Source organism: Eretmochelys imbricata, chromosome 27, assembly GCF_965152235.1.
Source record: "Eretmochelys imbricata isolate rEreImb1 chromosome 27, rEreImb1.hap1, whole genome shotgun sequence".
Classification (NCBI taxonomy): domain Eukaryota; kingdom Metazoa; phylum Chordata; order Testudines; family Cheloniidae; genus Eretmochelys; species Eretmochelys imbricata.
The window spans coordinates 11313886-11449707 of NC_135598.1; the positions used below are offsets into that span (position 1 = coordinate 11313886).

At 43.8% G+C, this 135822-nt stretch overlaps 2 protein-coding genes across 2 annotated transcripts; both read right to left on the minus strand.

The window, feature by feature from the left end:
• Positions 1-7726: 7726 nt before the first annotated feature.
• On the minus strand, positions 7727-42795 carry KPNB1 (karyopherin subunit beta 1). Its single transcript, XM_077806172.1, has 22 exons — positions 42595-42795; positions 42158-42216; positions 38892-39074; positions 34067-34267; positions 31616-31768; positions 30054-30113; positions 29627-29716; positions 27452-27562; positions 25571-25672; positions 22905-23129; positions 22101-22292; positions 20291-20421; positions 18957-19104; positions 18585-18656; positions 16044-16188; positions 13978-14060; positions 13211-13318; positions 12825-12968; positions 12610-12715; positions 12391-12505; positions 11472-11633; positions 7727-10888 (listed from the first exon to the last, which is right to left on the minus strand). Coding segments are annotated over exons 1-22 (2631 nt in total). The 5' UTR covers positions 42635-42795; the 3' UTR covers positions 7727-10887.
• Positions 42796-59049: 16254 nt separating this feature from the next.
• On the minus strand, positions 59050-120638 carry NPEPPS (aminopeptidase puromycin sensitive). The gene is made up of 23 exons (XM_077806047.1): positions 120351-120638; positions 109739-109823; positions 98078-98155; positions 93040-93161; positions 91261-91368; positions 90089-90289; positions 89490-89586; positions 89347-89380; positions 87758-87872; positions 82341-82505; positions 80922-81026; positions 80406-80466; positions 79288-79397; positions 74593-74656; positions 73265-73404; positions 67889-68023; positions 65999-66218; positions 65254-65396; positions 63872-63928; positions 63233-63340; positions 62543-62698; positions 62390-62437; positions 59050-59455 (listed from the first exon to the last, which is right to left on the minus strand). The coding sequence occupies exons 1-23, from the start codon at positions 120471-120473 to the stop codon at positions 59303-59305; spliced, it is 2628 nt and encodes an 875-aa protein (XP_077662173.1). The 5' UTR covers positions 120474-120638; the 3' UTR covers positions 59050-59302.
• Between the last annotated feature and the right edge of the window lie 15184 nt (positions 120639-135822).

Below are 135822 nucleotides of genomic sequence, written 5' to 3' on the forward strand. Positions count from 1 at the left end.
GTTAAAAAAACCATCAGCTTGGGTGAAATCCTGGCTCCACTGAGGTCAATGGCAAAACACCCATAGACTTCCACGGGAGTCAGGATTTCACCCCTTCTCTCTGTCGATGTAAGAACACAACCACCTATCTCCCTCTCAAACAGCAACTCTGGCTCCCCCAGCGATTGCAGAATCCAGTTCAAAACTGCCATCTTTGTTCTTAAATCCCTCCATGGACAATATTCTGACTCTCCTCCTTCTGCCTGCTTAGATCTGACCTCCCCTTCACCTCTTAGTTTCTCCACTGTTTGTGCAAGACCTCCTATCACAGTCTCCCCTACATCTCTCCGCCTCACCTGCTCTGCATGGATTTTCAAGCATCTCTCATGTTTGTGTTTCTCTCTCTCATATTTATGTTAACTTGGTAACTAAGTTACTTAAACAGAGCTAGGTGCTGCACAACCTACTAGGGGAGAGACATGCTCTATCTTGACCACGTTATAATCTAAGGCGAGAGCGGGGGACAATAAGGAACTGCAGGACATCTGCAGAAAACCAAGGCCAGTAAATGTAGAGAAATCCCAATGACTTCAGCGGGCACGGGCCATAGCTAGGATGTTGGGAGACAAACCGGCTAAGAATCTCTTGGAAGGACATCTTTACAGCGTCTGACCAAGGAGAAGATGAAGTGATAGTATTCTGTTTGCCGAAAGCCGGGAATGGGTGATTGGGGATGGATCACTTGACGATTCCCTGTTCTGTTCATTCCCGCTGAAGCACCGGGCATTGGCCACTGTCGAAAGACAGGGTACTGGGCTAGATGGACCTTTAATCTGACCCAGTGTGGCCGTTCTTATGCACTGAGCAAGATGTAAGAGCTCTTAATGTGAATTACGAACAGTGGGGAAAATATGCCCTTGACAGAAAGAGGTAGGGGAAGCTGTGGGAGCTGCCTAGGTCTTCAGTGGTCTATAAAGCCAGGGAGTAAATCAGTCAAAGGGTGCGGGGGGGGGGGGGGAGGGTGGGAAATGGTCCATTTTGCACATGGGGAACTAAGGCCCAGAGAGAGGTTGAGTGACTTGACTAAAAGCACACAGGAAACCTGTGGCAGAGCCAGGAATTTAACCAAGATCTCCCGAGTCCCAAGCCAGCGGCTTAAGCTCAAGACCAAGCTTCCTAACTCAACTTAAGGTCCTTTTTGGAATGAAATCAAGCCCCGGGAAGTAGGTGAGTTTGGACCTACTGCAAGCCATGAGTTGGTGCAGGGCGTAGAATCGTTTTTCAAGGCTATGAAATAGCATCTCAAAACAGAAGCACCCCGCCTTCCACAGGCCACGTCAGGCAGTTCCCACAACAGGGCGGGCTCATTCTCGCTACAGCGCTCGCAACAGGGTGGTGGCAACGCTTATGGACAGAGTGCCAGGAATAAAAGATTTATGCCCAAGAGATTAGTCTGGTAGTAGCTGTGGCACGTTTTCACCATGACCTGGGTCTTTCACAAGCCCAGAGAAAGAGTTTTAAGTTTAAAAACAAAAAATAAAACAGTATTTTTTGGAGGCTCCATAGACTACTTGAAAAACACCACATTTAGCCACTTCCTCTTGCTGGGCCTCCATTTCCTCTCCCACCCCTTTGCCTTGTCTATTTAGGCTGTAGTTCTTCAGGGCAGGGACCGTTTCAGACTGTAGACGTACAGCACCAAGCACAATGGACCAACCACCGTAATACCACCACTTTTATTTAAATTGTGCGTTCATTTACCATTAACACAGCAGCGCTGGCCCGAAGTGGTTATGATTTTCCAGTGGCTCTGGGGAGAGCCATGAAAGCTCAGCAGTGACCACTGCGCAGCTGGTGCCGGGGGGGATCCACAGCCCTACCTGTCAGGCTCGGTCTATGGTAAGGAAATTTGCACGGCCCAAATGTAATGTAGGAAAGCTGCGTGGGTGCAAACTGGTTCCCTTGAGTAGGGCACCAGATTAAGCTGCAGCTGGTTGCAGGTGCCACTTTGCGTTACTGCAGCGTGTCTGCATAGGATTTGCATAAGGGTAACTACACAATGCGCGTGTTTTCACTAATTTCCCAATGTAGGCTGGCCCAAAAGACGGGCTTTTGTTTCAGTCGCAGCCCAGTAGTCCGAAGGCAAACCACAAACCAGCAGCTTGTTGTCTGACACTGCTTAACGAACATGCACTTGAGAGGCTGAATCCTTACTTCTGATCTGAATTACCGTAGTGCCTGGAGTTCCCAAGGAAGCTCAGGGTTGTGCTAGAATCTGTACAAACAAATAATCAGAAAGACAGTCCCAGCCACAAAGAATGTACAATCTAAGCAGACAAGCCCAAAGATGGGAGAGGAAACAGCAGTACTGAGAGGGTAAGTGACTTGCCCAAAATCACACAGCAGGTGAGGGGCAGGAATAGAATCTAGATCGCTTGGCTGCCAGCCCAGTGTCTTACCCACTAGACAATGCTGCTACACAAGGAAGTCCTACATTCGTTCCACCCTGCAAACTCTCAGGCTTCACGGGAGGTTCCAGACATACCAGGAATGCCACCTGAGCCCGAAGATCCATTTTTCCACCATCTCTTTCATGAATTCCATTTAGCAAACAGGTCTGTTTTCTCCTTCGGTATTACTGAATATATTGCTTTAATAATAGCCAGCAGGAGCTGGGGAGCTGTGCAGCCCTTTCACATCAGTAGAACTGCTCACCTAGGTTACTCACATGCTAGAAGGTTTGCAGAATTGGACTCCTCCATTCCATCTTGCAAAAATAACCTAATTGTCCTTTTACCAGGGAAACTAAAAAAAACAAAACCAACAAGAGCAAAAAATGAAGGCATAATAAAATATCATTAGTTTTCTTCACTCTCCCCCTATAGGCTTGGCTTTTAAATGTTGATATTCAAGAACCTCCTTCAGCATTGTCTGGTACCACGGCTGCAGTAAGGATGCGTGGGAAGATTTTATGCCTGGGCTGGTAAATTCTGATGTCAATTTAACATAGTTGTTGTAGATCAGACTTGTGTTCTACCTCCTCTTTGTTAAGATCACAATGCTTTAAAGAATCAACCTCATTTGCAGCCACATTTGTGTGCTGCAGCTAACGTCATTCATTTGAAATTAGAAACTAAAGGCTGGGGTTTTCAAAAGCATGACAGGGAATGTCAGGAGCCAAACTCCACTGAAATTCAAGGGGAGTCAAGCCCCTAAATCCAGATTCTCAGCTGGTGTAATTCAGCATAGCTCCAGCCTTGGAACACTACATAAGTTGCAGCAAACTGGATAGCTAACGTTATGCCAAAATTGAAAAAGGGTAAATAGGATGATCCGGGTAATTATAAGCCTGTTGGTCTAACATCCGTCTCAAGCAAGACAATGGAGCAGGTAATAAAGGACTCAATTAATAAAAATTAAAGGATAGCAATATAATTAGTATCAATCAACACGGGTTTATGGAAAATAGATCCTGGCCAACTGTTCGTTTGTTCTTTAAAAGAGATCACAAGTTTGCTCGATAAAAGTAACCAGGCTGATATAATATACTTAGACTTCCGTAAAGCATTCAACTTGGTACTGAAAGGCATTTTGATTAGAAAAACTAGAATGATATAAAATTAACCCGGCACATATTTAATTGATTAAAAACTGACTGATAGGTCTCCAAACGTAATTGTAAATGGGGAGTTATCACTGAGCGAGTGTGTCCCACAGGGATCTGTTCTTGGCCCTACACTATTTAACATTTTGATCGATGACCTAGAAGAAAACATGAAATCATCACTGATAGAGTTTGCAGATGACAAAAATGGGGGGAAATGGCCAATAATGAAGAGGACAGGTCGCTAATACAGAGTGATCTGGATCGCTTGGTAAACTGGATAACAAGCAAACAATAAGTGTTTTAATATGGGTAAATGTAAATGTATATATCTAGGAACAAAGAATGGAGGCTGTACTTACAGGATGAAGATTTGGGGGTGGATAATCAGCTGAATGTGAGCTCCCAGTGCGACGTTGTGGCCAAAAGGGGTAATGAGATCCTTGGATGCATAAATAGTGGACTCTCGAGTCCATTAGAGAGGTTATTTCACTTCTGCATTTAGCATTTGTGCAACTGCTGCTGGAATACTGTGTCCAGTTCTGGCGTCTACATTTCAAGAAGGATGTGGATAAATTGGGAGAGGATTCAGAGAAGAGCCAGAAAACTTACCTTATAGTGATCAGCTCAATCTATGTAGTTTAAAAAAGAGAAGATTAAGGGGGTGACTTGACAACAGTCTATATGAACCCACATAGGGAACAAATATTTACTAACGGACTCTTCTGTCTAGCAGAGAAAGGTCTAATACAATCCAATGGCTGGAAGTTGAAGCTAGATAAATGCCGATTGGAAAGACGACATACATTTGTAACAGTGAAAATAATTAACCATTGGAACAATTTACCAAGGGCCACAGTGGATTCTCCATCACCAGCAATTTTTAAATCAAGATTAGGTATTTTTATAAAGGATCTGTTCTGGGAATTATTTTGCGGGAAGTCCTCTGGCCTGTGTTATACAAGAGCTGAGACTAGATGATCACAATGGTTCCTTTTGGCCTGGGGATCTAGGAATTTACATCAGCTGAGGACCCACCCTATTTTTCTTTTTCCCCTCCCACATTCAGGACAAAACTAATGGCGCAAGTACAAGTAATTGGTTCTTAAAGTGCAATCAAATCCCATGCTCAGCTACGTTATTTATAACCCCTCTTAAGTACGGACAATTTTTATTTGATGATCAAAGAGGATTCACCCTTGTTCCATTCAGCAGCCAGTTTATAGGCACTGCAGGTTCTGCGACATTACCACGACATTCACAGTTTTGGTCTTGACAAAGTCACCAACACCAAAAGATGCTCTGGATGTTGGGCGCTACTTTGGGCCGGCAAGCTTGGTGTGGCTTTCTTAAATAAGTTTTGTGGCATCAGGATGTCACCAGAAGCAACGTAAAGTATCTGTGGCTTTAACAACTGTAGCTGCAGGATGGCATTAGTGTAACTGGGTAGGGGGAAAATCAAATGATTTAATGAGGTTGTGGCATAATACAGGCCTCTTTTTCAGAGCCCACCTTTGGAATCTAGAGACCTCTTTTCTGGTACTTTCAACCCCTTATTTGGGTAAGTGGACCACTGTCTGTGAGCTAGCAATATCAATGGAGATGATCTTAAATCTCACTTGCCTTTGCAAGAAGCCACAGGGACTTCTGTGGGATTGCTCTCCAGGGTAGGAGGACATGGGCCAGTATGGATATGCAAATCAGTGGGCAAATATTCCTAGCTCTAGGCATGGGTAGAGTCTGCCTATCAGGTTCATAAGCCTAGACAGTGAAAAACATCTGAAGTTTACACGGGCCTATCTCGTGCCTTGTTTTACGCTGGCACGTTGTTACAGAACCAACCCTCCCTTCCTTCCCCACCCGACTACAAGAGAACACCAGGCTGTTAGGTGTTGAAAGAAGAGGTCCTGACCAGATAGTAATTTAAGGCTCCAGGAACCTTTGAAAAGAGAAATGTGTTAACACTAGGGGCCTGGTTGAACTCCAGTGAGAGAAACTCCATTCCATCTCACTGGTTTGCCCCTGCATTTCAACAGGGTACAGTAGTGGGCAGGGATGGGGACCCTAGCCTCTGGTTTGCCAAAAGTTGGGAAAGGGTGACAGAGAATCACTTGATTACCTGTTTTGTTCATTTCCTCTGAAGCACCTGGCATTGGCCACTGTCGTAAGACAGGATACTGGACTAGATGGACCATTGGTCTGACCCCGTATAGCTGTTCTTATGTAGTGTTGTTCATTTCACATCAGGCAGAAGGAGGTTGCGAAGCTTAGTGAATAGACAGTGCTTTCAGATCACGGGGTGGCAGGTGCTGCAGATGGTCTCCAGCCCTCACTCTTGTACAGCACCACAATGCCCCTCTGCTGTTTTACATTCAGATGCAGTGTTCTCAGTAAGGCAGTCAGAACTCAGCAGTTAGATGAAGGAAGCAGGAAGGATCTTAAGTGGAGGCTACTGTTAACACCATCATAGACGAGGTTGTGTCCTAATGGGGCAGCGTGCAGTTGCAGAGAGGTGATTTTAATGCCATTGAACCCATCAGCTACACAGGGCCCTGAGGCTGAAGGAGGCTATTTGGTGCACAATTTTAACCTGCTGAACTGCAGGATGGCTCTTGAGAAGTAATACTGGCAGAACAGAGCCTGGGGGCTGAACCCACAGTATTCCTGCTGTTGCTACCTCTGTCAGGAGCTGAAGATGCAGCAAGTACAAGGGGTAGGGAGAGTGTCGTGGCAACGGGGAACCAGCTGCACCGTGATCCAGGGAGAATGAGACATACACCATGAATCATCTCTCTGGAGGCCTTACCTGATCAGCACAAGTGCGCCTTTCAGAATGGTACTCATCCTGGTTCGGATTCGTACTAGCTGAACATCAGTAGCACTGGTGGTAAAAGCTGGCTCTAGCGACCTGACTTGTATGAGCAGGAAGGTACTATAATTTCTCTGATCAGCTAGGTGAGACTTCACAGTACAGATTGTAGGAACTGCATGGACTCTGTGTACCATCTTCCCCCTCCCCCACCCCGACAAAGCCTACCATCTCTCCTGAGGTGGGGGCGGGGGGGTGAGGGAGGTAGGATATAGGTGAGCACATTAGGGAGTCCCTAACTAGGCTTGGCTAAGACATCTTTCTCAAGTTTCTCAGTATTGACATCTTCCCTCCCATTCACATATCACCCAACAGCCCAGCTGCAAATGCCTCCATGGAAAAGACAGATTTTCACTTCTTTTAATGCTGCAGAGCAGCTGGAAACAGGGAGCTATTCCACACATCATAAGGCCACAATCTTGGGAGGCACTGGTTCAAGAGATGAGACATAAAACTAAAGCCCTGCCCACTCAGTGGATGCCTGGGGACTTCACCTAAGAGGGTAATCAGAGGGTAATGGCAAGACCGTGTTGACTCATTGCATTCTACCTCCCTGCACCGACTCCTTTGCTACAGCTAGACATCAATACTTGCCTAAGATGTCATAGGCTTGCCATGCCGTCAGAAATGGCCACATCCCAAACGGGGAAATGAGGTTCTCAGGGACTGCCAAAGCCACCTCGTTCATCCCGCTATCTAAACACAAGATCATATGTATGTGCAGAGACTAGTTTTGTCAAAGTGAGCAGTGGGTGTTACACTCATAAGCCCAGATTTTAATTGGCAGTAAGTGGGATCCCAGCAAGCTCAGTCCTCCTTTACAAACAGGTTGATAAGCCTCTCACCTGTGCTTTGTGGTTCTACCCCCACTGCTCAAGTTATGCATTATGGCCGGGGGAGGCGGGGGGGAGGAAGGAGGCAAATAACTAACCATCACTTAGGAGGCTACACAGCAAATGCACATACAGAACAGAGGCAGCGCTGGAGATCAAAGAACCAAAACAGACAGCCAACCCTGATCGAAGAGGCCAGACTTCTTCCATGAAAAGTTTTGTACAGTGCTGCTATTCCTGCTCAGTGATGATGCATGTCAGAATAGCACATATGGGCGGATGAGACATCAGTCACCTCCAGCTCCCCCAAAACAGGAAACTAGACGAGAGAGTGTCATTCATGCAATCAGAGAGTACACCCACACAGTCTCACTGAGCAAAGTAGAGGAGGAGGGTTTCTGGCAAGAGATGCGGTAGCTATATAAAATGAAGCAGCAAAAATAATGAAAACCAAAATAAAGCAGCTTTTATTTAGAAGGTAAATAAAATCAGTGGTACCAATTTGTTAGTAAGAGGGACCCTTTCCGATCAGTCATCGTCAACAGGTCACACTGCCAATTCATAGGTGACACAGTAACAGTATGTAAGTGTCAATACAGATTAAAGATATATAAAAAAACGTACTCTCAGAAGCCAAATAAGCACCAACCTCATTAGGTCTGGCTGACAATTTGACAGAATTGAGACAGTTAAGGTTGCTTGGTTCTGAACTGGACCGCATTAGGACTAGGACTGCATTAAGTGGGCACTTTGAAAGGTTACATTAACTTTTTCCCCTCCATTCAACTGCAAGGGCAGTGCCATTAGCTGCCTTTGGCAAGACATTTGACCAGGAAAAGAAAAGCGTAAGAAACATACAGAAATGCTACAGCACAATATGAACTGAACTGCTACTTGAGACCAAAAGCTTCTTAAGCCACTTCCAGCACAGCAATATTTCCGGCCCTCTGTATCCCTTCCCCAATCACACATTAACCTTTACCTCATGTGGCAGGGCAAAGCTGGTGGTGCAAAGCCCAGGCTGTGAGCTACCAAAATGCTTTGCTGAAACAAGCACATTTTGATCCGGGTGCTGAAATCGCACATTTAAAAATCAAGGATTTAACCCATTAATTAAGTCTGCCAGGCAGTGAAACTGGCTTTTAAGATTTTTTTTTTTTTTAATATTTATATATTTGTCCCTCTCTCCAAACCACAGCGGTTACAGGATTAAAGGATAACAGTTGCAGGCCTGGCACCAACACTGGAGGTGACAGACAGTTTTTCCTCACTACCACACTGTGGGATGGTGTTGCTTGTGTGAAAGTTGTTAAGGATTAGCTTGAACCGTTTCAAGAACTGCTTTCCCTGGAACAAAAACATGACAGACACAAGATTTGTTTCTACTACTGTCTCAGCGTACTTTATTCTCCTGCTGTCTACAGCTGAACAGCCACACAGGACAGAAACAGGTAGCACTGAGGAATGACCAGATTTCTCCCCTCCACGTCCCCCTCCCCAACTTCAGGAATGGCTTTTTTAGGAAACCCCAACCCACGTCAAGAAACAAAACGAAAAGAAAAGGCATTAATAGAAATGTGACCCAGGTCTCTCCCTAACCAATGTTTAGGAGGTGGTCAACTCTCCCAATTCACAAACAGAGCTGTCCTCTCCTCTAAACACCTGGGATTTTTTTTTTTTTTTTTGTACACTGGTTCAAAGGTCGGCACTTTGACTGCATTCTGAACCCGGCACTGAAAGGCACATATCCGATACCCTGTACAAGAGCTATTGTGGATGCTGCAGTGCAGATGGGCAACAGAAGTGGATTCCATCATCATGGATTCCAGGATCAGTTGCAGAAAGAAGGAAGGGGATAAAACAGATTTGTACCTGCTTCTTGCAAAATACTAGATGAAGGTTTTCCCTTCTCCCTCCCACAGGCAAACAGCTTTAAAAATGCCCAAGTTAAGCTGCAAATTCAGAAATGCTGGTAATATCAATAACTGCATAATAAAGATGAAATTAAAAACTGTTTCAAACCCTACACCTTCTCGATTTTTCATGTCTTATTGCTGATAAAATCCAGAATAATTGAGGGACTATGCCTCAAAGAACAAAAAAACTGATTTAAAAAGAGACAAGAGATTTTGATCCTTCACATCCTTCATGTTAGGGAATAAAACAAAGCTGTATGCTTAAGGGAGTGGCAAACAGCCAGTCTGTCCCAAGGTTGCCCATCAGACTTTTGGTACACTGTTAAAAACAAGCTAATGGGTTCCCCTTTTAATTGGAAAGACCAAGAATACAAAAAGAAAAGTACTGGGGAATGTTTGACACCATTTTATTAATCTTCAACTGCAGTGGAAAAATAGAACCTTTTACAAGTGCCGTCTTGTGTAAGCTCAAGCCAGTATATATATATTTATATAAATTTCTCTTTTTTTTCCTTTTTTGTTTTGAAGTGCAGCAAGAGACCAATACCACATTAAATTCGATCAAATAAAAGAGCACAAAAGGCCAAGCAGTTTCCAAATGGCATTTTATCAGATTTTGTTTGAACATTGAATTTATCCTCATTTTGCAATCCAAAATATTACCTGAAGTTTACTTTATTGTTTTTAAACTCTTTGGCACAATTTAGTGGGTGTTCGGGCTGCTACAGTACAAGTCAGGAGAGATCTTTCCCTTTGCGTTCTCATTGCCAATTCGGAGCACTTACATTTATGGGTTTTTTTGTTTTGTTTAAGTCTGAAATCTTGTTTGACAGTTTGTTTCTATTCCCTCTAACGCAAGAGTTTTTTCCCCCCTCCCCCATTTCTACATTCACAGTTGAACAATATTAAGGAAGGAAAGGCGCTTTGATGAAACAAGATCATGAAAAGCGTCACTCAGAACGGGAGCTCTGAACATTCGTCAGTGTTTCCCTAAAATAAAAAGCCCTAAAGAGCGACTTTCCTTTTTTTCCTCTTTTCTTTTTACACCTCTTATGCTGCATCAGTAGACTGAACTTCGGTTAGTTTATGAAATGCAACTGCTAACCCTTTTTTGGGAAAAGATAAACTGCAATGACTTGAAGTTGAGAATGTGGATACCGCCTCATTCACACACACTCACTCTTAGACTGAAAATCCTTCACCCCTCCTTTTATCCCATGCACTGACAGCATTGTGTGGCAAAGGTTACAGAAGGCGGGCCAGAGACCCAGACTCCATCTCTCTTCAGCAGCAAAAGCCAGACCTCAAACAAAGAGCACCACAGTTGAACCTAGTTTCCTCTCTCCCAAACTAGTCATTCCGCTTCGCACTGGCCAAAAGACAGAAAAGCTAGTTCTAGTCTCTGTCGGAAGAAGAGACTGCTTATTTTTGATAGAAACCAGTCATTCCCTCTTCCTGAAGACGGCCGATGTCAGGTTTTCTACGCAAGTCAGTGCTCAGCTCACTAACAGCGCTGCTGCTGTTGTTGCTGTGGCGGGATTTTCAATGTGGTGTGTTTCAAGCCTCACTCACTCATCCTCTCATTCCCAAACATTCAGCATCCGTGCACACTCCTCACTTCCGGGTTTTTTCAAAAGATTGGAGATTTCCAGTGGGGGTCTCGGGTGTCATCCCAATGGTAACAGATCTGCAATCAGAGAGGGACAGTTGTAGAAATTAAAAAAAAAGGCCCTCTTTGGAGCCAACGTGAGGCCACTTACAGGAGGCAGAGGAAAAAGCAACTTTGCAAAACCAGAAGTGGCCGTCTTTCCGTGAATTCCAAGTTCAGGAATCACAATGATCCCCAGTGCACAGGAAACCTGTTCCCCGCTCTTCTGTTCCTTTTAAAAGCCCCTACTCATACTGGGGGTCAAAATTTTACTAGCTACAACTAATAAACCACGAAAACCCCAGAAAAATCCATGCCCCTGTGACCCAGAGAAACCTACTAAAACTCCTTATTAGCTATAGCAGCATAGTTCTGATTCCAGTGTGGAGAGGACCTTATTCTAGACTTGTTACTGTCAAGCATCTGTTCTTTTCTCCAGAAGCAAGCAGTGGCTATCTGGGCTTTATAGCTTTAAATGGATAGTTTATGGAGGACTAAACAAGGAAAAGCCTTTTTATCAGCAAGAGGCTTCTGTGAAGTGTCTCCTCCAATGGGCCTGAGCTTAGAAGTTTAACCTGTGTGGTCATTTTGCAATATGAAGGAAAGGGAGAAAGCTCCTTACCAAGCTTGATTCTTCAGTTTTCTCAGTTCTTTAGTTGCCCAGGTAGCAAGGGTTTTTGTTTTGTTTGTCTTGGATCTTCTTCCTTCAGTTAGAAGTTCATGTATCATGGGCCTAGCTTCTACTAATTTCAGTACATCCTTTCCAAATGCTGTACACAAATCCCTGTGGGAAACAAAGAGGAGAGAATGGGCTTTAATGCTTGCTGAATACCACAACCAGAAACATGCCAGTGAGATCAGCTTTTGCTCGCAACAAGAAAAGACGGACTCACGGCTAATGTCCCCTTTTAAATGTTGCAGATGGTCAGCAACATGAGAGCCAAACAGCCTCCTAAACGGCTATTTGCTGGAAACATCCATGTCTCCTGTCCAAAGGATGTCCTCCCTGAAAGTTTCATCCAACTCCCACTGAAGTCAAGAGAAAAGACTCCCATTGACTTCAATGACAGTTGAACTGGGCCCTTCACTGTCAATTCACAAGCTGAAAATTTCATTGTAGGGAGCCTTCCTTTAAGATTATTGTCCCTGACTCCTTTTAAAGCATATGCAATTTGCCCCTTCATGGCAATGACTGACAGGGAGCAAATGGGCCACCCACCAGGGCTGGTACACAGCTTGTGATGAGGAACCACCATGCTGCACAGTCCTCCAATTTCACTCCTGTTCCTGGTTTAGAACCCAACAATGAGTTACAAAACTCCTAAACTGAAGATTCTGTGGTTAGCACTTCAGATACATGAAGGAAGACTCAAATAAGTCCCTTTACAGGCTCTGGTCTCTCAAGAACCATTTCCAATTCAGGCAGATAATCTTAAAAAAAGCACTTCTTGTAATGTATTTTGTTTACTGTACTAACAATAATCTACCTGGAGAGTGCACGGTCACTTATCCTCTATCCAAAGAGAGTCTGGAATGCTTACCCTATCAGCCCAGCGGCACAAGCTACTACTCCATCTGTGTGATCCTCGTCTCCAGCAATGTGGTCGATGAAAGACAGAATAAATTCTACTCTGGGCTGCACAAGCATCACATCCGCTGAAAGGAAATGACTGGTTTAGTGTAGCAGGCTTAAGTTACAGCATATCTTTAAAAAAGGTCTCCCCTTCCCTAAAGAAGCTGCCACAGGACAAAATACTCACGATGCACATTTTCTTGGTCTCCTTTCAGTCCCTGAATGATGCCAGTGTAAGCTTCCAGACAGCCCTCCCTCAGCTCATTCAGGTAGTCCACCATGTCATAGTCAGACTAGACAGAAAACAAAGAACATGTCTGTACAATGACCTCTGGCAAGCAACTAAGACAGACTTATTTCACGTTGGATGAGAAGGAACTGCCAAGTTAGCTGCTAGTTTACCTTATCGACCTGGGCTTGTGAGGCCTGCTGGAGAGTATTCAATACAACCTCTAGATATTTTTTAAACTCTCCTCCGATGGCCAGGGCAATATCGCCAAACACAGAGAGAATCTGAGGCTTCACGGACCTATGGACATTCTCATTCTGAGAAAGAGAGAGATTGGAAATGAAGATGAATGACCGGCAACTTACATCCCCTCCTCCCACAGAGGACACCCGAGTTCTCTACAAATTACCACGTTAGCTAGCTATATATTGCTTATGTCTCCCGATATAACTTTTTCAAACATCTCTAACTTCTCCCAATACCGTCTCTGCCTCTCACTTCCCTTTATCACCACTAATAGCTCGTTTGCTTAACTGGCTGAAAGTAGGTAAGCACTTACCCCCAAGTTCTCCAAGAGCAGCTGCATAACCTCGTCACAGAAAGGCAAGATGTTGGACTGCAGGGCTCTACATAAGTCTCCAACTAGGCCTACTGCAGCCAGACAAACCTACAAAGGGAACAGTAAGTTATGCACCAACCCAATATAAGTTGGTATTCCCCATACTGCCTGTCCTTACAGCGGTAGCCTATTAAAACACTAAATTACAGCACTGCGACAGGCAGGAAATAAAATCATCACTGAATAGTGACCCTCATCTGCAATTGCCCATAGAAGTCAGAGCTTTGTTAACCGTTGAAATGGTAAGTCAAAGAAGAGAGCTGAATAAGTTTACCCAATCGGGGGTGAGAGTTCCAGATACCAACGAGTGACAGATACTTGTTTTAGAGACGTGCTGAAAATGTTCAGCAGCCAGGCGTTCTAAGGATCAGCACCAGAGTAAATACCATGGCATGCATGGTCTATTAGAAATTCATTCCTAGTAGCAACTTCTCTCCTGATCAATGCCACTGAATATGCAGTCAACGCAGAACCTCAGGTGTCAAGCTGATGACGGCCTGCTGTGGACCATTTTAAATAGAGGAGAGTCTATAAATTCATTTACAAGTGCAGCCAGTAATGACTGAGTTCCTACAGTGCTCACCTGCTGGCTTCCTCACCAGAAGCCGATAGGCCTCAGGGGATGCAATCCCAAAGAACTCTGTACATCCCTAACTACCAACAGATGCAAACGTTCTGAACTTGGGGCTTCCAGGTTCAGGTCCTACCTGGTACTCTGCATAGTTCTTCAGTCCAATGCCCAGGAAGGGTTTGAAGGCATCCATATACTTCAGAAATTCTCCACCCAAGACTGCACAGAAAACACTCTGATTAGGTCTAATCCCCACAGGATAGTCTACATGTCTGCCTGATGTCTAGAACAAGGAAACCCAGCCTGTTCCAGCTCTCAGGAAGAGCATGCACATTCAACAGAAGCATGACAAATTGATTCTCCACTAAATTTTACACAAAGAATTGAGCACCAGCAGAAGACACAGCCTTCTGTAATAAAATGGACTTCAAGAGACTCGTAGGAGATGCAGGCCACTGAAGATAAGGAACAGATCCTTCCTGTGCTCAGAAGTGGCTGCAGAGTTTCCCCCAATATATACACAGCACCCTTTAGAGCAGTGGTTTTCAGCCTTGAATTACCCAGACCTCACATACCTGGTTTTTTTGTGGCTGCAAAAGGACAGTGAAAGTGGGATCATGGCAAAAAATACGGCTGCGCCTGTGTGGGGTTCTCCACGCAGCATTCAGTAGCGTGGGGGTGCACGGGGTAGCGCCAGGCCACACTACACCCGTTGGAGAAGTCCTACTTTGGGGGTGGGGGACAGCACGAATGAGACAATAGTAAAATCCTCCTGTTGGAACAGTTGTCCAGCTTCTATTTTAGCTGTGGAAGAACTGTGGGGCCCAAGCGTAGATGAATATTTGGGATGCTTGTATTTGAAGAACATTTAACTATTTGGTGAAAGAAAAGGCTTCCTTTTATATTACATATCTGCTTTCCCCCAGCGCCTTATTACAAATTAACCCACAAGTTACTATTAACCTCTGGCAACAAGAATGGCTTTGCCCAAAAAGGGTGTCATAACATTTATTCACAAGTCAGCCCGTTAGCCAGGGTCACAACCAACTCCCAGCAATCAGCCATTCTGCTTCCTCACTTGCAGACCTGGCCAATCAATTTAATTGATTCCACTCAAAGGATACTGATCACTTCAAGTGTAGTCACAAATAACACCCCCCCCAGAAGGAGGTGCCGGGCAAAGTCACAAACCTGTTCTAAGAAAGCAGGTACTCCAGGAAGCCAGAATTAACTTCTCTGCTTTTTCAGACTCTCATATATTCTGAGAGCAATTAGACATGTGTCCTCTGCACTAAAACCAGGCCCAGTCCCCAGGAGAGCAGCCCCTCAATGAGCTAGCCACACTAATGGCCTCAGAAACATGAAGGAAGATTCAAATAAGTCCCTTTACAGGCTCCTGTTTCTCTAGAACCATTTCCCAATCAAGCACGGTCTTTAAAGGAGATTAACAGTTTTTCCAACAGTGAAATCATTTATGGATTTCTAACAGCACCCAACTTTCACATCCAAACATACAGTGTTTGAAAACACAATGCATTCCTAGAGCTCAATATCATGCCATAGCAACAGCATTCTAAAGAGGAATCACAATGAAGCTCTAAAACTGTCTGGTATGCCACAACCTCAACTTTAGTAAGAATCAGAATTTGCAACGAAAAATAAATTTCAGTCTCTGCACTGTGTGGTTTTTAAAGACACAAAAAACACATCAACCACTGACATAACTACACAAATCAATGGTAACAGATAACAGCAAACGTAAATCAGAATATTAATTTTCATTGCAATAGCATCTAGAGACCAGCAGCCCATTGTGCTAAGCACTGTACAAAAATAAAGAGAAAGTCCTATATACTGCCTATTCAACACACACAGTACCCACGTTATCTACAGAAAAAACACCACACATACAAGAAATACAGTCGAGGAGAATCAAGCTGTCATCTGATTTGTTGGACCGGCTAGCCTCAAATCTTCACAGATCTGAAGGCATTATTCTGGAATAGCTATGCAGTCAAATTTGCATCTGCGTAAACGCAACTATTTAGCAAAGGATGTTATACGTTAAGCCTTCATCAACAGAAGCAGCTGGCAGGGACAGACATAGTGCCAGTCGCAAACCTGCAAGTCTGATTTACTCACTCAGAGCGGTTTGCGCATTGCATAAAGCAAGAGACTTTTTTTCCAGTCTCCACTACTGACCTTCCACCAGGGTGCTGACTGCCATGAGGGCATCCTCTTGCACTCCCCCTGATCCAGCCGTGCTCTGGAACATTCTCAACAGAGATGCCATAACCACATCAGAGATCTGCAAAGCATCCTGGTGCTGCACTTTCCGGAGAACATTCTAGGTATGGGGGAAGGGGGGGGAGAAAAGGAAGAGACTGTAATACACTACTCCCATATACACTAGGGTAAATTCTTCCTTTGAATTTTCCACACTAGCTCAGAACACTACAGTTTTATCAAAGCCATACTATGCTTTTAAAAAAAGATCTTCCATTGCTCTGAACACCATTGCTGCAAAAAATGCTTTGTCAGTACAAGAACAGAACGCTGTTCTCATTTTATCTTTCCTTGATTTTTCCAGCTACAGAACAAGCAGAGTTTATCTTTCCTGCTAGAGAGGCTGTTCTCTGGGCATTTAATTTATGACTGGAATTATGTTTGGCTAGACTTAAGCAATCCCTTTTTAACACTGCCTATTTCCCACTGTAACAATCTCTCAGCAATTTTATTTCCGATTGTGGAATGTAATTGAACTTTGCTGGTAGTCCCATGAAGAGATAGGGAATTCCAGTTGCTCTGCGTGCTTCATGTACACCATAGTATTAACAGGCTGGACACATTTTACCATCAGTGCTATAGAACAGGGTTTCCTACAACATTCCTAAATATTGTTCCTACCAGGTTCCTCAAAGACCTCCTCCACCCCCAACTATTATATATGCTCTCTTTTCACTGCAAAGTTCTCCCCATCACCATCTTTAACTTGACCTCAGAAATGTAGTTTTGGCAGTTCGCTATTTAACAAACAAGAAGCCCCAATATTCACCAAGTGAAGGACACAAAGATCCTTTAACCACTTGCCTCCACATGCTTGGCAAAAAATTTAAACTAGTATATTTCACATATGACACTTCAAGGAATGTTTTGAACTTGAATTTTTAAATTGACCCACTTCAGAAAGTTTGAGTTTCACCATTAAAATAGTAGGTCTTGCTCTTTTTCTTAAAATTCTTTGTACAAATATTTTTAAAGTAATTTCTTATGTTGCACGCTTATCTTTTCAGCAGGAGACAAATGACTGCCTACACACCAGAAACAGTGAAACTGATTACATACAAAGTTCAGTCAAATAAAGCTGAAAGAAGTGCTCTCCATTAATTTTTCGCTTAGTCATGTTAAGTATTGTAACTACATTAAGTATGAAATTCAGAGAAATGTGATTCAGGTTGACAGTATACCTTAGAAGAGTAAAACCGAACTGAAAATTTTAATCAGTGCTATTAAGTGTTTTGTAAATGACTGGAGGCAACTCAAAAGGGATAATTAATCTCATACTACTGAGATGAGAGAGATTCCAGACATCAGACATCTATGATTCTGCTGGGTTTGATGGGGTCAAGGATCTTACTATTAGCTTCCGTGATTTGAAACTTTCTTTCATTCTCTCCAAATTTCACAGAGCCCCAGCTGATGCTACTTGCTTTTGAACATGAGGGTGTTAAAATCATTTCAGACTCTTACATTAATGGAAATGGGAGAAGTCATGAACCCATAATGAGCACACAGCAAAAACGGGGGAAAAAAGTGAGTTTCAAATAAAGATGGGTGTTCAGTAACTGCTTTTATTTCAGTGTACTTGATGTTCAAACACACCTCTAGGAATGTTACCATACAAAAGAGAGCAGGGTCTGCTTCTGAATCCTGCACGGAGCATGCTGAATCCATGTCTACTGTAAAGTATTTTGGAGAATTGTATTAAAGCTTATAATATGCTAATATGTTCCAGTAATAAACAGAGGTATTAACTGCAATACTGCATATTAGAAAAAAGTTACAGCAATGCTGGAAAACATACAGTAGGCACGATCCCACAGTAGCTCCAGCCCTTTTGCAATACAGACAGCAGGAAACGATCATGTGATAGCAGAAAAACTGTCTGATGGATTTCCCGAGAGGCTTAGAATAAGGATGGCAGTTTTCAGTAGCCTTTAAGACTAGGTAAGCAAGTGGAATGAGCTAATGCTCCCGAAACAGGTGAGGTGTTCTTTACCAAGTTGTTTAATTTCAAGGACACTCAGTGCATTTTAATTAGTGCATATTTGAATGAGTCTGAACTCCAACCACAAGCAGCAGTGAACAAGGTAAAGCTGTTAATTTCTTTGATGAGTGTTGACAAAAGCGAGTGACTGTTCAATCTTACACTAACATGACAGCCAGTGTGAAACTGCAAAAGGTATTTTACTTGAAACATGGCTGGTAAGATGTGTTCTGTTCCACAAAAACAAGAGTATTTTGTTGCTGTTTTTAAACCAGGCACTTAGTTGTGAGAATGGCTCCATCCTTTCATATGTTTAAACTTCTCTGCCCCTTTCACACTAACTTGGGTGTAAGGAGTGGGATTTCATTTTAAAAATTTCATCTGCAAGCGTGCACACTTTGGGATGCATGAGCTTGTCACAAGATTCTACCTATTTCCTCTCCATGGATGTCAGAACTGGTAGGAAAGTGGTTTACCTGTAGAGTAGCACATAGTAGAGACTGAAGATCATTGAACTGGATTCTGTCTGATGTGCTCTGGATATGAGACTGCAGGAGAACAAAAACAGATTCTTTTAATACTTAGAAGAAAGGTCTCTGCTGTTGTATCATGGACATTAAGATGTCACAGCAATGGCAGTGCTATGACCAGAAGGAATTCAGCTTTAAATTTGCTTGTTCCACTTCAAGCTTCTCAAAAGACACTTGCTATATATATATATACATATATAGACAATCAACAGCAGAACTCATTGGCTAGAGACTGAAGCCAGAATACAGCCAAGTGATTATGCCGCTGAGTATTACATTTGCCCTATGCCCCTGGTAGCGAATTTGGCCTCTGTCTACCTCCATCTGCAGCACTTGCTGCAGCCGCTCCATAATGACCAAAGTTGTCTTCTGGACAGCAGGGTAACAGTCCTTGGCACTGTTTTTCACTATTTCCATCAGAGCTTCATATGCAGCACTCCGCAGGTTATTCTGGTGTCCATCCGGCCTAAACAGGAAGCAAAGAGTTTAAGAGTTTATTTTTTTGCTCTAAGTGGCCATGCTGGCTTCAATACAGACCTTGTTTGACCAATTAGTAAAAGTTAAACCTCAATGCTACAGCAGAAGCTGAACATATCTGTACTATTAATTACTGCATACCAAGGCTTGAAGCTAGGCTAAATTTTTGATAGTTTGGTTTTATTAATCTGTGTTAATGAAAGATGCTGAAACTCCTTTATTTAGCCACAGACAGCAGGGGCTGCACTTTCAGAAAAAGCTTCCCAACACTCTCTCCTGATGTGCCTTCGTCCTCGAGGTACCACCTCAAAGACTGATCTTGTAGTTAAAGCACTAGAGCAAGGACTCAAAAGATCAACGTTCAATTACTGGATCAGCCAGACTCCCTATTTGTCCTCTGGCAAGTCACTTACTCTGTGCCTTACTCCCCATCTGCAAAATGGCAGTCTTGTCTATTTTGCGAGCTGTTTGGGGCCAGGGACAATGCTACTGTGTGGTTTCAGAGTAACAGCCGTGTTAGTCTGTATTCGCAAAAAGAAAAGGAGGACTTGTGGCACCTTAGAGACTAACCAATTTATCTGAGAATAAGCTTTCGTGAGCTACAGCTCACTTCATCAGATGCTACTGTGTGTATACCATGTCTAGCATAACATGGTTGTGATCTGCTGTGGGGCCTCTAGGTACTACTGTAGTATCAAAATAAAAACTACACCACGATACGCTGCATACATGCAAACTACAGAGATGAAAGGCACACCACACACACAGTTCTAGTCTGTCTTGCTGCAGTCTTGACTACTTAGTGACTCTCAGGACAGACAGGATATCTGAAATGGCTTGCTGAATATTGTGCAGACTTCTGTATGTTTCTGACTGTGTACAGTTTTACATGATATTCCACAACTTGAAGGAAAGCATTGGAGGAGAAAATTACATTTACAGTATGCTCCAGAGATATCAATAAGGATGAATGAGACCAAAAATTGGAAAAATCCCTGTATGTGTAAATATGACTTTTCTCTTGGGATACTCCAAGTCACACAAACTTTAGGCCATGACGAACTGACACCCTTAACACATCACTTCACATAAGAGCTTTAGGAGGCAACAGGAGTGGGACAGGGGAATAAAAAAAGGCATTTCTGCAGCAATTAGGCTGGCTGGTTTGAGAGTACCTGTCTGTGGTCTCCAGGAGTTTCTGAACTATTAGCTCAAATGAGGAGGATAAACAGTAGGTTGCTGGCTCTTCTTGATCATCTGCCACATCTGCAGCTTCATAGGCAGCTTCAGCCAGACTAGAGAAGGCCTGAAATACAGAACAGGTTACAGTCTCTACAATGGAGTGAGTTTATCATAACAAACTAGCCCAGCCACATACATGGCCTTGCCAGTTTAAGGGATGGCAAGTGACACATTTAAAGTAATAATCTGTCAGCCTGCCCAGTCATTCCCATGGCAGCATCAATGGTCTAGGAGAGACTGTGATGTGTGGCCAAATTAATTCGCCGAACACAATAGGAAACGGTCAGCGGAACGAAAATTCAGCTCACAATATGAAACAAGCTGACTAGCAGGAAGAAAACTTGTCGTTGTTTATAGTCCAGTAGCAAGCGCGGGGCAGGAAGTCCAGGCACCAACACTAGGAGTTATCAAAGTCACCCACAGAGAAGGCCAAGTGCAGGACTAATGACTTCCTCCCCATGGCCAGCTACCCAAGCGTAGTGACGTTTCAAACCAATAATGAAGCCTGAGGCCTTGTCAAGACTAGGATATAAGATGTGTTAATAGCCTACTCTTTAAAGGCGCACAGTCCTGACTCTATGAGGCTTTTAACACGTGAATTGACACCTGTTAGCTAACTTGTACTATCATCTCACTTTAAAACCTTAGTCTACACAAGGCCTGAGAGAATGCTAACATTGCCAGCTGCAGGGCCAGGCAGTGACTGCAACTGCCTTAAAGGACGAAAGAACTGAACAGATGAAAAGGTGAAAGCCTTATGATTTTCATTTCGATTTGAAAAATTTACATTCGTTCACGTCTTCAGAAGAAAAAAGCCCCAGTAACATGAGCCCTTGCCAGGGTCAATGGGATCAGGAAGAGCCCTTGGCTGAGCAGAGGCCCCACAGGTTCCTGGGACCAGTTGAGAAAATATACTAAGGAAAATTAAAATGTTAATTACACAGCTCCTAACGCTTGATTTAACATCATAATCCTCACACATCTCTGCTGGAACATAAAAGGACTCAAAAATGTTGCAGAGGTAGTTGATTGGTTAAAAGGCATGCCTCCTCCTTGCAAGGAAGCTACAAGTTTGTTCAGATAGGCTGCCTAATATTAAATGCATTAGGAAGAAGGTAAAGTTGAACTTGCCAAGCCAGCCCAGTGGTTTGGCCATAGCACAACTTGACTGTAGGCAAGGGCACGAGATGTATCTCGTGTTCCTTGAGTTAGTGTTGCAGAGACAGTACGCTCAGCTAATATGGAGAGAAAACATCCTGTCTCCCCCGGCAGATGAATGAGCAGCCTTCGCTGCCCGAGGAGGGAAGCTAGACAATACAAAAGAGAGTGTATTAAAACAGAGTCATCTGAAGACCTCTCTTTTATACAGTTACCATAACCACTTAGGTCTTTGTAGGGAAGAGTAGTCGCCCCAGCATTTTCAAACTGAAGACTTCACACACTGGATTCCTTCCTGAGCATCTTTCCAGTTAGCTTTCTCCCCATCAGCTTCCTTCCTTTTTTCCTGTCCCACCAGAGGGTGGCACTACAGACTTGAGGCTCGTTCACACAAGGTTTCTTGTGGTGGATGAACAAGTCAGTCATCTCTTCACATCATTTAAGTGAGTACCCCATAGGCTGCTGAACGCCTCTATTTTACATAGGAGGTGTGCTCACAAGAATTGGTCAGTAAATCCTTCAACCCCACACCTGTTGGTAGAAGCCCCGCCCATACTGTCACATAACAGTGGAGTCCTGCCTTACCCAGCACACATTGGAAGCCACTCTGGGCTCGGCACTCAGGCCCTCAATGAGACACTGCAACAGCGGAGCGAGGTAAATGTCATTGATGGCAGCTTCAGGGAGCAGCTCGCAGATCCTGCCCACAGTCCAGGCAGTTGTATCTCGAACCACCACACTAGGATCTTTCATTAGTTCTATTAGAGTGGGCATGGCCTGGAACAGAACCACACAGTTAGTAGTAAGTCAGAATCATACCTAATTCACTTGCATGATGCCAATGAGCCTGCACCTGTTTGGGCATATGGTCTTTTAAGAGTAGTTACTCCATGGTCTACCGATAAATGGGACCTCCCAAGCTAAGAAGCCACCTTTTGATGTAAAGAAGGCCCATGAAGTAAAGTATTCCGTAGTGACAAGGCCAGGAGCACTGAACCCTACAAGTTTCAATTCTCAAATCCTACGTACTGCCTCACAGGGACAGTTAACACACACAGGGTTAAAAGCCTGCGCTAACCAAAAGCTGTGTGGGCTGAGTGTGCCTTCCATGTGCCTCACAAACAAAGGTGTTCCTGCTCTAAAGATAGCTACTCCAACTGATCACAAGAGTTGGCCGAACACATGCAAACACCCGCATGTTACAATACTGCTAAAATTTAGTCGTCTTAAAAATCTCCTTTGCAGATTGTTCAGCAACTGAGCAAAACTAACGGGTTACACTCCACCATGATCTCGGACCTCCCTTCCTGGTAAGTGCTCAAAGTAGTTACATTAAGTCAAATATTTTTGTCCAAGCAAGCCAACCTCCCAAGAAAAACTTGGTCTGACCTGAATAACTAGTGGTTTGAGCTGGTTGGGCTCTGGCCCTTCCAAAATACACCCAAAAGCCATGACAGCTGCATCTCTGTATCGCCAATCTGGGTTTTTAATGTGTTCTTTAATGAAGGGCAGCACATGAGGAACAATGTCATCTTCACAGCAGGTTGCCAGAAGCATGAGGCAAACCCCAGCTGCTTTACAGGGATTCCAGTCGTCGTCGTCATCGTTTTCATCCTGGGAAGAGAACACCACTTGGGTCACTCTTAGCAAAAATATCTGTTACCAGCCAGACTTTGCTTCTACCACTTACAGATAAAATGATCTTGCTGGATCCAAGGGCAAGGAATATGAACAGGTACTGACTGTTTTGACATGAATTCAGTCCACATTACAAACGTAAAAAAGTAAATGTCAGTTACTGGGCAAACTGCGCCCTAGAGCCTCTTTATTCTCTCAGGAGTACACCTCTTTAGGTGACGGGCACCTTACTCTGGGTGGAACCACATGGTCCAACCACTCAGAATGGATCTCTGGGTGGAGCCCTGTGGTTCCCAACTGTGTTAACTCTGTTTTGGCTCCTGTATGAGTTTCCCTTCAGGAGCCCAACGAGAGCATAATTTTGCAGTCACACAAACAAACATCTTCAAATCAAAGTGTTATTCTTTCATCAGAAGATAAAACAATTTACATCAAAGTGTAAACACAATACAAGGTCTACAGGCATGGGTATTATCTATACCATAGATTCTCAAACTGTGGTCCGCGGACCGCCAGTAGTCCGTGAGCTCCATTCAGGTGGTCCACGGATAGTTCCCTCTAAGGTGCACACCTGGGTGGCCGCACATGAGAGAATGAAGGGCCACCCACCTAATTAGTGGAACTGTGCAGGTGTGGCTCCACTAATTAGGTGCCTAGACCCTGGAGAAGATGCACATGTAAGGGGAGGTGGTGGCGTTGGGGGTGGGGGAATAGGAGGTAGGTGGGAGGGGGCAGTAGGGTGAGAAGAGGGGGTGGAGAGAATTTGGGACATGGAAGGCTGCAGCAGCCAAAGACGCAACTTTCCCCAGCTCCAGGGCGGCAGCTGCCAGGGAGAGACAGCCCTCCTTCCCAGCCCCAGCTCGGGGGGCTACCGCAGTGGGGGAGAGAGGGAGAGATGGCCCTCCTTCCCAGCCCCAGCTCGGGGGATGCTGCCGGGGGGGGGGGGGGGAGAGAGAGAGGACACATCCATTGCATTAGAAAGGTAAGACTACTGATATTAAAATAAGAGTGGTGTGCTTTTATTTGTAGAGCAAAAAAACATTAATTATTAAGTTTTTTTTATATAATGCTTTTATCCAAAGCGCTTTACAATAGCTAGCTAGCTGTACAAACAACATTTGGAAAGATCATTAGGGAGGTCTGCCAAGACCTTAAGCAATTTTCAAGTGGCCCGTGAAACAAATAGTTTGAGAACCACTGACCTACACCTTTGTAAGTTCTCTTTTTCCAGCTAGCTCCATCTCTGTCAGGAAGAAGCAGTGACTCTCTATGCAGTTAATTGACACCCTCAGTAGCCTCTTCTAGACCACACAACACCACACCCTTTTCGGGGTCTGAGATTTTAGGTCTCCTTTAACCCCAGGCTTAGCCTTTGGAAGAGTAACCCATTCTAGCTTGGATGGAACCAGTTAGGTAGCTTCTCCTTCCAGCTGATGGCTCTGCCATTGTTAACCTAACTCCTTTGAAGGTGCACATCTGAGGATGACTTATGCTTCCTGATTAGTTCAATCACAGGAGGCTGTAAGGTTGTTAAAGAACCATTTATTCAGGCAAGTAGCAATAAAACATGGAACAGGGAAGCAATCTCAAACAACAGCCATTAAAAATTGCAGCTATTTCCTGTGAAGTTTGAGACACACTAGAGCAAACAAAGGAACTTGATACTACATGAATTTTGTAACTGTTATTTAATATGTTAACTAGATTTGGTACAGCAAGTGATTTCATTAGGTTTTGTTTGGATTCGGTTTGTTCCACAGTCTAAATTAGCTCCTGAGAAGTCCTCATAAAAACAAACAAGTGTGGTAAAATGTGGTACTCAGAGCTTAGAATTTAAGGTTTAAAAAACCAAAAATGGGGTTCTAAATGAGGCAAACAAAACCTTGATGTCCTGTTTTTAATTCCATAAACAAACAAACACTTCATGCTAAATGATACTGCAGCCTCATGATAACCTATCAAAAGCCTTCAGTAATCGGAAAGGGAAACCTGCCTTAATGAAATGTTGTACAATAATAAAACCACCTCAAGTGGCTGGAACCAGCTTCACTGCAGCCTCAAGTCTCAGCTTTCACAAAGAATGCATCATTCAGTCAGAGTGGTGCATGATGTCTCATCATAGACCAAGGACTGCTACATGAGGTGTTCAGAACAAGCATGCCTTTACCAACAACTCTATAAAGAGCCTAAAGGATCTTCCAGTCCCAGTTCAAATAGTGAATCATCTATGGAAACAGAATAGTGATTCAATGACCAGGGGCCACATTATTTAACTAATGGCATTCTATCCTACATAATTGGACTGACAGCATTCCAGCAGTGGCTTGTGTAACGTAAGGCTGGTACCATAAGCGTAAGGTTCTTGGTGCACAGAGACAACTCCAGAAAATGCACATAGTAAGGAACCTCCAACTCACCTGTTTAGTTAGTGTCTGTGTGAGAATTGGGACCAGATACTGTAGTGCTCCCTTAGCATAAAATTTGCTAGTGTGCTCTGGAGGCCTTCCTTGCTCTGCTGCCTAGAAAGAAAGGTTACAAAATAATCCTCAATAGCTATACAGAAACACTTTTCCTTCCTGGGGGAAAAAAAATAAAATAAAAAGTCACAAAATGAATTACATCTAAGTTATCTACTTTATGCTGTAAGATCACCAGCAAAAGCTGGAAGTCTTTCCCAGGAGGACTTCTTGAATTCTATTCTAGTTAAATGTTTGACACATGTGTTCAGTTTGCTATTCCGCAAACGCATGCTGTCACTCCCCACGTTACACAAATATGCTGAAGACAAACTGCAAATATTTACAAATTAAATAATTACTAAATGCCTCCAAACAGGAAGGGTAAGAGGCACTTAGCATACAGATTAGACCTCTGTGCCGACTGTCCCTTTACCCTTGCTATTTTGAGCATTCAGCAGAAAAATACATTTAGCTCCCTTTAAAGAAGGAAGTTTACACTACCAGTTCTTGGAAAGAAAGAGCATCTGCATGGAGAACAAGACACCATTTTCTTTTTCAATCCATCCACTCTAAAGAATACGAACTTATTTTAGCCAATTGCTTTTTATAACCAAAACCATAAATCTCATGTATTATACACAATGTAATCCTTTAAACGTTCCTAGAGGTAAACTACTGGTGCCAGTATCACTGAACTCCTAAATCATGTCATTGGCTCATGGTACAGAAATCATTATTATTCACAGAGCTAAGGAAACTTCAGCCTAAGAAAATACTCATGTGGCCCTGTTCAGTACAAGGACCGAGGAAGGGCTCTAATAAGCCTTAATGAGGCAAGAGATCTAAAGTTTTCCAAGGTGCTGAGAACTTTATGCACAAAGCTCAATGTAATGTGCAAACCAATGCGCGTGTTCACTATGCGGCCGTATCAGCCACTCATATGGGACCTCACTTGTCTTTAAAAGAATGCTAAAAAATCATGCCCAAAATATGCACTTTACAAACGCTCTTTTCAAATAGCCAAAACTCCCAAATCACAACCTAATCTCATCAGAATATTCAAAGACATCTCTTTAGCCCTGCTGAGTTTCAATTCCCAGCCACTCTGGCACTCAAACTAAGTCCTGTTCTAGTCCCATCTCAGAACAGTAGAAATATTTTGCTCCAGCTTTCCCAAAAAATTTACCTCAAGAGAGCCACTCAGCCTGAAGAATTTCAGCCTGATGGATAGAAATTTGGAGAACTTACAAAAGCAACTTATAGGGACTCAAGAATGGAAACACTCCTGCAACTTGTGCTTCAACTGTAGTAAGTATTTCCAAGGCACTCAAACCCAGAAATATTTGGGCAGCCTGTCAAGGACAGAGCAAGTTATTGGCCAAAAACAATGAGCTGGGAAAAAGCTTTTGCAGCTGCTAAACAAACTTGAGATACTTGCAAATACAAAACTTTACTTGTAAACCCCGACAGACATCCAGCCGTCTAAGCCAGTGAATGAGAAATTTTGCTACTGAATTGCTCTTCATAAAGACAGCAGCCGGAAATGGGTGAAGCCAGCATACTGCCTTGTATACCATGCAGCCTCAAGTCTCAGCTTCTATAATAGATATGCATCACTTAATACTCAGAGTGGTGCACGATCTCTCATCATGGACCTAGGACTGCTACACAAGGGTTCAGAGTCAGCTCTCTCATTTAAAAAAAAAAATCATCGCACCTTGGAAAAACAAAGGAGCTTCCAGACCTGATTCAGTCCCTCCTTTTCAATGTTTCGAAACAACAGTTGCCTGTTTTACTCACCTAACACTGATCTCCACAAAACACCAATTCCAAGCTCACCTCAGATGCTTCAATAGCCAGATCCATTTCCTCATCACAGACGTTTGACCAGAATTCTATTCCCTGCAGAGCCACCTCGTCAATGTCACTTTTCATTGCTTCAATTGTGATCTTCAGAAACAGGAGAGGTAGAGAAAAAGGGGACATTTTAGAGAAAGTAATTCAGACGCCACATATTGGCAGCATGGTACAGGAACCTAGATGTCCTGACACAAGAGGCAGCTCGAGAGAGCGTGTCTTTCTTAGGGCTTGTCTACATGTGAAACGCTACAGCGTGGACCCTACCTATGCCAGCAGGAGAGGTTCACCCGTGGGCACAGATAACCCACCTCCCCAAGAGACGGTAGCTAGGTCAACAGAAAACTTCTTTTGCTGAACTAGCCCTGTCTATACCGAAGGTTAGGTATATATAGCTACGACTTACAGGGGTGTGAAAAATCTACACTCCAGAGAGATGTAGCTATGCCAATACAAGTTCCAAGTGGAGACCGCTGCTAAACAATACCTCCACATTTTAAGAGAGTACGACTTGGCAATAGAGAGAATAGCCTTTAAGGACTGCAGAATAGCAACCAATTGCTCATGAACACTGCTTAGACACAAATGTTCACAGTACCAAGCACGAACAGAGATGCAACTCCAGTCATTGGTTACATGGATTTGATTGGAATAGGGGTGTTTGTAGAGAGACCTTACAAAAAAAGATAGGGTTATACCAAAAACGAGAGAAGATACTGTTAGAAATTCTTGCATAGGGACCTGCTGTTTTTTACATTCAGGATGTCTTGCTTATGAAGGTATTGCCCAGGTTTAGTGGTACGTAAGAGGGTGGTGTGGAGGCAGAAGGCGACCTATGAGATGGAAAAATCTAGAGATATTGGCAAAGTTTGTGAATTTGGTGCATTCCATTATTTATCTGAAATTAACGTAGGCTTACTGTCCCTTCAAAATATAGTTCCAACTACAATATGTGGTTCTTTAACTGAGACCTAAATCAGAAGTCCTGAGTCCTCTGCCAGGATATTAAAGATTCTATGGCTCTTTAGTAAAAACAGATGTTTCCCCCTTCACTACTGTGTAATGCTACTGTATATGCTAGTTAGTTGCAGTGCTCTGTCCCAGAGGTGGCTACATTATAGTTGTACTATAAGCATCCAGGTTGAAATATTCTGCAATTGTTCAGGAAGAGAAGGGCTTTAGAAATTAAAATGAAAAGCGGGCACGCCTAAAGCTAACGTAGAGACAACATTTATATTTAGACTCAGCCTTTAGTGCCCTAAGCCTGTAAAAGAACAGGCAACGAAAAGTGCCAGGTCCCGTCCCCTGTGACTACAGCACTGCCAGGTGATTTGTGAATATGCAGTTTTTAAAAGCTAAGTGCCCACCCATCCTCTAGTAGCAACTGCCACACAGAAGAAATGGAAACCAAAATTCCTATTAGGAAGGGGCAGAAAACCAATTTCCTCTTCACACAGGCGGAGTGGCAGGTAAGTCCTACTTTAAACCAACATGCAGAAATCCAGTCCTGTGTCAAGGGATGGGGAAAGCATAAGGAATGTCTAAGAGTATCTGAACGTTTCTTAGATTACCTATGTTTGGGATTAGTTATTTTACAATCCACTTAACACAGAGGGAGGGGCACTATGAACATAGCTGACAACCGTTGCTGTGAAGAGGTGAGACGCTTTTATGTTCAGATTAAAAAAAAAAATCTATTTCCCATACATTTGGAGTTAAAGTAGGGGGACCAAGAATCAGGAGTTCAGGGCTCTATTCCTAGCTCTGCCAGTGACTACAAAACCTTGGGTGCATGTCATCTAATTCAATCTGTAAAATGTGACCACCACAACACTGCGATATAGTTAAATAGATATAATTTCAGGAGAGGATGTCCGTACAAGGATTCATTCTTTGTGGAGGAAAATCACTATAGCTGCAAATTATGGTAATGTATAAATGGTTCTATCCCACCCTAGGAAGGAAAGATGCCCTCTTTCCAGATTGGGGAGTGTGGGAACATGAGCGGAAGGCTGCTCTTCCCTCTCCAGTTCTTGCACTGCAGGGGTTGGAGTGGGAGACACAGGGGAGCAATTTTCTTGGTTCCTGTCCCTCGGATTGTAAGCATGAGCACACTGGAGTTAAGCCACTATTCCATTTTTGATTTACAGTACTCACGGCAAAAAGAGCAGGACCCATATATGTCTCCATATACTGATAATAAAGGGACATTATCTTCACCAAGTTCTGTAAGGCAGCCACTCGTACCTGTCAGAGAAGGAAGCGGGTCAACAAATGTGTCATTTTTCTGAGCACGTCAAGAAAACGTTACTCTCGAAGCAGAATTCATGCAACCATCACAAACACTCTTTTCAGAGACTAATACTCAATATTAGCATGTTTCTAGCCAAACAGAACACGACTAAAACAAAGGGAAGCAAATATCAAGGCAAATTATTAGTGATTAAATTATTCCACAGCCCAATTAAAACGAGTTTATATACTTATTCATACAGCACTATTTCTTTAAATATAAGATTTAAAATTCTAGAGGTCACTGGGTGGTGCAGCGACAGACGGTTCAAGACGTTATATTATCACTTACCCTTGTATCTGGACATTGCGTTGCTTCACAAACTACTTGCATAATAAAGTGCCTTTCAGACTGCAAATGAAAAAGAATTAGAAGTGTAATTATGCAAAAGGGTTTAAAAATCTTCCGAACAGGATTATATTTTAATTCTTTGGCTCAGAGAGCACCTGATCATCTCAGCAATTATTGCCACCAACATTACATTGCTACAAGAGCTAGGAAGGATATAGGCAGCCACTCGCCACACAGCGTTTTCATAATTACTTCCAAATGATAAGCGGCCACTGCAATTGTGAATCCCAAATTTGAATGTCACATGCAAGTAGGTACATTGCTCTAATCCCCCTCCCAAAAAAAGAAGGTCACAGCACTAGGGAAAGTAAGTTCTACAAAAAAAAAAGCTATGGTCATCCCCTAGATTTATTCCAGCAATTATTACAAGAGATGTCAAAAGCCGATTTAGCTGGGACACTAATTTTCTGGGAGGTGTTAAGAGGAGATCGGGAATACAATAATTTAACATTCTATTTACTACTCCCAGGCCCATTTAGAGGGCAGAAGTCCACTACAAATGCAAGCTGAATGGATTACTCAACCAGCTCAAACGTTAAGGCACCAATTGAAATCAACAACCGCTGAACGGTTGACTAGGGAAAAGCTTTTATTAAGAGAGCATCCCAATTTTAATTACTAGTTCCATTTTCTATGAAATCTCTATGGTAGGAACACGAGGGGTGTACTGACCTCAGAATGCTAGCAGAGGTCTCTACTTTAATGCCACCTCCCCCAAATAGGGCACACAATTTCAGAGGTAGAGTCAAAAAGCTAGATTGCTGCCACACCACTAGAAAGGAAGTGCTGATCCATGCTTAGCCATGATCTACACTATAGAGTTAGGTCAATGTAAGACATCTTATGTTGACCTCTGTAAGCATCTACACTAAAATGTAGCTCTCACCGATAAAACTCGCCCACTACACTGACTTAATTCCACCTCCGTGAGAGGGGTGGTGCTTTAATGGCTGTAGTTAGGTCAACAGTGTCAACATAGACACTGTTGTTTACACTGACCGTTGTTGCCCTTCAGACGCTGTCCCACAACGCTCCACCCTGGCAGTTAAATTGGTGGATGTGCTCCTGGTGAGGACACGCACCGCTGATACAAGGAGCATAGCGTGGACATGCAAAAGTGATTTAATTACTGATGTCCAAGTAACTTAGATTGAATGAATTATGTAGTGTAGACTTACCCTTGGGCTACAACAACAACATTGCAGAGAGTTTGATTAGGACACAGCGTGTGTAACAGGCTAAACTCTAAGTTCAGTCCATATTTAGCCAAAAAAGCTAGTGATGCTCCCTTTTCATTTTATAAGTCTTCTCCAAACACTTCCACAGTATTTCTGCATCACAGCAGCCTTTAAAACTTTAATTTTACAGACAAGAACCCAAGTCTCAGCTCCAGTGGAATTACGCATCAAGCAAAATTCAGCGTGGTGCACGATTTCTCATCACAGACCATGGATTCACTCCTTGCCTTTTGCACCCAGAATTCCGTTGCTTCCTTTACTCACCTCTTTGTCAAAGTTTGCTTTGGTGAATTCCAAAGAGTTTAAGAGTGCATTAGTAGCTGCTAGCTTCACATTGTTACTGGGCTCTTCCTTTCGCATCCCTTGGATAATGGCTGTGAGAATTTCATTGGATTTGTCCTGAAGCTGCTCTGGGTCCTGAAACAAGGAATAAATAGTGGCGAAGTTCTGATGGCTAGCAGATTGCTTCTCTGCTTTTCAGGTGCCTGCTCCCCTATGCATCAAGTCCCCCCCCTACCCCCCAGTATGGTTTGGCAGTGAATTCTACAGCCAGAGGAAATTCAAGTCCTTTAAGGCCATAGGGCCTTTTGTTCACTAGAAAACACCAGGAGTCAAATATGAGCAACACAACACCTCACTGTGACTCCGAGGCAGTGCACCCTTAACAAAGAGAGCACAGTCTGCTGCACCTGAACAGCATATGCATTCCAGAGTTTGAATCGCTAGTGCCAAATATTAAAAATAAATATTACTACTGTGCTTCAAGTCAGCAAGCCTCAGACTGCCTCATTCAGCTATGTTATAGTGAGGTCAAATAACTGCCAATTTCCACTCTATTACCGTTTGAGCAGAGAGGCATGTATCAGTGGTCACTAATAGGCCCACGTTTGGTATACTGCCAGTGGATCATGCAAGGATCAGTAGCAAGGATGGACAGCTATAACCAAAAGAGGTAGTAGAGGTTAATCATTCAGGGTTGGAGGGACTAAATGATGAACACAGAACACCATCACTTACACCACAGGAAAAAATGAATATCTGGAATTCAAGATCCCAAGGGTCCCTAAACTATTGTGTTAGGATTTATCAATATCACATTGAGGCACAATACAAAAAAGTGTAAAAGGGACTCCTGTTAGGAAAAATTCTGTTCAGCAATCCAGGACAATCAAAAAATCCACTATGGATTAGTGAAGCTTAATTACTTGCTGTCTTCCAGACAACGGCTGACATGCACTTAGAAATCCTGGGTGTATTTGTAACTGACAATGGTTGACCTGAAGCCCCGCTATTCTAGTAGTAGTGATTGCAACTTTGAATCACCTCCTCATTTTACATATCTCAGTATCCGTATTTTCCCTCCCAAGCCTGTTTACTTGCCCCAGAACTTATTACTGAAAAAATTTTTAGTTTTCAATTCAAATCAGTCAGGCAGCAACTCAAACCCTTCAGACACTCAGTGCAGCAAGAGGCACACTTATCTTTTCAGGTCGCTTTCAAAATCTGTTTTTCCTCTGGTCTCTCCTCCTGCCTTATTTTTGTTGGTTTCTTCCACTCCCTGTCCTCACTGACACTTCTGATACTGTTTCTTCACTTTACCCTATGAGGCTTCCCTCACTGCCTGCTCCCTGTCTCTCTCCTCTTCAAGGAGGGGACCCGCCTTCTGCAGTCATTACACGTTCTTCAGACCTCTCCGTCTACCACGGAAGCTTCCCAAACTTTGATTCCAATATTCCATCCTTTCTCCTGTAAAAGGGACACCACCTAAAATATCCCACTTGCTGCATGAATAGCAGTTGAAGGGGAAAACATGTTTATCCTATTACACACTGACTGACAAGATGTTTGACCATAGACTGAAAAGTGAAAGCGGACCTCCTGCTTTCCTTGTGAAAGCCATCATGCAGAAAATTTGCCTGACTAGAGCACTGCTTTTATAAACTTCTCTGGCTCTGATGAACTAGATGCACTGCACTTTACACTTCAGAAGGAGCACATCTGTACTCTTTCCAAAGTGTAATAAGGGGCAAAACCACCATTCAATGGCATTTACACAGAAACAGGCAGGAAGCCAGTTTTTGTTTTCAGCCTTAGGTCAGAACACAGGGTTTTTAAGTGCAGTTCAGATCAGCCACTTGTCCTATATACACAACACAGTTTGATACTAAAAACAAGTTGTTCACAAAAATTGTGACCGCTGTTTTCTTAAGGTCCTTGGCAGGAAGGTGCTGTACAGAGCAAAATATTTTGGTCAATATATAGAAGATACCTAGCCCATGATATAATGAAATAATTTAGACTTTCGAGTCCCCAGAGACAACCTCAGTAAGCATTTACCACTTAGTTGTAATCATTTTACTCATCAGGACATTTATCTGGGTTCTGAAAATGGCACCCATCTCCACAGGCTGAACACCATGCACACTCCATGGTTAAATCTGCACTTTAGTAAAGATGACCTGGATTTATGTCGTGAAACCAGGTCAATTCTTCCTTCAGATGCCACTCTGTACTTTGGTCTCATCCGTGGGTTTTGTGGGGAATCACTCTGCTGCCTAACTCTTAGTATAGACATCCTCAACCTGCAGGCAACAAAACAGCCTATACGGGTTTGTTGCAGTTGACTGCAAATAGCTGTCTAGAGAAAACAAGTTTAGAAGGGAGAAAGGGTGAGAAAAGACACTGCATACCATATATTCAAGAGAACGCACTTACAATATCCTGACAGATGTAACCAATCGCCTCCAACGTTGACTCTTTCATGTGTTCAGTGCTATGCTGATTTGTAACGTTAGCTACCAGCTGAGGAATGAGTTCAGGCCACTGGTTCATGGGAATCTCGGCACAAGCAATGCCAGCCACACACTGTGAGGCTGAGCTGGGCCTGTATGTTTCCGTACCCAATGTCTGCAACACCTGTGGAGAAAACATCAGCAATTTAGTCAGACATTTCCAAATCAATTTCATAGTCTACACTTTGATTATTTGATATCAGAGACCCAATATAAGAAGACTGGAATCGAAGATCTCTACTTGAAGGGAAGGGAAGGGAGGGAGAGAGTACAGCAAATTTAACTAGCATGAGTTAGCTGATCAATTTTATTTTTACCCACAAACATGGATTAAAACAGGTAGATTTTCTGTCTCTCTCTCTCTCTCTCTACAAACAAGCATATAACCCCAGCATCTGAAATGAGTTTGCCCTTATATTAACAAGGTAGTTGTTTATCCCCTCCAGGCAGCAGGATTTGTCTGCATGATTCCATACATTTCGCAAAGGCACCCTTCATTTTCTGTGAAGAGTGCCCATATACAATGAAACAGGAAGGGAACAATTCCCCTTTGTCTGCTATAAGATTATAAAACAGAAAAATCATCAGCAAAAGAAAGCTTTTCAACTTAGAGAAGAATTACATGAATTTGAAGTAATTTGGACCCCATTTCTTGATACACTTGACAAAGAATGCTGAGATAGCTCAAACAATGCTAAACTTCCATTCTACCTGACCTCTCGGCTTTTTCCGCTCCAACTTCCCACCCCTCCACCCTCTCCTTCCTTGTTTTGCCTGTGTATGTAAGTTTTTTTAAATTGTCACTCCCCCCCCGCCCTAACATGTTATGCCTGTGTAATATTGTCCGATTCTCTATTGCCTGGTCTTGCAGCTTTGATGAGTTGTAAAGCTGAATAACTGCATTGGATATCCTGGGAAATGGGCAGCATTTGGTAAACATATATATGCTGGGAGTCATTTACCTCTTTGTATTATGAAAACGAATAAAAATTAATCACAAAAAAATTGGATAAATGGCATTCCAAATCAAAAATATAACCGGACAGCTTATGAGAAGATTATTTTTGAGTGGGGGTGAATAATATTTTAAATTTCTGTTACAGTTGAATCTCTAAGTCAAACTGTCCCAATAGGAAGCACTGAACTGCTTCTGGCTGACTAGTATGGCACAAATTATTGTGACCTTTCTGCTTATTCTAACTGGTTGACTTGCTGAACAGTCCTTCTAGTCTTTGTTCAGCAGCGAAGACATTTTGTACTCTCCACTTCAACAAATAACTTCCATTTTTAAAAAAAAATTCTACTAATTGCAGGCACTCAGCCTTGGATACTTAGATCTTCCATTTATCCATACAATAGGTACAGCAATGTTGGTGGTATTGCAAGGTTCTCCCAAGCAACCTACCACTATTGTCTTAGTTGACCTTTAGGAATAGGGGAAAAGCTTCCGTGGCCATTCAATCTTTGGTATTCACAATACCAGCTGGAGCCAAATGCGACTGATACACCAACTCATTTCACATTAGGCTACTGATAATCAGACAGTAGCAATTGGTCAACACATTCCCGTCACAGTTTAGGTCAACTGCACCCCCCCTGTGATCCAGCAAATGCATCCACTATTAGGTTTTTGGCTCCCAGCCATCATCTTGCTTGGATGGAGAGGCATCTTTCTCCATCCTGATCAGTGTTCTTCCATGCTGCACAGTCCCCAGTCTAAACTGAAAATTTCCCAGCCAACCAATCTGCCTTAATTGGTCAGCATCTGCACGTTGCTTTCACTCCAAAGGCTTTGTAATTGCCCAGTTTTAAGTTACCACAGTGCCCTCTCTAAGCAAGTACATTTATTCTTAAAAGTGAAAGCATTACAGAGAAAACACATTAAAAACAGTAAAAACCCACATGTACGCTAATAAGCTTACCAGAAATGACCCCACCCCCGCCACCCCAACTCCAACAAGGGCTCTGGCAGGCAATCAGCCCTTTAAATCCTATTAAGGGTTTACCAGCTTTTAGCCCAGAACAAGCATATTCATAACTCAATCTTTTTTTATATACAGCTTGGGTCTTTGATCTTTAGAGACCATGAACATGTTATCAGTCAGATAATGGTTCTTTTCAGGGTGTAGCTTCAAAAGGTTGGGTCTGGAGGTGGGAACTTGCATTCACCCCTTCCCCACCCAATCCAGGTGTCTCCTAGGAAACCTATTTAATTTTGTTTGTCCCCAAGTTCCTTCTTATCTGGCATATTGTTTAAAATAATACTTTGACACTTCTCCGGTTTTACACTGGCCAAGTCTCCTCCCCAGATAAGTTACATATAATCTCACAATAATATATACACTTTTCATTCATAATACAATGGACTCCAAAGCTATTTAAGTTTAGTTCAATAAGATCTCCCAAAGATATCAAAGGAAATTGCCCTGTCACAACTCCCACTTAACTTCTAAACAGGAAAAAGGGTAGTGCAAATAAGAATATTCTCCAAGTTTTTAAGAAAGAGCTAGTCATCAGGAATCTTAACTCAAAAAGTTCTCTCAGTAGATCACTTGCACCAGATGATCCAATGACAATAAGTAAACGTTTATTACTTTAATTCTTTGGAGGGACAGTATTAAAAGCAAATGAAACTGATGAGTTTCCCTCAATATACTACAACACTGCAGCTCCTAAACTAGGGATCTGTTATTTTGTAACTATACTATTACCAGAAACAAAAGCTACTAAATTTCCTGACACACATTTGACAACTGAAGTCAAAAACATCAAAACAGCATTACCCCCTTCCCCTCCCATTGAAAGTAATAACTGAAAAAAGTTAAATTATCACACAATATCTAATCATCCAACCTTACTCTGGAGAACACTACGTAAGTGTTAAACATTCAAAGACACCAATTATCCGAGACAAATGATTATGCAGAATGGGTAGTCCATTTGCATCCAGAATGTACCCACTATAAAGTTCTGCATAGATCCAAGTGCACATACATCTTCAAAAGTCAAAAAGATAACCAGCACAAAGGACACTCTGGCTGACAGCAAATGACCCATTGTCATTAAAGAATATAGCAGTTATCTGTTGGAAAGTCATTATTGCCAGGCCAGCATTATGTCTCTTCATGCTAACCACTTGCTAGCACAGCTAAAATCTCTTGCCATCTCCTCTGACAAAGGTCATAGCTTTTAGCTTGACAAATCACAAAGACACTCCACATCTTTACAAAACTTAGCGGTAGCTTTCAGCACCTGGAATTTAGGTAACTATTTTAACTGTATTCTGTAAACACCCACAGTGTGCTAGGCCCAGCGTACACACAGAAAGACTGTCCCTGTCTCAGAGACTTCACAATGGAAGCTACAATTAACACGGTTAAAAAAAAAATTGAAGAAATTGTTCAAGTATGAAGAATAAAAATCAAATCTCAATGCATCTGTAAATTACTAGTGATGAAAACTATATCCTCCAAAAAGTCTGGAATCACAGTTCACCATTCAGAAATCTTTCTATCTGGCTATTCATGTGCTTCTGAAGAATGCTTTAACACAATACAAAAGCAGTCTCAGTTTTTGCCCCAAAACCTCACCTATAACTTTTCCTTCAAGCACCATGCTCCAACAGCAAATCCCACCTTTTTTTCCATGGTAAGGAAGAGAAAAACTAATGCAGAACAGAGGTGGAAAAACCTACCCTCTAACATTATCTTAATGGGTGCTGGACATATTATTCTTCCCTAAGCACTATCCTACATTGCTTATTTAAGCATCAGAAGTAGACATTTGCCACATATTTTACACATCCGGCAACAATGAGATTGGGAAGAGTACTTACCAGGCTGCAAGCACTAGAGAGGATTAACTAAAGCAGAGGTTCCCCAACTTTTCTTATGGAAATACCCTGTTCCAGATCTACCAGATGCCCACATACCCCCACCATTCTCATCACTGATGCGTTGTGTGTTCTTCCTAACACCACCTGTTCTTTAGCCATTTGCCCATATTTTACTGTTACATACAGAGATAGTTACAGTGGACATATACAACTGGGGAAAAAAAACCCAAAACAACCCTGACTAAATTCCGAGCTCAGTTAGACTGGACAGTTGCTGGGCAACTGAACCCGTGGTGTATGGTGTTTGGAGTTGAGTGCTCTGTACGTCAGAGTCTCTGTGTTCTCATTGGTCTATCTTGAAATAAATTAACTACTGTATTTTATAACGCAAATTCCCCCAGAGTTTTAAAGCTTCATCTATGCAGCCTATTATGAAAATGCAATAAATAAAATCCACCATTACAGTTTCTCCCATGAACCCCCCAGAGAGGTCTCATGTACCCCCCCAGGGGTACACATATCACAGTTTGAGAACCCCTGAACTAAAGCAACACAGCCCTAGACCTCGGTTTACGAGAAATTAAAAAACCCCACAGTGCTATGTTCTACCCCAGAGATAGCTGCATTACAGAGTTGGTGAACTTGTTCCCTCTCCTATCCTTTAGCTACCTCTCAGGTGTGTTCTGCAATTTAATGCTTGTGAAACAGCTCCTCAGATTAAAGGTGCTAAAGCAACAAAGTATTAAGTACAAATGAGGTTCATTGTTACATAATGGTAAGAAAAGTAACAATTTTTCTAACAGTGAGAAATAAGTCAAATGTTCGTTACTCAGCCATATTGTGGGAAAAGTGATAAGCTGTTTGGAAGTGAATGGACAAAAATGGAATTCACTGAAGTACAGAAGTTACTTACATAGTTCTTGACTTCCCTGCGAGCATTGGCATCGATTGCAAGCCATCTCTGTTGGTACTGGGCCTTGATATCTGGGTCCTTAGACGTCAAAGAGTTCTTGATCTGTAAGCCAGCTGCAACTCTGGCAACCTGGCTGTTCCCTGGATTTGCCAGCACTCTGGACAGTTCCACAAGGAAAGTGGGCTGGGTCAGGAGAAGAAAACTTGCTTATCAATGGATACAAACAGATAATCTGCTCTTAATCTGAATCTGATCCATTAGGTTTTTCTAACTAAAGAGAATTAAATTTTTACCCAACCAAACAAGAGCAAAACTCTTTGGACAATTTGGAAAGTATCTGACCAATAGCATACTGCTGCTATCATACAATGACTGTATTTTATACCAAGATTATGAATGTTAAGATCCTAATTAGAACTGCTGGAAAGCAACCTAACTAGATGTGACTTTGTTGGATTTTTTTCAGATTACTTGAGACACTCAGATACCTTTTACAATCCTATTGTCTGTTTAAAGTAGGCCTTTAAATAAAGCACTCAGGTCCTATTCCAAGGCCTATATCACCCAGGACTGTCTGTGTTCTTAAAACTAACATGAATTTAAATGTCACATCGAAAAAAAAAATATTTCTTTTTTCCAAGGGGAGCACCAAGCCAGTTTCCTTTTGGAATTTTTTTAATGCATTTAAAAGCTCAAATCAGGTGCTTTATATACAGTAAAATATTTCTGTAAGAGTAAGTTTATTACACAATTTCTCTAATGTCAAAGATATCATTTTTGCAGGGCTATTTAACGTATGTTTATCAATACCTGCATTTGTACTGTTTGGTTTTGGTAACAAGTGAAAAAGTCTTTAGGATTTGGACTACTCGCAATTTGACAGCTTGACACGTGATACGTTTCTGCTTTGTGTGGTATGGAGAAAGAGCTCCATTAGTGCGACTCTTGTGCGAAGACTGACCAAAGCCTTGTCTCCACTAAAAATTGTGTATGTGTTTTTCGGTGCAGCTGCACTGGTTTCAATATCAATTCATACCAAAGTGATTCAGACATGGTGGAATCAAGCCTTTCTGAAATGGTTTTCTCTACTTTATACTAGCATTTAACCAATCTTTTAAGTTGGTGCAACTCCACTCATAGTTAATACAAACAAAATTTCTAGTAGAAACCAGGGCCTAAGAAAGACTACCTAAAAGTAGCTATGCAGCCATTTTTAAGCAGGTAGTGAGGACAGAGGAACTTGTGTTCTTCATGGTCCAAAATATCACCTAAAAAAGTTAAATAAAGCTATCAAAGAATCTGTTTTAACACCCAAACTGCAGAGTTTGTAAACAAATATATAGATTAAAACCACCATTTTAAGCTAAATCAGTCTTGCAAAAATATCCTGAAAAATGCAATGCCCAAGGCAAGAAATCTACTTGTTCACCTTTTACCATAATGAAAAAGCTAAGTTTACTTATCCATCAAAAATGTATTAATATTTGAGACACAAAATTTTGCAAGCCTGGATTAAATTAAAAATGGGGGAAGCTTTCAGGAAAGGAATGTTTTTGGGATAGAAAGTGAAAGTGTTGCAAGGACACATCCCTTGAGGGGAAACAGTGGGCTCAACTCCCCAAATGCCATATATCTGATGAAGACTATGCCAGGAAAATCCACTAAAGGTAAGAGTAGCCAGCAGTCACCAGTTCTTTATTCTCTCACCTGCCTCCCTCAAATGGTTAGGTGTTGGTTTTTTTTAAAACTACTGACAATAGCTTTATTCATTCTAGGCCCAAAAATCACAATTCTAATTTAGAATTTCTTATTTAATTTTTCTAGACTGTAAACCCAAACCCAACTGGGGTGTACTCACAGCTTCCACACATAGAAGCATTGCAGGAAGACTCAGCAAGAGCCCCAAAATAAGGGCAGAAAAATTCGAGTTTCACTGGAGGGCAATGATTCATTAAACAGTTAGCCAGAGAATTGGAGCTAATGTGAAACTGTAAGCAACTTTGATTACCAGATTTCACAAGCCTTTAACATTAAATTACATACAAATAACCTGCATAGGCTGTCAATTTATGCTGGTGGAGAGGAAAGAATGTATATGGTTGCCAAAAAATTGAACACCCAATTTTTTTTTTACCTCCAATCCATCAGACAAGTCAGTGCCAACTAACCTTCACAGCAGCAAAGAGGAATGCAATAATTCACTCATATTTAATCACTCACACAAAGAACCAGAGATTGCCTCCAGGATGAAAGCAGAATAGCAATTCTAAGAATCAGATCCATGCACCCTTATTGTAGAGTAATGGTTGTAATGTTGTGCCTTGATTACACACACAACATACATTAATGGTAGGACATATTTTTAACTTAATCCTCCCTTGATTTTAGTATGTGCATGTGTAGACAATACTAAGAGTTCATAACACACTAATGGCAGTGTGTCATTTGCAGATTTTTGAGTACCCTTTCCCTCTGGAACAAAGTGACCCGGAGCCTTTCGTTTCCCTTAAATGCATTCTAAATCTGCTCTACCTCCACCCAGGGCAGTGGACCCCAACAGTGTTAACACCTTCATCCCCTACCTCCGCCTTATCTGGGCCACAGACAAGTGGGAGGGGACGGGAGCGGGGGAGTGAGGGGAGAAGCGCCTAGTTCAGAAGAGAGTGAGGGTCCTCTTAAGAGTAAAGGGGGCTAGGATGAAAGGTAAACCGGATCCAAACACTGGAAGAGGAAAGAGGAAAATGAAGGGCCAAGAATGAGACAATCAGAAGGCCTGGCAAAGGGAAGAAGGAATGTACCGGCCCATGAGAGCAATGGGGCGGGGGGGGGGGAGGATTGAGAGCAGGCAGAGAAGGGTAAAGGCCCAGCATGGCAGGCACAAGATAAAGGGGGCAGGATGAAGGATCAGGTTCTGCATGGGGCGGGGGGAACAGAGGGGAAGTGAAGGGCCTACAGGGAGGTGTGGGGGGGGTAGGTGTCCCAGCTCCAGGGCCTCTTCCGGGCGCACCCTACGCAGCCCGGTCTCCCCACATGGACCGCAGGCCCCGTCGCGGCACACGCAGCGCCGCGCAGCCTACCGCCCTCCCCCCCGCCCCGGCTCCGCGCCCCCATTGGCCGGCGCGGCTCCCGGGCGCGTCACCATTGGCCGGCCGCCGCCCCGGCTGGCAGCCGGCAAGTTGGGCTGCGCCCTTGATGGCGGTTCGGCCTGCGCGGGGCAGGGCGGGGCGCTCCCCGCCCGCGGGACCCCGCCGCCCCGCGGCGCTCACCAGGTTCTCGATCGCCGCCTGCTCCAGGAACTTCTGCGCCGCCTCCAGCTCGGAGCGGTCTGCGGGGTGGGGGGGGAGCCGGAGTCAGTCACTGCCCGAGCCCGCCCCTCCCCCCGCTCCTCTCCCCCCGGCCCGGCCCGGCGCGGGGCAAACGGGCACCCCGCGGCCTAGCGCCTCCGCCCGGCCTCCGCCCTCATCCAGCGCCCGGCCTCGGCCCCCCCCCCGCTCCCCAAGCCCCGCTGCAGGGCCGGCTTCGCCCCCCGCCGCCAGCCGGGGCAGGCCCCACGCCCGGCCTCCCCCGGAGCCCGCCTCCCAGCCCGGCCTCCCGCCGCCAGGCCCGGCCACCCCCTCAGGCCCGGCCGCGCCCTCCCGGGGCTCGGCGGCGGCCGCCGCCGCCCGGCCGCTCCCCGGGCCCTCCCCCACGTGCTGGCCCCTACCCGGCGAGACCGTCTTCTCCAGGATCGTGATGAGCTCCATGGCGGCGGCGCGTCTCCGGCACGGGGCGGGGTCCCGCTCGCTCGCTCGCGCTCTCGGCTCCTGGTGCGTGGGGGACCCCGGGGCGGGCGGGCGGCGGAGGGAGAAAGGGCCGCGCGGGTGGGGGAGCGCGCGCACCGACTAGGCGGAGCGGGGGGGGAAGGGGCCGGGCAGCCGCGCGGGCGGAGGGATATGGCTGAGCCGGGCCCGCGCCGCGCCGCTGCACAGACTCATTGGCTGGCAGCGCCCCGCACGCCCGGCGCTCATTGGGCCGGCGCCGGCGCCGCCGCACGCGCGGCCATTGGCTGAGCGGGGCTCCGGCGCCGCGCGCCGATTGGCCCGTTTGGCCGGGCTGGGCAAGGGCGGCCCAGAGAAGCGGATGGAGAGGCCGGGGCCGTCAGGAGAAGTTCCCGAGGGGGAGGGGCCATCAGGGCCAGGGGCTAGCGGGGGGCGGAGCCATCCGGGGCTGCTGGGGAGCTGAGGGGGGGCTAGAAGGGGGTGGGGCCCATCAGGCCAAGGGCTCGAGGGGGTGGGGCCTATCAGGGCCATGGGCTAGAGGGGGTGGGGCTTATCAGGCCAGGGCCTAGAGGGGGGTGGGGCCATCAGGGGCTCCTGGGGGGGAGGTTAGAGGGGGTGGGGCTTATCAGGGCCAGGGGCTAGAAGGGGTGGGGCCATCAGGGGCCGCTGGGGACCTAAATCGGGGGGGGGATAGGGCCCATCAGGGGCTGCTGGGGGCTAGAGGGGGTGGGGCCATCGGGGCTCCTCTGGGGTGGGGGGGAGGTTAGAGGAGGTGGGGCTTATCAGGGCCAGGGGCTGCTGGGGGGTTAGAGGGGGGTGGGGCCATCAGGGGCTGCTGGGGGCCTAGGTGGGGGTTGGGCCATCAGGGCAAGGGGCTGCTGGGGCTCTAGCGGGGGTGAGGCCATAAAGGAAGCTATTTGTGGCTGGGCTTACAAGGGACAGGAGCTGGGGCCATATGAAAGGACGTGAAGCAAGCGGGTTCTAGGAGCTGGGGTTGTACGATAGGGGAATGACTGAGGAGGCCCTGTTTTAAATCAGAAGAAATAGCGCTGTGTCTGGAGAGGACTGTGGTTTTAGAAATGTAGGAATTGCTATGGGATCAGATCAATAATACATCTGGGCGAGTGCCAGAGGCTTCAGAGGAAGGGGTAAGAAACTCAATGGACAATTCTGGAATCCTCTGCCCACGGGGGCAGTTTCTTCCTAAGCAGCTAGTGGTTGGTGCATGCTCTAAAGCAAGAGGATTTCTAGCCCATATGTAATTATTATGCTAATATAGCTGTGGATATTCTCCTTTTCAATAGGGGCTGCAGCTCAAGGGCCTGGGTCAGTAGGAACACTGTCTGTAATGGCTAGTCTATAGCATTAGTCAGCCACTCACTGCTTGGGGTTAAGGAGACGCTGCCATGGGTCGGTTGCCCATCATTGTCCATCATATTGTTTCTCATACATTCCTCTGCAACGTCTGGTAGGTACAGTCCACTCTTGGAGACCTGTTGCTGAACTCAATGGATCACTGGAGATAGTACAGGCTAGTGGGTGGAGCACTGCTGGGATACAGCAGACTGGGGTCTATTCCTGGCTCTGCTATACCTGCCAGGTCTTAGTTTCCCCATATGTAAAATGGGGAGAATAATACTAACCACCTTTGGAAAGTACTTTGAGATGGACTGATGAAAATAACTAGGTGTTAATAATTATTAATTTGTATTGTTGGTATGACCTTTTTCTAGGTTCCTGTAGGAGACTGTGGTTACAGGAGGATGGGTTAGCATTATGGGAACTGGGCTTGCAGGGGAAGGTGCTGTGCCTATGAGGACTAGAGGGGAAGGACATATTGGGACTCCAGGGAGTATGGGAAATGGACTAAAAGGGTTTGTGGCTAACTTCGTAATAAAGTGCTTCCTAGGGATGATTAAACCCATCATGAAAGGAAGTACTGGAGGTAATACACATCTCTTTGAAAGCTTTTTGGGGGAGCTGAGGGGTTTTTTAGGACATCTTCAGCCCTCCCCCGTTCAGAGGGCATTTGAAACATGGTAGGTATACAATGGAAGAGAGAAGAGAATGGTGTGAATGCAGCAGATTTCCCTCCAGCATTGTCTGTGGCTAGACCTAACGGCTCAGTATAGATAAAGAACACTGGGATAGTGGTGGGATTAGAGGTGTTTGCCAGTAGGACACACCACGTCCCTTGGGGCTGATAGCGATGGCTGGCATGGTGGAAATACAAGTTTTCAAAGGAGGAAGGAATAACTACCTCAGGGGCCCGTACAACATCCTTCTTCCCAGCGGAACACGGTAGGGTAGCTGTGCTTCACATTTTCAACAGGTTTTATAAACATGAATTAATTCACCCTTCACACTCTCCTTATCCCCATATTTGGGGTTGGGGGGTGACTCCTGCAATGGGGACGTGAAGCAACTTTCCTGAGCGCGCATGTTCTCTTGCCCATGTCCACCTGAGCAGCATCCCCCCCCAGCAGTGTCACTTCCCGTGTCCTCTCGACACCTGTGACAGCATCAGAGCATCAGCGGTCACCCAATCTGAGGGGAAGCCCAGACTAACACCTGAGAAGAAACAGGAAAGCTTATAGCTTGCTACCTGGGAGGTAGCCCAGGATCTAACTGAAACTTAATGCTGTAGTCACAGAGCTGAAAGCGCCTTCATCGCTGGACCCTGGGAAGCTAAGGGCTGCCGTCCTCCCCACTAGATGCCACAACCCCAAAGAACCAGAAAATAAACTCCTTGGAGGATCCCATTTTCCAAAAAGGCTTTGGGCTTGACAGAATTTCCAGACTGGTTATCCTAAAAACTGCGATGAAGGCAAGGTTGAAATTAAGGCAGACGTTGACTGTGATCTCATTGGGGCTTCTTTTTGGTCTGTGTTTATACAGCACGTAGCTCACTGGGGTCCTGGTCCTGGACTGGGGCTCTGTGGTTCTACCACAATAGAAGTGGTAAATAATAATAATGCAGCCTGGTCCACACCCCGGTTTCATACTGGTATCATACAGATATTTCAGTTAGAGTGGTGCGGATTGTTGGTATGGAAATAGTTGTACCAGTACAATCCCTAGCGTGGGTTATACTGGCAGAAAGGTGCTTTTGACCACTGGAGCTACATAGGAAGAGCTATACCAGCGTAAAGCACCTTTGTACCAGTAAAGCTGCATTCACATTAAGGGGGTTGTATCACTTTAACGAGAGCGGTTTAGTAAAAGCAGTACAGCTTGTGTGTGTAGACAAGACCTAAGTGAAACTTGCAAGATGCTCTGATGGAAAATCAAGAGTGTCAGAAGAGGAAAATAGGGGAACAGAGGTGCAGCTGAATAATTAAACCAAGGTGAAGAGGGTCTCTTGCTGCAGGAGAAAGAGTAGTTAGTAACACAGTCAGGCTCTGTTGTGGTATTAAATACAAATGCCATGTGGAGAGGGGGAAGTTCGCCAAATATGTTCAATTCTCTCTTGCTACAGGTAGGAAGCAGCCCAAGGCTAATAACAGAGAGGGGATAAAACAGGCCCAATTTCTCGCACAAGAAGAAAGATGAGAAGGAAAGTCCAGTCTCTTTTGGCAGATGTATATTAGGTCCTTCCTGCTGCAGCCAGAATGAGACATAACTCTCCTGGTCTGACATGAAATTCACGCCCTGTAATTGACCATACGTCATACGCATATGTAAGGCACTCTGGGAATGGGAAGCATTTTAAGTTCTATGTGCCACTGAAATGTAACCATCTCTGGAGAGGAGGCTAAGAGAGGGAGGGAGAAGTTTAGTTGATAACAGAGGAAAAAAATCTACTCTTCTGAAAAGAGCCCTGGGATCTTTAATGTCAATATGCAGCAGATCAGGTCTCAGCTTGCAAGGTCTCCTCTTAAGGTCCCATGCACAATAAACTCCATGGAATTCTCTGTTGACTCTTTCAAGATATGAACCTGGGGATCAAGGGAATGTGTATGTTTAAAACCTGTTGCATAGACCTCCAAGTCACCTTTTCAAGCCATTAAGCCCTTCGCAACAGGGCTTGTTCTGCTAATTTTACAAATGGGGACACTGAGGCACAGTGAGTCCAAGATCACATAGGGCAGAGGTTCTCAGACTCTGGTCCATGAGCTCCATTCAGGTGGTCCGCAGATAGTTCCCTCTAAGGTGCACACCTGGGTGGCCGCACACAAGAGAATGAGGGGCCACCCACCTAATTAGTGGAGCCGTGCAGGAGTGGCTCCGCTAATTACGTGCCTGGATCCTGGAGGAGACGCACATGTAAGGTGAGGTGGTGGCCTTGAGGGTCAGAAGAGGTGGTAGAGGGAATTTGGGATGCGCAGGGCTGCGGCGGCCAGAGAAAGAGGCAACTTTCCTCAGTTCCAGGGCCGTGGCTACCTGGGAGAGACCCTCCTTCCCAGCCCCAGCTCGGGAGAGAGGGCACATCCATTGTATTAGAAAGGTAAGACTACTGATATTAAGTATGAGTTGTGGGCTTTTATTTGTAGAACAAAAAAAGTTTATTATTAAGGGTGTTTTTATATAGCGCTTTTACCCAAAGTGCTTTACAATAGCTAGCTAACGGTACAAACAACATTTGGAAAGATCATTAAGTGGCCTGCCGAGACCCTCAGCAATTTTCAAGTGGTCCTCGAAAAAGAAAGTTTGAGAACCAGTAACATAGGGCCAGAAATAGAATCCAGGAGTCCTGGGTTCCCAGTGCCTTGCTCTAACCACTGGCTAACTAGCCCCTTGCTAAATGATTGACCCTGGCAGAAGGGTGCACTGATAAAGGGTAAAAAAGAACAACATATAAACTGGAAAAAACAACTGGGCAGCCCTGATTAAGAGCAGAAGGGCTTGGGGGGTATTGTGGATGCAGCACACACTGTCCCTGGGGGCAGGGAGTTTCTTCTTCCTCAGTAGCTACTAGAGCTTGGCGAGGAGCAGTTTTGCCGTCCCACAGATATTTTCCAGAGTTTGAAATTTCCTGTCTTGAATTGAGATGAAATGTCAAAAATATTCACCCACTGAAGACCGAGTTTTTGTTTGTTTTGGGTCATTCAATAGGTTTTGTTTAAACTTTGACTTTTTTGTCCTATTTTTCAACCTTCTTCTCAGCCTCATTAGCTGCAATTTCAAAGCTGAAAAAGGGGTCTCAGAAGTGGGAAACTGGAATTTTTCATTTCAGACTGGGTCCAAATGAAACACATTGACAATTTCAGACCTTTGTTTCTCCACATGGTTTCCAGTCGGGAATTCATCAAGCTGTTTGGCAAACGGTTTTGACAAATCGACATGTTTCAATGAAAAAACAATATGTAGAAAAATTCCCAACCAGCCCGTGTAGTGACCTCTGCTAGCGGACTCCTGGGGGTTGCAAACTCTTAGCCTTCCCCACATTACTAAGTGGGCTGCATTGAGAACCCCTTCCCTAGACTATCCTGTATCAACTCAACCCCCACCCCATTAACTATGGCAGCAGGAACCCAGCTGCCCACAGCCAGCTAGGAGACACCGTCTTTTGATCGTTCGCTGCAGGGATGGATTAGACAGACACGTGTGTCTACTGAGTGCTAGCAACTTCCCGAGGTACCTTAGCCATTGGCTTTGTTCGCTCTGTGATGCTCCTGACGCAGGCTGCTACAAGGGACCCTGTTTGCTTTCCTCCTCATGGGTTTCTCTGTTGCAGCTGGCACTGGGAGTTACAACTGGCCAGTGGAAAAGCGGCTCCCCAGTCCCGCGCTATCTGTGCCTCCTCTGACGAACCCCAGCTCCTCCTCTTAGAATGTAAACATTTCCCCTAGTTCAGCCTAAGCAGCAAAGCAAGACTGGATGTTGTCCTAGAAGACCTGCTCTGGTTCAAACAGGAAGTCATTCAAGGGCGGCCTGTGGCCTGTATTTCAATATAGCAGGTCGGATAATGATCTAATGATCCCTTCTGGCCCTGTAACGTGTGAAGTTGTGAACTTGGGACACTGTCCCTGAAAGCTAACAATACCAGCACCCCAGAAGCAGGTTGTCTTTCCCATCTGAGTTGACTCTGAGCAACGTCTGACAGACAGACCTTAAAAGAACAGTGCCCTCCTCTCAACCACCAAATTCCACCTCCCAGACTCCTCTCGCACCTGCAGTTCTGAATTAAGAACGGCCATACTGTGTCAAGCCAATAGTCCATCTAGCCCATCATCCTGTCTTGCTCCAGTGGCCAGTGCCAGGTGCTTTACAGGGAATGAACAGAAACAGAGCAGTTTATCAAGCAATTCATCCCCTGGCATCAAGTCCCAGCTTTTGGCCGTCAGAGGATTACGGACACCCAGAGCATGGGCTTGCATCCCTGACCATCTTGACTAATTGCCATCGATGGACCTATCCTCCATGAACTCATCTAATTATTTTTTGTACTGTTATACTTTTGGCCTTTACAACATCCCTTGGCAATGAGTTCCACAGGTTGACAGTGTGTTGTGTGAAGTAATTCATCCTAACTGCCATGTCCAGCTGGCTCTACCCCCTCCCAACCCCTTGCCCTGCCAATCACCATTTCCAGCTATCCCTTTTAATGGCCTCATCCACTCCCAAAGACCCCTTTCCATTCCCAGCTGCTATCTGTAACAGCCCCTCTCTCATTCTCTGGGCCCAAAGCCCAGAGGGCGTCATAGGGCAAGTTGCAACCAGACACATGCAGCAATCTCAGCTCTGGGGCCTTTGTGTGAGATGCTTCCGTGAGCTGTCCCTAAGTAAACGGGCCACTCATTTCTGCTCCAAGCTGAAGTTCCCAAGTAGGCTTCCAAGTGCTACCTTACAGGTTGTTCTTGAGGACTAACATTACCTGCCATTTCATCCTGAAGAATCCAAAAGTGCTTTTAAACTGTAACAAATTGATATAATATCACTTGCCCCACCAGTAAAGGGCAGCCACCTCCGAGGCAGAACGCAGGTGGTGATTAAGAGCAATGCTGTATCAGGATTGCTTACCACGCCCTGATATGCAGCCACCTCTGAGGCAGAATGCAGGAGGTGTTTAACAGCTGAGTAATGCTACATAGGGATTGCTCAGCCAATGCTGAAATGAGACCTCCATTGGGGGTGGACCATGGGAGCCATTTGACAGCCTCCCAGTAATGCTGCCCAATGGTTTAGCCCAGGAAGGGAAGAATCCCATGTCTGGTGAAACTGAGAGGAAGGGGAGCCTCTGGTCCTCCAAACAACGCCATGGATTTCTAGTCCGGCTGTACTTCAGGGTGAGTCACCGAAGCTGCTATTGCCCGACAGCCGGGGGACTAATGACCGAGCCAGCTCATGCATGGCAAGCACCCATAGCAACATCCTCAATCAGGGAGCTGAGTCTAGCAATAACGCAAAGGAGGCGGTCTTACACCAAGGCTACATGCATCACAGGGAATGCCCGTTGTCCCCTGGCCCATTCAGCCAATTTTATATACAGCTGGTGAGTAGAGCGAAGCTTAAGATAGTCAAAAGGGAGGAAATAAAAGAGTAGGGCCAGGAGTCTATCCTAGGTCTATCCCCAGCTTTGCCGCTGGCGTAATGGATAAGTCACTGTGCCTCTCTCTGTCTCAGGCTCTCCATCCATAAAACAGGGTCTGGCTACTCTTTGCTGCAGTGTTAACGCAGGTTATAGCCCTAACCACCTTACCGTACACAAACACACACACTCAGCTGAATATGGAGGTGCTCTGAACCCAGGCTGGCTTGCCCGCCTGGGAGTATAGGTCAGAGCTCAGGTTCTGTTTTAACTCAGGCTGTCACCCATCTCAGTGTGGACACGGGCTATAACCCCAGTTACTTATCTCGGGTGCTCGTAGCCTTCTGGAGCCTTCGCACAATTCCCTCAGGGCTGTATTCTGCACCAGAAGGCTCCCACCAGTTCCTAGACCCCACTTTGGTGATTCAGCCCCCATCTTCCACAAGGCCTGCTGCATATCCACAGCCCATGAGCAGCGGGGTCACCTGGGAGACCCTCATCCCAGCACGCTGACCCAAAGTGCTCACCCTAGAACAGAGCAGCACTAAGATCCATGGGATTTGCCTGGGCTAACCTAGTGCCTAGACCCAGGTTAACTCTGTAGTGACGACATATGCTCAGGGATGATCCTTGCTCAAGATGTGAGGGGGCAGAGTTCATTAATGCCTGTAAAGTGCTTTGAGATCATCAGATGGGGACGGGGCCCCAGGCATGGGCAGAAGGTTGTGCAGAATTCACAGCTACACTGGCTAAGACCACTTACTATTTGCTCCTCAACTCACGAAACGGCTGTGAGGGGTTATTCAGACACAAGGAGTGGATTCCCTCTCCTGGTAAACCCCCGTCACTGGGGTCCCTCCACTAGCAAGGCAAAAGGCTCAAGGTGAAACTCACCTCAAACTGCACGGTTTGGGTTGAAATCACAACGCCAATAACTTGCACGTTGGTTCCACCCAAAATGGTAACCTGGCCCCAGCTCCTGGGTTTGGCCGAAGGGTGGCCTGGCTCTGTCTAAGCGTGGGCATTAGGGCATGTGTGAAAAACGCCAACCCTTCGGCATGCACGGCTGCAGTTTTATGAAACTCAGCGTTATGCACAGCTCGGCCTTCCCTAAGGGTGTGCTCCTTCAGGGCGGCCAAGGAGTGCAGGGGTAAGGAGCCAGGTACAAATCTGTCCCCCTGGCAGAGATCAAAGCACTGAAGACTAGTGTAAAATCAGGCTTCAGCAGAGAACTGAGATCGCAGTGTCAGCTCCGATTGGTCTGACGGCTGCTGGGGCTGTTCTCTGGAGGTGGATGCAGGCTCCCGCTCTTCATTGCCATACATGGTGTGCTCGGCCTCTGTGGTACAACGGGCTTGTATCATCTAGTTTTCATAAACGGACTAGCTGAACTAGGGAAGGAAATCCTGGAATCCCCCTCCAGATAAACAGCTGACTTTTAGAACAACGCTCAAGCCAGTTGCAGGTACTCTGGGGATGTGATACTTCCATCGGGGTGATTGCTCTACCAGGGGGAGGGGTTTGAGCGAGAACTGGGAGTGCCAGGCCTCCTTGGTTCTAGTCCTAACTTCGGAAGCACAGTTCAGTGGTTAGAGCAGATGTCTGAAGGCTGGGAGTGCTGGGTTTTCCTGCCAACTCTAGCTCACCGCGTGACCATGAATGAGTCACTTAACCACTCTGTGCCTCGGTTGCCCTATCTGTAAAAGGGGCGCGCTTCATTGTGCAGCTGAACGTTGGCACAGCTTTGAAAGGTCCAGCTGAGAGGACGCAGAGCAGTGGAGTGGAGAAGGCAGCCAGCGTACATGGCACGAAAGCGAGGTTCTGTTCTTGGCTCCGGCTCTGCTCTGACGTGTAACTGTGAGAAAGTCCCTTTCCCTGCCACCTTTTTGGCTATGCTCTTAAATTACATGGCCTGAAATTCAGTGGGATTTGGCTGCTGCTTTGACAGTCCAGCGCCATAGATTGCAAGCTCCAGAGAGCAGGGACTGTCTCTTCCTAGCTGGTTGTAGAGTGCCCAAGCACACCGGGGCCCTGATTGCAGGTGAGTCCCTTACATGCTCCTGAAGTTCAAATAAAGTTCCGACAGGAGTGAAAATGCTGGTAAGACACTTGGAGCTGTTTCTACACTCACACCCACCTTTGAAGAAGGTGCAACAGTGAGGAAGCAAATGTAGGCATAGCTGGAAATGCAGCCACCTCTGGAGTGGAATGTACCAATAGTTCAACAAGGCAAAGGGATATTGCCTGAGTTTAGGACAGGAAGTGAAGGAGGATACCAGAGCTGATTGAGAATGTGCGGGGGATGTAATTACCCCAAACTGGACCAGAGCAGGACTCCAGCACTGAACCTCACACTGATGCAAAGATCCAGGGAATTTTTAAGAACCACATCAGAGGCAGAGCTCCCGTTTGCATCTCGTTGAAAGGATAGTGCCACCTGTAACTGTTACCCCTTGTGCAATGGCAGGGCGGAGGCAGAGGAAAATAGCACCACTGACTGACCTACCCACGCTACTTTCTGCAACACCTCGTGGGTCTTCAGGACTTGGGTACCCCACCCTACCTAAAGCGGAATTAACACTCAAGCGTAGACAGGCCTTTGGAGTCAGCTCAGCCCTGTAACAAACAGGATCAGCAGTACAGTGGGGTCAAGCTGTGCCCTTTGGGATTTTATACACACACTTCACCGCACGCTCAAAGGAGAACCGAGCAGGTTTGTCCTTTCCCCTCTGAAGGAATTTAAACAGCAGCAGTTGGGTAGATGGTCACCTTTTTCCTTCCCTCTCACTTGCCCTTAATGTAGCGGCCCAAAGTCTTTTACCTCCAGTGCAGGGAGAGGAGGCATTTCCGTGGCAGTCCAGGTGAAACGCTGCATCAGCAGCTACCATAGTCTGCTCCAGACTCCCATTTCTACCGTGGATGGTCAATCGATTGCACGCTTCTCTTAAATGGACAGATCCTTTCCCACTCTGGCTTCAGCCGAACCCAGCACTAGGAACACAGCCCTGTTCCAGGTAAGGGAAAACATCTGTTCGGAGCCAAGCCGCTGCCAATTGCTCTGCCCTAAGGCTGCGTCTAGTGCCTAAGCAGCATTGCACTGCTTTATGGTCCTTTGCATACTCGGCACAGAACTAGGCTAGCTCCCGCATGCCTGTGGCTAGAGGAGCTGCAGCATGCTTTCCTCTTGACTAGCCCTGTAGCCTCGTGTCAAGGGAAATGTGCGAGAATCAAGCTAGCCACAACCCTGCCTTTACCCATCACTCGAATGGTTCTGAGTCTGGGAGGTGCAAGGAATAAATTGGGGTAGATAACACATTCCCCACTTTCCACAGAGTTCGGTGGGGGGGTTTTCCGCAGGGGCTAAGGCAGATTTTGTTAACTCGTGAAGAGTCCCTCAGATTAATAGAGGAGCGGAAGGATGTTCAGCATGTAAGGATTACCTGGCTGACTACAAGCAAGAGAGAGCAGAGGGACCTCACAGCATCATCTTAGCAGGGGTGGTGGAACAATTTGTATAGTGGGGGTGGTGAGAGCTGTTGAACCAAACTGTAAGCCTGGTCTATGATGGAACCCACTTCAAGCCAGAGGGTGCAGGAGCCCCCCCCAGCACCTCTGCATCTTATGACCCAGTAAAGACGTAAGCCAAAACAGGGCCATGTAATTAAGTGATTTTGGGCAGTGACTGAAGAATGCTAAGAGGTTTGGCTCCTCATTGCTCAGCCTTAAAGCTTTTTGAACCCCCCTCAAACTCACAGGTTCACCAACTCCTCTTCACCCAGATGACAGAGGTTATTCACTGTTGTACCTTAATTAGCCCTGTGACAGTAAGAAATAAATAACATATTCTTAATGCAGTTCTGGTTTGGAAAAAGAAAGGGCCCTGGCCTTTAGGGATGGGAAGACTTCACCTCTTTCCAGATGCTGCAACCCAGACTCTGCCAGAGAGAACGTTCCTGTCTTTGGAAGCTGAGTTTTTTGGGAGAGTGGGACAGGGTGTGAAAATTTTATGTCCAGTTTAATTCCACACGAGCCTGGCAGGATCATACTTCCCCCTCCGCACCCAACTCTGAGACCAAATATTCTCTCTCGTCCCCAGGGAACGAGGTTTCAAGCATCAGCGGTGGCTGTATGCAGGAAGGGCCCTCTCTCTCTCTCTCTCTCTATTTAAAAAAATAAAACATCTGAAGTTTTCTAAATTGCTTCCCAGAGTTGGCATTTGTGATTAGATAGAAAACGGATCTGACTCGCGTCAAGTCAGAACAGCCTGCGATGTGTTCGTGTCCAGAGGAAGCGCTGATCCAGGTAGGAACACCCAGTGGGTGTTACTTTTATCCTTTGCCCGAACCCGAAACGTTTGGGAAGGTAACATTCTGCGTAAGATGGAGAGCCTGGGACATTGCTCAAAAGTAGTAAAGCTCCTTGTCAAAAGGCTAGAACAAGCTTCCTGCTGCGTACCAGCCATGATGAGGACTCCCAGGAGCTCAGTCCCACAGCCTAGCCAGACTTCGGCTAACAAGCAGTTATTTTCTAGAATGCAGATACTTGCCCACTCCAAATTGGCTTGATCCACTTCACACAGACTAGCAAACTGTCAGGGGACCGTAATTCCCAATCACAACCAAGACTGGCTGCATTTGAATCAGGGTCCTAGGGGCTAAAATGAAGGATATAGTTACCATCCTTTCCCAGACAGGACCAACTAGAAATTAGCATTTAGAGTTTGAGCCCTGCTCATATCTGTCTGCTTCAGGTGAGCTAGCAGAATTGATAGGATAGGACGTACTGAGTAGAAAACCCTAAATGGATTAGTAAGTAAACAAAAATTCAAGTCAAATGTAACCTCTAAATTGTTGTAAAAAGTTCACATAAAACTTAAAACCAATATAGGTATTTCAATGACATTTTTAAAATGTCAGTGGAGAGTCTAAACCAGAATCTTCCTCTACAGCATTTGCAGTCCAGACATGGAAGTGCTGGTGGAGGAGAACTTGAACAGGAAATTGAGGAGGACTGTAGGTAAAGTGAAACTAGGCTACTTTCATGGTCCAAGCTGCGAAAATGGCAAAAGCAAACAAACCATAGGAAGTGAAGAGTTTGAGGTCTGTATTTTTTAAAAGCTGAGTTTTAATGATCTAAGTTGGGGTTTGTAGCATAAGCAAGGAAGTTGATTTGAAAATATGATTTAACTTTACTAGGTCCCGGTAGCCTTAGGTGTAGAGAGATCAGATAGTTAAACCTTCCACCCAAAGCAAAGCACGCAGCTCATTTCTGTTACTTTGAGGCTTTGTGCTTAGGGAAGGCCGGCCACCAGTTTGCACAGAGCAGGAAGTGAGGTCTGTGGTAGGAGCAGCATCTGTTCCAGACCTACACAGCACCTCGGTTCACTGGGATTCAAATGAGCTGCTTTAGCACAGCTGTCAGAAGACCAGATAGGGGATCAGGAGCACCATTTCCAAGCGGGGGTGTTTCGATCCCGGAGCTTAGCAAAGCCCACCTGCCATTCTAGCACATGCAAAGCTCCTGCTCCTTTAAAAGGACATTCCACACAGGATGTGTATGGTTGCAATCCCAGCACAACCAGTCGGGACAGAAATCAGCCAAGTCCCTGAGGCTGAGGTGCCATTACCCTAGCCCTCCACTCCAGTATGCAGAGTAACATGGGAAGGGGGTAAGGAACCTTTCACGACAGCATCTTAGTGTTTAAGATTCACTCAGACCTCAGCCTGCCTGGGAGGCAAGTGTGGTACCCAAGACGAGGCACAGATTACTCCTCCAAAGTGTCACAGCCACCAGGATTAGACCCCAGGAGTTCCACTCTTGCACTTCGCTCGCTGCTTCTCACACTTACACTTAGGGATACAGCATGACCAGGAGCTATAAGCCCTGGTAGGTAAGTAGAATATACCCAGATTGTCAGATGAGACCCTCAGAAAGCCAATGTTTCAGTGAGGGAAGATAACAGATTCGATACAGATTTTTCCACAAACCACCTTGGGATGTGAGTCAGCCTCGTAGCAAGGTTCCTGCAGGGAGAATAGATTTGGTGGTATTGCGAGGCCAGTGATGGGATGGGATGGAAGCAAACTTCTCCAAAGCAGGCTTGGAAAGCTTTTAGTACTGCTTTCCGTGCTGTCCGTCTCCTACTTCCTGCCTCATTTAGATCTCAGTGAGGAGTTAGTGGGATAAAGAGTGAAACAGACGAGAAGGGAGAAAAAGAACAAACAGAATTCTATGTAACATTTCATGGGCTTAACTTCCAAATGCAATACAGTGGAGCCCTTGTTTAATGAGCTGACATGGAAGTTACTTATAATCATCCCTGATGTTCCAACCATGGGCTGCACACACCATTGCAAAATACACCTTACTCCTAACCTGCAAAATTCCTGTTGTTCATCACCGAAGCCTCAGGCCAAGCTCCACCAAGGCAGCTCAGTCCTGATCGGCAGCAACTCCTGCTACTCCTGTCCTGGATCTCTTTAGACAGGGTACTAGTTTGTACCAAGTTGCAGGATGATTGCATTGATGTGGACAAAAGAAATGAGATTTATTTTCATCCGGGACCCAACCTAGATCAACTCTCCTGGATCCAGAAGACCCAAGCTTTCAATTTGTTAGTCAGCCAACTGAACAGTGACCACAAATTTCAGAGTCGCAGCCGTGTTAGTCTGTATTCGCAAAAAGAAAAGGAGGACTTGTGTCACCTTAGAGACTAACCAATTTATTTGAGCATAAGCTTCTGTGAGCTACAGCTCATAGTTGTTATTTTTGTTGTTCTACCTCAATAACTTGCAAATCAAATATGCTTCGTTTACAAGTCAAAATGAGACGGTCTTAACTTAGCAGCTGCATCTGGTGTCAAAAAACCAGACAGCACTCTGTTCTCTTCATACATCACCAATCACACTGGAAGGAGAACTTCGCAGGTTATTTGGTCAGCGCACAAGAGGCAGAAGAGAAACCAGCTTGCTCTTCTGCAGTTACATTGGCACTGCAGCCCTGACAGCAAGGAAAAAACGGTTTCGGTCAGTAAATGAAGTCGATATGACTCAGAACACGTAGGGAGCAGACCAACTGCCTATTTTAATCACATTTCAATCACATTTCTGACCATGTAGCTACACTCTCTAGGGATGCTGGTGTTTTTCAGACCAACCATTATCTGCCATAGCTATAAAGCTGCCTGTTACCCATGTACTTCACCGCTGTGACTCAGAATCTTTGCTCAAGTGATCCATGCCTTGAGCATCCTTCTGTAGCTTTGAGTCCTAGCTTACCTGCCTATAGCTTATGCAAAATGTTCCTCCCCGCCCCTCTCACACACACATTAAGCATGGCCACATTAACCCAACTCAGACTCCTTTACTGCTTCCCTTTCCATTTCAGGATTCAGCTCCCAGTTCCCTCCTTGGCTTTTAAAGCCCATGATGCCTTGTGCCCGCAGTCTTTATACCACTAGTTTCTATTTTATTCCCCTTTCTCTGTACCGCTAGATAATCTCATCTCTGCTTGTGCACATGCTCCTCTGCAGCTCCTGCCACTTTAAAAGTCTTCCTGCATCTTTATCACCCTGACTCTTCACCTCGTGTTTTCAGCTGAGATTTGGAATCTCTCCTCCCTTGTCCACCCTTCGTAAATTCTGTCCCTCGGCTATTAGTTCTGTCGTGTTTGGGAAATAGGCTGCATGCAAAATGCTATACAAGATATACAGGTCTTCTGATCTCCATATGGTTACCTCGTCCGGTACCCTATGAATGACTGCAGGAGGGGAAAAGAGGCTGGGGACAAGTGCTCCTTCGGGAAGTTAAAAGCCACAGTAGACAAATGACCAACAGCGTTCTATGGAAACGCAAGAAGCTTTCCAAGCTGCGACGATTAATCTGAAGCAGCGCCTCCTCAGACCGCGAACAGAACACAAAAAGCAGGGCATGGATTTCACATTGACATTTTTATTAACGCCAACTGTTTTAATTTTTTTTTTTTTTTTTAAAACAATAGCACAAAAAATTTCAGGGAAGCAGTCGGACAGTTAGTCTGATGACCTTCTGAAACACAGTTAAGCCACACCAAATATGAATTCCTGTTAAAAGAAAAAACCGTGGGAACTCAAACGTTCATTGATTAAATGGTGTTGTCTGCTTAGTAGACCATGCTGTTTTGTGAAGTCAATGATGGCACACAGCTTAGACTTCATCTAAGTCACACCAGTTATCACTAATTTAAGGCTTCGGAATCAAATGACCATCGACATCACAGCAAAGGAACAAAACTAAAAGCAAATGTGGCTACGGCTGTGAGGAGGTTGGACAAGCCAGATCTTTTAAACAAGTAACGGTGCCGCCCCTGAACAGCGGCTGAGGGGAACCAGTCACACGCTACTCTAGCTCCTCATTCACATGCAATTTGAGGGTGCATTTAATAAGGGGAAAAATATTGCCTCAACTGATCTCTTATTTAATGTGGCTGTGAAAGAGGTTTCTTTAACAATTCCTTTATCTCTAAGAAGGACATCAGCGAGTGGAACCATGGAGAAAAACCAAAGAGCAACAGAATATTTTTCTTTTTGCCAAGAGGCGACACAGAAGGGATGCGGGGAGGGGGACCTACTATCCTTGGATTTGATTGGAGGTTGCAGGAAAATAATCTCCCCAAAACCACACAGGTGGAATTTATGCACAGATTCAGACTGTTATACCAGCTACCTGCCTTTCATAGTGAACTGTTCCACACAACGTGCACTACAGTGTCTTGTAGGTCTCTGTCTTACACAGAGGTGTTAACCCATTCCTGCCCCAGACTTATCACAAAATTCCACTGACCCAGAGCCTCTGGTTTCCTTTTTAAGGGATGTAAAAAAACAGAACATCTGTCAATAAGAGTGTAGGAAGGGGGTGTTAAATATTTTAACCACTGACAAGGCTTGAGGAAGTTTCACAGTTTTGTTATGCTCTATTTTATTACTATCATATTTACAGACTTTTTTTTTTGCTGAATTGCTGATAATTTTTTTTAATAGAATTTAATTCTGGAGTGTGAGCAGGAACCAGTTAACTACATTCATTGTCCAATCCCCATCGCTTTGAGAAAAGACTCCAAATTCTTGGCATATGAATCAGCTGTTGGGTAGCTCCTCCCTCTCCCCCTGACGAGGCAGTAGGATTGCAGCAGCCGCACGCACAGATTCACACCATGGCTGGCGGGGCCTTGCGCTGCAGAAGATATTGGTGGATGCTCTCGGCGTCCCGATTCAGCCAAGCTGCATTCAGCAAGATATTTTCACAGCACTGCTGGACAGTGCGTTCTGCTGATGGAGCAGGGTGAGTCTCAAAGAAGGCCTGAATAAAACACACATCATCATCCATAAAGGGGTAACACCCATAGACAAAAATAATGTTTTTTTAAATGGTCAAATTCACCAGTTGGGTAGAAAGTCTTTCTACAAAATATGATTACACAATATCTAGCTCCTGGGAGCCCTTACTCATGCGAGAAGAGACAATTATGTCAATGAGCTTAGCTGGGTGAGTAAAGGTCACAGGATGGGGCTCTTAGTTTGCTAGAGCTACTTGTGTAACCACAGGTACTGCAGGGGAACAGCAAAATGTCTGCTCTGGTAGGGAAAATCCACAGCATTATCTTTGCAAACTGGTTCAGACAGAGCCTTCTACCACTATGTACTGACTAGCAGTGACAGCAAACTGAGCTTAAACAAAGACAGATCCAGCATGCATCTTATCATGGAAGGGCAGCAAATGAGAAACAAATCCAAGGTGTGACTATCATGAGGCTACTTGGAAGACACCAAATTAAGCCCAAGGCCCTTTAGGATTACTAATAACTTGGTTAACGGTCAGATTTTTTTTGTTTTGTTTAACATGCTGCTTTTAAATGGGCCTCTGGCCCCAGAGGAGAAGGGGCACTGCTGAGAGCACGGAGGCCTGCCCTTCTCTCCACTCCCCCAGAAGAATGGAAGTTGACCACATGGAAATAATTCCAGCCAGAGAGCACTCCATTAAAGACTGTCACTTAGCATTTTAGAATTAACTGACTACAGGAGCAGAGCAGAGGATGCTGTCAGAATAAGGATGAATAATCATTAAATTTATCTGCATACTAGCTCTTCCCCACGATAGCAGAACCTCACTAACTCATACTATTGACTAGGAGAGCCACTGAGAATTAGCACATTAGTGAACAAGGTAATAGTATCAATAATGAAGGAAACGGCATTACAAAGTACTCCGTTCACTTCTCTGGACAAGTGGCTGACTTTTGTGTAGGGGACAGAGGTTCTGCACAATCCCCTGCAGCACAGGAGGATTGCAGAGGTGTGATGTGGCTCATTCATCTCACTGAGTGTTCTTCCCCTCTATCTTCCGAAGTCAAACCCAGCCCCGCTCCAACGCACCAATTTTTGAGACAATCTTACTACGCTTCTGGAACAATCTGAATGTTAAAACCATCTTCTTATGGGGGGGTTGTATCTGAGAAAACCCTTGACCAAATGACCCCAACTTGCCAAACTAAACACTACTCCAGGCCCTGTGTGACAGCTATATTATTTAAAGATTCGTAGAATTTAAGGTCCAAAGAGCCCATTAGATCATCTAGTCTGACCTCCTGTATAACACAGGCCATTACATTTCACCCTGTTACCCCTATATTGAGCCCAACAGCTTGTGTTTGGCTTAAGTATCTCTTCCAGAAAGGCAACCAGCCTTGATCTGAAGACATCAAGAAATGGAGAATCTACCAATTATGATGGAGCAACAGCACCACCTGTTACGGTTGCATTAGGGATTTCCATTTTAACAGGGATGAAAAAGGTATACAAAAACTGTCTTTTGGGTCAGAGTATCATTTTTAATTGTTTTCTGCAGTTTGTGCACGGTTAGATTTTTCTATAGCATTTGTGGGAGAAAAATATCCTTTGAGGTTTGCTACAACTGTTCTAATGAAGGAGGAAATGTGGGTGCGGTAATATCTTTTACTGAACCAACAGAAGATATTACCTCCCTCATCTTGTCTCTCCAATACCCTGGGACCAACAGGGCTACGACAACACGAGTTTTAAAAAGGGCCATGTGACAAATTTTTAACATCGGATATTTATTTCCAGAAGGAGCCTCTGCAGGCAAAGAGAAAATAATGTACACAACACATTTGCAGAAAGCTGCCAAGGACAGGCCTTGAACTCTCAATATATGGGTGCCACTCAGATTCAGTGGCCAAAGCTTGTCGCATTGAGCCAGCCACATACTCTGACATCAGACCGTCTGCAAACGCTCCGGCTTGCAACAGAGCCCCAGTGTAGCTGTACACCGGCAAATGACTCTCTGGCTCCTCATCCTGGCTCTAGCCACACTGGTGTTCAGCTTTTACTCTAACTTTTTTAACATTGCTTTTCCAGAGAGGAAGTGGGAGCCAGACATTAGTTGAGATCAATCCTGAGCGAGTAAGATCAGTTTGAGCCCCAGGTACACACACAAAAAAGTTACAACATTTTGATGTCATGATTATTTTAAGAGGACCATATCTTGGGAACCCCTAGGCCAAATGACCTCAAATTTAGACCACTAATCTATCCTGGATCCCCATGAGGTACAGGAATTTTCAAGACAATCCAAATATGTGAATTTTAGAGCAGTTGGAAAAATCAGCTGTTAAACAGTAAGCTAGTCTCCACCTTAATTATAGTGGTACTAAAGCCTCTCTATATCAATTCGCTTTACAGTTTACATAGCACTTTACATCATAAAACAATGAACATTAGACAGTTAACCACCCCACCACTTCTGACATATGGAGGTTTTAATTCCAATTTACAAATGGTGGAAACAGGGCTAGTCCAGATAACAAAAGTTGCACAAGTTTACCTAACGGGATGATTTTAAATCAGTTCAGTTAAACCAGTGCAAAAAGCTATGTGGACACTTATTCTAGTTCAAACCGGGTTTATTGCAGTTTACTTTGAATCGAATAGGCATCAGATTAAGCAAAACCAAAGTAAGCGTCCACACAGGGGTTTGCACTGGTTCAACTAAATCAGGTTAAAAACCAATTTATTGAAACCAGTGGAACTTTCTCATGTTGACAAGGCCTGAGACACAGAGGTTAAGTGCCCTGGCCAAAATCACAGCCAGAGTCAACAGAAAAAGCTGGGATTTGAAATCAGGCGTTTCTGGCTCCCCAACTCTTGTGCCTGTCAAAGAAAGCTAGTCACTCTTTTGTTATTTTAGAGGACAAGATTAAAGCAAGATGAGTCTTACCTTAACTTCTGCAGCCATTTTATCAATTGCAAATCCATCCACCGATAGCTGAAAAGGGATAAGAATATTTATGTTTTAAGGAGAACCATTTTAATTAGAACTGTCTAAAAGTAATTAATGACATGCCCAAAGTTTCCAGGCAACTGCACCTACCTTTATTAGTCTGGATATTAAGAATCCACCCTGATAGCGATTATAAAGTTCCTCCCAATTGTCCTTTACAAATTTCCAGGCAGCTCTTCTCCCCTGCTTGCTGCTTCCAGCCACTCCACCGATAACAGACACGGTATCCTGGGGACGTACCTCTTCCTGCAAACAAGGAGGAAGCAAACATTCAGGCCAGCGTCCTCGGAAATAGACCATTTACTTTATTTCCCACGGCACTTTTCAGAGGTTGCGCTTGTAGGCAGCATCGATCAGCTTCTGTTCTCCCAGGCTGTTCACCCGTTGGCTTTTTAAGGTAGAGAGCAACAAGCTAGTCCATGAGGAAGAGCTGCTGCTAGTTAAACAGGAGAATGACTAACCCTGGGGACTGAGGGCAGAGATCCTCAGTCTAGGGCTGAACATTAAAATTCAAAGACAGGTGACACCCCTTCACACTCCCCCTCAATACCCCTCTTGGGCCTGACCCCAGGGCCTTGAGAAGTCTATGCCACGTTAATCATGGGATACAGAACAACTCTAGAAGATTTGGCAACAAGGCCAAAGTTTGGTGGGTCCTTTTCAAAAGCAGTTCTGATACTTCACCCCTACCCTAGAGCCTTCCATCCTACTACCTCAGGGTGCTCAATAACAACCCTGTTCCCATGAGGTAGACAAGTACCAGCCCCTCTGATAACTTACTGAAAGTGCAAAGGTCAGAACTTTTTGGATCAGTTCAGGTTGAGAGATGGCTCCGAGAACTCGCTCAATTCGGTTCTTCTCCTCCTGCATCTCTGCTTGTTTGTGTAGCTTCAGGGAACAAGAGTAAGCAGTGTTAAACACAGCACAGATTAGGAGCAATCGTTACGTGGATTCTTACCCTGTACAGAAAATCCTTCACAATATACTGGAGCTGTATGGCTGGCATTCAAGTGTTGGAGATTATGAAGTGGACATGTGGTACCACACGGCTATACATACTCCCAGAGCTCTTCCACATTATCAGCCCAGCAATGGGGAACGTAGCCAACTGGTAACCTGCACTGGACTACTCACCACTTTGTTTACGTAGGGTCAAGCAGGCACCACTCCTTTGAGCAGTGGTACATTGTTTTAAGAAAACAGGTGTAGAAGCCCACTAGATGGCACCTTAACACTATCTGTAACCAAACAGTACTGTGGCAAACTAGCTTCCACATCGCCTGCTAAAGATGGGAGCGACACTAGCTTCAGACCAACTGTCTCACAGATCAGTTCATGAGGAAGAATATTTAGTTCCTGCCCGGATAAAAGGACAGATCTTGAGGTGACAGGAACACAAAGCAACAAGAACGCACTCACCTTTAGCATAGTGTCTAAAGTAGCACCATCTCCATGCTTCAAAACCGTTACATATACCTAAGAGAGAACACAAACAAGGAACGCTCCTTGAAAAGCAGGCTTTTAGAAATGGAAAGACAGAGGAAAAGATGGCAAAATGGATGAATGGGCTATAGGTAAGACATTGTACATAAGAGTACCCATAGGAGTTCTCTAACAATGTAAGTGATCTGCAATAATAAATTTCTCTCACCAGTGGTCTGGGACCAGATCTTGGAAAAGTTTACTGGTCCTGAAAATATTAGTATTGGACCAGCCCCAGTAAGTCACAAGATAGTGGACTTTAAAGATCTGTCTTGCTCCTTGCCCTCCTGTTTCAAGTCACACTTCAGGAAACCTCAAAGCTAGAAATCAATACTTTAAAAAAAACTATCATGCTTAAATCTAACTGTAAAAGGGAGAGAGAGATTTTGGCTGCTAAAATCATGTTGGAAATTAAACATGGGACAATGGTGCCAGGAGGCAGTTGCAAGAAAGCAATGACAGTGAAGTGATTTCTAGTGGGGTACGGCACAAACCATTCCTGGTTCTGGTAATTCACAAGATATCTGATCTTAAAACTGTTACCAATCCTTTGATCTAGTCAATGCTATTTGGTACTGGTCCAGGACTGACTGAATGAAGCAAGTCCCAGATTTCAGACCAATGTCATTTTTAACCGCTGATCTGGTGATAGAGATAATTAGGATTTTTGTGGACATGCTAAATAGCATACTAGTGAAAGATTAAATGTTTTATTAAACTACAGTAACTCACTGGTGACAGACATATATACAAAGATTAATAAAGTTTAACGCCAGATGGGACCATTGGATCATCTGGCCTCACCTCCTATATATCACAGGCCACTGAATTTTATCCAAATACTCCTATGTTAAGCCCAATTATTTCAGTTAAATAAAGCATTTTAGTCCTCATGAGACTAAACACCTATAAGCATTCAGTCAGCTGCCTGGAGAAAGCCAGCAATTTAAGGATTAAACTGAATTACTGACTAGGAGCCAGCCGCAATTCAATATAGGGCACAGAAGAAATGCATTTACCAACCAACTTTACTTGTGTGGCACTGATTTCTGCTGGCTTGCCAAAGGGGATGGGGATCAGTTCACTAATAAGTTCCAAAGCAATGAAGAGCATTGCAAACTTGCTAGAAGCAAAATTCAAAAAAGGCAAGATCTGCTCAGTACAAACCTAATTCAGGGACAAAAACCTAGGACGGCAGTGCTGCAGTATGGGACTCATACTAATTCTGGTCACTGTAAATACGACAGTTTGGTACACAACAAGGGGCAGAGTGAAAATGGGTTTGGCTCCATTAGGAAGCAGAGTTCACAGTAACCTACAGGACTTCTCAGGTCAGCTGACAGGATGTGTTTTCCTTCTACGTGGTCCTTAAACCGACGTCGCGCTTCTTCTAATGTTGCCTTATGCCCAGCTTTTCCTAGTTTTCCCAAAACCAGGCCCCTCAGAAGTGCATCCAGATGACCTGATAAACAAGGGTAGGGAAGAGAGAAAAATTAATTTGGGACAATATTTAAGCAGCTCCATTCATGACCTACAGCCATTAGGATAGGCTATAAATGCACAATCATTTTCTCTCCCACATCCTTGTAAGCTGTATGAAAAAGCTAGATCTTTTCCACACCCCTGGCTCCACTGGACAATGCATTGACTTTTGAGTAGAGGTTCACGAAAAGGGGATTTTGCAGGCTAGACACAGATAGTTAGAGCTGTAATCTGGCCTACAGAAATTAGGTATAACGTCCATTTGAGCCTGTCAATGCTTTGCTACAACATGACTCAGATTAGTCCAAGACAAGTTGTGCATGCGTAAAGTTTTTCATTAACCGTGCAATCTTTGCACTGTCAGACTCAGAGCTAGGATAAGAGACCTCTCAAGCTGCAGAGAAACCTGCTGAGATGGATTTTACCATGTCAGCTGGCTTTAACTGCAGCAGGAAAACATGAGGAACATTTTTCTAAACACACCAGCAGCAATGCCCCACCCCCCAAAACTTTTAACCTATTCATCACAAAGCAGTATTTCAAAACCACTATTAAATTCCATAGCATAAAGAAATCTCCTACCCTCTCCAGGTTTGGGGTCCCATCCCAGCCTCTCCCCTATGGGTGAAAAGACATCTTTCACAAACACCTGGATTTCCTCATAGAAGTCTGTGTGGGACAAGAGAGTTGAGAGAATCCCCAGGTTACAGCTCAGGTCGCTCCACACTGTATAATTGGGCTCATTCACAAAAGCCTCCATGACTTTTAGAACATCTACAGTGCTAATGATTCCAGCTCGGGCCTGGGAGAGGAAAAGAGACAAATTAAACTCATCTCCAAACAGAACTGAAACAGTCAGTAGTTCACCAGATAGTTATTTAACATTCTTTCCTCTTTGCAGTCTACAGGGTCTGAATGTGAGCTGCACTTGTGTATGGAGAAAGATGGTGCCAAGATGGGTCTACTGAGAGTTTCTCACCTGCCTTCTTATTAATAAGACACAGCACCCAGAGTGCATTTGAACAGCAGACAAAGCACTTTATAAGAAGAAGGCTAAAGATAATAATGGGAAAACCAAGGCCAGAGCTTAAGCAACTTTCTCAAAGTCACAGTATGTTTGTGTTAGGGCTGACAACAGAAACCCCCTCCCCCAAGCCCAAGACCTTCCTTAATCCCAGTCAGATTCTGTGCCCACTGAAACCTCCCTTCAGATTAAACATCTACATTTTACTTGTTACCATTCGTTCAGCGGGGACAGTGAAACTAGGGAAGTCAGTTTCATTTCCCAATTCTTGGGCGCTAGCACAAAATTGTTGTTCCCTCCACTATGAGAAAAGAATTAAATAACTGTTCTTAAAAAGGCGTCATGAAAATATTTTTGTTCCTAGCAGTATCCAATACCTAAACTACAGGCCAAAACTATTGACAGCTTCCCCTTAAAAACCAGTAACAGCTAAACCGTGGCATTCTTTACAAGCTTAGGACTATTTCTATCTCTAAAGTTGCAGGAAGTCAATGAAAAGGAGGACTTGTGGCACCTTAGAGACTAACACATTTATCTGAGCATAAGCTTCCGTGAGCTACAGCTCACTTCATCGGATGCATTCAGCGGAAAAGTGAGCTGTAGCTCACGAAAGCTTATGCTCAAATAAATGTGTTAGTCTTTAAGGTGCCACAAGTCCTCCTTTTCTTTTTGCGGATACAGACCAACACGGCTGCGACTCTGAAACCTGTCATTAAAGGACGTCAATGTAGTCTCAAAATTGTGTTTAAATCCCTCAGCTGATTGCTGACTGGCAATATAAGAAAGTATGACTTCAGCTAACTGCTCCAAGAGCCCACCCCATCGGGCATTTGTATCTTGTAAAGGGGATATGCAAAGCTGGTACATCTTGCTTTAATGGAAATCTGTGCTTGGACACGGAATCCCAAACCACCGGTCATTTCTTTCAACAAAGGAGGACCTTCTCCAGCCCATTTCAGGAATGGAGAAGGGGGTCAACTGTTTCATATTTAACGCTCAATTCCCTATGCAGTTTCAAAAATACGTGTATAGTACGTGGAACATAAAAATGGGTTCTGTCCCCAGAGGGAAGACAGTTGACAAGCTTCCCCAACAAGCCCTTTACTCAAAACCCTTTTAGGGATCAGGAAATAGTCCTGACTCAGGTGAGAGAAGCAAGGAAAGTTTTCAGATACTATTTGTTTATAAAAAACACAGTGTGAAACACCCTTGTGGGAAATGGCAAAACAAAGTTGCAGGCTCAGGTTGGTGCCACAGGATTTAAATTTATAGTACAAGTTCTAACTTGCAAAGATCATTAATAATCCTCTGTATGCAGTAATCCCAAAGGTGCTTTGACTCCAGGAACAGAGCCCGGCTCTTCAGACACTGATAGTTACAGTAACTGTAGTTCTCGTTATTAATCATCTACAAAGCGGACAACACAGAACAGGAAGAGAGTTGCTCACCAGAGAGAAGAGATCATTCTGCAGCCCAAGCCTGTCCACAGGGGGTAGGGAGAGGTCTTGGATCGCTGGTATTAAACTCTCCAGCAGGTCAGGGCTGTACTGAGTACGGTAAAACCCGACTGTTCCCAGGTTTAACTGAAATACACCAAAATAAAACCAACATTACCAGCACTGAATAATTAAGCCAACTGTTGTTCTTCTGGAATATATGGAAACAGTTTTCAAATGGTCCTTGTCTGTATATGCAGCAGAATCAGCCACACTGTCATTTAAAAATCATAACTATTTTGCACAGCACAGAGGGAAAAAGAAATTAAGAGGTATGAACAAGGGAGAACAGATCTGAAATAAGATGTGCAGAAGCAGAGATATCCAGAATGGTAGGAGCTGTAGAGGTGAAAGTTCGTGCACCATCAGTGGTAAGTTTATGTGGGGGAGACAGAGGCTAATAAGTATTTAAATTAGTGGGGAAGAGAGCAGAGAGAAACTAGCTCCATGAGGTAAGACTGGATCAACTCCATGGAGAGTTATAACAAGGAGGGCAATTTTGAATGGAAGCCTAAAGCGAACAGTGTCTGTGGAGCTGTTTGAGGATGGAGTGACAGGGACATGCCTCTGTCTATGTCTGAAGGCAGACTGCAGCATTCTGGGTCTTGGAGGAATCAGCGAAGGGGACTGCAGTGTAGACACACGCACATCTAAGTACAGAGGAAGGACAAAAATGCGTATCTAACGTCACCCCACAGCCAGCTCCATTCAATTCTGATATTGGCAATGCCAGTGCAATATTTGGAAACCATCCAAATCAAGTTTGCAGATCTCTTTCTATTTCCTGCAGAAAGACAACTAAACTCCTCTGTCCTGTGTAAAAGTGCTTTGTGGTAAGTAAACTTGATAAACTACATGCCAGCTGACATAATATTACATTTCAATGACTCAAGGTGGGTGTTCAAACATCTAGGCGGATTTAACCGTGTTAAGATGTAAAAGAGCTCAGCCAGGCTTTGAATTTATCATCCGAACAGGACAGAGGTAAGTTCATACCTCTGCAGGTGTAACTGCACCGGGCAGTGGGCTGATTTAGCGAAGCATAACAAAGGATGGGGGGATTCTCTCTCAGAAGGGCGAGGAAGTGACATTTCTGAACAATATGATCTCATCTCTCCTCCCATTCTCAACAGGCACATCTGAAGGTTAATCTTCGTGGATCCCACCCAGGGCCCTACACTCCCCACTTTAAACCTCTCAGAATTCCCTCTGTTGGAGTCCAAGGATGAAGCGTTTCTCCTCTAGCCAGTAAGAGGAATTCAAAATCTTCTCAAGGAGATAGTAATGCAACTAAAGCAAGCAGGAGTCAAACCTGTCAAGTCCCAACACACCACAAGTATAACACCCTTGAACGCCACAGGACCAAAGATCAGGCAACACCGGGCAGTTCTAGTCTGAAAAGGGACTCTGAAATGGCATTGTAGGGTTCCAGATGTCTCTCACTGAGTCCATATCAAATGATTTTTTTTTTACAAACACAACTATGTTTTTTCCTACCTGCTAGCCTTACAAGTTCACCTTGGGTTGGGTTCCTTCCTTCTCAGGCATCACTATTACAGATATCGCAGGTCAAGTCCTGCCCTCACTGATAAACGTGCAAGTTCATTGTCTTTTAAGTTATGCACCCTTATTACTGGTGAGAAGGAAAGAACTCAGCTTCATTCTCTGATTCCAGGGTGAACTTGCAGAACTGCCAGCAGGAAAAGAGGATGTTACTTACCTGTAACTGGAGGTTCTTTGAGGTATGTGGTCCCTACATGTATTCCCTATGTGGATGCACATATGTGCCTGAGTCTGGAAGGTTTTCTTAGCAGTGTCCATTGACCAACACATGCATCGTGCATCCCCTTGTGCTCGCAGCCGAGGGTATAATAGGTTATGTGGATCAATGCCTCTCCAGGATCCCTCTTACTGCTGAGTACTCCAGTCAGCAGCAGAAGGGATGGAGGGCAGGTATTGGAATACAAATAGGGATCACATATCTCGAAGAACCTCCAATTACAGGTAAGTAACCTCCTCTCCTCTTTGAGTGATAGTCCCTATGCATATTCCATATGGGGCGAGTAGTGAGCAGTGCGAAGGCAGGTGAAAACATTCAGTCAAAAGTATGGCATGGCCTACAGCAGCATCTGCAGCCACTGCTAGGGCGATGGCATAGTGGAACATGAACGTGTGTACGGAGCACCAGATTGCTGCATGACAGAGGTCTTGCCACGAGACATCTGTGAGCCAGGCCGACGTGGCTGCTTGTGCTTGCATACAGTGTACCGTGACTCCATCAGGCAGCGGTAGGTTGGATTGTGTGTAGCATTCGAAGATGCACCTGGAGACCCATCTGGAGATTCATTGGGCGAAGAGGGCTTGGCAATGACCACCAATAGTTTTGGAGATGTGTGAAAGGAGTGAGTCCTGTGGAGACAGAATGCCAAGGCACAGACGTCGAGGGAGTGCAGCACCCTCTCCATATGGGAGGCGCGTGGTTCGGGGCAGAACACAGGTAGGTGGGTGCACGGCTTTAGGTGGAACTCTGACCCTACTTTTGCGAGGAAGTTTTATTCTGTAAGGAAATTTTATTCTTGTAGAATACGGTATAAGGGCAGTTTGCCATCATGGCTGCCAGTTCACTGACCCGTCTAGCAGAAGCGATGGCTAACAAGAATATCACCTTCATGGAGAGGTCAGACAGGGAGCATGCTGCCAGCAGCTCGAAAGGTGGCTTTGTGAGGGTGGAGAGAACGAGGTTAAGGTCCCACAGGGGTGTAAGCTTGCGTACTGGCGGAAAGGTATTGAGCAAACTCTTCATGAAATGGATAGTGATAGGATGTGTAAACACAGAGGCACCGTCCATGGGGAAGGGAAGAGTGAGGGGCACTGAGCGCTGCCAAATGGACTCGGAGAGAGACGTTTTGCGATCAAAAAGGCCCGACGTTCTGCGACTGAGAAGGTAGTCGAGGACGATAGGTATAAATATCACACTCAGTGGGTGTTGATGTCAGCGAGCCCAAAAGATGAACTGTTGCCACGTTAGCTTGGTAGCTGGCCCTGGTTGATGCCCTCCTGCTTTGGTTAAGGATGTCTCGCACTGTGGTGGAGCAGGCCCTGTCTCCCCTTGAGCCCCATCCAAATACCAGGTCATGAGGTGAAAAGTGCCCGGGTTAGGGTGCTGAACCTGGCCCCAAGCTTGTGTGAACAGATCCGGGAGTGAGCGGAGGCAAAGTGGCGTGTGCCTGGAGAGTATGAGGAGGTCCAGGAACCAGAACTGGTGTGGCCACAACAGGGCTACAAGTATTACAGTAGCTTGGTCCCACTGGATCTTGCATAACACTTGTGGGAGGAGGGGAATGAGAGCAAAAGGCATAGCGCAGGTCACCCGTCTAGGGGAAAAGAGTGTGGCCCTGTGAATCCTCCCTTATGGCTCCACGCAGCAATAAAGGGGCCGCTTTTGGTTAGCAAAGAGGTCCCCGTGGGATGCCCCATTTGTGGAAGAGGTATCCTAGTGGGATTTTGTGTAACTCCCACTCATGGTCAAGGTAGAGAGTCCTTCTGAGTGAGTTGGCTAAGGAATCTTGGGTGCCTGGGAGGTATGCGGCTTGGAGCATCACATGGTGTTTGATGCACCAGTTCCAAAAGTGGATGGACTCAGTGCAGAAGGTGGCCACCCAGCCTGCTGATGTACACGACCACTGCGATGTTGTTGGGAGAGCAATTGAATGTGCCGAGACCAGATGAGAGGAAGAAATTCCTGGCACGCAAAATGGACTGCCTTCAGTTCCAGCGCATTTATGTGCATTCTGACCTCTTGTGGCCTCCAACCCTCCTGGACTGTGATGGTCTAGATGGGCTCCCCAACCTGCGAGGGAGGTGTCTGTTGTGATGGTGGCCTGCAGGGTGGGAAGGATGAATGGGGTCCTGACCATGTCCTTGGAAGGATCGGTCCACCACATGAGGGAGGCCAAAACTGTTTGCAGAATAATTCTGGCCTCCAAATAGTCCTTGTTGGGTCTGTAGATGGAGAGGAGCCACAGGTGGAGGAAACGCATGTGCAGATGTGTGTGTGGTGTGACGGAGGTATGTCCAAGGAGAGACAGAGAGAGAGAACGAACAAGAACAGCAGACTGCGGCGTTCGGCTTGAAATGCAGGTCTGCAATTATGGCTGTCAGAGTAGCGGTCCACCAGGAGGAATGCTCATGCCACAATGGAGCTGAGCCATGCCCCAACAAAGTGAATCATCTGTGTAGATAGGAGCACTGACTTGTCTTTGTTGATGCAAATACCTAGAGATGTGAGGAGAGTGCGAAGGGTGAGGATGGTGGAGGTGAGTTCTTGGGATAGTGCAACAAGGAGCCAGTTGCCCAGGTAGGAGTACACCGATAAGCCAAGGCAGCGTATTTGTGCTGCTATGACGGCAAAGACTTTCACGAAGACTCACGGACCCGTTGCTATGACGAAAGGGAGGACTTGGAATGGGTAGTGGTGGTGTCCTAGCTGGAAATGGAGAAATTTCTGGTGGGCCGGATGAATGTCGATGTGGAAGTAGGCATCCATGCCAAGAGCCACAAACCAGGCCCCGTGGGGGAGAGATGGGATAATCGATGCCAGTGTTACCATATGGAATTTGGATTTCCTGATTAAGGTGTTTAGTTGCTGAAGGTTAAGAATGGGACAGCGCCCATTTGATATGTAATCACTGAGAGACTGGCCCATAAAGTTATTTCATGGAGTCACTTTTCAAAGTACTTCTCTACCTTAAGAATGATTATTCCTTAACCTAAGTAGTTCATATGACAGCTATCCAACAAGTGTTTTTCAGTTTTGACATTTAGATTCTGATACATGCATCACTATCTACAGAAGACCTCAACACTGAATTTTTCACTTGCAGATCTGTACTGGCCTGATAATAGCCAGTAAAAACTCTACACACTCATGAAAGATAAACAGGACTATTTTTGGCCAGGATGGGCTTTAGTTAAGCTGTGGTTGCTATGGGGATGCACAAAAAGCCACCACAGTTCAATTCAAAAGCTGCCACAGTTTAATGGCATCGGTCAGCTTTTCCAAGCTTGGACTTCTAAATGGTTTGAGTTTACATTGTCTAGAACGCTCTTGGAAGCAAATCCTCAAAGGGAAAGGACCCCCCCAAGCAAGCACTATGGAGCAGAGCCAATGCAGGGTAATGGCACCAACAAGACCCACCAGAAGCATAGCAGGCTTGCAACACAAAAGAGTAGGAAAGGAAAATGAATGGCCTGAATGAAGCATAATGGAACATCTCAATGAGGTTCAATTTAAGTCTCATGAGTATGTCCCCTTCTGAACAAACTCACCTTCACCCACTGGCCTGGTTTAACATCTTTCAAAACCAAAGTCAGCTCTGGCTTGTCCATCAGCACTTGCATTTTGGCACAGCTGGGGTCATCACTTGTACAAATACTAATGGGGACCATCCACAGAGGGCAGTCCTCCCCTAAACAAGAGAAAAGAAAAAATGAAGCCTGAGGGAAGAAGGTAGCAGACACTTCCCGACACAGAGGTTCAGCCTAATGTTCCAGCAGGTTTCAGTGGCCAATTCAACACTACAGTTTAAAGTCAGCTTATTCTGACAGTCAGGAAAATGGCAAACACTCTGAGAGAAAAGGATGATTTTAGAATCTAACAACAGGAGTCCATATATCACTTCTGAAATAAAACGTTCTAATTTCTGTACATGCAGTAGCTAACCAGCATTTGTATCTACTTAAATTATAAACGACAAGCTTGTGCTTGCTCTTATACATGGAGAATTTACTCAGTTACTGAGGCCCACAAGATGAGCTCTTTGAGGGTATGTCTTCACTACCCGCTGGATCGGCAGGCAGTGATCGATCCAGCCGGGATTGATTTATCGTGTCTAGTCTAGATGCGATAAATCGATCCCCGAGCGCTCTCCCATCGACTTCTGTATCCAGCTCCGCAAGAGGCACAGGCGGAGTCGACGGGGTGGTAAGTCGAACTAAGTACGTCGACTTCAGCTACATTATTCACGTAGTTGAAGTTGCATAACTTAGATCGATTCCCCCCCCCGTGTAGACCAGGACTAAGATGGCAGTCAAGGCCCTAGATTGGATATTGAACAAAGGTTTAAACATCTTAATATGCTAATATAGAAACATTTTACAGGTGAAAGTCTCTCCCTGACACATGTGATAATGACATGCAGACTCAGGATACGTCTACACTGCTGAGGAAAAACCCACAGAGTAGAGTCTTAAAGCCTGGGTCAACTGACTCAGGCTTGTGGAGCTCAGGCTTGGGGCTAAACATGGCAGTGTTAACATTTGGACTCTGAGCCCTTCCCTGCCCTAGGTTTCAGAGCCTGGGCTTCAGCCCAAGCCCGAATGTCTACAGTTATTTTTAACCCCACACCCTGTGAGGCCGAGTCAATCGACCTGGGCTCAGAGTTTATCTTTGCAGCATAGGACATACTCTAAAAATGCAAGAGCACCCAGGGCTTAGCTTAACTTTGGGTTTTAACAAGTATTTTAAAAAAAATCTAAATCCTAAAAGGGCACCTGCCTGTGCAATCAGACAGTGCAAGAGTTGAGTTTCACGGAAGTGCTGGCGTGGCATACAATATGATGCACGGCTCGACTCCTGCTATTAGCCTTCATCTTACCGCTATATGGTCCACTGGCACAGAACTTCTTCTGGACTAACTTCAGAACTTTGTCCTCTTCTTGCTAAAAATGGAAAATAAATGCTAAAGTAGTATCGATTTCAAAAACTTCCATGATGGAAGAACATTCTCATGAAAACACAGAATAACCGGAAAATGTTTTTTCCAATTCCCCTGCTCCCATGGCTCAATCACGTGGGGCAGAGGGTTTGTTTTGTTTTTTTTAAACTAGCAAGCAACACAACTGGAAACGGATACAAGGGTTTCAGTCACTCGATTCAGAACAGAATCCCAGCACATTTAAAGATCCACAGAGTTTAAGGCCAGAAGGGACTTCTAGATCATCTAGTCTGACCTTCTGCATAGTACAGGCCAGTAAATTTTACCCAATTACCCCTATATTAAGCACAATAACTTGTGTGTGGCTAAAGCATATCTTCTAAAAAGGCATCCAGTCTACAAATCAAGACGCCAAGAGATTGAGAGTCTGCTACTTCCGCCTTGGTAGTTTGTTCCAAAGGATAATACTGCATGCAGTATTCCTGTATTGGTCTTCCCAGTGTTGTATAGAGCTAAAATCACCTCCCTACTCCTAACTCACTACTTCCCTGTTTATACATCCAAGAATTGCGTTAGCTCTTTTTGCCACAGCCATCACACTGGGAGATCATACTGAGTAGCTTGTCCGTTATGATCTCTAAATCACTGCTTTCCAGGATGCAGTTCCCCATTCCATAGGTATGCCTTGCATTCCTTGTTCCTAGAAGTATAATTCTGCATTTGGCTATATTAAAATGCATTTTTATTGGAACATGCTCAGCTTACCAAGCCATCCAGTATCCCTCAGTATCACTGTCCTATTGTCATATGTTATCATTCCGCTAATCTTTGGGTTAGCTGCAAATTTTATCATCAGTGATTTTACATTTACTTCCAGAGCATTGATGAACATGTTGAACTGTGGTAAGCCTTGTGCCAATCCCCTGTTACTGGAAACACCCCTAATTTGATTATTATTCCCCAAAATGATGAATGGAGATTTCAGCTCCATTATCAAGAGTGGCCTCCAGTTGTCACTAAGGTATGAGTTCCTCATCTGAAGTCCCCAGTCTGTCCCATGACTGCAGGCACAGAGAACTAGAATCAAAGCAGCTGAAATTCAAACACGTCCTCAATCTATACCAATGCTGAAAGTCTAATGGAAGTACAATAGGGTCGTTCTTCACAGGCTCACCTACTCCAAGGCTGAAAAAATGTAACCGTGGCAGTTAAGTGTCTTCAGTGCAGAAAAGCACTGTTATCTAATACATTCTAGAAACCAATAGATAAAAAAATTCGAACAGGTGATAGGAAGAAGCCCATATATTTTCATCCCTGGTATAGTATGATTCTGTAAAGCTATTCAAGTGTAAAAACAAGACACAAAAGGAAAAAAATAGGCAAAGAAAAAAATGTTCATTTTAGGAAAATCAGATGCAAGAGAATCCCAACTACAGCAGTGGTGATAACTGCCAAGTCAGAAAAGTGAAACAGGTATTTGGTGCCTGGAAGGACTAATCTGAAAATGATAGAATCAGGAAGTCATTTCCTGCTTCTTGTAGTTAACAAGAACAAGAGCACTCATATCATCGGAAGATTGCATGTTACAGCAGTGCTGGGCTAAGGTCAAAGGCTTTGGAAGAAAAAGTATCATTTACATGCAATGACATTTTACAGGTGAACTCCTAGAATAGAGAGGTAATAAAAAAATACTAATGAAGAGTAGAAGCAGAGACAGCTTTGCCACAGTCTGAAGGGAAATGGGGCTTCCAATGGTTTGAAGGGTTGACAAATTGATTATATAGCACAAATCTTGGAGATTAAATGCTCACAAAAATACACTCAGAAGTGCAATCAAAGGCTCTTCAATTAAGGCAGGAAGTGGTCCATCAGCATAGCTACTGGAGAGAGAACTTCTCTACTGGAGCTTGGGGACATTAGCTACACAGTGCTGGTCCTCAAAGCCTGCCTGAGTCAGGCAACTTTGTCAGGAAGCACGTTTCCCAAGTTAATGCAAGCCAGCTTTGCCAAGTTTTTAGGGATCCTCATTCAGCACTGGGATGACTCAAGACAGGTTATTCGTTCATCCTTTATTTTTCTTTGAAAGTTGCTTTGCCACTTTTGCTTCAGAGTGGAGAATTGGGTTCAAGCTTGTAGGAAGCACGAAGAAAGAAGACTGGGATGATTTAAAGTGTGACGGAATGGCTATACATAGCACTTTAAAATGGAGAATTACTCACTGGAGGAAACAGTGTCCAACCAAAGTAAAGTCCACCCTTTTCCATTTCAATGTGCTTCTGATCCTGAAAGTATAGGGCTTGAAAAGTACTGTAGGTTAAAGCTCCAATAATCAGAATTAAAGCAGAGGAGGTGACAGAAGCACCCATAGTAAATGTTCCTCAAGATGTTATGGTCCACAATGGTTGAAGAACAAGCTGGCTACATGTTTGCAATGCAACATGGCACCAAGAAAGGCAAATACAACTTTGGTCAACGTTAGTAGAGGCATCTATAAAATCATGAATGGCATGGAGAAAGTGAATAGGGAAGTGATATTTACCCCTTCACATAACACAAGAACTTGGGGGCGTCTCCTGATGAAATTAATAGGCAGCTGGTTTAAAACAAAAGGAAGTACTTCACACACTGCACAATCAACCTATGGAACTCATTGCCAAGGGATGCTGTGAAGGCCAAAAGTATAACTGAGTTCAAAAAAGAAAGAATTGGACAACTTACTGGAGGACAGTTCCATCAATGGCTATTAGCCAAGATGGTTAGCAATGCAATCCACGCTCTGGGTGTCCTTAAACCTCCAACTGCTAGAAGATGGGACTGGACAATGGGAGTGGATCACTTGAACTTGCCCTGTTTTGTTCATTCCCTCTGAAGCATCTGGCACTGGCCACTGTCAGAAGACAGAATACTGGGCTAGATGGACCTGACCCAGAGTGGCCATTCTTATGCTCATCACATCAGAGTACAGTAGAAGATCGTGGTCTATGAAGTGCTAGTGAGACCTAGCATATTGTATTAAGTCATAAGTGCCTCAGCACCAGAAGATTTTAAGAGAAAAAGGAAAAATTATTAGTGGTGATAGTCACTTTTTATAAGCTAATGTTTCTAAGTGGCTAAGCAACTACTACTGACAGGGAGGTGAGAATCATCCAACAAGTATTTGAAATGTGTAACATCAGTGATGGAAAGACACTGTATAGGATGGTATGAACTAAAAGTAAGGGGAGGTCATTAAAAAGGGGGACACTTACTGAAATCAAGGTTATTAAACTGGAGAACAGTTTCCAAGGAAAGTGGTAGAAGCCCCTCTACTTAAGATACTTGGTCCAATCTAATTTTAAGTTACGAAGAATATACAGTAATCCTCTCCTAACAGTGTGATGCATCTAACTTTTATGATGCACTTGCTCAGAGGATAATTTGCCAATTTTACTGCCCCATTATAACACTCTTAATATATATTAGGTATGATGAACTAGAGAGAATTAGAGGTCAAGAGACCAATTTATATGCAGTGTTTCAACATTTTAATTTCAAACACCACATATCTCAGCTCCTCATTCCTGCAGGTGTCTGTGACAGTCTCTCTCTGAACGACACCGAGAAAAACAGCAAACTGAAAATTTGCCACCGGAGACCATAAAAGACTTCAGAACAATTGAGGGCAGATCAGTCTTCTGGCTGTAACATTTCAGAACCAGGAAGTCTATCATGGCAGTTCATTAAACTCTTTCAGGAATTCTTTCCCAATCTCAAATTTTAGCACCTGCATTAACCAATTCTCCTTGTTAATCCCAGAGGGCACAGACAATTTCAAGTAAATTGGAGTAATGTCAGTAAAGCGTCTACATCCCTGTCTATAAACCTGGATGATATGTTTCCTCTGAGAAACCTGAGCTAATACAGCCCTTCACATCATTCATTCAGCCACAGGATTGCTGGATTCACCCTGGATTTACTTTGAATTTCACTCAGAAAGTGACTTACTAATGGATCGCAGCTACCTTTGTCATATACTATGAGGATCCTAGGGATTGTAGCCCACTAGCAAGACTGGCCATGCATCTTAATCCACAGCTGATTCATTAACACAAGGAAGATTGATAGGGCCAATCTCCTAAAGTCATTGTAATTAAACTGGAATGAGAAGTGAGTCATGCCAGGTATTCTCTCCTGTATACTTGATGCACACTCAGAACATAAAGGATACTTAATGTCTAAGCTCCAAGCACATGAACTGAACGCATCAGGGGAATGAACTCCATACCCCTATGAATAGCATTCCCCAAGGAAAGGGATAGAAGCTCCTCTACTTAAGATACTTTGTCCAGTCTAATTTTAAATTATGAAGAATATACAATAATCCTCCCGCAACAGTATGATAGCACCCAACTTTTATGTTCAATCTAACAGCATTCTCCCTCCCTTCAGGAGCAGATTTTGTCACTGAACAAAAGCAAGTCACTGCACTGCCTCCTGATCAAACAGAAGAAAGTTCTGAAATGACTGGATACTATTAAAAAGTGATCCAGGATACTTAAGTAAGGTAGTGTTTTGTTCTGAAGTGCAGAGGAACATTTAGTGTAACTGGAATTTCAAAACCTCTAATGATGTTCTGTTTTTATCATCACAATTTACCTGCTCTGCTTCCACATAAATGAGTGGGAATCCCATTTGTTTGGTCCATGTATTCATTACAGCAGCTATAGGTTTACCACTGGCTTTCTCCAGGCTCTCCCAAAGGTCCTCTGTAGAAGAAAAATCATCAGTCTAAGGGTTCCCAAATTCTCCCCCCCGCCCCACCCCAAACACACACACAAAAATGTAAATCTAAACACACATTAAAAAGCTATTAAGGCCACTATACTGGCACCATCAAGTAGTCTAATTTGTGTCATTTTATTTATTCTTATCGTCACAAATATACCTAATCAGAAGCTAAAGATGCCTCCCTCCGCGGTTTTATGCTCCATTTTTGTAAAGTTACACTATAACAGAGATCACGCAGTTAGAATAAGCAGCAGTTTAAACCTCCCATGGAAAACATCAGCCTCTTCATTAGGATTCCAAAGAGTATCATTTGTAATGCATTGTTATAAAAAGATTTGGAGTAAGTAATGAAACATTCAGAACTGTACCAGGCTTTAAAAACAACTGCTCTCTTCTCTACATACTTTCACATATTATGCCCAGGAGCATTACTGAACATCTGGATCACTTATACCTAAATGACAGAGAGCCCCTTATTCCACTTCAGAATTTTAACTTTGATACACGGTAAATCGCCATGTGAAATAAGTGCCAAGATACACTGGACACAACCTCATTTGATCCGTTTAATCCCACATGTGATCAGTTCTGCAAATGGAAATTTGCAGAAGCCTTAATGGCCAATTATCAACTTACTCTGAAAAACCAACCACTCATTAGAAAAAAGCCTCAAGGGCAAAAAATCTGAATTAGACTACTACACAGGCAGCTTTACTGAGGTAAAAACAGCTCTTTCTGATCATCGTGCTTGTGTACTCCGGAGGTTAGAGAAACGGATTGGGAGAAAGCCAAGAGTATATTGGGTTCTAATCCAGGCTGAGCTACTGACTCATTACATGACCTCAAGTGCAAGTCTATTGACTTCCTTGCATCTCAGTCAACTCAGCAGGGAAACTGGGTATTTTAGAAACCCAAGATACCGCTGACAATTTAATTCTCCAGAGTTGAGCTTTCCTGGATAAAGTACAAGAATAACTGCTGATTACCTGTAGCTGCATTCCTCTGCTGGAACCTGGTTAAGTACAAATGCATTCCTTTCCGAAAATCCTAGAAACATACAATTAAACATGTAATTGCACCAGAAAGGAGGTTCTTACTTGCCTTCCAGTGCAGTGCACTTACTTCCACACACCAGTCAAGGATCCCTAGCACCGGTTTTACTTATCTGCCACTCTCCTAGGTTGTGACATTAGGCACCAAAATGGCTTTGTAGCATTATTGGTAGGTGGCATTCAAGCTTCAAATGCATTTAGAACTTTTAAACAATCATGTTTCTATATTGTCCGAATAGCTTACTTCCCCCTTGAATTTATTCAGGGTGTTTACATTTCCTCTTGAAGTGTAGTTATGGCTCCCCAAAACTGAGTGGGAAAATTAGTGTTCAGGAATATAAACGTTCAGCAACCAGAAATGACAAACATACATCTGTTTTTAACTGTTCAACAAGAGTTTTTACTAACAATCTGAATTAAATTGTGTACAATAGCATTGTGCATTTTTACCTCATCTCCAATGTAGTCATGTAACATTCGGATTACAGATGCTCCTTTGCTATAAGAAATAGCATCAAATATTTCGTCTACTTCAGATGGGTGGCCCACGCTGACCTGGGGTTTACAGTACAATGTGTAGTTAGAATAAGAACATCTTATCTGCAACTCCAGTTCCAATGAACAGAACAAAAAAGTCTCAATAGCCAATGCTAAAACAATATTCTTATTTAATAGTTCAGCTACAGAGGAGGTTCATGTAGCCTATCTCCATGTCTGAATCTCTTACTAAGCCTGCCTAATATGCCTCTTCAACTAGATATGTTCAGAGATGGCGGTGTTAGGATTTGTTTATAGGTTGACAGTCTTGTGCTTAGGTTCCAGCCCCTAATAAATAGGTCTGAAGGTCTTGTCCCAGTCCTTTGTGGCCCATGATCTACACTCAAACACTCACACTTTGACTTGACTAAATTTGGTTGAGCTCAAAGTAAAAAAATAATATAATGAAAACTGGTTACTGATGGGGCAATGAGAAAAGTAAATTTCTAAGAGTACCAGCACTGTACCTGTCTGTGGGTGATAGCAGTACATCTACAAGTATCCAAAATTCCCTGTTATGCAAAGCAGGATCATGCCCCCGATATCTATTACATTAAGAATTTCCTTGATTATCTGAAAGCTTGACTGAACATATTAAATCCCTGTCACATTTATATAATGGAGGCTAGACTCTAAATATATATGAATAGATCCAACAGCTACCACCTCACCTGTACAAATACTAAGCAGATGAGCAGCCTAATTTTCAAAGTTTTAAATGACATTTTATGCATTTTTAGGTTAAGGTGCCAGACTGACAGCCCAGAAGACTTACATTCTTATTTGTTCACAGAACAGGTACAGCACAAGCAGCGGCAACATGAGTTTCCTCATATTGTCCTGTTAATGGGCCTCAAATTCTGAACCGGAGTGACCACCTCTAAGGATTACAGGGAAGTTACAGCCCTCTGGTCTACCCTTCCCTCACTGCTGAGGCTCAAAGGTACCAATTAGTGGTGGATGCTTCTAATGTGGGCAAGTATTGACTAGGAACTGGACTGAGACCCAACAACTCATTTCACTGTTGTCAGAGGAAAAACCATGTGTTTTGGTCACTAGTTTGCCAGCTCAAGTCAGTAGAGATGAAAGTGTCTTTAAACCATTACCAATTGCTTGAGCTTTCAGATCTCCCTTAAGTACTACTTTTACTAGAAGAGTCCTTCCTATTTTAACAGAAAATCTACTAGATGCAAAAGCAATTTGAGATTTTGCTTTGCATTGTGAATGCCTGCACACTTCCCTCCTTTCTACCTATCAGTGGAAGGTTTCTACCAAGAATTCCTAGTTGAACTGAAAGAGAGACAATGCCAGTAGCAGAGAGTTACAGCTCACTTCAATAGGATGACTGTTGTCTAAGGCATCAAGCTCTTGAGCTCGTGTGTAATCAGCAGAAACAAACTGAGTCCAGATATCATATTCTGGGAAGCAGTGGTCTACACAGAGATACTCAATCCAGGAGGCAAAGCCTTCATTCAGCCAGAGGTGGGTCCACCATTCCTGGAAAGAAAAGAGTATTTGGATATAAAATGCTTTATTTCTCTAGTTTCACTTATTTTAACTCTTCCTACTCACTCAACTAAAAAGTCTGCATTACAGACTATAACCTATTAACGGCCCAGTTAACCGCAAATCAGAGAGAAAGGTCTACTGAGCTGGTATCTGAATTCCACAATATGGAGAAGTCAAATTCAGGAAGTGGAATAGAACACACAGCAGACTGGTTACACGAAAGTATCCCCTTTAGCCTTAGAACAGCTTGTGGACTGAACTGAACCCAGTGCAGAATGGCCTATCTAGCAACCATTTGCTAGGTGAGATGTGCTTCCAAGAACTCAAAATGGAGAGGGCAAACCTGCAGATGGTACGAAAGAAATTGCTGTACAAGCTGCATATGAGGCTGGATTTGAGCACAGAGCCACAGAGGGAACAGTTACAGGAAGCTGACAAGGGAAGACCAGATTGGGAAAGCTGTCTGTGGCATGGAAGGCCACAGTTCAACGAAGTAGCCAAATCCTGGAAAAGGCCTCCATCAAATCACAGCTGCACAGGAATTTTTGTATTAATGTCCTTACAGGTAATGGAAAAGGAGTTTGGATACCTGAGGGAGAAAGAATACTGTTGTAAACAGATACTGAAAACCTGAAATCTAGTAATTTTTTTCTTGAAAAAGGAAGTGAAAATAATTTCTGGATTATACCTATCCAAGACTCAGTCACTGACAATTTTTGCAGGTGTACAGTTATATGTACTATATTTTAAATGCATGTTCCTTCCCCATCCCTGGCTAAGAGAGAGAATGTCTACTGTACTGAGATACTGTACTGAGATAAGGAAACAGACTACATGTGAAACTGAAAAAAAAAAAAAATAGAGGAAAAGACTTTCCCATCCTCTTATTTCTTTCAGATATAGTACTCTTACTTATAAAACAGTGGTAGGTAAATTCAGATATGTTTGATTAAGTTGCCATGTCTATTTAAGGAGAAGAAAAGTGCTGCAGAGTCAACTCAATAGAAATTCAGCCACACAGCAATTCTACTTCCCAGTTAAGAATGAAACATCACAGAGGGAATATGATAAGAAATAATTTTACTGACATTCTACACAGATAAGTCCAACATTATTTATTTTTAGAGCGGAGACTGTCCAATTTTCATTATAGCTCTGATTAAATCTGTTTTCAAGACAAAGTTCCAGAACTTAAATGTAGTACTGGTGTCAAAGGATTAATGCAACTGTAAAAAATGAAAGACATTCAACTTTACTTTCAAACTCCCAACAAGTCAGGTTTTTTCTGTATTAATTTCATGAAGTATAAGTGGCTGTCAGTCACATGCTAAGTGCAACAAGCTGCTAGCCTACCCCAGTGAAAGCTAAAGACCGGGGTAGACAACTACAGTCTTGTTGCTCAGGCATCCATTTATTTCCCAGAACTATTTTGATTCCAATTAGTTTAACATCCTCAGTGTTAAAGAGCTGGCATTTGAGGGCTGTGCTATCAGGTAAGATCCAACATTGGCACATTGTAACCATGATGTAACTGACACTTCCTGCAGTGATAGTATCTTTGTTCCCTGTGTGCAACAAGCTACCTGAAATGGGAAAGTGAAAGACTTGCATTTCACAAAACAATCCTATTTCAAATACAAAAAATTTGAAAATATGAAAATTAAAAGAAAAAACTTCATGAATGGGACAAAGCTTCAAAAGGGAAAGAAAATGTAAAACTTTATCAAAGCAGCCAAGCCCTTATAAGACAAGTAATATTGCTTTGTTAAATGCCTTACTGTAGTGGTTCTCAAGCTGCGGTTAGACCACTGATGGTCTGTGAGCCACTGGTGTCCCAAAAGCACTTGCTAGTGATCCACAAAGAACTGGTTGATCACACAATGCCAGCTCTCTTAATTTCTAGCTGTCCAACTGCATTAAAAGCTAAAAATACATTATATACTATCCTAATACAGTACAGACCCATTTACGCACGGGTGTCGGGAGTCAAGCCGTCATGACCGCATGTTAAAGGACCGCGCGCTAAGAAGGCTATGCTGAAAAAAGTGTCTATGATTCACTTAGAAAAAACGCCGTTATTTTCTGCGCTTTCTGGCTCACTTTTTTTCTCTCTCTTATGAAGTCTATCATTCGCCGCAGATGAATGATTTCGATATTTTCCACATTTTGCCCCTCCATAAATCTTACAACAGTTTCTACAGCACTAAAGGCTTCTGTGGGCGAAACATTGACCTTTTCAACAACATCCTCACCATCACTTTCGCAATCCGACATAGCCTCGCATCCCATTAATATTTCTTCCTCAGACAGAAAATCTGAAGTCTGGCAATCTTCATCCATCTCCAGCCACTCGGTAATGATTTCCGGCAATGGATCCAAACTAAAATCTTTTATAATTTGAAAGAGAAGTTTACCTTTATCTTCTTTTGTCTGTGTGCGTGTTCGTAGGACGTCTTCTTCCGAAAATCCTTCAAAGTCTGGCTCTCAATCAGTGCCACTGCTGGAGTTTCCCGAGTCTGAGCCATCTTTGACAGAAAAGGCATCACCGAGAGCCTTCATCCAGCAGTTTTCAATGGACTTTTGTTTTACTCCATCCCAAGCTTTTTTAACTAACTAAATAATTTCCTTCATGTTTAACTGTTTCAGGAATTCGGAAATGCCTGAAGACGCGCATGACACCATCACCGAAATCAGGCTCCTGTCAATAATTGTTTTTAAAATTCTGAATAATGCTCTGGTCTAAAAGTTGAATTTTTGATGTTGTGTTGAATGGTAGGTATAGCACTCGAATTTTTCCATCGCTCGATACCAGTGATTCGGCTGGAGAATTGGCTGGACAATTGTCAAGTAGCTAAAGTGCTTTGGCTTCGAGTTTCTTCGACCGCAGATGCTTACAAACAGCTGGAACAAAGCGGTTGTGGAACCAGTTGCTGAAAATGTGTCTTGTCATCCAAGCATTTTTGCTGTTAGCGTATACTATTAGCAGTTTGGCTCTATTGAGGGATTAAAGCAGCGAGGGTTATGGAAGTGGCCAACGAGAAGAGGGGTAAGCTTATGGCTGCCCGTCTTATTACTACAAAAAAGAAAAGTCACACTATCTTTTTTAATCCAGCTGTTTTCTGTCTCTCATAATTAAAGGCTAAAGTCTTATCATGTAGCAGTTTTTCAAATAAAGCTGTTTCATCACAATTATAAAGTTGTTCTTCGTGGTAGTCTTCATTTTGTAAAAGAGATTTTAACTCGGCAGGAAACGCGTTCGCGGCCGATTCATCGGCTTTCTCCAGAAATCGATACCTGTGCTACTGCCATGATGCTTTTTAAAATGACTTATAAACCCCTTGCTGGCTTGGAATGATTCAACCCCCATTAAATTTCCAAATTTTGTAGCTTGGGCTTGAAGCATTGGCCCACTTAGCGGCATTCCTTTCAGCCTTTCCCGAGCAAACCCCGTGCGTGTGGCTTTGTCTATTGTGGGTTTTACTGAATAGCGCACACATTTTCGCTTAAGCCCTGAGGCAGAATCGATATTTTGTACAAAGCCGTTCAATTTAGATTTGGTTTTTAGCCATCCTCGGAAAGTAGATTTGGCAATCCCAGTATCTTTTGAAACTTTGGCCTGGGTTTCTCCGCTATTTACTCTATCTATTGCAGCTAGCTTTTCTTCTACAGTGTAGGAACGCTGATGCTTGCCCTCTGCCGTTATATTAGGCCTACGGTTAAAATTTTCTAATGTAGTATATATATTACTATAACACTACTATATATTGTATATCTCTCTAGCGTGACAATGACTAAGCGTGCATGCAATATCAGTAAAGACGTACAACACGTTTCCAGCTCTGCACTTCCTGTCGATTTCTATGTCAGCAAGTTAGTGAGCAAATCCGTAGCGCTACCTAGTAAGTTCCTGTACTGCGTGTTAACGAGTCTCGTGTGTTAAACAGGGAGCAGTGGAAGGCATGGCGCTACCTTGCGTAAACGGGTCTCTACTGTATTACTTTTCCTCTTATTTGCTGTTGCTGTCACAGGGATGGGACTTGAGTCACTGAGGGAGGTAGCCTGTGCAATTGTGAATGGGAAAAGAAGTGGTGCACAAGACTTTCTATTATGATGCATGCCACACTATAGAAAAGTCTGAAAACCCCTTCCTTACTGCTTTCCCTGTGAAGTGACATCTAAATCTATCTTTCACCCAAGTCATGACCTCTGTTTTGGCAGCCTAAAAGATACGGCTAGGAAACTGCTGGCCCCAGAAGCCATGCTCTTTTTGCTGCAGTGCTTCTAGTTCAATTACCAAACATACTCTGCTTTGGCAACGCATAACCTTCCTAATATGTAACATGGTTGGCTTTCAAGGACCCATTAGCAGGGTTTTTTTGATGGGGCTTCAGAGGAAAGAGCGTCAGGCTACAACAACGCCGCAAAGATCTAATCAGGATCGGCAGAGGCCATTTGTCGGCAGACACTTCAGTAAACATGGCTTTCAGGTTTGTAAGCACAGTGAGGCGTTTATTAGCACCTTTCAACCTGCTGCCTCTAACGTACTTTTATTCCCATCTAAATGGCTTCAGCTTCAATCATTCAGAAGACTGGTTCCCTATGGACCCAAAATAATCTATGTCAGCTACTACCAGGCAACTTTTCAACTAATGGATTAGAATAATACAGTCCCAGTGTCACAAACTGAGAAGGCCTGCTTAGTATGAAAAGTTGCTGATGACACAGTGAATCATCCCTACCAGAAAGGAAAATGATGATTTATCACTTTAGAAGTAATCTAATATGGTGGCTTAACTCATTTCCATGGAAACTTGCTGTTGTCTTCCCACTCTCTGACTATATTCAAACAGACGCTGTCAACTTCTTAACATTAACTCATGCACACATAAACTAGAACAGGTTAATTAGCATTTTTCTCTTTATACATCTGTTCTTCAGGAGCATCTGGTCAAGTAAGTATTTTAAAATCCACTTTAAAAAGACAGCTTTGTAAAGTATCTACTCAACCTGTCTATTACATGATACTATAGGGGGCACATGAAGAATCTAGGAGAAGCACGTCAAATCTAAACATACGATACATCTCTTCTTAATTAGCTTGCAAGTGTCTTGGGGTGGGGACAGTCTTTTTGTTCTGCATTTGTACAGTGCCTAGCACAATGTGGTACTTTTCCATGATTAGGGCTCCTAGGTGCTATGGTAATACAAATAATAATAAAAATACTTTAAATATTAGATACCATGGTGACAAGGTTTCCAAACCACTGATGAGCAAGTTCGTGTCCCACAACCAAAGCAACCCATTGGCGGGACGAAGAGCAGGAATTTTTGGGATCAATCAGCAGTGCAGTCTCCCTGTTTTTAAGAAATAAAGATAAATTAATTGAGCAGCACACACCTGGGAAAAATAAGATTTCAAAGTCTGAATTACCTAAGCAACCTACAAACATGATCCGCACAACTGAAAAACAGAAGTTGTTTCAGTTTGCGCATAAAAGCAGTTACATTAAATTTCAGAGCTGTTGGGATGAGTTGGGGCAACACTTCCTCAAAGTATGCATGAAATCAAGGGCAAGAAACCCAGACAGGAGAAAAACTTTATTCTGCAAAAAATAGTCCAGCTACATGACTAGAAAAAACAGGGGGAAGTCTCACCTTGACTGCAATTTGCTTTCACACTTCATAATGTATGCAAAGCAAGTCTTCTTTCCCACACTCAACCCAGAGGGAGTCTCCACCCATCCACGTGCCCAATCATCAGTCGTGTTACATTTACCATCTCAGATGCATACGAATATCCACACACAGACACACACACTCATTTCACTTGTGATCCTATAAGGGAAACTCTAAAGAAATCTACAAACACCTGCAACACAACCATGGCTCAGTAGGTCAATCAGAAGAGACTTTTAGACTCCTGCAACTCTAAGGGGGAAAAATGTCTTGGATAAAATATAGCCTGCACATTATGCCAGCCTCCTATCTATCATACAGGTAAGAGGCAAAACTGCCAATCTGAATGCAAGGGGAGAACATAGCACTAGCATTAAAGCAGGCTTTCAAAATTCTACTCACTCAGGGCAAATAATTTTTGCACAGAGAAAAAAATATCAGTTCTCATCAGCACGGTAGAGCAAGCAAGTAGATTTTGTGCATGGGCCAGTAATTTTTCATGACAATTTTGTAAGGCCAGATTAATGGAGTAAATTTAAAAGAAGAAAAATCCTGAAATATCACTTCAATGCTCATTAATCTAGAGCTAATGAGAGTCCCATGTTGCAGAGGCTGAAGGGAGCGCCTTCCAACAGCTCAAAACAAACACGAGACTATCAGGCAGAAGGTATGAAATTTAGCTCATCTGATCAAGCAACTGAAAATGGAAGGCAAGATAAAGTTTTAAAAATTACTCAACCCACATGTTTGTCCTATGGTTGCAGAAGTTTACCGACTACGGCTAGAACATGCAAAAATCAAAAACAGTTTTCTAAGCTGTGTAAATAACTACAAAACCTTGGGAGAGGGTGGGGGAATGTAGCCAAGAAAACACTTTCCTTTTCTGCAGAAGCTGCTGCTGCCAGATGCTTTTAAAATCTTTAAGGCTATCTTGGCCAGTAGTCTTAAAAGTTCATTCTTGCCCTTCTGAGATGTGAACACCAGTGCATTCTGGTGTAAAAGCCTAAATTACTCAAGACTGAAGCTAGAGTTTGGAGGAAGTTACTCAACCTTACTTGGGATGAAACCCAATCATTACAGCTCCCTAAAACCAGTTTGATTGCCTCCAAAATTAGTGAGCAAAGGGGGGAAAGACAGTATTTTAACAGCATACCTATAAGTAACAAGGCCCCAGTTCTCCATGGCACCTTTATAAAATAAATACAAAGGTTTATTGACATTGATACACACCTCTTCCTAAATGTTTAAAATTCAAAGAAAATCAATACCGTTCAGCAATAAAGTGAGTTACTTTACCAGCTGCAAAGTCTGCAATAGCTATGAGATCAATTTTAGGAAGAGGATAAGGAACATTGAAGTAGCCCTTATAAAAAGGCAGAGTTTTAGCAGCAACCTACAAAAAAATAAAAGGAAAAACCTAGTAAACATTTTGAACTAACTCACAATGATAGGCCAGAACTGACATTTCCACATGGCTGTAAGTACTCCAGAAAGCAGCACATACTGGCTCTCTTCCCCAGAAATCCCACTTCTAAAAGGTGGGACTTCCAGGAATGCCAGAGTACCAACATTTGGAAGTACCCCAATTTTTTCCAGGCTTCAGCAAATCTCTACTACCTTACACTGACTTTATATAAAAGGTGATAACGCTAAATCATCTCAGTTGGGTCAGAATCTAGATTTTTGTCATGATTTCATGTTTTCTTTGTATGTAATGAATTTCAGTTTACTATCAAGCCTTGTTTCTCCATGTCACTAATCAAACCAAAACCAAAACCAAAGCAGCATGACAAGTTTCACATTAATTGTGCTGTTGATAGAACCCAGCCAGAACATAGGCTCCCCGCAACTGGGGACTATACAAGTAGTGGAGAAATCACTTCAAGCGCATTTACCTCTAATGCGAACTTTCCCTGTTCTGCTTTGCCAACAGGAGTGTAAACACGGATTAACACACCATCAGATGACCTGGTCTCTACAAAGTCATATTCTCCCACCACAAATGCTACTAGGTACGTTGACATCACAGGTGTGCGGGCAAACTTCACTTCCACCAGATTTTCATCATCAGGGTATGGCTTCCGATCAGTGACATTCTTTCCAACAAAACAGGAAAAGGCATCAGATTAGCTCCATGAAAAGCAACACTGGATTACAACTTTAAAATGCTCATTAGATTTATAGCCCCCCGAAACACAAATACTTATTTTGTATCGTTTACTCCACAAGTAATATTTCAGACTGTAGTAGCTAAGGTCTGCTGGATAGCTTTTGCTATCAGTTCCTGGACTCCCGCTCTCCAGGACTGGTGACAGGACCCATGCCTATGGAGCCAGTTTCCCATATGAAGTTTTCAGGGCATGATTCTTTTGTTCAAACACTGAATGGATGGCTGCAACAAAATGGTGCTGGACAAGACTTCTGGCTTGCATTAACACATTGCAGCATCAAGCTGCCCAAGCAGAGGAAACTGAGTCTTAACTGAAAATGGCCTTTACTAGTAAACAGTCATCCCAACAATAGGAGCCTGTAGAATGAGACACTGAAGAGTGGTTTCTCAGTAGCAAATGACTATCGTGAAGCTTTACACCATATTTAAAATTGGGAATGCGAAGATACCCGCTTTGTACCTGCGATGAAATTGCTACCACTTGCTCCTGTTACATCTGAACTTTAATTATCAGCTTTCCAGGGCGGAGACTGGTCTTATTCGTCTATAAAATGCCATGCATGCTTATGTAGCTATCTAAACCAGCAAAAGTTTAATTTTTTTCATTCATTTAATTGAGCAGCACGTCATGCCACGTGTTAGGACTCGTTTTAATAAACAACCCTCTCTGGCTTGTGCAGCGTATTTAATTTCTGTACTAGCGTCTACTAGCAATGGGTATCTACTTTAAAAAAAGCTTCCCTCAATCAAGTATAATTGCTTAGTAATGACAAATAATACAATCCATCTTCCTATTAATGGATATTACCAAAACACATCACTAACTTGCAAATAAAACCGCTACATAGCCAGTTGCTATAAAAAATTGAGTTTGTTACTTGCACTTTAAACACTTACCATATTTGACAAAGCTACTCTGTCTTTAGGGACAACCAATGAGATATCGAATGTCGCCTTAATAGCAGGTTCATCCCAGCAAGGGAAGGCTCTGCGAGCATCAGTGGCCTGAAGGAAATAAGAGCATTAATTGAACAAATCTTTCACCAAGATTATCACAATGAAGCACATAAAAATACATTCTATTGATAGTCTGGCAAGCTATGGTCAGTCTCTGCTAGAAAAAGTTTCCTTATTCATTTTCCTTGGCCCTTGGATTAGTGTGTTTTCTCTTAGCATATAGTTTAATTCACTCTCAGGTTAAAAAAAGGCAACAGAAATTCATCTTGTGTTGCCACTGAAGTTTACAGTCCCTGAGCAAAATTCAGCACAGCCATGACCTGAGTAATGCTTCAGTCATGTGAAAGGGAGAGTGCACAGACATCCATAGAAAGCACACAGGACCCCTTGGTTGTATTATCTCATTAGACTGCACGCACCACGGTATGTTTTATGTGCATTAGATAAAGGAAAGAGTGCTTCATGGTTTTGTTTATGTAACAAACTAAGACAACTGTTAAACCAGTGGTCACCAACTGGTCAATCGCGATCAACTGGTTGATCCTGGAGGGATCGCGATCTCTGGCTGCTAAAAATTCGGCAGTGCAGCAGGGCTGCCACTAAGGCTCCCTGCCTGCCCCAGCCCCACACTGCTCCCAGAAGTGGCCAGCATACCCCTGCAGCCCCAGGGGAGGGGGAGGCAGGGGTCTCCACATGCTGCACCTGCCTGAAAGCACCGCCTCCGCAGCTCCCATTGACTGGGAACGGGGAACCGTGACCAATGGGTGCTGCAGGGGCAGTGCCTGAAGAGAGAGGCAGCGCGCGGAGCCACGTGCCCTCCCCAGGGGCACATGGGCCCCTTACAGGAGCAGTGTGGGACTGGGGCAGGCAGGGAGCCTGCCTTAGCCCTGCTATGCCGCCGACCAGGAGCTACCTGAGGTAAGTGCCTCCCAGCGGGAGCCAGTAGCCCATACCGCACCAGCCCGGAGCCCCTTCCTGCACTCAAACTCCCTCCCAGAGCTTGCACCTCTCATCCCCTGTCCCAGGCGGGAGCCCCCCTCCACACTGCAAACTGCTTGGTCCCAGCCCAGCACCCGCACCCCCTCTCCCAAACCCCAACCCCCTGTCCGGTGAAAGTGGGGGGGGGGAGGAAGAGAGCGAGCAACGGGGTGGATGGAGTGGGCGGGGCCTCAGGGAAGGGGTGGGGTAGATCCTGGGTTGCCCTTAAATTCAAAAAGTGATTTTGTGTGTAAAAAGGTTGGAGACCACTGGTTTAAAGAATGGTATAAACATTTCATGATGTCAACAGTTATAGAATACTTGAGACACAAGACAGCACACAACCTGAGTGTCATTAAGATATTGTGAGTAAGTCAGACAGTCAAATTAAAAAATTAGTATACTTTCAAAAGGCAATTTATATGGACATTTGGTTCAAAGCAGCTGTTAAAGGAATTTGTTTCTAACACTGCAGCTGTTATACATATGCATATACTATATATAGACAGAGACCTTGACTGAGGAATTTGCCAGACCCTGAATTTGACTTTTAGGTCACAGTACAAAGCTTATTTTTTATTACCTTTTACTTTGCTGAGAGTGAGACGTGGAAAATATGGATTCCAAAAAAATCAGGCCATGTGTGTAGTTGAGACTAGAAAAACTATACCCAAGTCTTTTCCCAAGAGTAAATATTATATTAAGAATGACCCTTTCTGAAAACACAAATACAGCTCATACCTCAAATTGAGTGACAGCAGCATAGCGCGTGTCTCCGGAAGGGGTGGTATATTTACTTCTATAGAAACCTTTCATTTTATCATTCAACTCTCCAACAAAGTCTATCTTTAACGTCCCTGTCCCTGTGACAAAAAAAGAACAGATGGGACATGTTATTTGAAGGTGCCAAACAGAACATTTATTTTGTCTGTTTTTTCAGGCCAAGATATTTAGTTGGCTCACTGCCCTTCTGAAATAACTCTTCCCTCCAATTCGTCCCCACCCACCGCTCCATCGCCAGCACCCCTCAAATCCACCCCCCCTTTTGGCAGCATCGCACAGAACACTGCTCAATGGCAGCTAAGCTTTAGGAGTAATACAAGCAAAATCTCACCAGCCATGGAGATATCGCAATTGACTGGTACAGTACCTGTGAGGCTTCCGCTTGTATTCACTTTTTCTACTCTATTACTTTATTGTAACCAGACTAAGCTCTACCTTTCTATCTAATTTAAGGACCTGATACGGCAACCATTATAATTATGAGTAAGGGATGCATGATGGGATGCTAATTTTAACTCCACAGGTAGGCTTAGAAAGCCTATTTATATGGAGTGCCTAAGTGGTTATTAATAGAATCTTATGAAAATCTAATACAGTAGTCAAGGTAGAGCTCTGTCTGAGCTCTAACATCTAATTCAGTTACATCCAGGATTTATTCTGCCCTTGATGCCTCAGCACCAAATGGGAACCTGATCTTGCTAAGAAAGGCAACATGCCAATAACCTACAGAATAAAGCACAGTAACATTTGTATCTGCTTAGAATCGTTACACATCTGCATGCAAAGATAAAAATATACACCTTATTCAACTGTGGTGTCAAATTCCAACCTAAAAAAATCTCTCAGCAAACAGAACTGCCACACAGTTAACAAGGAGTTTGTACATTCAAAGCTTGGAGAGCACTATATTAATTCAGTTTAGTCCTTTCTGGGTAACAAGAGAACAGATAAACAGTCTCTCACATAAATAGCTCCTAAGCTTAACTCTCAATGGCAGGCAGATGATTAGAATCACCTCTGGTGTTCAAGAGCAAACTTCACTATTGCTGAAAGCAAACAATCACAGAATCATTTTAGTGTCCGACACATCAAAGTAACTTTATCACGGGCGCTGTTTACCTAGTGTGTCAGTGAGAATGTTCTTTGTAGAGCAGGTCTCAAGTCAAGTGAATGTCATTTACAGTGTCAATGCAAATTAAACTTTATTCAAGTGCAATCCAATCACTGATACAGTTCTAATGTAGAATCAACTGTTAATTAAGGAGCTAGACTGACAGTAATTTTTAAGGCTCAGGCACAATTGTTCTTATTTAAAATATGCTCTTGCAAAAGCCTACTAGAATTCTAGAAAAGAGGACCCACAAACCTTTAATCCCATCATTGTGTTTTAATTTCAACCTGCTACTGCCAAATATAATTGAACAAATAGGATTCTTGTAAATTTCAATCTTCTAGTGGCTCACAATAATGAACAAACTAGACCAACAGGGTAAGTGCTATATGCATGGAATCAGACTTTGTGCATCTGCACATGAAATGTGAAGCCTGCTGCAGCTCCCCAATCTTTCTTGGAGGAGCCAGGAGAGGAACTTCAAGAACTGAGACAGTGAAGTATGAGAGAATGAAATATGGAATTTTTAAAAGTAGTTAAAATTTTGTATCTTTCAAATCTTGATTCTTTTTTGTAAACAGCTAGGCAGATAGTAACCTGCACTAGATTTTTTTTTTTTTTTTTTTTAAGTCAGTGAAATATTTAAACATCTCTACAAGAGGGGTGTTTCCAACCGCCTCAGACACTAGTATTTTACCATACAAATTGCCGTTATCAAATTCACTACAATGCTGCCACTGCTAGGCACCATGATCCCTATAGGCAGACAACGATCACCTGCACATGTTTTCCTACTGAACTACAAGTTAATCTACTAATTATTGTGCAAAACAGTTAATAAGCCTAACCACAGAGGACAATATCAAGCACAAAGGATCTGCTGAAAGATTCCTGGAGTTGTCAGCACCAAACCACCACCTGCAGAAAGGGTACTTCTGCTGGGTAATATTCCATAGCCAAGACAATGTGTGGGGCTTGATAGGAAGATTTCTTTAAATGCTGCAATACCAGTAGGCCACATGATTTCAGTCAGCACGAACACTTAAGTATGAGCATCTGCAGTGTCCCACCAATGTATCAACCTTTTAATCGATTTCTCCCCATCAGGTCAGAAGATAGTTCAGTTTACTTTTCATACCCATTCAGTCTTGGGCCTCTCTGCATGGGCTGCCAAAGGAGACTGCCTAGAAGAGCCAACTGTGGTACGGATTTGTGCGAGATGGACATCAGCCCCTCCAGGACATGGGCTGAATCCAAATGCTCATTTTATATAAGCCTCTCAATAACCAGTCCCTTCCAACCTGGGAGAGATTTTAACTCATGTCAGATGTGAAATTATTCATCTCCTAGACTATCCAAGGATGTCACCAACCCTAACAACTACTTGAACAATGCTGAGGTCTAAACTGGCCTCAAAAAGTTACTTTATGTTTAGATGACAGAAAGGGAATAAGTATCCTGAGTAAATCTTGAAATAGAGCAGTCTTACATTGTAGTACTTTGCCCTTACTGCATCTTTTATTCAGGGATACTAAGGCACTTTACAAGCAAATACTTAGCACTTTGCACTGTGTTTTACATGTTTAAAACACCATACAAACACTCATTAATCCCCAGTTATGGAATCAAGACTCTAGAAGAGGGCTGAGTCTTAAGCAACTTCTGTCATTCCCAGGTCACCAATTTTTCTTGGTCCTCTTCTTGTCTTATTTTCACCTAGCCAAGACACCCAAAATATTCAGTGAACAATTAAGCTACCTGTTTGGTGGGAACTGAGAACGGAAAGCAACTCTAGCCAGAAAAGAGCCAGAGCAGAGGAGTCATGGTAACCTGAACCATGCCCATTTTCTATGATCCTCACCCACTTCATATAGGGAGTTCTATACAAAGGAGTTTTTCAATTAACTAGATAATTATTAACCAGGACTGTACAACGATTAAAAAATATTCACAATTAATCGTGAGATAAAAATAGTCACGACTAATTGCCATTTTAATCACACTTTAAATCAATAATAGACCACCAATTTAAATGTATTATATATATTTTTGGATGTTTTTCTACATTTTTAAATATATTGATTTCAATTACAACACAACACAAAGTATACAGTGCTCACTTTATATTATTTGTTATTACAAATATTTGCACAGAACAAAAGAAATTGTATTTTTCAATTCACCTCATACAATTACTGTAGTGCAGTGGTTCTCAACCAGGGACCCCTGGGGCGCTGCGAGGTGGTGTCAGGGGGTCTGCCAATCAGGGCTAACAGACTCGCTGGAGCCTACATGGAGCTGAAGCCCAGTGCCCTGAGTCTCACCACCTGGGGCTGAAGCCTGAGCAATGTAGCTTTGCAGGGGCCCCTGTGGTGTGGGGCCCCAGGCAACTGCCCTGCTTGCTACCCCCTAATGCCAGCCCTGGCTTTTATATGCAGAAAAACAGTTGTTGTGACATAGGTGGGCCGTGGAGTTTTTATAGCCTTTTTTTTTTTTTTTTTTTGGGGGGGGGGGTCTCAGAAAGAAAAAGATTGAGAAACCCTACTGTAGTGCAATCTCTTTATCATGAAAGTGCAATTTACAAATGTAGATTTTTATTTTTAACATAACTGTAGTCACAGCCAAAACAATGTAAAACTTTAGAGCCTACAAGTTGAAGCATGAAGGGGCATACGAATGTTTAGCATATCCGGCACAAATACCTGGCTATGCCAGCTACAACAGTGCCATGTAAAGGCCTGTTCTCATTGCCAGGTGACATTGTCAATAAGAAGCAGTCAGCATTACCTCCCATAAATGTAAACAAACTTTTTTGTCTTAGTGATTGGCTGAACAAGAAGTAGGACTGAGTGGCCTTGTAGGCTCTAAAGTTTTACATTGTTTTGTTTTGAGTATATTCGTAATCAAAACAATAATACAAAACGAGCACTGTATATTTTGTATTGTGCATTGTAATTGAAATAAATATATTTGAAAATGTAGAAAAACATCCAAAAATACTTATTATAAATTCAAATTGGTATTCTATTGTTGTTTTCCAGGGCGATTAAAACTGCGATTAATCGCAGCTATTTTTTTTAATCTAGTTATTTTGTTTTGCATTAATCGCTTGCGTTAACTGCAAGTTTAATTGACAGCCTACTAACAACACTGATGCTTTATGGAAACTGGCCCCTCTGTTTAACTGCAATGTAAATATTAATTCTTAAGCTAGTTAGAAACTGGGCCCTAACTGTTCAGTTGCCTGACATTTTCCCATCAGATTGTGAAATTCAGAGGGGGAAATTTTAAACGAAACACACTGCAAAAGGAATACACAATAAGAGAGGCAGACAGACCCATCCCAAGTGACAGTATTTTAACTTGGCTGAGACAAGTAGCATGTCAGTCTGAGGCCTGGTCTACGCTACAGAGTTAGGTTGACGTAAGATAGTTTTGTAAGCGTCTACACTAAAATGTAGCTCCCACCGATGTGAGTCGCTCACTACACCAACTTAACTCCACATCCATGAGACACGTAGCACTTAAATCAATGTAGTTAGGTGACACAGTATCTGTGTAGACAGTGTTACTTACATTGCCTGTTGGCTGTCAGCGCCACTGCAGGGCTCACATCTGGAGCTCACCTGCCTCAGGGCTGACAGCTGGAGCCCCCCACACCCCTGGGCAGTATGGAGTCTCCAGCTGTGAGCGGTCAGCCCTGGGACAGCGGGGCTCCAGCTTTCATTGCCCCACACAGTTAAGTTGGTGGAAGCACGCCTGGTGAGGATGCGCACAGCTGACAGAACAAACACAGTGTGGATGTGAAACACCACTTTATAATTACTGCAGCAGTCGAATTATCTTAAGTCGATTGCCCTGAGAGATTTTGAAAGCACCTTTTACCTTTTTGTAGAGTACTGGGAAAGGAGAGAGTAACTTTCTCATCTTCATTTTGATAGTTGAATCCCGTGGCGTGTATTTCTGAAACGGAAAGAGCACTTGATTCAACAAGAGCCTAGAATGTTTCCGTAACTCAAGAGCACTTTATGTTCACACTTCAGTGAATTGAATCCAGCTGAACTTAGCAAAATGCTGTAATCACTAATCAAGATTTCAATTAACATAGAACAATGTAAACCTAAACACCCAAAGAAATAGCACTTATTGACAAGGTTCAATACTCTATTCTCATGCCTCAGAAAACCAATTTAAGCATATTTATGTGGGGGTCATAGGGTTCCCACACACTGATTTCACTCCACGCTACCACACCTCAATCTCTTCCCACACACACTCCATTGGAATGCTGCACTTACATATCTCTGCAAAGGCTGAGCAACGTAATTGTTTCACAACTAGAGAAATGAGAGCTGTATGTTTAGATTATAAACTCTTTGGGGTGAAGATTGTCTGCCTCTTGTTCAGCACCAAGCATGCTAGTGGCATTTAAATGCTGCTCTCCTGATAGAGTGAAATTCCAGTTGAGATCTCTCCATTAACATGCATGCAGCAGTGTTAGGGAGAACAAACAGAAAAGCTGGTCCAATTGAGATTTGTTTAATTGTCCAAAAAATAGTATTTACAAAAATCAGACACTTTGTTTTAGAAGCTTCTAGATCTCAATTTGAAAAACAATATCCAATTTTTCAAAGCTGGTTCTTATACCTTGAAAATTAAACTCAGAGGGCTTCAGGAACAGGGACCTTGTCTTTGTTTAGATTTGTAAAGCAGCTCACAAGGGGCTCCCAGTTCCAGTTGGAGCTGCTAAGCACTACATTGTAAATGGTTACTGTTAAATAACGAATCCAGGCCAGATTGACATATAGAGGAAATCAGCACTCTGATACCAAGCTCATCCACTGAGCTGCAGTGTGCTCAGCGCTGAGGAAGCACCTTGTATTGCTTCCTCCTTTCTAACCAATTCAGTGAGTGGCACTTACTGTGTTTGGAGAGAACTGTTGTGTCCAGCACTTCTCACCCAGGAAAACTGCTACAGCTTTCAAGGTGAGATCCTAGGCCCTCTTCACCCACCCCTGGCCCACACAAATAATCCATCACTAACAAGCTTCGAGAAACGCAGAGCTGTATGTAATCAACAGATGATCTCTATTTTTAATACTGCCCAATGTTCTGAGCTGGTAAATTTCCATTCAACACATTACATGCATACGCAGCATTATAGACACAGGCATAGTTGTGGATTTACTAATACACATTTGCTTAATCTTCTAAGGTATTAATATTTAAAGGACAACAGAAATAAGGAAAAGGGTGATTAAAGAAATTTGCTGTGCAATGTTAGATATGAACACATTAAAAGAGGAACATTCCACAGTATCCATTCTCATTATACAGATCCTTGAATCACTATGAACTACATCTAGAAATGACGGAGTTTAATTTTGAAGTATTACAGAATGACCTCTTTTTCTAGGATCATATATTGTGGCAAGGGGTATTTTCCAGACATGCATTTTTAGATACAGCCTCAGAACACTCAAGTTCATTTTGTCAAGCCAGGAACTGCCAGGAAGAACTCCCTTTTCAGGAATACTGTTTATTGAAAATGTGCTTTAGTTTACTGTAGTATAAAATATTAGATAACAGAACATGTTGCTCCATTTCTTAAAATGGTGAATTATTTCAGCTTGAAAGTCATGCAGTGTAAATACCATCTCTGTTGACAAAATGTAAAAATTGTATGAATGCATACAGTCTTACCTGCTTGCTCCACGATACTTTACTCAGGAATTAATTAGCACTGATCACAATAGTGAGATAGTCAACCCTCACTACAAAACAATTATAAGTGGAAAGAAATATAGCAGTGACTCAATCCCAAGAGAAAAATGATAGTTTAGTGGACTGATGTGTTGAAAGTTTAGTCTAATAGTTAATACTCTGCCCTTCCATTATTTTAAATTGTCTATACCCTTCTGCTCAAACCACTGAATTCAACTGAAAATAGGTCTGGGATATTAAGACATGAGGAAGACTTAATGCCTTCTGGACAAAGGTTCACCAAGTACAGCCAGGAAAAAAAAAAAAAAGATAAGTGATTAGGTTCCTCTATTCTCTTCGTTTTGTAGAAGGTGGAGAAAGCAAAGGAGCCATTACCAGCAAGCTGTAGGTTAAAGCATACTGGACAGAATGTTGTAGGACCTTTGGGTGTATGGAGGTCTGAAGAACAAGGCACAATAATGAGCTTTGTGGTAAAATGAGGGTGCAAAACTGGTTGCCAGTTGCATCACTAAATAAGATTCACTGGATTTTGACCCTTTCTATCTTTAGATTCCAATGAAAAACAATCCTGGTGTAACAAGACAGAGCACCGGCAATCTGTCGAATGAGGAGGAAGGGGCTGAACATCTGCCTCAGATATTTCTCTGTCAGGCTGCCTGGAAAGTATGTTATCCACCACAGGGGCCAGCAAGTGACGCTGAGCTGCCCAACTGTGTGTCAGCTTGAGGACAGAGGCTAAAATAAAGAGCTAAGAAACCAGAGTGGAAGGTCTCTTGATCCCAAACTCAGTGAAAGAACCCTATGCTATCCATACAGGGCTGTGGCAAGGACCTGATCATGAAGTCAAGGATTCAGTGTCACTGCAGATTCAGAGCTCCACCCTACTGAACCTAAGGAAGTACCTGACAGTATGCATAAGGCATGGAGATTGTTGCCAAATTTGACACCAAATATTTAATTTCTTAATTTAATTTATTCCCCCGCAGGCTCTAAATCACTGCAAAACAATTGTGCTTAGCATCAGCACATTGTTGTGGTGTGGTTTTAAAACTTTTCTTGTCTGTGCATGAAAAACATTGGGCAACTGTTTTAACCATGGTAGATACATAGCCAAAACAGTCCCCGCTCCCCCAGCCCGCAGTTTTATTTTTCTGCTTGCACAGGAAGAAACCTTGTTTATACATGCAGATAACAACCATGTTTCACAACAGTACTTAAACATGGTTAATTGTGTAGGGTAGATGGGGTCTAACACTGTTTAAACAGGGTTGCTTCCAACATTATTTTCCATTGTAGTGTACACAGGGCCTTAGCACTTGATTGTTCAGAGGGGATGATTTTGTACCTCACAAAAGCTTATGCTCAAATAAATTCGTTAGTCTCTAAGGTGCCACAAGTACTCCTTTTCTTTTTGATGAATACAGTGGGTGCTCTCTGCAACTCTGAAAATAAGGCCTTAAGTATCACAAGACTCAAGAACAGCCTCACTTGCTATCACAAACTTCCTCTGGTTAACTTACATTTTTAAAATAGCAGAAAGATTTAAATCCATGAGGGTAACAAAAGAGAATTTATTCAGTTAATGTTTCAAAAAGGCACATAATTACTGATGATGGTGTCAAATCAAATGTCTCTTCCCAGCCTCCTCGCTTCCATATGCATGTTTATGTTAAAATACACAAAAGATAATTACATTTCTATCAAGTCAAAAATCACACTTTAAGTTGCACTATTTTTAAAGATTTGAAGGATGCCCATTCAAGACTGCAAGATTTTTTAATATCCAGCAAAGTATGAATAAATTAGTGATTATGCAGCCCACAAATATTTAAGCCTTAGAATACTGTCTACAATATTTTTGTAAGTGCCTAAGAGAACTGCTTGTAACAAATAACTAAGTGCTGCAGGAGGCTGCTGGAATTCCTGATGGAGCTGAATACAAAGGCTCCTGAAGGAAACAGCACAATTTTGGCAGTCTACTAACTTTAGAGGGTTTGGCACTGCCAGGTGGTGAGTTCATCACTGGCACACTAGTATACACACTGGACCAAGCAGCATGAGAAAACAGGAAGAAGTTGTTAGTTCTCAGTTTCTCTAGAAAAGGGCATTAAAAAAAGATCCAGTAAAGTTTCCAAAATATGGGGCACTGCATATTTAACATCAGTTTTCTATAAAGAACATCCAGTATTTTAAATAAATTACTGCACTTCTACAGAGTAATTCCTGAAACTGCACAGTACCCAGATGGATGTGTCAATTAATTATTCCAATTTACAGACATGTAATACAAAAGTCTAGATCCTGGCCAAAGGTTTTAAGCAGTATGTCCAATCTAGTGTACTGTATTTGAGAGAAAACACAGACAAATACCAAAGATAGAATTATATATGTTAGGAATCAAGCTGATTGTAAAAGATGATTCCCCCTACACTCACTAGGGTCACTGTCCATATTTGGGGGTGGAAAAGGTGCATTAAAATACTAGAGAAGACAGGTGTAGCTTTAACACATGCTAGCTGGCTGAGGTAAACCCTAGGCTCCACCCCTCACAGGGCTTACCTCAATACACCAAGATGCATTGAACACAATTTTCCCTAGTGAAAACAAAGACTTTCAGTGGTGTTTTCTGAGCTAAAAATTAAAGAACCTCCTTGGTCATTTATGAGTTAAGTACAATTCTGATACAATTAATGCTGAATCTACATAAATAGCTTTCAAAATACATTCTACATCCTGTTTGCTGCATCAAACATATTAAATACCAACAGGTACTGAGTTTAACAGTACAAACTGTAAAAAGCAGATTTAGTGTTCTGGTTTTTCCACTAAATTCCCTAGAAAAATATCCAGGGGCCTTTATAATGGCATACAGAGGCAGTGTCTCCCCTGCACTGAAATCAGCTTGGGAATTTTTGCCACCAATTCCAATGGCATCAGATTTTGGCCAACAGAGCTCAAAATTGAAGCAACTCACCACTATGCCTATATTTATATTATGACCCCACCCACACTTGTAGAAAAAACATGTTATCTGAGTGGTTTTAACACACACTCCTTGGGACATGACCCATCTCTTCCTGCTCTGCAGAACATCTAGCACATGGGGCACAATATGAAACAGTTTCATGGTGAAATGGCTTTAATATAAAATTGCAGACCAGGGTGGAGAGGGACAAACCATGACAATTCTAACTGAAGTTACGAACAAACACTTTTATTATGATTTAGCCCAGCACAGTAAGTTGTCTAAAAACGTTACCAAAATCATTTTTTTTTAGCTATTACGGCTACGGTTAAGATTTTAGATACCAACATATAATAAAGCTTATGCTCAATTAAATTGGTTAGTCTCTAAGGTGCCACAAGTACTCCTTTTCTTTTTGGTTAAGATTTTGTCATGGTTATTTTTAGTAAAAGTCACAGACAGGTCACGGTCAATAAACAAAAATTCATGGCGCCTGTGACTTGTCCGGTTTCAGAGTAGCAGCCATGTTAGTCTGTATTTGCAAAAAGAAAAGGAGTACTTGTGGCACCTTAGAGACTAACAAATTTATTTGAATATACGCCGTGACTTTACTAAAGATAACTGGGGGGCAGGGCTAGGTGGGGGGGAAGAATCGCAGCCTTAACTATGGCTAATATTGTTTTCATGCGTGGGTAAATGAGGTCAGCGGGTTCCATGTTTTCAACATTATTTATATTCATACTTAACTACAAAACTTAATCTGTCAATAAAATGGTTTGGGCAAGCTCAAAAACACCATACTGGGAATCCTGAAAAGCACAGTGTTTTTCAAAACTGTGCAGGGAACTATTTTTAAACACTGTTGCTAGCACAGTGTGGACAAACTTCAGCCTTTCATTAAAGGTGTGCCCAAGCAATTTGCCAGAGTAGAAAGAGAATTCAAAGCTCCTCATCTACCCTCTTCTGGAGTTTAAGTTTCACAGATGCAAGAACTTGACATCTTGTACTTCCTCACTCATCAGCATTAATCACTGACCTCCAGCAATGTGATTTATGGAGAGTTTTCTGGTGATTTTCACGAAGTTTCATCGTTTTTTATGCAACTAAATTAGTTAAAAGAAGTACTACTTTCTCCTTCACAAAAATTCTTAAGCATCACAGCATCCCACTCATCCCATCAGGTCCAGATTAAGGCAATCCAGGGCCCTCAGCACACAGAGTATGTCTGTAGTTTTAGCAAGTGCTCCTACATGTGTTTTTGCCCAAACCCTGCTACTATCCACCCTCATCCATATGCTTAATTGCACTTGAAACCTGTGCTTGCATGCACAGCTGGGGGGCATGGGTTAAAGCCCAAACTGCTTTAGCAAGGGCTAGAACGTGAGGATGGACAAGAGCACTCAAGTGCTCATAGTGCTCCAATGCCTTTCCCACAATTCCCCCTCTCCACCTTCAAAGGACAGACAAGTTCTCGCACAATTGATACAATTAATTGGGAAAGAATCCCCGAGCATCTCAGCACAAATCATGGGATATGCCCACAGACAGACAGAAGCGAGTGTAGAAACACTGAGGAAACAATAATGTGGGTAAAGCTTTGCTGTGGAAACAGCTCATACTCAGGCAAAGTAACCAGAGTGCCAAACACCAGGTCAGTTTTGCAAGTGTAGACATATCCTACAGCCCAGGATCCCACGTGGCCATACGATTTAGATAATGGCACAGAGAGTACACTTATAAAGTTTGTGGACAATACCAAGCTGGGACAGGTTGCAAGTGCTTTGGAGGACAGGATTAAAATTCAAAATGATCTGGACAAACTGGAGAAATGGTCTGAAGTAAACAGGATGAAATTCAAGAAGGACAAACGAAAAGTACTCCACTTAGGAAGGAACAATCAGTTGCACACATGCAAAATGGGAAATGACTGCCTAGAAAGGAGTACTGCAGAAAGCTATCTGGGGATCATAGAGGACCACAAACTAAATATGAGTCAACAGTGTAATGCTGTTGCAAAAAAAGCGAACATCATTCTGGGATGTATTAGCAGGAGTGTTATAAGCAAGACACAAGAATGCTCTACTCCGCACTGATGAGGCCTCAACTGGAGTACTGTGTCCAGTTCTGGGTGCCACATTTCAGGAAGGATGTAACAAATTGGAGAGAGTCCAGAGAAGAGCAACAAAAATGATGAAAGATCTAGAAAACTTGACCCACGAGGGAAGATTGAAAAAATTGGGTTTGTTTAGTCTGGAAAAGAGAAGAGAGTGGACATAACAGTTTTCAAGTACGCAAAAGGTTGTTACAAGGAGGAGGGAGAAAATTTGTTTTTCTTAACCTCAAAGGATAGGACAAGAAGCAATGGGCTTAAATTACAGCAAGGGAGGTTTAGGTTGGGCATTAGGAAAAACTTCCTACCTGTCAGGGTGGTTAAGCACTGGAATAAATTGCCTAGGGAGGCTGTGGAATCTCCATTATTGGAGATTTTTAAAAGCAGGTTAGACAAACACCTGACAGGGATGTTCTAGATAATACTTAGTCCTGCCACGAGGCAGGGGACTGGACTAGATGACCTCTCAAGGGCCCTTTCAGTCCTATGATTCTATGATAGAGCCATCTATTGGGGTGGTGTTGATAGGCCCTTCAGAGCATTAGGTTTTTAAGTTAACACTCCTTTGAAATGCACAAGGTGGTTCACGCTTCTCAGTTCAAATTATCTGCAGACTCAAGCAGGTATCACTGCATATTGCCAAGCTGTTCACAACTACCAGACACTTAAATTTTGTTTTTAAAAGACAGTTGAGATTCTGATATAATCATATTGACTGGGGATCTAGGAATGCCTTAATCAGGTCCTGCATCCTATTAGTGGTGGTTCACTAACTTCCTGTGGGACTGAAAAGACTGAGGTGGCAAACATCAAGCGGCAAAAAATTCAAATAAGGAGTCGCTGGCAACATTTTTTTCAAAAATTGTATATAGAAAAATTGCAATGCTGAAATAGAATGGTAGTGCTAACTCAATTATTTGGTAAAATTAACAGATAACACTAAGTCTGTTTGCAATTCTGTATGTGAAATTGCTGATTATTACCCTCCAAGCACCTCAACATTCATGTCTTTAATAACGAGTTGCTTGTAATCCGTGAAATATCCAAAATGCTCTCCAAGCTAAATGAAGGTGAAAAATAATTAGCCAATGATTATGACTTCAGCAGATAATTTCTCCTCCTGAAAATGCAGACTTGCAGGGAAATCAAACTACTTAATATCCAATATTAAATATGAGTAAAATACAATCCCCTGAAATTTAACTTAAAAAGGCAGTTAGTTACACTTGTTTTCTTAATCCCTTATTTAGCAGAGCATGGCCATTCATTTGGACAAAGCTAATATGGCTAATGCATAACTATTCAGCTTAACCAGAAGTAATGGCCATGTATAATAAAAATTAGGCCACAAACACCAAAAAAAGTATAGGCCCAGGAATCTAGAAGGCAACAAATAATCAAGTCATGAAAGAAAACTCACTGAAGTGAAGGAAGAGTTTGCAATAGAAAATTCAGAGTAACTCTAAACTGAGCATCATGGTTCCAGTATAACGTTAGTTGGTACATGTGGCAAGTTCACAGATTTGTTGAGAAAGTGCTATTTCTACACTGTTACTTTTCAGCGTAGAACCACACTTTAAAAGGAGATAAGACATTATCTCGTCTCACATTTAACAATGTATACATCAAGCAGAAATTCTTCCCCAGAGTTATAGAATTAAAATGGGTAGCAATTCCTCACTGCAGCCTGTAAAGGAGAAAGTTTACTGATCTTACAAAGATTCCTATAATTCTTCTTTTAAAATCTAATACATAATATTTATATTGACCCTTGTAAAATGTTTGTATTAGTAGCAAAAGTTCAATTGATTTGTTTTATATTTGCATCCCTTTCTAGTACAATATTTTGTATTTGTGATCAATCAAACAAATATCATGTAAAAGCAACGCACATTATCACAATAGCAGCACTAGTAAGACAGACTTCTAAGTAATAGCAACAGGTGCCAGAAAAGAACCTCTACAAATGGCCTGCCAATTCCATGCAATTTTACTTTGAAATCCATTACCATTTGGCAGCCTACCAAACTGACTTAAATGCCTTAACCCTATAAAGAAATAGCCAGAATATAAGAATAAACCTTGTTAGGAATGCATTTTCTATGTAACAAAGCTATGTATTTACGCTGCCACAGTTTACCACAGTCAAAGTAATTAAAACTCAGGATGAAGTGTTCTAGCCACAGACATTTCTTTTCTATTTTCCTTGATTATGAAAACTACAGAAGGACAGAACATCAATTATTTTAAATGATAATTTTCTATACTAAGTTCTGCTACTGGTATTTCAAGCTATCCAGTAAGGATACCAACACTGAAACAGTATAAAATGGATGTCACAGGGAAACTCTATGAGGTTCATTTCAGAGTATGGCAAATGGGGGGCAATAACTAAAAACAGGAGGTGCAAAATTTTAAATCTCTTGGGCTTCACTTTAATTTTGTGGGAAGACAAGGTTTTTGGAGCCACAATTCAGCCTTTCTTGCTTGGTCCTGCCATTTCCCCAGTACTGGAACAGACTTTTCAAGAGGCAGTATGTACACGTGGTGGTTTTGTTAGGTAGGATAAATTCTACATCTTCGGCCATTGTCATCACTCTCTTCACCTCCTCACCACAAGCATGATGCATAGCTTCAGGAATGCTAGCAATATAGTGTGTCTAATGAGACTAAAGATCACTAATGACAGTGTGCAATGTTGTCCTGGGGGATAAAATGTTTGTGAAATCTATGCAGGATCAGAGGCAGGATACAGCCCCATACCCTGAATTAAACCTTGCATCTGGAAGAAGTTAGCACTGCATTCTCCCATCATCAAGTCTGAATGGACAGATTCCAAATTGTTTGACAATGCTCCCTGCACCACAGTCTTGTTCTTTCACTGCCCACTGAACTTCCTGCATTAAGTTCCACTTTCTCAAAACATACCCATTGAACGCTACTTCCTTACAGCCTTATCTGCTGGGGCACTATTCAGCTGTTGACAGCCAACACTGGGAGGTCCTCTAGTTACTTTCCTGATGTTTGCAGAAAATGTCACCACACCGAAGACAAAAATCAAACCAAATTAAAAACAAAGCCTGCTCGTGGATGTTCCTCTGGTCACACAAAAACCTGCACTTCTGACATATATAATGGACACATCAATAAATCTTTTCCTGGTACATCACTGCAAAAGGAACATAAGCTTTCCCTACCTAAACCTAGTCAGGAGAATTTTAAGCTTCAATTTTTCTTAAGTGTTAAAAAATGTAATAGGTCCCATCCCACCAACTCCCTTTCATTTATCCAACAACTGAAGACGCTAAGAAAATTTTAACCTATTTAAAAGAACATCTTCCAAATCCAAACCCACAGTAGCTCATTCTATTTATAACAAAATTTAAAGGGAATGCTTCACTGACATCACTATCATAGCATTCTCTTCGGAAAGTTCTGCAGAGGTTTTTTACGGGCTGGAGAATTTAAAATGTACTCTTAGCAGCTATTTGGCCTGCTGTGTATCATGTTTGTACTATTAAAGATTCCATTAAAAATATTAAGATCTCACAAACAAGTTATTAAAACATCCTTAACTCCCCTTATTTTGTAAATCTACTGCATAGTAAGCTAAGCGTTTCTATATCAAGGACCATACTGTCCACACCTAGGTCATCTCATGCTTTCATTACTATAATTTCTCTCCACCCTCCAATCTATTTAAAACACCATTGCTGAAATCATCTTCTCTCACCACCTTGACCACGTTACACACATTGTAATCTTGAAACTCTTCACTAGCTTCCCATATCAATTGAAAGTTCCAGTCCTCTGTGTTAAGGCCCTATGTAATCTCATCTCCACCTTTCTCTAGTCTTATTTCTTCCCAGTTGGGACCTCTAAATACTCCTGTTGTCTCCTATATCTGCTGAGATTCATGCCTTCTAATCATGTTGCTCCTATGCTTGGAACACTCTCACTCGCATATACTAAATGCCTTCTTCCCACCTTTGCCCATGAATCTTTCCTACACTGATCTGACCATCGATTCTACCACACCTCCCTTACCTGCACTGTTACCCCATGTTTTGTCATTTGTGTTGAACTGCACACGCCTCACAGTAAAGACCATGTCTCACCATGGTCTTACATAAATGGATAACAAAGTGTCAGAACAGTCAACCTTAAACATCCCTTGAGCTGAAATGCTAAAGCACAACAGGGTAGAATTCCAGCTACGACTCAATTTCCCTTTTTGTGCAAATTAAAATAGACTATTTTTTTAAACACAGTGTGTAGAGGAATTAAACTTCAGCTTTGGACTAACACCTAAACTCTAAAAGCATAAAATTATTTGTAATCTCAGCTCTTTCACTCACCCATTTAAATAAATGCTCAAATAATAGGTCTTCTTTCTATGTATCCCTTTTGAATCCACCAACAAGGAAAGAGAGAGTATCTACCTCTTCTTTTTTGCCACTTTCCTATTCAGGGCTGGTAAAGTAGTATCTGCCTACTACCCAACATTTACCATATTTTCCCCCCATTTCAGAACTAGGAGTCCCAATGAAGAATCTGCAAATCAAATTAAGAACATCCACTACATTACACATTTAAAATCTATGCACAGCAAACTAAAGTAGACTAGAGTTTGGTGCAACAGCTAAGAAAGTCTTGTGACAGTGCCCACCCTGTGAGTGACGGAACTTCCAGTATCAAAAGCATTGAGAGGGAACATGTAACAAACTGCATGAAGAGTAGTTCTTACCTTCATCTCCCTCTGGTGCATAGGAGGCAGTAATAATGTCAATGTCAGCACAATTCATCACAATTTGATTGGTTGCCTGTCTCACCTGCAAAAGAAGTTCTATCAGCAAATGTCATGAAAGGCTCATACACATTCCCCTTTAACATTATCTTTTGCTTGGTATTCACTTTGTATCTTCATTTAATCTGACATCACGAGTCATTTGGAATTAGATGAAATATTGCAATGAAGTAGCTACTAAGAAAAAATATACCACCACATCCTCTCTTTTTCTTCCATAAAATCATTTACTAGAACATGCATATTTACATTACATTCAGACCATTTCAACCTATTTATTATTACTCAGATTATAAATTTTGGGGGGCAGGGATCTGTATTAAATTTGTAGAGCACACTAGCACAATGGGGCCCTGGTCCTTTACTGGGGTTTCTAAGCACTGTTCCCATGCAAATAATAAATACTTAGAAAAGTTAGAGATCTTCCCAGTTAGTAATAAGCAATAATGGATTACAGTAAAAGTGGAGAGTATAACTACTGAAGATGAGCTAAAACATCTTACACTGTCAACAGTATTTAAAAATTACACAAGAACTTCACAGTACAGGAACATCTGCTGAAAGGGTAGTAGCCTTTAACTTCTAGTAAAAAGTTATCTTCTGACAACTTATGTCTGTACACACATTGTTTATTTTTTAAATGGCTGGCTACCAATATAATAAAGTGCCTCACTTCTACAACATCTCACTTGGATGCAAAAGCTTGAATAGAGAGTTGCCCAAATTAAATACCAGTCTACTACAAAATGAGTACAATTCTGGACGAAATAAAATTGGAAGTTTTTAGGAACTGCTTGTCTCCCACAGTGGCTAGTAACAGATTATTCAGAAGAAAGTGTATAAACCTGCATGATAGAAAAATACACAAAACACCTACTGAGGCAGTTTCATCCTAACCATAAGTAGTTAGCGATTGGCTTAGTCCTGAGGCAAAAGGGGATAATATTCTTTACACTCTTTTATCCTAACTAGTGTAACTATAAATATTTTAATAAATGTATAATTATTTTGTGCATACTACAAAGCTTTGCCTCAATCACACTGTGGCAGTATGTTCCACAGAACTGTGTATTGTGTAAAGAGAGTATTTCCTTCTGTCAGATTTTGATATGTTGCCTTTTAATTTCACTGGGCATAAAATAACCCAACAATATCACCCAGTAAATTTAATGTGGTATCAAAGTACCAAGAAACATATTTCCATGATATGAAACTAAACAAACGTAACAGCTAAAGTGACATGATCTAGATCTGGCAAAGAACTAGTCTTTTCCACATAGTGTACAACTCAGGAGGTTCTACATCCCCTCCCATAAATATAACCTTCATAACCAACACAGATTTCAGCATGAGATTATGAAAGGAAATTTCTTATTTAGGTTTAAAAAAAAATGAAGGGACACAGTCAATCTGGTTTTCAGAAAAAACTAGATGGTGTAAAAAATTTTTTCTAAATGGTACTAAATTGGAAGACCCTTATTATTCAACATACTACTCCAAATTCCTCAGCTAGTTGAGATCTTAAAAGTGGAATGATACATGAAAGAGCTATCCCAAGTTCAGAAAATTCCAAAGTTAACAAGTCTTCGGCTTTAAAAGTTCTGAATAGCTCTAAACACACAGAACCGTTTTCATTAGAACACAGTGCCTGAAACACAGTAGAGGTTAGGATTGATTGGAGACGACTTCATCGTCAAATCTTTGTGAGGACGCACTATTTTTAGATTTCCCTTGCCTCCTGCAAACACAAGCCAGTTTTACAAAAGGGTGCAAAGTGCTGGAAAACATTTACAGGAATCAAGTTAACCGTTAACATGTGATGTTTACTCTATCAGCCCCCACAAATATCAGGTGAAATCAGCAAATTAATATGACTATGCACTAAGAATTAGAGAGTACACTTGTGATGCTATAATTATAAGCACAGTTAAAAAAAAATCTTCAGACAGGGAAGCTGATTCTCAGGGAGCCTCCCCCCGTTCTATTAAAAAGAAAGTAGGACTCAACTAAATCTTTAACAAGTCTTCAACAATCCTTAAAGACAAGGCAGAATGACAAAATCCATGCAAAACACTCCACGTTTAAACCATTTCTACTTTGCCAGAACCTAAATCTTAAATTTATCAGACATTCATAGTGCCTTATGGAGACTGATATCTTTTAATAAAAACTACGTATTTAAGTGAATACTTAGAAAACACAGTTTATAAGCTTGAGAAGTTTGCTTTCTGGAAGACACTTATTCTGCTCATGTAGTAGTTTGTATTCATGAACACAATCAAGTTAAGAAGGCAAAAAGCACTCTTGATGGATGCGATACATTCATTTCCAAGATTATAAATATGTGAAGTGTCACCCTTGCTCCACACAGCTGTACAACATAATTAAGCTGTCCTTCAAACAGATCAGGTTGATCAAGGAGATTCAGTACAAGAAAAAGATGGAGAGAAGAAAAGTAGTAACTACAGGGCCAATAATAACCAAAATAAAAACACTTGCAATAAAACTGAGATGAGATGGGTGCTGGAGTTTAAATACCCAGCAGATGATGAAGTGAGCTGTAGCTCACGAAAGCTCATGCTCAAATAAATTCGTTAGTCTCTAAGGTGCCACAAGTACTCCTTTTCTTTTTGCGAATACAGACTAACACGGCTGTTACTCTGAAGTCTGTCTACTATCTTGCTACTGGCTGTAGTCTAACAACAGGGAAAGGTGAAGCCCTCCTCCAGTTCTCCTCCTGCTCCTCCCACCATGTTTATTTCTCTGGAGACGAGAATTCCATCGACCCAAGTGGGAGATCAAAGTTTAATATTTTGAAGCACAAGTTTCCCCACCTCTCTGTTACCAACTTGAACTGGCTTGTTGATGTCCCAGATATATTAACCATATGAAGTCTTAATGGAAACAACAATTGCTTTTCCATGTTCTCAGAGGAAGAACAGTTATAATTGTTTTACTGAACTCAAACTCAAAGCTAGTTCAATTTCACCTCTTCAAATACCAGTAAAAATTTAACTGTTTTCTTAAGTTTTCCTTGGGGGATTCATTTTCAAAATGGTGTACATATCTGAAGAGGAGTGTCTACTCATATTTGCATACACAATTAATTTGGAGGGGTCTATAAATTTCACTCTCAAAAAAGGATGCAGAGATTAAGACTACCTGAAATTTTACTTTTCATTGTCCAAATTAGACATTGCAAAGATCTGAAAATTCAGAGATAATACTTTCACTGAAGTCAAAATATTCATGTAAACCAGTAGCAATTTAAAATAAAAAGTTCATGCTACTGCAAAAATGACCAATTTCATTGGAATAGAAGGGAACTAGACATATCAGGCACCTCATTCAGAACTGAAAAGGGTAAAGGCTAACACTGGCTATCATCCATATCAAACTACCTTAGCGCAAAGAATAGTGATCATTGAACAGCTTGCGTCCTTGAGTAATAAGGGAAGAAAGGCAGTGAGTCTGTGGACAATTACTGCATAGAGGCTAAGTAACTTAACTATCAAGGAAGCTTGGCTCACGGAATCCTTTTATAGTTTCCATTACATAATAATCAATAAAGTCTGAACTGCATTTATTGGACTTTGCCAACCAGAAAGCCCAACCGCATTCAAAACTTTAAAAGTCAAGCCATTCCACAATTCATTACAAGGGAAAAATTAGACAGTGTGGCAAGATTTCACTCTGAAAATGTCCAGTTTTTTTATCCTTTAATTCAGATGTATTTTAAAAAGCTTATGTATAGTTTTAGTTTCAAAGGTCAGAGAGCATTGAGGGTTCCACCCCCCCCCCATACACTTTTTTATAACTCCCATCGCCAAGGCTTCCTGGTGTTCAGATCAAATTTAACATAGATGTATCCATGTTTAACACATTAATAGGTGGGGCACAGGAAAAGTCACTTACAGATTACCTCACCTAAACCGTAATTCTGAAAGTCTGAAACTTGTGAACATAGATATTTTCATAACTGTTCCAAATATGAGTTGAAGATGTTCAGAATTTTTTTGATTAGGTACTGAAGCAGAAGAGTAGAGGGAAAGAAACCTCTTTAGGATGTCTGTACTATTTACAGCAATTAAAAAACAAGACATCTGGATAGTTCTGATGGCATCTGAATCCACTTGAACTTCAGTCTCAAGTTTTATTCATCAGAAGCCTCTTTTTAATACCACTAATATCTTAGCTTGTAAAATCTTTGGTGCATGGACTCTTTCTGTGTACCGTACAGTTTGTTAACACTAGATAAATAAAACCTGGTAATTTAAAGTTGTCCGATGGTTATTCTAAATATAAGATTCCAACAAGCATGTACTCAGTCCTCAGAGTCTGCCAAACATTTGATTAGTATTTTACTCTCCAGAAATATGAAAACTAGTTCAGAGCCTAGAATGTAAACAAATACACAGAGAGATCTTTCTTAGAACTGAAAGATCAATCATGGCAATGAGAGAAAAGCAGCAGCAGCTACATTTATTAGTCCTTATCTAGGTAACCACATTTTTATTCACCTACATCTAGATTGGATTATGGTAGCCAAGTAGTAAATCTTCTAATACTGAACACAGTATTGCTCTGCTATAAAAAGCTGTTTCATATTTCAATCAGCACTTGATTCCACTATTTTCCTATAGCATTCACACACTTCAGAAATGTTTAAGTTTACACAATCCCTATGTAAGTGTCTTTTTAATGTATAACAAAAGATAACTGTTTAGTCTGATGAATTATAGCATTGCACAGTACTGAGAAATAAGGGGTTTTGCCAGTTTTGAAAAGCAGGAGGAATAGAAAGTAATAGCAGGGACCCCTGACGGTGAAATATAAACAGATTCAAACGTAGTGCATTACCTTTAATCTTCAAACTCAGATCTAAATTAGAGTACTACAAATCCAAACTGCTATACTGGACTCTGACTCAAAGCGTATGTCTACACTGGCACTTCGCCATCAAAACTTCTGTTGTTCAGGAGTGTTAAAAAAACATACATCCTCGAACAACATAAGCTTTACCGACGAAAAGCGGCGGTGCGAACAGCAAGCAAGCTATAAAAAGCGACAGATGCGGGTTAAAACATTGCTAAATATATCAGAATATCCTGAAGGCATATTAAAGGGACTGGGAAAGGAGAGATTTAAAAGGTCTATCCATTTTATATTGCACAGCCAGCCTTTTAGGCAGAAGATACCTATTGTGCAGCCAAGTAGACTTTTGCTGGCAGTTTATACACAACAAAACTGAACTATCATGAGCTGATGTTCTCCATGTTTAATATGATGGCTTACAATTTCCAATATGTGCAAACCAGCAGAATCATGCTGCCCAAGGCTGTCTGAAGCTCTGAGCTGTTACACCCTTAACTGGACAGGTAATTGTTCAGAGGCACTACAGCATTACAAACTTTAATTTATAGGATTAAATCAGAAGTCGAATGTTAGGAGTCAGCTGATTGGTTTTGTTGATAGCTAGCTCAGATTTGCCTTTTCAATTTGATGCTGCTGAAGAACAGTATGTTAGTACATCCCTTCTTTGTTCCTGGTCCAGCATTAAGCCTTTTGGAACGTGGAAACAGAATAGACTTCAATTGACCTAGACATTGTGTAATGACTGTGCTGAGTTGATGGCTGGATCCTTAGAAATAGAGTTACAACAGGAGACTTCCATGAACTGAAGACTTAACTATCTGGCAGTTCATATCTTTTTCTGAATAAACATTAATTATGTTCATTTAAAACAGTTCACAAACAGGTACTTGCAACAGTTTGGACTATTGAGAGGAAGTGTGGTTAGGGAACTGAACACAGAACCAGGAGCTAGACCCCCTTAATTTCAATTCCAGCTAAACCACAGGCCAGCTGACTCTGGCTCATGGGGCTCATGCTAAGGGGCTGTCGAACTGTGGTGTAGACGTTCAGATCTGAGCTCTAGGACCCTCCAAGGTGAGTCTATACCACATCTTCACTGCAATTAAACAGCCCCTTAGATGGAGCCAGCTGGCATGAACTAGCCTTGGGTGTCTAACTGCAGTGTAGACATACTCCTAAAGTCAGAGGGTATCAGTTAGCCCATCTTATCTTCCCCATCTGTAAAATGGGGGATAACAAATGAACTACCTCACAAGATGCTTTTAAGGATCACTGTTTGTAGTGTAATATAAGTGTAATGCAATATAAATTGTCAGTTTATGACTGTTTTGGAACTCTACAGACTTCTAAATTATATATGTATTTGTGTAAATGCTAAATTTTAGCATTTAAAAGTCATGTTGAATAACCAGACAGAAAACTTACTATTTAAGTTATAGATATTAACAAGCTCCGTCACTGCTCTGAAAAATATGTTAGTTTCACATGGCTATAAACTTGAGTTTTATCAAGAGACAGATCATAACATTGTAGTTTCTTGACAAGAGAGCAGATAACAAGCAAACCTAAAGAGGGTCAAGTTTTCTAACACAGAAAAACTAACAATGAAGTGCCAAAATTAAAGACTACATGTAAGTACTGGTAATTTTCAAGACTTTGAAATTGCATGATTTGCTTCAATCAACAATTGCAACAAAATCTTAACTACTGAAACATAAAAGGTTCTGCTCTCTGATGCGGACATGAAAAGGTCCTGCATTAACATAACATTTACTTCTGTGGAGTAATTGAAATTTTTTTTTATCCATCAGTTTACATGGTTAAAAGTTTGCAAAAGTCTGATGTTCCAAAGCCAAGACTTCAAGTGCAACACATATTTGAGCCTTAAATGCTCAGGGCAGAAGTGTCCAACAGAAATACTGTGCAAAAGACCAACAAATCCTGCTTACTGCTACAAATACAAAAAACAATTTCACTGACTGGATGCTGACCTTTAATCTGACACTTAAAAGGATAGCTGAATTATATATTTATTATTGATTCTACAGCTCACTACTGAGGATACTAAATGGCAGAACGGACACACTTGAGGTACACAGTAGCACAAGCTTTCATAAACAAATGGTTAATTTAGTGACTCATCCAGGTGTCAATGTTACACTATTCACCCTCCAAGTCAGAAAGTATTTTCTCTTTAACCCCTTAACACAGACTACTGTCTACACAGCCACTGCTAGTACTGGGGTTCTTGTTAATAAATCCTGATATTAGCCCTTCAGGAGGTGGTGATGGGGTTCCAGTTATTACACTCAATCCAAATCCAAATAATTTGGAAGACTCAAGACCCATAAAATAAGTGCCTATGTATTAAATCAATTGTAACTTGGTGACTAGACAAAGATCTAGGATTCTCAGAAAATGAGCACGCATATCTTCAAAACATTCACATTACTTTACATTTTTTCTTCACTAGTTGATGCACTCTCTAAATGCATTGATCAGTGCTCTCTGAACTGTACCCTAACCTTAAGAGCACCTCAAAGGGGATAACAAATCACGGGACGGAAAGGAAAGGAAAGGAAAGCCTTTCAAAATTCCAAAGCCAGCCCTGGACTTGAACCAGGGCCCTAAGACCCTACCAGCAGCACATCTCTAGCACTTCAGCTAAAGGAGAACCACCAAATACAGAATTTCAATATTCCACATGATGCAAATTTACTTAATGATTGGTCATCTTCCTGCCAAATCACAAGATTCACTATCATTCAGAGCCTTTCGCCCACTCCCAATCTACACAGACACCAGGAAGTTGTCTGGTGAAGCACAGTCTCTATACTTTATATTTAACAACCTTATTACTCATGTAGGATTATGTTTACAGGCAGATTTTAACTCCCTTTTATGACAAAGGATTTTGGGATAGGTGTGTTTCAAACAAGGTATTTACAATCTTCCTCAAATATTTTTCATTCTTTCTTTCAAACTGTGCCAGTTTGAAAGAAAGCCCAGCAAGAACCTAACAAATGCGCATCATTTTCAAACTAACATCAGAGGGAAAACCTGCTCATGGTAAAGCTTTTGCCTTTCAGAAAAAGTAAGAGATTCAGCGTTTTGGGTTGTTTACACATTTTTACTGGTAGGGTAGCCTCTCGTTTCACTGACACCTCTGCTCTGCATGATACGGAGGCCCACAGTCCCCGTCCCCCCTGCCTTCCAACCTGATGTTAACCAAGGGGAAAAGAAGAATTTGTAATGTTATACATAAAGGCTTTCAACCAAATAATTCCAAGCCACTTCATAGACTGAATGCATACAATACCACTCAAATGCAGCACCTTTTGGATTGGAATACTGACTAGGGGAAACCCTGACACATAAGGATGGCCATATGGGGTCAGACCAATGGTCCCTCTAGCCCATTAACCTGTCTTCCGACAGTGGCCAATGCCAGATGCTCCAAAGGGAATAAACAGAACAGGGTAATCATCAATCGACCCATCCCCTGTCATACAGTACCTACAACTGGCAAGTCAGAGGCTTGAGGACAACCAGAACATGGGGTTGCATCCTTGACCATTTTGGCTAAAAACCACTGATGGACCTATCCTCCAGGAATTTATCTAATTCTTTTTTTAATCCAGTTATACTTTTCGCCTTCACAACATCCCCTAGCAACAAGTTCCACAGGTTGACTGTGCATTGTGTGAAGAACTTTTATTTGTTTTAAACATGTCCTCTACAAATTTCATTCAGTGACCTCAGGTTCTTGTGTTAGGTGAAGCAGTAGATAACTCTTCCCTATTCAATTTCTCCACACCATTCATTATTTCATAGACTTCTATCATATCCCATCTCAGTTGTCTCTTTTTCAAGCCAAATAGTCCCACTGTTTTTAATCTCTCCTCATATGGAAGCTGTTCCATACCCTTAATCATTTCTGTTGCCCTTCTCTGCACCTTATTCCAGTTCTAATACATCTTTTTTGACATGAGGCGACCAGAACTGCATGCACTATTCAAGAAGTGGGCATACAATGGATTTATATAATGGCATTATGATATTTACTGTCTTATTATCTATCCTTTTCCTAATGGTTCCTAACATTAGCTTTTTTTGACTGCCACAGCGCACTGAGCAGACGGTTTCAGAGAAGTATACACAGTGACTCCAAAATCTCCTTCTTGAGCGGTAATAGCTAACTTATACCCCACCATGTTGTATGTATAGTTAGGATTACATTTTCCTATATGCATTACTCTGCATTTATCAACACTGAATTTCATCTCCCATTTTGTTGCCCAGTCACCCAGTTTTGTGAGATCCCTTTGTAACTCTTCACTGTCTGCTTTGGACTTAACTATCTTGAGTAAGTTTGTAACATCTGTAAACTTTGCCACCTCACTGTTTACCTCTTACTGGTGTACAGATCAGATCGTTGGGGGACACCACTATATATCTCTCCATTGTGAAAACTGACCATTTATCCCTACCCTTTGTTTTCTTTTAACCAGCTACTGATCCATGAGAGGACCTTCTCTCTTATCCCATGACTGCTTCATTTGCTTAAGAGCCTTTGGTGAGGGACTTTGTCAAAGGCTTTCTGAAAGTCGAAGTATGCGATATCCACTGGATCACCCTTGCCCACATGTTTGTTGACCCGCCTCAAAGAATTCTAACAGATTGGTGAGGGATGATTTCCCTTTACAAAAGCCGTGTTGTCTCTTCCCCAACAAATCGCTTTCACCTGTGTGTCTAATAATTCTGTTCTTTACTACAGCCTCAACCCATTTGCCCAGTACAACTACGACCTACCACTGGACGTTTTAACAGCCGTACAAAAAAAGGCAGAGCTTGGATTGTTTAAAAAGGAGTAGTTGTGGCACCTTAGAGACTAAACAATTTATTTGAGCATAAGCTTTCGTGAGCTACAGCTCACTTCATCGGATGCATCTGTTGACGCGAGCTGTAGCTCACGAAAGCTTATGCTCAAATAAATTGGTTAGTCGCTAAGGTGCTGCAAGTACTCCTTTTCTTTTTGGGAATACAGACTAAGACGGCTGTTACTCTGAAACCTTTGATTCTTTGACTCTGAAAGGAAACATTGGGGAGAAAAAGGGAGGTGGACAGGGAAACATCCAAGAAATGGGGGGGGGGCGGGGCCGAGCAAAAGCAAATGGCAGGGAACAGACCCTCCCAATACAGAAATACCCCAAAGGGGAAAACTAAAGGCTGACCTTCAGACCCTGCCCCTAAGCTGCCCCCCCACACACACACACGAGATCCCTTACTGGGGGGGGAGAGCGCGCCACCAGCCCCCCCCCACCAGGGAAGAGCGCCCCCCTCGCCCCCTTACTGGGGGGGGAGATCCCTTCCCCAACCCCCCCATCGTGGAGAGCGCTGCCCCCCACGGGAGATCCCAAGGTTCCTCAGTCGTAAGGCCCAGGGTAGGGCGGGGCCACAGCGCCCCTCCTCCCCGCCGCGCGTGGTCACCCCGCCCCCCCCCGCCGCCGCCGCCGCCGCCGCTCTCCTCACCCAAGGCCCAGCCCCCCCCCGCCGTACCCGGCCTCCTGCCTCTCTCTGAGCCCCAGGCCGCCCCCCCCCGGCCGCCTCCTTCCCGCGGGGGGGGGCCCGGCCCCGGCCCCGGCCCCGGCCCCGCCGCGCCCGCCCCGCGCGGTACCTGCACGGCCGCCTCCAGCTTGCCCTCGAAGGTGAAGTCGAGGAGGTCGGGCTTGAGGCAGAGCCCGTAGTTGAGCGGGGACACCTCGGCCGGCAGCCGCTCGAAGGGCCGCTTCTCCGGCATGGCGGGGCTGAGGGGGCGGCCTGACGGGGCGTGGGGCCTGAGGCAGCGGGGGGGGACCCACCGCGCGCGCGCGCGCCGCCCGGCCAGCGAGCGAGTCCCACGGAGACGGAGGGTCGGGGCGGCCCGGCGCGTTCCCGACACAGGAGTGAGGACGGTCGGGCGAGGGGGGGGGCGGGGCACGGAGAGAGAGGGAGAGAGGGCAAGGGGTTGGGCCTTGCGTGCGCGGGGGCCGGCGCCACGCACTGGCGTGAGAGGGCGCGCGCGCGCCGCGGCGTGACGCGACGCGACGCGGCGCGCGCGCGCCCGCTCGCTCGAAACCGCCGCCCCGAAGGCGCGAGCCCGCGTTTGCGTCAGAAGCGCGCCCGCTTCCAGGCTCCTCCTCGCGCCCCGCCTGAAGGAGGCGGGGCCGTGCGCGTGCGCGTGGGGAGAGGCTGGGGGGGGGGAGCCTAGGTGTGGCTGGGAGGGGTTACAATTCACTCCCCAAGTGGGGCAGGGGTTCCCATGTCTAGAACCTGCAAATCCCCCCCCCCATTTCTAGAGCCAACCCACCTGCCCCCCTCCCTCCAGAGCTGAACGCCTCCTCCAGTCCCGCCTTGGCCACTGCAGCATCCTCTGGGGCGTGTCCCCCTCACCAGCCCTCCAACAGCCTGAGCCGGGCCCCTGGAGGCGGTGAGCTCGCCTTTCAATCCCTAGGCTCTTAAAGACAATGATACGTTTGGCGTTCTTCTCATTTGCCTTCTGACTTGTCACCTTCTCCGTACGCCTGGGACACGTTTCCCTGCTTTTCTCCACAACAGGAGTGGAGCCTGTCCCGTTTTCCCAGGATTGTCCCCCACCCCCATCTTTTTTTTTTGGTGGTAGCTGTCCTGGGCAATCTGCTTGGTGCTTGGTATGCATGGCAGCTGTCCAGTTTATGGGCTTGGGAAAATCCCAGCTTTTGTACCTTAAAGGTGGCAACCCTATTCCACAACCGTGATTATTGAGAGCCAAGCAGCTCATGAAATAACAGGACTCCAGGAGCTGGGGCTTTGAGGAAAAAACACCAACGGAGGTTAACCAGTGCTCAATGGGAGGATAAGTGAATTTATTTTATTATCAGTGGTGGCTCAGTTCCATACAGCCCTTTTTTCTCTCTGCCCATTAAGCTTGGGCCTGCACTGAATCAAGCACCTCTGTTCAGCTGAAGGGTGTGCAGGTCTCATAAACTAACCCCACCTCTGTATCCTATCACCGGGGTTGCTTAGCTCATTGTTCAGTGACAGAAGATATTCCATTCCACCCAGCATGTTAATTTCCACTGTTCCTGGTAGACTGGGAAGAGTAATTTTAGGTCCAATAAATAGGGCCCAGATCTCCTCCATGGGTACACCCAGTGTTAACCATTAACCTGATTAAAATCTCAAATGCCAACAAATAAAAGGAAGGTATTAATCTCTTTTTGAGTTCTATTTCCTCCTTTAAGAGGGAGCAAAATATCTTATGCAAGGAAAGTGTTTTGTTGTTAATTTCCTTCTGTCCTTGGAAGCCACAACTGGATTTTTCAGAAGGTTTTATTTTAGTTAAAAGTGATATCTCACTGTTTAAAATATAAGCACAGAGAGAGAGAGAACGTTAATTTGCTGAGACCCAGAGAAGTTTATAGCAGAAACTGGGGCACAGAAAAAGAACAGACGATCTTGAAGCATAATTAAAAAACAGCTGATGAGCACAGATTTGTTTGGGATTTCTTTTTGGCTGCAAGGCCCCGAGGACAGGCAAGGAGACAGAAGAGAATGGCTGGAGGTGTGCATGGTATTTAATAAGTTCTCTGTACCTGTTCCCCAGGATTGCTTTTCCAATCTCTTGGTCCAGATGCCCAGAACTGAACATCTCAGATGGCCTCATGCATTTTCATGGCAGCCAGCCAACCATCGTGCATTGCACCAGTTGTGTGAAGGCTGCCTGTGCGGGGGCCATCATTGTGCAGCAGCACCCATCAATGCCACTGTATAGAGGAGTCAAATTACCTTTGCCATCAGAAAACCCATGTTCCTTGCCGCTGTTTCAATTCATGCTGGGCCAGATCTCGCACCCACTTAAACCAATCGCAAAGCCACGTGGTTCAGGATCAGGCCCAGTGTGCTAAAACTTGAGATACAAGTTGTCAACACAGGCGGCTGGGCAGGAAAGGGGGGTGGGTTGTTTTTGATTAATTAGTTAATTGTTGCTAAGTAAATTCAGTGCTGGTGAAAGGTACCAGCGGCAGCCTTGGTTACTGGAATCCTTTATCCCAAACAGGAGCAGCATGGGCGACAGCAGTACAAGTTTTCCCATCCTGACATTATTCCTAGATTAATGAATTATTATTAGTTATATCAGCATAGTGCCCAGAGGCCCCAGTCAGGATCAGGGCCCCATTGTGCAGGCTGCAGTACAAACACATTGGAAAAGACAGTGTCTTGCCCCAGCTCTTGTGGTGAAAGCATCATAGAATCATAGAATATCAGGTTGGAAGGGACCCCAGAAGGTCATCTAGTCCAACCCCCTGCTCGAAGCAGGACCAATTCCCAGTTAAATCATCCCAGCCAGGGCTTTGTCAAGCCTGACCTTAGAAACCTCTAAGGAAGGAGATTCTACCACCTCCCTAGGTAACGCATTCCAGTGTTTCACCACCCTCCTAATGAAAAAGTTTTTCCTAATATCCAATCTAAACCTCCCCCACTGCAACTTGAGACCATTACTCCTCGTTCTGTCATCTGCTACCATTGAGAACAGTCTAGAGCCATCCTCTTTGGAACCCCCTTTCAGGTAGTTGAAAGCAGCTATCAAATCCCCCCTCATTCTTCTCTTCTGCAGGCTAAACAATCCCAGCTCCCTCAGCCTCTCCTCATAAGTCATGTGTTCTAGACCCCTAATCATTTTTGTTGCCCTTCGCTGGACTCTCTCCAATTTATCCACACCCTTCTTGTAGTGTGGGGCCCAAAACTGGACACAGTACTCCAGATGAGGCCTCACCAATGTCGAATAGAGGGGAACGATCACGTCCCTCGATCTGCTCGCTATACCCCTACTTATACATCCCAAAATGGCATTGGCCTTCTTGTCAACAAGGGCACACTGCTGACTCATATCCAGCTTCTCGTCCACTGTCACCCCTAGGTCCTTTTCCGCAGAACTGCTGCCTAGCCATTCGACCCCTAGTCTGTAGCGGTGCATTGGATTCTTCCGTCCTAAGTGCAGGACCCTGCACTTATCCTTATTGAACCTCATCAGATTTCTTTTGGCCCAATCCTCCAATTTGTCTAGGTCCTTCTGTATCCTATCCCTCCCCTCCAGCGTATCTACCACTCCTCCCAGTTTAGTATCATCCGCAAATTTGCTGAGAGTGCAATCCACACCATCCTCCAGATCATTTATGAAGATATTGAACAAAACCGGCCCCAGGACCGACCCCTGGGGCACTCCACTTGACACCGGCTGCCAACTAGACATGGAGCCATTGATCACTACCCGTTGAGCCCGACAATGTAGCCAGCTTTCTACCCACCTTATAGTGCATTCATCCAGCCCATACTTCCTTAACTTGCTGACAAGAATACTGTGGGAGACCGTGTCAAAAGCTTGTCAGTTTGTCTCCATAGCCTATTCACTCCTTGGCTGCTTTTCTGAAGCCTGGTCTTCATTACACAGTTAGGTCAACGGAAGGCAGCTTACGCTGACCTAACTAAGTAAGTGTCTACACTAAAATTTCACTCCCACTGACGTATGCTGATTTCGTAACTCCACCTCCACAAGAGGCGTAGAGTCAATGTCGCTGTAGTTAGGTTGACGCAGTGTCAGTGTAGACACTGCGTTGCTCTCATTGTTACTGGCTTTCGGAAGCCATCCCACAATGCCCCACACTGACAGTACAATCAGCACAAGTGCTCCTGTGGAGGATGTGCACTGCAGACTCAAGGACACGCAAAAGTTATTTCATTACTGCTGCGGCTGTATGCCGATGTAATTTAGGTCGGCATAATTTCATAGTCGATGTGCCCTGAGCCTGCCAGAAAGGGGGTGGATGATTCGAGCCAATGATTTTGGAAATTTTGACCCTTGTCTACAGGAAACTGATCTGTTACCACCAAGCTCATTGTACATAGGGCAAGGAATAGCCTACAGACAATGACTGTCAGCCACGACCATGCTGTGCTGAATAAGAACTGATGATCAAAGGTGTAAGGCTCCATATCTTATTACCCATCCTCTGAGCCACTTGTTCATATTAATAGCCAGACAGCAAGAACCAGAATAACCCATTACAGATACACCACTTGTTTCTGGGTGCTATTCAAGGGCAGCCCAAAGCAGGAGCTTAGGCGCAACGAAGGTCTAGGGAACTATGCCAAGGTCCCTAGCAGAAAGGACTGGCTGCAGACAGATACCTGGATGGATAGCCACCTTCCTGTTGCTGTCCAGATCACCTTTGTTTTCAAATGTGTCATTACAATTCACATAAAAATATCTTCTAAATGGGTTTCTGCCTCAGACAGGAGCTGCCTAATGCTGCTGAAGGGTTAGAAGGAATAAACTTTGGTTTGGCACACAGTAAGGGCATTTGGGGACTAGATCTAAGTCCTGGAACGGGTCAGCTTCTTGCTCTGTTTTACATCAAGGGATGTTTGTCCGTTTGAACAGTTTATTCCAGTCTCAGGTATACTTTTGAAAGCGATTCATTTGATAGCTATGTACTGATACTGCACTAATCACAGTGGTCTCTGAGTGACTACCAAAGGTTTGCTGCAAGGTAGGATAAACCCAGGTAGGCTGCACAGGAAGCAATTTGTCTTCTCCGAATGGAAACAAATATTTGCAGATGGATTGCATTTGAATTCGGTTGCCAAAGCAGTTGCTTGGCTTGAGTTTGGTGAAAAGGATAATAGACTATTTCCATGGCTATGTTTCTCCCAGAGGTACAGTATGAGATGGTCTCGGCTGTGTTGAACAGAAGCTGTCAGTTGGGGGTAAAAAGATCCTTCCACCCAGAAAACCCATGGAAACATCTCCACCCCACTGCCCATTCTGCTTCCCAATCAATCAGCTTCTCCTGTGGTTCCACAAGACAAACGCATAGCGTTGTTTACAGTGTTGTTGTAGCCATGTGTTGATGCCAGGATATAACAGACAAGGTGGGTGAGGTCATATCTTTTATTGGACCAATTTCTGTTAGTGAAAGAGACAAGCTTTCAAGCGTCACAGAGCTCTTCTTCAGGTCTGGGAAAGATAAGCAGAGTGTGTCAGCTCAATACAAATTGGGACAGATTGTTAAGCATAAAGAGTTAACACATGTTGCAAGAAACCACTTAAAATGAAGCAGGCAGGTAACACCTCTGCAGCTGTTGGTCAAAGGAGGGATTGAGGGAATCATCCTTGCATAAAAGACCTAAACTCCTCCACAGAAGTCAATGAGCTGTAATTGACCCAGAATCTCAGCAGCCACTGTTAGTTCATCATTTTATCTGGCAAACAAAAGAGATCTCAAGGTTTCTTTGCCTCTCCTTCTACTGTGAAAATGGGGAGCTTCAAGGCAACCAGCGAACGTTGCCTTGAAGGTATGGTAGAAGCAACTCACAGTTGAAATCTCAGGTATTTTTACAGCAACACACAAAAGTTTAACATTTTTTGTTGGAAACAGTAACAGATGGGGAAATAACTCAACAGGCCCCTTTATGAGTTGCTCTTGAGCACCAGTTGCCTCCAGCTGTTGTATTTAAAACCCTATCTTTGCGCTGATTCTCTCTCCACCCCTGCTTTCTCATGTATTTTAATGCTCCAGATGCATTAACTAATTTTGGTTGATACTTATTTATCATTATTCAGTCAGTCTGGGAATAAAAGCTGCCTGGCCCTTTGATCTGCAGATGGAATGGTGAGCTGCATGCATTGTAGCTGCTCCTGCATAAACTCTCACTGTTTGCTGCTGAAAGGCTATCTTGTAACTTCCTGCAGCAAACATTCCTCTGTGAGTTAGACTGGGAGGGATCTTCTGTATTGGGTAACTGTGATTTCAGGACTCTGCTCTGAACAGCTTACAGTCTAACTAGATTATCTTGATTATTGTGCACATTGTGGGGAGAGTGGTTGCTTTGGATGGGCTGTTACCAGCAGGAGAGTGAGTTTGTGTGTGTGTTGGGGGCGGGGGTGAGAAAACCTGGATTTGTGCTGGAAATGGCCCACCTTGATTATCATACACATTGTAAAGAGAAGTTGCATCCGATGAAGTGAGCTGTAGCTCACGAAAGCTCATGCTCACATAAATTGGTTAGTCTCTAAGGTGCCACAAGTACTCCTTTTCTTTTTGCGAATACAGACTAACACGGCTGTTACTCTGAAACCTGTCATTGTAAAGAGAGTGGTCACTTTGGAAGGGCTATTACCAGCAGGAGAGTGAGTTTGGGGGGGGACAGAGGGTGAGAAAACCTGGATTTGTGCTGGAAATGGCCCACCTTGATTATCATACACATTGTAAGGAGAAAAGGAGTACTTGTGGCACCTTAGAGACTAACCAATTTATTTGAGCATGAGTTTTCGTGAGCTACAGCTCACTTCATCGGATGCATACCGTGGAAACTGCAGCAGACTTTATATACACACAGAGAATATGAAACAATACCTCCTCCCACCCCACTGTCCTGCTGGTAATAGCTTATCTAAAGTGATCATCACGTTGTTTTTTCCTCCCCCCGATGTTCTGGTTTAACTTGGATTTAAACTTGGAGAGTGGTCAGTTTGGATGAGCTATTACCAGCAGGAGAGTGAGTTTGTGTGTGTGGTTTTTGGGAGGGGGGTGAGGGGGTGAGAGAACCTGGATTTGTGCAGGAAATGGCCCAACTTGATTATCATGCACATTGTGTAGAGAGTTGTCACTTTGGATGGGCTATCACCAGCAGGAGAGTGAATTTGTGTGGGGGGGTGGAGGGTGAGAAAACCTGGATTTGTGCTGGAAATGGCCCAACTTGATGATCACTTTAGATAAGCTATTACCAGCAGGACAGTGGGGTGGGAGGAGGTATTGTTTCATATTCTCTGTGTGTATATAAAGTCTGCTGCAGTTTCCACGGTATGCATCCGATGAAGTGAGCTGTAGCTCACGAAAGCTTATTGTCAAATAAATTGGTTAGTCTCTAAGGTGCCACAAGTCCTCCTTTTCTTTTTGCGAATACAGACTAACACGGCTGTTACTCTGAAACCAGTCTAAATAGATAAGACAGACAAATGTTGGGAGGAGAAACGGAATGGAAGTGGCTTGCCCAAAATCACACAGAAATTCAAGGGAAAAGCCATGAAACCCCAGTCTCCTGGTCCAGCATCCTACCCAGTGGACCATGCTGTATCCCACTGTGAGAGAGAGGACAGAGTCTGCCTCTAAGGCTATGTCTACACTAAAGCTTATGTTGGCATAACGTATGCCACTCGGGGGTGAATAAATCAACCCACTGAGTGACATAAGTTACATCAACATAAGCCATGTGCACAGCGCTATGTCGGTGGGAGAGCTTCTCCTGCCAAAATAGCTACTGACGCTCGCCGGGGCTGGAATAATTAAGCCAACGGGGCGTCTGCATTAGAGAACTTACAGCGGCACAGCTCTAGTGTAGCCATGACCGTACTCTGTGCCCGTACAGCACCTACCACAATGCAAGACAAATAAAGAATCGTAATAGTAGTGATGGGCATGGCTGTGCCTGCAGGAGCTGAACTCAACAGCCAGCCCTGGGTCGTTTGCTCAGCTTTAGTGTTATCTTAATGCAAGGCCAGTTCAGACAATGAAGCCAAACCTGCAGTTTCAAGGGGGTCCCAGGGCGTCATGTCACAGAGATAGTTGAAATGCTAGAGCATGATGCCCGGAAGGGGGTTGGGGGCAGGCAGCAGCAGTGAACAATTGGAGGTGCAGCCTGCTCTGCATTGTGCGAAGGAAGCTTGAACCTTCTGGAGAATTGGGGTGTGGTTTCTACATTCATTGCAGCCCCAGCTGGGGCACAGCTCCTATTCTTTTGTTTAACAAGGGCCCTCCAGCTTCTTTTCCATGGATTCTCTGTACAGGATACGTCTCCCATTCTCCTCTATCAGCTGTAGCCAGTTACAGCCTAACATAGTCATTTGTTGCAGGGAGAAGGTCATGCTGACTTTCAGGCTTTGCATCGGGAAGTCACTGTCAAGTGACTTCACTGGAGATTGTAGCGTTGCTTGAGTGGGCCTCTCCATGAACAGGAAAGTTCTCAGGACACATGTCACAAGAGCTCTCCACAGGCCTCCTCCAGAACCACTATGCAGGAGGGGTTTAGAACACCTCTTCCTCCAGCCCTGGGCGGACACAGCTGAGATGTAGCCATGCTAAGTAGATGGCTGAGATAGCCTCGAGCAATCTCTGTGCTCCACGCTCATGAATGGCTTGTAATAGCAGCTCGCGCAGGTGGTCAAACTGAGTGCCAGTTTGGGCCAGGTGATCTCACCGGATAGTTACCACGTCTGTTAGAGGTGATCTGTGAAGTCGAAGGATTTGTCAAAACCGGATAGGATCTACAATTCCCCATGTGTGGTCGTGTTACCCACCGATGAGTGTTACAGAGCCTGGTCTGTGCTGATCCACAGAGGATATGAGTTGTTACAAGGCCCAACTACAGCAGCCTGGCCCTTTAGCTCAAGCTGCAGAAGTTCATGCTTTTAGTTGTGGAAGTTCCTGGTTCAATCCCCAGGATGTGGGTCAAGATGGAGGCTGTCTCAATAGCAGTGGTGAAGTTACAGGTGTTTTCACTTGCAGAGTTAGATGACTCATCCCCTCTGGTTCCCTAGTAGTTTGAGCACAGGACCAGAGAACAGGAACTCCAGGATTCCAATCCCAGCTCTGACACTTTCTGTGTTTCAGTTTCCCCATCTGTAAAATGGGGATAACATTGATTTAGCTACCTCCTGGGGCCTGGACCTGGGAGGATTAATCAGCTCATATTTGTAAAGGATCTCAACAACGAAATGCATTGTGTCAGCTCAGATTTTCAAATCTTCCTTGGGGATTTAGGTACACCGTTCCCATTGAAATTAATAGGAGCCACGTGCCTAAACCCCTTAGGTATCTTAGAAAATCTCAGTCACTAAGCATCTTTCCTTAATTATTATAACAAGTATTATCTCATAGAAGCTGCAGCCATGAAACTGAAAGCAAAACCCTTGTGCCTTGCCTCTTTTGTTCAGCTACCACCGATTGACACCCTGTGAGGAAAACTTTCCTCCCACCCTAGTTGCTGCTCCTCCCCCTCTGGGGGAATGTGTGCTTGTGCAGGTCAGAGAAGGGATTTCTGAGAGAGCCCTGAGAATGCCCAGCTCTGGGCAACTCCCTTGCTCTGTAAAGATTATGAGTTCAGCTCTTGATTATTCAGATTTAAACTAAACTTCCTACTTTCATCCCCCTCCCCGCCCGACTGTCGACCCTCCAAATCAGCTGCACAGTTCTGTGCCCCCTTTCCCAGCCTGCTTTGCTCACACAGTCACTCGCACAGAACATAGTCTAGGCAGAGACAAGATGGGCTCCTGCCCAACAATGCCCCCATCACTACGCATGAGCCAGCTATTTGATACAGAAACATTTCCTCTCGGCCAAGATCAACAGTCCCCAAAGCAAACCCCAGAGCATGTCCGGGCAAGGAATGATCCTGCTAGCATGTGCGCTGAAATAAGAAACAGGTTGGGAGGCGCGTTAATTCAGAGCTTCACCAGGGCTCCTGGGAGGTGGCCGTTACGTCCTGGCTGGCCTTGCGGTTCAAGTGCGGCATTTGTCACTGTTGGCGTATCCCTCCAGGGCTCCAGCAGGCCCCCGTTAATCCCTCAGTCTGTCATCAAAGAGCAACACAGCGTGTCGGGTCCAGACGTCACCGAAACTGATCGCAAGCTGCAGAACATCACAGCTTGTGGCTGTGCTCAGCTGATTCTCCCCATGCCATTTTCCAGGCCAGGCTGGCCCATGGTGGAAACATTTCCTGGGAAAGATCAATTTTGAAAGAGTACGCTGCTGAGCGGAAAGGACATAAGCTCGGCTATAAAAGAATCATGAGATTTAATAAGAACAACAAAAGCCAGTTTGGATTCTTATTTGCCTTCTGACTTTTCAGCCTTTCTAATACACCGGGGTCACATTTCTATGCTTTTATCTGCAGCCATGAGGACCAGAGACTTTTCATTCTTATGGATTCAGCTAACCCCAGGAGCTGGGGCTTCAAGAAAAATACCAAATATCGTGAGACTTGTGGTAAAATCAGGAGAGTCGTTGACACAGGGACAAATTTAAATACCCACCCCAAACTAAGAACCCTGCACAGCAGCTCCGGGCTAGCAGATTTACTACAGTCCGATGCACAAAACACAGGCCGGCTCTTGCCAAAGATAGGAGTATTTCTCACAAACGGGACACCGTATCTGGGGTGACATGCGGCCATTTTCCCCCAACATGCTGTGCTCCCACAATGAAGGCCTTATTTTAGAAGAGCTTAGTTCCCATGTAGGCACCTAAATATACGAGCAGATTTTCAAAAGGGTTCAGTACTTTGGGTGCTGAGCTATTTGGAAAATCTTAACAGGGAAATCTCAACGGGAGCTGCTGGGGGTTGGGCACTTTTGCAAATCTGGCTTTTATTTTGGTGCCCAGATCGGAGTGTCTGATAATCCAGTCCCTATTGTGAGTGCTGAGCCTTTGAGAATCTAGCCAGTGGAGCATGCCGGAAACCCAGAGGGAATGGACTCTGTAATGAATGTGGCAGAAGGGAGGGACTGAAACTGTGAGACAAACCCAGCCAGCTTGCAAAGCATTAGGCAAATATGCCTCACCAAGCTCTCTAAAAGCAGGAAAATAGAAGTCCCACTAAACAGCCATGGAGAAAAACTCGGTGTAACTTTGTGGAGAAAAGAAAGAGACACCGGAAAACAGAGCATGGAGCAGCCGTGTTAGTCTGTATTCGCAAAAAGAACAGGAGGACTTGTGGCACCTTAGAGACGAACCAGTTTATCTGAGCCTAAGCTTTCATGAAGTGAGCTGTAGCTCACAAAAACTTATGCTCAAATAAATTTGTTAGTCTCTAAGGTGCCACAAGTCCTCCTTTTCTTAATAGAAAAGTAGTAATTAACAGACAGAAACTAAGTGACTCATCCTGCTGTGACATAGGTCTTATTACATATAGGGAAGTTGAGGCCCAGAGTGATTGGTCCACGGCCAAGCAGCAGCTCCGTGGAAGAGCTCAGAGTAGAACCAGGCATCCTGATACACACACCTGATGACACGCTAGACCACAGTTGCCTCTCTAGCCCGGCAGCACTGTAAAGTCCTAGGCACAGATGCGTGACACACCAGCGGCACTTGTACAACTTGTCAAGCCAGTAACGTGAAGGAGCCAGATCCTGAAGTCCTCTACTCAAGCAAAGCTCCCGTTGACTTCAGTGGGGGGATGTGCCTGAGTACAGACTGGGGAAGAGCCTCTAGATTTGCCCCGGTGGGATCCAAAGTGCCCCTGCGTCTGCTTCTAGGCAATGCTTAAGTTGTGCCAGGGCTTGCCAAGGCTGAGCCCCGGCACCTCTGGGCTTGGCAGTTCATAGCCCCGGCACCTCTGGGCTTGCTGCATCAGTTATGAATGTCAAAAAATTGCTTGAGCCCTGGCACCTAATTGCTTGAGCCTCACCACCTCTTTCATTACAAATAAAGCACTGTTTCTAGGCCTGGGCTGGATCTACTCTCACAGCCATTGCACAGGCAACGAAGCTAGAGCTCAAAGGGCAAGAAATACACAGGGGCAAACTCCCTTCTCCCATTCCCTTGTGTGTGAGGGTAACTGACTAAATGAGGCTGGCAGGGCAGGAACAGACGCAGTGCTTTGATTTAGCACATCAGCCTTTTGCCTCTGAGGACCTGGGTTCATACTGGAGGTTTCCACGTAAAAATGAGTTAAGAGAATTTCTGTTTAGGCCCTGGTGGGATGAATATGTGTCCATATGCAGCGGGAGGAGGAGAGGGAAACAGCAGCAGTGAGGAAAATAAATTACCCCATGCGCTGTTGTGGAGTTTTTCATTTCATGCACCTCCACTTGGCACCCCCAACCCAGCAAGAGCAAATCTGCTAGCATGGGACGGCGTTCTGAGACAGACCGGCATGGGCATTAGCACTGGCCTTGCCATGCGCAGAGAGGTTGCTAGTTAACTGAAATGTCAGGGGAATTGCCCACAGTTATTGCACAGAGAGAGAGGGGGGGAGACATTGACTGTTATCGTGGCCGTGCCAATGGGCTATTATTAGGCCCCTATCTCTAATAATAATTATTATTATTAATCTCTAATAATCAGTCTTCCTCCAACACAACAAGCTCAGAGCTAGAGCTGCAGGCCCTTGTGGAGCGCTGGCCTCCCTCTCCGTCCATCCAGACAAGCATTCTGGCCAGGAGCTTCTTCTGGTTCATGTATTCAATGTGCCCATCATGCTCTCAAGTGCCTGCCGCATAGCCAGCCACTGAAGGGAAGGCAGCCAGTTAAAGATGGCTAAAAGGGATGACCTAATGAGAATATGCCAGCTCAACCACCGGCCCAGGAAGCTTAGCATGGGTCAGGACAGGGTGACCTTCTCTCATGCCTCTGAGAGCAGGAATGAATTGGAAAGAGCCCACGTGAGTTTGTGAAGCGTAACCCAAAAGTAAAGTACTGGCCAGGTGCTGTCTTTTGTGTCTCAGGGCTAGTCAGGCACTGAACACCCTGGTAAGACAGTTGCTTTAGAGTCTGGATGAGACGCCCCTGCTTTTCAGAACTCCATTGGGGACAGGCAGAAAGATGATATTGAAAGAGGAGCAACAAGAGCAACGCTGTTCCTGCTGCAGTGGATGCCAAGAGTGGGAGGCTGTCCAGTACCTGTGGATATCTGGAGCCGTTGTAAAGTTTTGCAGGGCAGATACAGCTAAGGCCCCGTGGTGTGTGTAAAGGAGAAGCCCAGAAGCCACAGAGAGCCTCGGGTTCCTGGGAACTCTGGAACCCATGAAAAAACTAAAACCCATTGGAAGCCTAGAACCTAGGAGAAATCAGAGTCATATGAGAAAACTATAATCTATTTGGAGACTAGAACCCACAAGAAACATGAGATACCTGGAACCCATAGGGAATCAGAAGCACACAAGAAGCCTAGAATCTACTAGAAATCTAGACTGAAGCATGAGACATCTAGAACCCACACTTGGCACATCTGCACTTGGCCCCTTTCTAGATGCAGCACTTGTTTTCCCCAGTGCTGGGTGATGCAGTCTTCCCTCCAGTGCATTGTCTTGGATTATTCCCGCCTGCCCATACACTCTCCATTGTGATGTCCCGCGCTGCCCTTTCACATCTAGGGACAACACCTTTTCTAGAGCAAAGCTGAAACCATTAGCTTGATCATACTCTCACTTGCACTGGTGCAAACTGGGGTAACTCCGCTGACATCAACAGAATCTTGCCCAGTGCTGTTTGCTTTTTTCCTCCCTTCTCTCTGCCCTCCCCGCTGCTTTCTCTGAGTAAGTGAATAATCAGCCACAAAGAATTTCCCCTTTACAGTCTCGTGAATGTCGTAAATCACCAGCTGAGACTTGAACTGCAGCGAGCGAGCCAGAAAGCAGCGGTGGCGGCAGTCAACAGCTCCGTTCCAGCAGCTCCAGTCCTTGGAGCGGGTACAGCTCTGGACACAGCTGAGGACCCAGGAGCATGAAGCACCGTGTCCTTCAGTCCAGTCCTGGGAGCCAGCCAGGAGCCAAACAGAACCTCCTGCCCTGAACTCAGCAGCACCTCCTGAGACTGGGATGCTGGGCTTGCACACGGATTCCTTCTGCCTAGCGCTTGGAGCTGATGGCACAGGGAGGATTAGCATTTGGAGCCAGCTTTGGCTGTGCCGCGTCAGGGCAAGAGCAGCTCAGGATCCCAGGGGAGTTAACGTGGCCAAGAGGAGAAGCAGTATGGGACTAGAAACACTGGGCCTGATTCTCAGTGACTCCATTCCTCTGCTTGTGGCAGGGACAAAGGCAGTGGTGGGGGAGAAGGTAGCTTTCAGCAGCGCTCCCAATATTCCGGGACTACTCAGGGCCCTGCCTGCACCCCGGCATAAGGGGAGCTGTTCTAATTTATACCCTGATTTTCATGGCTCCCTATGGGCCCTGGGCAACAGAACAGCCATAGTACACCGTGGGCATGCCCCCGACTTACCCCCTACAGCGGGGGCTGGGAGCAAGGTTGGCGTAGAGATGTGGGTGCAGGGAGGCTCAGGAAGTTCTTTCCACCCCGTTTGCACTGTCAGAGCAGCTTGAGAGGGCCTCCAACGGGTAAGTGAGAATCAGGCCCTCTGAGCAACAGGCAGCCTGGGTGAATAATCCTCCTTCCACAGTGAGATCCACACACCCTGCCGGTTGCCGTCAATAGCCCGGTTCCAGCCAGGTCTCCCTGTTCAGCAGGGCCAGGGATCGTGTGTGTGGGATGCATGCTAGCCAATGTACCCTGTGGAACCCATGCCTAAAACCCGTGTAGGCACACCTTGCTGTAGCTGGCACGGCTCTGATCTCTGCACGGACGGAGTGCAGGTGCGAGCGGATGCCCTGTGCCGAAGGCTGCACACTGGGCTTTTCAGAACCAGGACCCATTGTTTTTTCCCTTTCTAGCTTCGTTGCTCTGGGGTGGGGAGGGTTGAGGGAACCAGGCCCCCCACTTTCCCTGTCCATTCTGCTCCACCCTCAAAGCAAGCAGCTTTCGGAAGGGTCTTATGTTTCCTAAACTGGTTCCCCTATGACTAGTCAGATCCCCTCTCTTGCTTGTAACATCGTATTCCTCCCCCAGCTGCCCCACCCGGAGTCAGGACTTTCAGCAGCAAGCAGAGAGAACTGTGTGTGGCTAGAGCAGCCAGGGCACATTCCAAGACTGCTTCTCTTCTCTCCTCTCCCTCAGAGCACACATTGCTGAGCTCTGCACACTTGAGACGGTATCAAGAAGGTAGAGCTGCTGGAGGAATGCCCGTGGCGTGAGGGATCCGGGCCAAGAAAGCCATGAATGAAAATGACTTTGCATCTTTCCTCCCCCGCTTTGAGATAAACTGGATCCCTAGCTATGAAATGCAGCCACTTCTGGGGTGGGGCCGGTGACACCCATGGAGCTGATATGTAACATGGTGATGATAATGATTTTATGAACACTGTATGTGACCTAGTTACTGATGGTAAGTTATTGGGGCTTGTCACACGGCAGCTAGCTCTTTAACAGAAATGGGTCTTAGCCCCACCTGTGACATTGTTAATTCTCTTTCCCAGGTAAGGAAAATCAAGATGGGTCATGATACAATCAGGACTCTGGGAT

Bases quoted from the DNA above. Each gene is read 5' to 3' on its own strand.
- KPNB1 (XM_077806172.1), bottom strand. From the start codon at position 42,634: ATGGAGCTCATCACGATCCTGGAGAAGACGGTCTCGCCGG. The intron at 42,217-42,594 runs GTAGGGGCCAGC...CCCACCCCGCAG, and splicing joins GGAGAAGACGGTCTCGCCGG to ACCGCTCCGAGCTGGAGGCG. The intron at 29,717-30,053 runs GTAAGTGATAAT...CTTCTCTGACAG, and splicing joins CGCAATGTCCAGATACAAGG to GTACGAGTGGCTGCCTTACA.
- NPEPPS (XM_077806047.1), bottom strand. From the start codon at position 120,473: ATGCCGGAGAAGCGGCCCTTCGAGCGGCTGCCGGCCGAGGTGTCCCCG. The intron at 90,290-91,260 runs GTAAGTGTTTAA...TTTGTTGGAAAG, and splicing joins GAGTAGCTTTGTCAAATATG to AATGTCACTGATCGGAAGCC. The intron at 74,657-79,287 runs GTAAATTGTGAT...TTCCATTTTTAG, and splicing joins TTTATGTGGAAGCAGAGCAG to CAAGAAGAGGACAAAGTTCT.